At 33.1% G+C, this 139,810-nt stretch overlaps 13 protein-coding genes, 1 long non-coding RNA gene and 1 other non-coding gene across 19 annotated transcripts; 9 read left to right on the top strand and 6 right to left on the bottom strand.

Annotated features, from left to right (window-relative positions):
• LOC18594103 (G-type lectin S-receptor-like serine/threonine-protein kinase At4g27290) lies at positions 325–3,889 on the top strand. Its single transcript, XM_018124638.1, has 7 exons — positions 325–1,779; positions 1,955–2,071; positions 2,319–2,476; positions 2,549–2,759; positions 2,856–3,093; positions 3,171–3,321; positions 3,400–3,889. Exons 1-7 carry the CDS (start codon positions 498–500, stop codon positions 3,700–3,702), a joined length of 2,460 nt encoding a protein of 819 aa, XP_017980127.1. The 5' UTR covers positions 325–497; the 3' UTR covers positions 3,703–3,889.
• LOC18507089 lies at positions 4,286–11,537 on the bottom strand. The gene is made up of 10 exons (XM_018124640.1): positions 11,079–11,537; positions 9,967–10,386; positions 9,280–9,393; positions 9,125–9,207; positions 7,333–7,787; positions 6,458–6,627; positions 6,142–6,227; positions 5,384–5,517; positions 4,847–5,152; positions 4,286–4,493 (listed from the first exon to the last, which is right to left on the bottom strand). The coding sequence occupies exons 2-10, from the start codon at positions 10,231–10,233 to the stop codon at positions 4,300–4,302; spliced, it is 1,809 nt and encodes a 602-aa protein (XP_017980129.1). The 5' UTR covers positions 10,234–10,386; positions 11,079–11,537; the 3' UTR covers positions 4,286–4,299.
• LOC18594112 (homogentisate 1,2-dioxygenase) lies at positions 11,294–15,627 on the top strand. The gene is made up of 9 exons (XM_007021573.2): positions 11,294–11,544; positions 11,695–11,925; positions 12,831–12,910; positions 13,302–13,469; positions 13,611–13,786; positions 13,995–14,064; positions 14,187–14,341; positions 14,734–14,817; positions 15,166–15,627. Exons 1-9 carry the CDS (start codon positions 11,324–11,326, stop codon positions 15,382–15,384), a joined length of 1,404 nt encoding a protein of 467 aa, XP_007021635.2. The 5' UTR covers positions 11,294–11,323; the 3' UTR covers positions 15,385–15,627.
• Positions 19,341–22,125, top strand: LOC18594113 (basic leucine zipper 34). Its single transcript, XM_007021575.2, has 4 exons — positions 19,341–20,392; positions 20,620–20,710; positions 20,843–20,969; positions 21,602–22,125. Exons 1-4 carry the CDS (start codon positions 19,818–19,820, stop codon positions 21,814–21,816), a joined length of 1,008 nt encoding a protein of 335 aa, XP_007021637.2. The 5' UTR covers positions 19,341–19,817; the 3' UTR covers positions 21,817–22,125.
• On the top strand, positions 32,217–44,039 carry LOC18594115. Its single transcript, XM_018125184.1, has 7 exons — positions 32,217–32,686; positions 34,315–34,500; positions 35,042–35,223; positions 42,706–42,851; positions 42,961–43,237; positions 43,312–43,620; positions 43,725–44,039. The coding sequence occupies exons 1-7, from the start codon at positions 32,296–32,298 to the stop codon at positions 43,971–43,973; spliced, it is 1,740 nt and encodes a 579-aa protein (XP_017980673.1). The 5' UTR covers positions 32,217–32,295; the 3' UTR covers positions 43,974–44,039.
• Positions 48,021–60,453, bottom strand: LOC18594117 (glutamate receptor 2.8). The gene is made up of 6 exons (XM_018124258.1): positions 60,112–60,453; positions 51,625–51,934; positions 50,151–51,385; positions 49,666–49,978; positions 49,167–49,564; positions 48,021–48,445 (listed from the first exon to the last, which is right to left on the bottom strand). The coding sequence occupies exons 1-6, from the start codon at positions 60,451–60,453 to the stop codon at positions 48,056–48,058; spliced, it is 2,988 nt and encodes a 995-aa protein (XP_017979747.1). The 3' UTR covers positions 48,021–48,055.
• On the top strand, positions 63,065–67,323 carry LOC18594122. Its single transcript, XM_018124259.1, has 9 exons — positions 63,065–63,562; positions 64,246–64,464; positions 64,624–64,805; positions 65,195–65,340; positions 65,423–65,687; positions 65,805–65,950; positions 66,328–66,586; positions 66,691–66,990; positions 67,075–67,323. The coding sequence occupies exons 1-9, from the start codon at positions 63,163–63,165 to the stop codon at positions 67,321–67,323; spliced, it is 2,166 nt and encodes a 721-aa protein (XP_017979748.1). The 5' UTR covers positions 63,065–63,162.
• On the top strand, positions 77,773–85,120 carry LOC18594124. Of its 2 annotated transcripts, XM_007021586.2 has the most exons (8): positions 77,773–78,333; positions 79,994–80,179; positions 80,775–80,956; positions 82,439–82,584; positions 82,694–82,970; positions 83,045–83,353; positions 83,458–83,735; positions 84,498–85,120. In XM_007021586.2, the coding sequence occupies exons 1-7, from the start codon at positions 77,946–77,948 to the stop codon at positions 83,704–83,706; spliced, it is 1,737 nt and encodes a 578-aa protein (XP_007021648.1). In that variant the 5' UTR covers positions 77,773–77,945; the 3' UTR covers positions 83,707–83,735; positions 84,498–85,120. The 2 variants fall into 2 exon arrangements, with proteins under 2 accessions (XP_007021648.1, XP_017980584.1); XM_018125095.1 differs by lacking the exon at positions 84,498–85,120 and having other exon boundaries at positions 83,458–83,916.
• Positions 87,341–90,434, bottom strand: LOC18594125. Of its 2 annotated transcripts, XM_018124050.1 has the most exons (6): positions 89,452–90,432; positions 89,057–89,283; positions 88,827–88,940; positions 88,222–88,388; positions 87,805–88,012; positions 87,341–87,688 (listed from the first exon to the last, which is right to left on the bottom strand). In XM_018124050.1, the coding sequence occupies exons 1-6, from the start codon at positions 89,732–89,734 to the stop codon at positions 87,509–87,511; spliced, it is 1,179 nt and encodes a 392-aa protein (XP_017979539.1). In that variant the 5' UTR covers positions 89,735–90,432; the 3' UTR covers positions 87,341–87,508. The 2 variants fall into 2 exon arrangements, with proteins under 2 accessions (XP_017979539.1, XP_007021650.2); XM_007021588.2 differs by having other exon boundaries at positions 89,057–90,434.
• TRNAI-UAU lies at positions 94,638–94,711 on the top strand. The gene has a single exon. It is a non-coding gene; the product is annotated as a tRNA-Ile (tRNA).
• LOC18594126 (protein IQ-DOMAIN 1) lies at positions 95,098–99,026 on the top strand. Of its 2 annotated transcripts, none has more exons than XM_007021590.2 (6): positions 95,098–95,400; positions 95,584–95,711; positions 96,169–96,336; positions 97,237–97,464; positions 98,376–98,489; positions 98,574–99,026. In XM_007021590.2, the coding sequence occupies exons 2-6, from the start codon at positions 95,637–95,639 to the stop codon at positions 98,838–98,840; spliced, it is 852 nt and encodes a 283-aa protein (XP_007021652.2). In that variant the 5' UTR covers positions 95,098–95,400; positions 95,584–95,636; the 3' UTR covers positions 98,841–99,026. The 2 variants fall into 2 exon arrangements, with proteins under 2 accessions (XP_007021652.2, XP_017980252.1); XM_018124763.1 differs by having other exon boundaries at positions 95,107–95,178.
• On the bottom strand, positions 100,789–104,039 carry LOC18594127 (transcription factor TCP4). 2 transcript variants are annotated; one of them, XM_018124762.1, is made up of 2 exons: positions 101,252–104,039; positions 100,789–101,140 (listed from the first exon to the last, which is right to left on the bottom strand). In XM_018124762.1, the coding sequence occupies exon 1, from the start codon at positions 102,619–102,621 to the stop codon at positions 101,296–101,298; it is 1,326 nt and encodes a 441-aa protein (XP_017980251.1). In that variant the 5' UTR covers positions 102,622–104,039; the 3' UTR covers positions 100,789–101,140; positions 101,252–101,295. The 2 variants fall into 2 exon arrangements, with proteins under 2 accessions (XP_017980251.1, XP_017980250.1); XM_018124761.1 differs by having other exon boundaries at positions 100,789–101,151; positions 101,252–104,036.
• On the top strand, positions 119,590–126,598 carry LOC18594128 (uncharacterized protein ycf45). The gene is made up of 9 exons (XM_018125157.1): positions 119,590–120,209; positions 120,581–120,795; positions 121,436–121,586; positions 122,176–122,367; positions 123,886–124,048; positions 124,176–124,405; positions 124,838–125,014; positions 125,100–125,222; positions 126,107–126,598. The coding sequence occupies exons 1-9, from the start codon at positions 119,823–119,825 to the stop codon at positions 126,407–126,409; spliced, it is 1,941 nt and encodes a 646-aa protein (XP_017980646.1). The 5' UTR covers positions 119,590–119,822; the 3' UTR covers positions 126,410–126,598.
• LOC18594129 lies at positions 126,743–127,403 on the bottom strand. Its single transcript, XM_007021594.2, has 3 exons — positions 127,285–127,403; positions 127,085–127,173; positions 126,743–126,934 (listed from the first exon to the last, which is right to left on the bottom strand). Exons 1-3 carry the CDS (start codon positions 127,379–127,381, stop codon positions 126,797–126,799), a joined length of 324 nt encoding a protein of 107 aa, XP_007021656.1. The 5' UTR covers positions 127,382–127,403; the 3' UTR covers positions 126,743–126,796.
• Positions 129,676–130,597, bottom strand: LOC18594130. The gene is made up of 3 exons (XR_001928765.1): positions 130,505–130,597; positions 130,366–130,409; positions 129,676–130,146 (listed from the first exon to the last, which is right to left on the bottom strand). It is a non-coding gene; the product is annotated as an uncharacterized LOC18594130 (long non-coding RNA).

Here is a 139,810-nt window from a genome sequence, read left to right on the forward strand (position 1 = left end):
AAATTAACCAAATATTGAATTGGTTCGATTGGTTGAATTTTAGATTAAAAAAACTAAAATTGTATCCTTTTTTTGCAAATTACAATATTAAAATTTATAACCTTCATCGATAATTATAAAATATGAAAAAAAATTAGTAATAAAAATATATATTTTATTTAAATTTAAAAATAATATATATAATATATATTAATATATATAATATATATAATTTGATGTTTTTATCGATTCAGTTTAAAAATTTTAAAATTAATAATCAATCAAATAAATAAATTGGATCAAACTTTTTAAATTAATAAATTTAATGAACTAATTAGACCGAATAGTTTTATTTAAATCACATTTGAATCAATTCTCTTGATCCAGTACAATTTTGCTCACACCCTACTTGCATGCACCTCCATGCAAGTGAACTGTTATGAGCTTTGAGATTCTTTTCTTTTATAATGCTTCAATGTGAAAAGCTCTAGCAGTGAGTTGTGAAAGCTTGGGAAGCGATGGACATTTTATCTTTCATTTCGATCAAAATTACGTTGCTCAGTTTCTTCACCAGATTCTCTGTTGGAATCGACAGCTTTACCTCCTCAGAGTCTTTAAGTGATGGCAGGACCTTGGTTTCCAGAGATGGAATCTTTGAACTGGGTTTCTTCAGACCTGGAAGCTCCATGAATCGTTACTTGGGAGTATGGTACAAGAAAATCCCTGTCCGAACTGTTGTTTGGGTTGCAAACCGGCGCAACCCAATCAATGACTCATATGGTATGCTGTTGTTCAACAGCAAAGGCAATCTTATGCTGTTCAGTCGAAGCAACGGTGTTGTTTGGTCCACAAACTCAACAAAGATAGCTCGAAAGCCAATAGTACAGCTCTTGGATTCTGGAAATCTTGTCATAAGAGATGAAAGTGGTGATGGTAATTCAGAAAGAACTCTTTCGTGGCAAAGCTTTGACTATCCAACTGATACTATTCTACCAGGGATGAAGTTGGGATGGGACTTGAGAACTGGTCTTGATCGCCGTTTGACAGCATGGAAGAGCTCTGATGATCCATCTCCTGGAGACTTCACTGTTGGCGTCGAGCTAAATAATTACCCTGATTTTGGTTCATGGAAGGGTACAAAGAAATACTATCGGACAGGCCCCTGGAATGGCCTCGGATACAGTGGTACACCCTTGCTAAGGCCTAGTCTTCTTTTTCAGTTCGAATTTGTATGGAATAATGACGAGGTGTACTTCGGATTTCACCTCGGCAATCAATCAGCTATCATGAGGTATGTTTTGAACCAAACCGTCTATCAGGGCCAGGGCTACTTTTGGATTGAAGGAAGTAGAAGTTGGATGCTTTCTACTTTTCCACCGACGGATTTCTGTGACAACTTTGGACTCTGTGGTGCATATGGGATTTGTGACAGTGCTGAAGCGCTACCTTGTCAGTGTTTGAAAGGATTCAAGCATAAAGCTTCACGGTATTGGGACTCCATCAACTGGTCTCAAGGATGTGTGCGCAATAAGCCATTAGACTGCCAGAAGGGAGATGCATTTATCAAATTTGGTCGATTGAAACTGCCAGATACAGAACATTCTTGGGTAGACAAAAGCATAGGTCTCAAAGAATGCAGGGCTAAATGTTTACAGAACTGTTCTTGTATGGCCTACACAAACACAGATATAAGAGGACAAGGAAGTGGCTGTGCCATTTGGTTTGGAGATCTGATTGATATCAAACAGTTTCAAGATGGTGGGCAAGAACTATACATTCGAATGTCTACTTCTGAAGCAGGTATATGAGCCAATTACTTTTGATTGTGATAAGTATCAAGTATTTCCTTGAAGTTATATTACCAAGTATTAAACCATTTAACGCTGCAGCATTTGTGCATCAATTCTCAGCTCTAATTTAACTAACTTCTTTCTTTTTCTTTCTTGGATTCATTGAATTGTCCTTGTCCATGAAGAGCCAAAAGGTCAGGTTAAAATGAAGCAAGCAGTCATACCTCCAACTGTCATTTTCTTAATTGTTGGTTTGCTTCTTGTTTGCTATTACTTTCACAGAAGCCGTACAAGAATGCAAGGTAAAGCCATCTGCCTTCAGAAATCATATTTCAACAATGCTTTAGAGAAACTTCAGAAATGTAAAGAGTGCTAGAAACATCCCCTGGTTCTTTTGAGAAAAGATCCAAAAGAACTCAAACACAATCATTTGATGGCTGTGAGAGGAATTTTGAGGTTTTGTTCAGAAATATGTTGGACCAAAACCAACAAAGTAGTCATAACCCAACATTCTATGGCTAATGTTAGCACGTTTGGCAACTGTTTCAGGGGAAAATGAAAATCATGGTGTAAATAGCAGGAGCAATGCAGGGCAAAAGGAAGATATAGAACTTGAATTATTCGACCTAGCTGTGTTAGCTAAAGCCACCAATGGCTTCTCATCTGACAACAAGCTGGGAGAAGGTGGTTTTGGGCCTGTTTACAAGGTAAATTTGCACTGTTCTGCTTAAAGTGAATAGTAGACAAGAACATTCTTATATATAGTACATTATTTTCAGGGTACTATGGAAGATGGACAACAAATTGCTGTGAAGAGGCTCTCAATACGCTCAAGACAAGGATCAGATGAGTTCAAAAATGAAGTAGCACTGATCGCCAAACTTCAACATCGGAATCTTGTAAAGCTTCTTGGATGCTGCATCCAAGGAGAGGAGAAAATGCTGGTGTATGAATTTATGCCGAACAAAAGTCTGAATTTCTTCATTTTCGGTAATGGATCCCTCAAAAAACCTGAAAAATTTCTGTAGGCTAGTGCATATATATAACAAATGGAGACTGAATTTCAATGTAATACATGCATGTCAGACAGAGCAAGACATGAGCTACTAGATTGGCCAAAGCGTTTTCATATTATCAATGGAGTTGCTCGGGGGCTTGTCTATCTGCATCAAGATTCCAGATTGAGGATCATACACAGAGATCTTAAAACTAGTAATATTCTTCTTGATAGTGAGATGAATCCAAAAATTTCAGACTTTGGCTTGGCTAAAACTTTTGGAGGAGACCAGACAGAGGGGAATACAAATAGAGTGGTTGGAACTTAGTAAGTTGTTAACTGCACATTCATGAATTTAACTGTAATCATCACTAATGTTGCTTTCTTCTGCTGATTTTCTACAGTGGTTATATGGCACCAGAATACGCTATCGATGGGCAATTCTCAGTAAAATCAGACGTTTTCAGCTTCGGGGTACTGGTGCTGGAGATTATAAGTGGCAAGAAAAATAAAGGGTTTTACAATCCAAGCCATGACCTCAACCTGATTGGACATGTGAGCATGAAACTTACTTGTTAAATGTTGATGTACTTTGAAAAGGAGAATGACCAATACCTTATAATTTTGTCTTAGGCTTGGGCACTGTGGAAGAAAGAAAAGCCAAAAGAACTGATTGATTCGTTTTTACAAGAGTCATGCTCTCTGTCCGAAGTGGTGAGGTGCATCCACATTGCTCTCTTATGTGTGCAACAACGTCCTGATGATAGACCCAGCATGTCATCCGCGGTTCTTATGCTGGGTAGTGAGATTGCCCTGGTAGAACCCAAGGAACCCAGTATCCTGATGGACAATAAGTCACTAGAAACAGATTCTTCTTCAAGCAATAGTAAATTGTCAAATAATGATGTTACTATCTCAACTTTGGATGGTCGATAGAGAAATATTTAGCTATAGGTCTTACTCTGTCATTGTCTTAGCAAATGTTTGCTCATCATGCAGTTTGTACATTACATTTCTACATCCATGTGTGCGATATGAAAGGATTGGTTGCTCTATTTCTCATGTTAAATTCAGAAGACAGATCTTGTAGAAAGATTCCTGAAGAAAATTTCTGTATTTTGAATATAGTTTGTCTCCGAATATTGGTTTCTTATCTGAGAATTCAATTAGGACAAACATTGCAAAACATAGACCACAAGGCTAATTATGAGAACATCTTACAATCTACGCTGCCGCTGGCATTAGTCTAATAAAGGGAAAAAGGTTTAACAGTTTCTGTTAGCTTAATAAAATAATCTTGCATTGTTTTACCCTTAGCGATAAATGTCACCAAAATTACTAGGTAGAAAACTGTTTATTGCTTTACATTTATGTTATCATAATTATTATCTTCCAATTGTATTGTGTTGATCTAAAACATAGAGATATGATGTGTTTTAGCCAAAAATGAGAGATTCAATTGCCTCATCCATAAAATTAAAGATGAATAATGATATAAAGAACAACAGAAAGAAAGATATGCTTGCATGAAAACTATATCTTATTTAATTTCTCTTGAATATTCGCATTTAATCTGATAGAATTCTCAATGTGCCTTTTTAGGAATCTTAGTAGGTCCCTATCATTTTGTTCCTCTAAATGGGAATAAACCTTTACAACGTAGTCGAACTCTTGACCATACAAATGGGATGCGCAAGCTGCTTTGTAAGTTAAAAGCTCCGAGAACCCTGTTCCAAACAAGGAGAACAAAAATTTATTTAACCAATCGCGCCAAGAAAAGGATCATGAAGCATGTGGAGTAGTTCGCTAGATGGGTACTAAAATACGAAAGATGCAACATAGCATATGACTAGGTGATGCTTGATGATGATTGAAACAATAAATTTATTCAGGTTAAATAACCATTCTTCAAAACTAGCAAGCCAAAAGAATCATGCAAATGTTAGCAATCAAAAGGACAATAAACTATAATGTAAGCAGGCTCAACCAACATGGGGGTCTGACTCCTGTGAGACCTGAGATAGATAGTAAAGGAATTAAGTAAAATGGTGCAGAGGGAAAGGATTAGACAGTAACAAACCTGAAGCAATTTCTGATGCAAGCATCTTCTTGGCAAAGTGACGTTTTAACCAGCATTTGCAGCGTAACCTCCAAACTTTTGTTGATTTTCCCTCAGTAAAAAATTTTGGCATCTTATTGTAGTTAACAGAGAGCTTTGGAATTTGTTCACCTTCATTCCCATTGAGACATACTGACAATTGATCCTCTTCATGCTGATATAGTTTGAGGAAGCATGAAACAAACTCCCTCCATGTATTGGACTCTGGATTGGTAGCTTCCAAATGCAAAGCAATCATCTCCACAAGGGATTCCAGACTATAGTCCCCTGAAAAGAATATCAAAATCACAGTTATATATGCAAAAACTTCTATGATTAAGAGAGAGAGAGAGAGAGATTGTCAAAACCCAAGTTCAAATATTGCAAAAGCAGACCAGAAGGGGGAGGGGACCTGGGTCGTTGTTATGTGTTACAACTAGTTGATAGAATCACTGCATTGAAACAACTGTCAAATGAAGTGGGTACTGGTCTATCTATGCAAGATAATTGATAATATACCATTTTGATGCATGCTGACAAGCCTTGCCAATGAGTGGCAGCATGTTGGATCCTGCTTCAAAGTCTTCTCAAAACATGTAGAGAGCATGACAGAATCATTAGAATAAAAACACTCTAAAAGACTGGCCCTTAATCTGCAAAAGATCAACACATCAGTGTTTTGTAAAGGTAACAAGAGGACCAACTGGAAATATTAGCATACTGCAAGAATAATTAAATCTTCTCCATAATATTTAGAAAGTACTCCTGAAAATAAAGATTCCATGGGAGAGAGTAGAAAATAATTAAAATATCAAGCCCATTCTACTAAAGGAAAACTTCTAAGCGAAGAGGGAGCTTTAGCCTCGGATACACCCAAGGGAGATTTCTGCAGAAGATATATTTGTCAAGACAGAAGAAAAAGGAAAGTAATGTCAACAAAAACTATCTGCCTTATCACAAAAATCTCTGCAAAGGCAACAGTACCATAACGTCCCTTGGAACAACTAGTACTAACAGATTCAGATGTAATATTTTCCCAAAAAGATTATCACCAGACATAACTGCCACAAGAAATACCTGAGTTGTAATCATTAGGTGAGTCCTCTACCACTTATCTTCATATTACTTTTTCTGTTATTCTCAAGTTATCTGAGTTAAGCCAAAATGAAATAAAGTATCTTCGGGATTATATTTTCCAATATGATTCACTTCTTGGGAACCATGTAAAAAAAGGGAGGGGGGGGGGGGGGGAACAAAATTTTTTGATAGGCCGATACCTAAATGGAAAGGGCACTCTTGAATTGTTACAGAACTTTTCGACTTCACTTAGGGCCTCATTCAGTTGACCTCCAATCAGCAACAACTGGCATAAAACAGACAAAAAGAGAAAAAACATAATGTTTGAATCAGTAAGAAAGAATAACTTTTAAAAGTAATTAAATTCTCTATCATACTATTATATAGATATAGATCCCTTTTTGTGTTTTGACTAATGTATATCTAAATCTCTATAAGAATACTAAAAGATGCTCCAGCTTACCATTTAAGATGTTCAAAATACAAAAAAAAATTGTAAGGGAAACAAAATTATACCTGCACTAAAGGAAGTAATGCTGCTGACAAATGGGGTGTAGAGTGAAGTGCAAGCTGTAGATACTTCACAGCATCGTTATAATGATTATTAAGTATTTGCCTATGCAAATAGACAAAGTTCTCACTAGAATGTGGCAACTTTAATGGCATCAACCATGACTCTAGACTCTCTGAAATAAGAAAGATGACAAATTTCAGTAATCCATAGGCTTAGGTATCATCATGAAACAATTAATAATTATCAAAGCCAAAAAGCCTCAAACAGATACCATTGTAGAAAATCATAACAATGCATCCAAAACATTATTCATGCAAAGATATTCTTCAGCCTGTCAAGTAATTAAGCCACTTGACATTCGACATATATACAAATAAATTCAGAGTGTCTATTTAAGAATTTTTAACATACTTCCACTAGGTAGGATGAATATCCAACAGAGTAACATATAAAGTATGACAACAGAAGGGATGAGGAAGATAGGAAGGTTATCTCCTATACTTAAGCAAAAGAATATTTTACTAGCTCTGATGCATATCTGTGTATCTGATATTGGTATTTGCTGGATCTTTATTTGTTTGAGTCCTAGCATCAAGTCTTTCTTTCCAATTTTTCCCCTTTATTTCTGGATCTCTAGCATGTTTCCCATTTAGTCAACAATTGAATGAGTTCTCATGTACTAACACTAAGAAAAAGGGAAATAATAATCTGCTATGCAGCACTAAAGACTTTTAATTGTCCAAAATATACCTTGGATCTGCATGCATAGGCAACATCATGCTCAATATATCACTCCAAAGTCAAAAGAAGAATACCAAAAGTAAAACTTGGTATTATCATGACAGATAAAAATGCATATAGGGCATTCAAAGCTCACCAAGGGCAGAGAAAACTGAAGGATCACATGTATAGCCACTATCATTGTATAAACCAGCTTCATTTTCAGAGGAGTTCCGGTAGGAAGCCAGTGGCTGAACCTCTTCTTGGAGATTTGCAAGAGGCCAATTAACATCATTCTGCACAGGAACTTCACTGTGTAGCTTGCTAATAGCCACCGGAGTTATTCTTTTATCATTCATGACAGATGTCTCTGAATCATATTGAAAAGTAACAGCATCATGAGTATAAGCCGCATTATTTCCCTCTGAGTTAACAATTTGGTTGCTGAATTTTGATCCTGAAGTGTCTGATTGCAGCTGAGGGGTGTAATCCTGGTTTGAATCTCTCAGCTTAACCTCGTCGGTGAGATTGGAATACCAAAGCTGACAGAATGTCAAGCCCATGACCAAATTTGACATTGAGTGACTACTAAGGTGACGTTCTTTCATCAAGCTGAGAAGGAGAAAGCTCATCAAAGTCACTCAAACACTGAATTCATTCATGTATTATATTCCAAAGACAATAAATCTTTACTTGCATATAGCGATCGTTAAAAGATTCATATATAACTACATCAAGAATGCTACTGTATATCTTTCCAAAAAAAAAAATGCTACTGTAGAAACATGTGAGATGACTCTTTCACAAACCAATGGACTGATCCATCCATTGACCTAAACAGAGATGCATAATGTCATGTACCACAGCCAGAAAAATTCTAACCAAATTATCATGGAATCACTTTCCTCAACTGAGCCTAACGTTGGCAAATACACACTATGCAAGTAGAGAAACAAATTCATCACTTTCTAGGCAGATCTCTCTGATTATACAATGTTATTCTTCCTAGCAGCATTCTCCAAGCCAACCAGAACTGATTCTTCCATTCCTAAGCTACAAAGACCCTAACTATACCAAATCCTAACAACCCCTAACCTGTATATAGTAGCAAACCATCTTTCCTCCATGTGAAGACACTAAATCTTATTGATTGGCTCCAGTTTCCTCAAAGAAAAAACTTATTTCTGTTTCTTTAGAATCCTAAAACCTAAAAATCCCTAAATATCTTAAATCAAATTCTGGTACAAGCGAAGAAGGCAGGTGGCTTCTAATTTGTCCTGCACCAAAATCTTTGACTTGTTTACTAGTAACTCTCAAAGGCCTCTGATACAGCTTGTCAGAGGATGATTCAGCCCCCAAAAAAACTACCTAAATTTTTGTGTTCCTCACACTGCCTTATATAAACCAAGAGGTCCAAGACTACACCAGCATAAACCCAATGCAGCACTCATCAGTCAACATATTCCAGCAACAATGTCACACCACAAAAGAAACTAACCCAATGAGGAACTCTGACCAAAATTTATAAGAACACATGATGGCATGGGTTTCAAATTAAATAAGAAATTTTCTTTGCTATACAAACCAACCCAATATTGAAAATGTCCTTGCACAGATCTTGAAATATCTATATGGCTAAAGGAAACCTAAATCAAAAGCTAACCATTATCTAAGTATGAATTAAAGACACAATAGATTTGAATTATTCAAGTAGATTCATATGTTCAAGGGCAAGCTTACAGTCATTGCAGCCAACTCTTTCTTGACAGTTAGAGCTGCAGAAGGAGTTCTTTTGCCAGAAAGATTGTTACTAGCTTCCTAATTTTGCATGATGGATAACACAGTGAGTGATGTACAATGATTGACAATTAGGTGATGATAGGCACAACAATATGATATTGCTTCTACATTAACCCAAATCCTTAAGGAAAAGTATATAAGAACAATACCTTAAAGCAGCTTGATGAGCCCACCCAAGATTCCCATGTGTCAGGCAGAAAATAATGAACTCCAAATGAACTGCAATCTGCTCCTGTTCAACCGCAAAAGATCTATTTTGAAAACAGGTAGATGCAGCAATAATTGTGAATATGTCAAACTATACCTCTACTTGCGCAGTCTTGGACCTGATCCTGCTCATCCAAATCTCATAGATGTCCCTGATCCTTCTAACATCAACATTATCTCCCTCTATGTGCTTAAGAAGCCTAACTGAAGCCTAAAAACATCCCTTACACACATCATCAATTCTTACATTCAACTAGATATCCGAAAAGCAAAACATATATACAAAAGCACAAAATCAAATTGTACTAGCATGCAATAATATAATTAATAATGCATCTGTTTTCAGCTGCTATTAGTCTATTTTGAACGTTCATTAGAAAATATCCACTGCTACTCTTTGGTGCAAATTCTCTGCTCCATCTGTACTTTCTCTCATAAGTCACTGCTTCGCATCCTCTTACAACAAATTTACAAATATCTTCGACATATACATATGATGCACAAGCCTAAACACAAAAAGGTATCTAAGCTTGAACCAAAAAAAAAACAGAGGACATATGCAAATAATTGAACTAGAAAACATCTCTAACACATGAAGGTAACAAAATAATTCAATAAATAAAGCTCTGTTAAGTCACTGATTACTTGCTTTCTTGCTTCCTAAAAAGTTGCTAAAGAACAAAAATAAACAAACAAATAACATGCTACACTCATTCTAACACAATTGTATCACAAAATGGTAGAGTCATGCATTTTGTCATCCAAGAAAGAAATTCAGCCATACCCAATACTTGAGGCGATTCAAATCAGCAGATCGATCCCTGGAAGTACCCTTCAGCAACAAGCTTAATACCCCACTTGCCTCAGCCCAATTATGCTGCTTTACGAGTTTCTCCAAAAGATAACACAACCTTTGCCGATTTTCCCATCGAATGTGGAGTCCTCCCAGATTTAGAAGATAAGACGGCCGTGTTAATGATAGTATCATCCTTTTGTCTAGCTTTCGTTTATAGGTCTTGGGTTCTTCTAAACTAGCTTTAAATTTCTCCATCTCCGTGATTCTGCCTCTTGCTTTGTTTTAGCTATGGTTCCACAAAGCAACCCAAGCTTCGGTCTTTGGCTGACGTTTTAAGCAGCGATGGAGAAGTGAAGGTTTTCGCGGGCATGGTGAAGGAGCCGAATGGGCGTGGCCGCCATTCGGAATCTGGAAGGGCAAATTAATTAACAAAATAGGATTATATTAATATTAGCATATATTAAGATATAAAAATATCAAATATTTTCAAAAAATAAAAATTGTTTAAATAAAAGATTTTGCTCTAAGAGCAAGGTATGAGGAAAAATTTTAAAAATGTCTCTATTATAAAATAATTATTTTTAATTTATTATTCTGCTATTATTTATGGTTTTTTCAAATTTAAAATTACTCTTTTTATTATTATTACTTTATTTATAATATTGTGCAATTTAAAACCATTTAGATAGTAATTTTTATAATTAATTTAACGAAATTATTAATTTTTATATTTGGATATAAATGATATTATAATTGTTATTTGTTTTCCTATTTTTATTTATTAACAAAAAAAGATAATTTTTTTTGTATGTTAATATATTTCTTCATTTATTTTAAGTTGAAAAGTATATAATTATTGTCACAATTAATAAAAATTTAGATTTTTTATATTAGGGATGAAGAAATTTATGAGATAAAAAATAAAAATGAATCAATATAAATAATTTTAAAATTCAAAGTTGGAAATTAAAAATTTGCATATAGTGTTTCTAATTATTATCTTTATTTATAAACAATAATTAAAAAAAAAAGGTTTCAACCAAAAAATAAAAAAGAAAAAGCGGGCACTAACGGTACAACGGTAAAAGACAAAGACTTACCTGGAGAGCTTTTATCTCCACTGTCCAATATGTAGACCCTAGAAACCAAACTCCAGAAGTCATTAAAATCAACGGTCAAGATCCTCTCAATAATTTACCTGATCCCAAAAAGTTGCAGATCTCGACACGTCTCTTCAGCTGACCAAACTGCCACGTCAACATCTCTTGATCGCAGATTCTTCACGTCCGTCACTGGTGACTTTCTTGTCAGATTTTCTAGTACGATTCAATCCAGACAGAGAAAGATGGAGAAGCCAGCGGCGGAGACCACAAAAGGCAACGGTTTGGGGGTTTTTCCCGAAGATTTGGAGTACCAATCGGGATTCGGCAATCATTTCTCGTCGGAGGCGATCGCTGGAGCTTTGCCACGTGGCCAAAACAGTCCTCTTATTTGCCCTTTTGGACTCTACGCTGAGCAGATTTCTGGCACTTCCTTCACTTCTCCTCGTAAGCTTAATCAGCGCAGGTAAATCTTTACTATCTTAGATCGTTTATTCGTTCATTTGTTGAACTTTTAAGTGGACACGTGTCCATTTAAGATGAACAATATTGAAGTTTGTCTTTTTTTTTTTACAATTTTAATTTTTTAAATTTTTTGAATTTACTGTGTGAATAGTTGGTTATATCGAATCAAACCATCGGTTACTCACGAGCCGTTTTGGCCTCGTGACTCAAGTCATAAGAAGCTTGTGAGTGAATTCGACGGGTCCAACACGGTTGCAAACCCTACTCAGCTCCGGTGGAAGCCTGTGGATATTCCCGATACGCCGACGGATTTTATTGATGGTTTGTTCACGATATGTGGAGCTGGCAGCTCATTCCTTCGACATGGATATGCTATTCACATGTAATTGGTATTTTATTGGTCATTTCGCTTCTTTCATGAATCCGATCATTAGTGCTATATGACCGTGTTTTTTTTTTTTTCTGTTTTCGATAAGCAGTATTATGTATATTAGTACTATTTTTTTACCTGTTATCGAAGAATTATGAGAAATTTAGTGTGGGATTTGTTGGATTTTGTTGTTCTAGTATTCATAAGGTTTAAGGAAACTAAACCAATTCCATGGCACTAGTCTCTACGGCGTTAAGTTATAGACCTTGGCCAATTATATATATTGCTTGTTGATTTTTATATAATTGGGGAAATGATGATGAAAAGGAAGTGGACAAGTATAATTTTACTTTTAGAACTGTTTGCTGGCCAATCTTGGGGAGAAAATTAGAAGCTGAAGTGTTTAGTAACATGTTTGATGTAGAACTGTTTGCTGGCCAATCTTGGGGAGAAAATTAGAAGCTGAAGTGTTTAGTAACATGTTTGATGTATGATTTTAAGCATTCATAAGATGTGGAGTCCTGGCAAGATGACCTTAGTAGACTTGATATTGGAGGAATTGCAGTTCTTGAAGTTTTAAAACTTGGCACATTTCACAAGCACTGAGCTGAGTGGAATGGAATACTTCTCTGAAGTGCAACTTGCCCATTAGGAAAACAGAACTGAGCTGAGTTGGTCTTATTTTGACACCTATATTTTGACCTGATATGTATTCTGGCTGCCAAATATATTATGTGCTTGGTGGAGATGAGTTTCACCATCATATCTCTCTGTCAGTTTGTCTCTGTCTCTCTAAAGTATTCAGAAAACAACTTTTTTGGATGCATTGATCCTTAGTGAGGAGACTTGGAGTCATACTTAATCGTTTGGCTAAAATGTATATGTTAAAGAGGCAATAAAATTTTTTTCACATGTAGGTACACTGCCAACAAATCAATGGACAATTGTGCCTTCTGCAATGCAGATGGTGACTTTTTGGTAGTTCCCCAGCAAGGAAGTAAGTTAAAATCCTTTTATCTGTGAATTCATGGGCACCTGTGGAACAATTTTTAAACTGCAAAATTTTGCATGTCCGGAATTTGTCTCAATTTTTAGGTTTTCAATTTGAGTAGTTTAATTTTTTAAAATAAAAGGATACTAAAATAGAATTTACTGAAATTAAACACAATATTTAACTTATAAGTCATTGTTGTAGCTTGCATTTCATTCTGGGGCATGAACAACTTGTATTATTGAGAAATCTGGCTCTATCTGTTAGGCCTTGCCATGTGATGAGAATTTATGTTTTCTCTGTTTTATTTATTCATTTATGAGTGTGTGTGGAGAACTCAAATATTTTTTTGACATGAGGGAATATGCTTACTTAAGAACTTCATTTCTAATTACAGGGCTATGGATCACTACTGAATGTGGAAGATTGCAGGTCTCTCCTGGTGAAATTGCTGTTTTGCCTCAAGGCTTTCGCTTTGTTGTAGATTTGCCTGATGGCCCATCGCGTGGTTATGTTGCTGAGGTTTTCGGTACCCATTTTCAACTTCCTGATCTTGGTCCGATAGGTACCTAATTTCTTGTTCAGATGTGGCCTGTGAGTGAATGAAGCATAATATTTTGTTGTTCTCGTACCATTAAGAATAAGTCACTTTATGGATCATGTTGGATGGATATGACCCTTAGGGTATGATTTTGATCTTGTGTAGGTGCTAACGGTCTTGCTGCTTCAAGGGACTTCCTTGCTCCCACAGCCTGGTTTGAGGAGCACCCCCGCCCAGGGTTTACTATTGTACAAAAGTTTGGAGGAGAACTTTTCAATGCAAGACAAGATTTTTCTCCTTTCAATGTAGTTGCCTGGCATGGTAATTATGTCCCATATAAGGTGGGTGTAATGGTCATAGTATTAGTCTTCTTTATTTTGACCATATAGTATGTAGTAGAGGCATTTAGTTGTCAGCCTTTTGTTTTTGCATGTATTAAGTTGATCAGGTAACAGTTCAAAGTTCAAACTAAAATAGTTAAAACTGTAAGATTTGGATTATGACAAATTTTAGTGATCTGATTTAAATCAAAATCTTGTTGCTTTTCAGTATGATCTTAGCAAGTTCTGCCCTTACAATACTGTTTTAGTTGACCATGGCGATCCTTCAATAAATACTGGTATGATTGTACATGGACTCAGTCTTCCTGTAATACTTTTCCTCTAAGGACAAGGCTTTTTTTTTTTGGTGTAATTGTGCTTGTATCTATTATCCACATTTGATTAGAGTGATGTCTTGCAGTTCTGACAGCACCAACTGATAAACCGGGTGTGGCATTGCTTGATTTTGTCATTTTCCCTTCGAGATGGTTGGTTGCTGAACACACATTCCGACCTCCATATTACCATCGTAATTGCATGAGTGAATTTATGGGCCTAATATATGGTGGATATGAGGTGAATTCCTATCACATTCTGGCTGTTATCTCTTTTGGCTGGTATAGTTTGACTACTTAAGCAACCCTATTTTCTTTATCTCTCTGCTGAGATTGAGAATATCCTTGAGTAATTGACAACACAATATGGCCAATTCTTGAAGAAGATTATTTTGCAATGTGCTTTTCATAGAACTGTTGTGTTTTTCTTCATTAATATATTTCTAGTATAACAGTGGATTGTGGGGTTGTATCTACAGTGATATCTTCATGCTGGTAGAAAGCAAGTTTGACCTTTTATTCTAATGTTTTGGCTTGCCTTGTTAATTTGGAAGTAATTCTTGGTCAAGCATGACGAAACCTGAATTTAGCCTTATTTATTCTTCTAATATAAAATTTTCTATGATGTTTCAGGCAAAAGCTGATGGATTTCTGCCTGGTGGTGCTAGTCTTCACAGCTGCATGACTCCACATGGTCCTGATACCAAGACATATGAGGTAACCATCTCAAGTACAGCTCCAAGATTGCAAGATGTATTCATTTATGCCTTTTTGTTCTTTAGCTTTATAATAATTTGATTGACCAGAAAAAAATGAACTGTATTACAATGAAATTTTGCAAAATAACTTAGTCAGAATCTATAGCTCATCCCAGCGATGAATTTAGAAAGCTATTTTTTTTTTAAGATTATTACTTTCGAAAGGTGTTCCAAAATTTTCTTTTCAAGATTTTAAAAATCTTGAAAAGACCACTCCTTGCTTGACAAGCTTCTTTAGTCCTCTATTATTGAAACTGCCCCCCTTTTTTAATCAACGGTCTGTTCTCATTACTCTTATGACTTGCAGGCTACAATTGCACGAGGAAATGAGGCAGGACCTCACAAGATCACTGATACCATGGCCTTTATGTTTGAATCATTTTTAATGCCTAGAACCTGTCCATGGGTTCTTGAGTCCCCCTTCAGGGATCATGATTATTACCAGTGTTGGGTAGGACTGAAATCCCACTTTTCTTGCGAAAAAGCAAATGGTAAAAGCAATGACTTGGCGGAATGGACTCCATGAAAAAAGCCACCATGGTTGATTTGGTCTTGAAATGTTAACCTTGGGCTCAAGCTCTTGTCTAGTTAACTAGCATGTGCATATACGTAGTTAGCAGAAAGGGTCAGGGAAGATGGCAGGGTGGTTTTGTTGTTCTTGAGCTCTTGCTTATGTGCTATGATTGTCTTGGCTCAAAATAAATATACGAAAGTACAAACTGTGATTGCTACAGTACATGAAAATATATCGATATATATGCATTTGATACCTCTCTCTCTCTCTCTCTCTCTCTCTCTCATGTATGCCTGTACAAGCACAGGATCAAGCTTGCCAGGTACTGAGTAACAACATAGTTTCATCTATTTACAAGGTGGATATCCAAATGTCTTAAAGGAATACATAGTCTGAGAGGTAGAATAACAGAAAGAGCATCAGTCTGTGTTTTGTTCCCCTTCTTTCTGCCACATCAATTGTCTGCAAGTCATTCTTCTTCTTCTGGGGATTTTTTGGGTTGCAGTAAATTATATAAATTACAAAAAGGGTTTTCCATTTTTCTGGGTTAAATCCATTGACAAACGTGCGGTTGATAGTGTTGCAGATTTAATACAATAAACAACCTGACCAAGAGCTATATCTCATCCAAAAATCAATATTGCCATCTTAAAAGCATATACTATAATATTATATATCTATATAAATTCAGGTATCAAGTATCTAAAAAGAAATATTTGTATGTATTCAAACCTAAACTCGGAAGGATAGTAAATTTTTTACCCAAACCCTAATAAGCCCATATACTGAGTTTCTATTACATTTAACAAAAAAATGCTATGTGATTTATGCAAACTGCAAAGTAAACAGCTTTTTTTTTAATATTTTTTTTCCTTCAGAAATTAAATAGTAGCAGGTGTAGAACCCATTTCCTAGAGCCTGGGACTTGGTCCCAATGGTTCACTTCACCCACTCTCTTAGGAGGGGCAGAGCTGGCTTTGAGCCTCAATTCTTGCAAAATCATTGATGTAGTCCTCTTGAAAGCTTGCCTAGCTAAAATAGAAGAAGAAAAGCAAAACCTTTTTCGTAAGGCTGTAATTATGAACTAATTAATGCATTAAATTCGGTCATAACCCCTTTGCCAAAAACTCTATGTCCACTACATGGCATTGGGATTTAAAGTTTTTTCTTTATCAGAAGAGATCAGAACAATAAACATACATCACCTAACTTCAGAAGACTTCTTTTCCAAAAAGAATGACTCTTAAGGTTTCCATTGTTCAAAGAACTTGAATCCCCTTGAGGTTATACCGATATCTACCATCTAATTTGCCAAGTCTTCATGTAGTATTTCTTAAGGTTTTACCTTGTTTCTAAATTTGAACTGTTGATACAACTTTTTTGAGCATGGACTTAGTCAAGTCTTTGGGTTTCTGCAGTTACTAAGTCTACAAGGCCAGGTCCAGCTATACCAGCTTTCTTGGCCTGCACAATGGCTACAAGGATGGTTCAGTAGACGGTCCTTCAAGTCATGAAGCCAGAATCCAAGAGCTTGAGGAGGGGACCAAAAGTGAAGATGAATTCATGGAAGAAAAATAAGAGAATCTTTTAGACAGTCAAATGATATCTCAAATACAAGGGCGAAAGGTATGAAGAACATATTGCAAGGCCATATGGCCCCCTCTTAGAAACAATGTAGCTATTCCCAAGGAAATTGCATAGGGTCTTGTATTTGAGCTTTAACCAGTAAACATGCCTAGGTGCCATCTGTCTATGGATTTAAAAAAAAAAAAAAAAAGCACAAAAAGAATTGCATACCCTGCAATGCAATCTCCCACAACTGGGAAAAGAGAAATAATTAGTAGGAAGAAAAGAAAAAATATAACAAAAGGTATGAAATCACAAGGCCATACTGCAACTGCAAATGGATGTAACTGTACAAAAGTGGACACCACCTCCCCTCCCCCAACTTTTCTTTCTTTCTTTCCTTATGGTAATGTGTTTGCGCGTCCCCTTTTTGGGCCTTTTTATTATTAACTGAGAAGAACAAGTAGGCCCTTGTTTCCTCCTTCCACGTGCAATAATGCTTCCTCCTGTACCCAATTGCACCAGTCCTTTCTCTCTCCCTCTCCCTTAATTTCTCTCCTTCCTCCTCTGTACGGAGAGCTTGGGAAGAATTTTCGGGATCCTGAAATTATATATATAGGAAACAAAAATGGCAGCACTTCTTCTGTTATGTATGCATTTAATCATGGTTTGCACATGCAAATCCCATTTTATCAATCAAGGAATATTGGTTTTTGTTTATATCTAATTATATGCAGTGCATGATTGTTTGGAAAAGCTTGACAATGATGCCATTGAACATGACATTGACTGATTTTTTTTTTTGGCGGTTAAATTCCTCTCTAACTACTCTTCTTCTCCTATGGTTTTGGTTATAACTTATATCTGTACCATGATGGTTTAAAAGGCTTGACAATGATATCAAGTTTGCCTGTCTATGGAACGTGACATGGACTTAATCTTTAGCTAGTAAGTTCTTCTCCTAAGTTATTCCTCTTTCCCTTTTGGCTAAGGAATAAAAGGGTACTAAGGAACAATGTTGAAAGGTGAATTTAACTTGTAACAATCAATCATATGATATTTACCTTACAAGCTTCATGATCTTGCAATAGTACAGCATTTGATTCGAGCCAGCTGGGGTACTTTACTTTGAGTTATTTTAATTGTTAATTGAAAAGTAGGTTTGATTAATGTACTTAATGAGACCAAAGTGGTCAAGTTGGTGAATTCACAAGTACATAAAATTATAGGAGGATAAAAAAATAATGGTAGACAAACTTTTACTTGACAGATAGGGAACCGAACATGCCTTGCAAAACTTTTCAACTAATCATGATTAGTGTCTCTTAAGTACTTTTGATTAGAAAAACCAACATAAATGCCCACATGAGGGATGATGGAAGGTACCAAGAAACTTGAGAGAGAGGGAGAGAGAGAGAGAGGAAAGAAAAAAAGTAAGGTCACATACCCTCCATGTGAGTCTGATTTGGGGACAAAGCAAAGAAAGGTGGGCTCTTGCAAGCAGTTCACATGGGAGGGAGAAGGACATGATTCTTGCAAATTCCCTTTCTTTCACAGCTCATCCTACCCCAAAATCCTACATCTTCCCACTATAAACACCAATACATATATAATTTTATCTATATCTATATATATTCTCCCATTAGATTTTCTTTCCCCACGTCAACAAAATGATCTGCATACCCACTTGCCCCATGGTATAGCAATAACCCCATATATGCATGTATAGGTACATGCATTTACACATATATGGAATCATAATCTCTTCTTGATAAACCCTTTTAGTTAATTTGTCTTAACAAAATTATCTTCTTTTCTCTTGTTTCACATGTAGATTACTGTTAAATGGAAAAAAAATATTTATATCTTTTTCTGTTCTTTTAACCTAAGTTTGTCAGCAACTTTCAATAACAATGGTTTACCAACAATTTGGTACCACACAATAGGTATAGAAACTCATTGAATGCTTCTATAGTTCCAAATTAATATATCCAAAGAAATGGGTCATCTATTTTTTTTAAATAAAATCCGTCAATTATATAAATTCGTTTATGAAATTTAAAAACTCCGAGATCAACGAATAAACTAATAATTGTGTAAATGTATACATCTCTTCCTAACTAAATGAATTAAATAGATGTACAAAGGGAGGTTATATATAGTCAATGAAAACCAATACAAAATTTAAAACCTTGTGGATGTGTAGGGCTCATGCACAAGAAAAGAAGAAGGCATATAATACACAAACGCATATACCTTATGTTGGAAGTGATTAGATAATGTGTGTGTGTGTGTATATGTAAAATATAGTTGATGCCAAGGAGAGGGGTCACATCGGCACGTGGTGGCGCTGATTCCTTCAGTTATTAAACTCACACTGGGACTTTCCTAGTGGGAGAGAAAACCCTTCTCTCCCTCCCAGTCCCCAACCCCAGCTGTTGCTAGCTGTCCCTAATCCCCTCCCATGTGACCCACCACCCCTCCTCTCTTCCAAACCCCTCTTGGGGTCCTTAAAAAAATAGAAAAGGAGAAGGGGCTAAAAGAGAAGGAAATACTTATAACATTGCCTTAAAGACTGTGATATGATGTTTTGCAATTGGTGGTTTCTCTCTTGAGAGTGTCATCCTTTCATGTTTTTAGGAGTTAACATAAAGATTTTTTTTTTTTGCAACTTCTTGTTGTGTTGGTTGAATAGTTAGTTGGTTAGTTTGTTGATTAAGATTAGCATTTTTTTTCGTTTTTCGTATTGTGTTGTGTTGTGTTGTGCTCGTGTTTTCGCGTGTTGGTGTATACATACATATATACATATAATTTTTCAAAATTTTCTTCTTTTTTCTCTTTATATTGAGTGTGGTCTTTTTGTGACATCAAACCTTAGAATGGCACAATTACCTCCGAAAATACCCAACATGACCCAAAATTGGCCTTCTTTTCCTCACCAAAGAATGCCTTCCACAATGGCAAACTTCATTCCCACCACTAGCACTGCCATCCCTTCCTCCACCACCACCACCAATGGTTCTAACCACCACCCCTCGTGGGTCGACGAGTTCCTCGACTTCTCCTCTGCCCGCCGCGGGGCTCACCGCCGCTCCATTAGCGACTCCATAGCCTTCCTTGAACAACCATTGGCAGAAGAATGTAGGGACTCCAATGCCAGGATGACTACAGAAACGAATGTTTTTGACCGCCTGGACGATGAGCAGCTCATGTCCATGTTTTCCGACGATGTTGCCGTGAGCGTGGCGGCACAAACGGTGTCTTCCTCAAACCCTTCAACGCCGTCCGATCAAAATAGCAACAACGACGAGAAGCCTGTACCATCCTTGGATCTGCAACAACCCAAGAACGAGCCAGGAGATGTGGAAAGCTCATGCAAAGCTGAAACACAAGCTACACAACCCCCACCAACCTCAAATGACGATTCCATCATTGATCCAAAGAGGGTTAAGAGGTAAAAAAACACACAACAGCAAATAACAATAACCCATGTAATTAAAAAGCCTAAACCGTCTAAGCATGTTGAGGCCTGCATCGATTTGCATGCATAATTGATTAAATAATGCAATATTATTACTGCCAAACAAGGCCTGCCAAATGAATTGTTTTGCAGGCCGCAGCTAACAAATTCTTTAATTATGTTATCCAAACAATTAATTAATTCTTCTGGGTGATGATCAGAATTCTGGCAAACCGGCAATCAGCGCAAAGATCAAGAGTGAGAAAGCTGCAATATATTTCAGAACTTGAAAGAAGCGTAACAACATTGCAGGTATATATACATATAACAAACTTTATATATATATATATATAGTAATTAATTTCAATTTGATTACCATAGTTTATGTAAATTATACTAATTAATAAACGAATTAATTCTCTAAATTTTGATGCAAAAATGAAGACGGAAGTATCAGCATTATCACCAAGGGTTGCGTTCCTGGATCATCAGAGACTGATCCTCAATGTTGACAATAGTGCTTTGAAGCAAAGGATTGCTGCTTTGGCTCAAGACAAGATTTTCAAAGACGGTAGGACTCTGCATCAATTCTTAATGAGTCTTAATTAAACATCATTATTATATCATAATTATGGTATCAATGACCCACTAGACAATACATGTTACTTCTTTTAATTATATCTTCTGTTTTTTTGCCATTATTCTGACAAAAGGTTCACAGTTTCACACTCATAATACTTCTTAATTACCCATGATTCAATTTGGCAGAAACTTGTTAAAAAAGCTTTTCGTACATGTTTCATTGTCTTGGCCAAAAGAGGATAATTAAGCTTCAAAAATCTCCAAATGCAAATTGTGGGGATGCTTGAATTAACAGAACCTTTGGATCTCCATATTAGAACTCTTGTATTCCTTTGACAGAATAAAAGAAAAACAATTATTCTATGACATATTTTAATTCTGATAGATCATACCGAATTTTTCCTTATTATATTTTGATGGATCATGTAGGACATTTTTTAGTTCTATATACATATCTCAAAAGGTAAGCATTATTGTTTTGGGTTTTCAAACCTTTTGAAGGAATATTTAATTTACTCACTAATTGCTTGATTTAATTAATTATCGTTTATATTTAATATATTGTCAGTGAATAATTACGTAAAACTTTATTAAAATGCTTTTAAACCCTTTTCTAATCAGCTCATCATGAAGCACTGAAGAAGGAAATTGAAAGACTAAGACAAGTGTATCAGCAACAACAAAACCTCAAGAAAATGAACACCACCACCACCACCAGCACCAACACCAACAACCACCATGCACCACCGCAACAACAACAGCAACAACAGCAGACGTCGTCGGTAAACACAGACAACATGGTATGTTCGGACGTAAAGGAGCAGCTTATAACTTGATCAGAGAAATCAAAGGGAAGTGCAGTGATGAGAGGCCCATGTGGTGCAAAATGAGCAAGAGAAAAAAAAAAGAAATGCAATGAGGCTATCTGTCTAACCCTGGGGAGGAGGGGCTTAGTGTTTCACATGATGTGTTTCCAAATTGCTGTCTTTCTATATAGTTGTAGGGTCCCTTTGACAATATTTTTCTAAAGGGCTCAGCAAAAAGGGACATGTGGAGAGTGCTAAGGTAGGAGGGTGACAATTTAATTCTTTTTTTTTTTTTGTTTTTTGAAAAAAAATTGATTAACATTGTTGTTGTGGGGTTTATTGTGTTTCTTTAATTTAATTTAATTTTTTTATAAAAAAAATTGTAATTAATTGGGAGGCAAAACATGGTGGGGATTTCAAAGGTGTGGGGTTGTGTTTGTGTTGGGATGGATGACAAACAGTTAGCATTGTGTCAGGGATTTAGTGATGGTTAATGTCATGAATTGTTCATTCAAAAAAAAAAAGAATTTATTTCTTTTTTTCCCTTCTTTTTCATTTATTTATTTTTTAAATTTTATTCTATGTTTATTAATTTGTTTAGATATATTTAAAATGATAATCTAGATACTGTACTTTATTTTTTGTTTTGATGATCGGCTTGAATAGTCTTTTTCTTCAACCTTTTTCTCTTGTTCATATTTCCTTTATTTAATTATTTGAAATTTAAGATTCTTGACAAAAATAATATTGACAAATGATTGAAAGGGACTCATGGCAAATTTCTTTTTGCCATTAAATTTACAAATTTCATTGCAAAAAAAAAAAAAAACCTTTCAGATTCTTTTTTTTCAAAAATAAATGATTTGATTTTTTTTTCATATCGAGAAATTTATATGTTTTAACTATTTGTGTAAATGATTTTATTTTAAAAAATTTGAATGAAAATTAAAATTGAAAATAAAATTAAATAGATTGATAAAGTTCAAAGACTAGATCAATAATATGTGTAAAAAATGATCTAATATTTTAAAACGCTTTTGAATTGTTTAAAAAATTTAAATAATTTTTTTATTACATTTAATCAAAGTCTTATATTTTTTGAGCAAATAGACCTTTTTATGACTAATTGTCGAATAACCGTTATTAATGAAAATGTTATTTGTCATGTTTTATCCATATGACGTTAATATATGAAAAGTGAAAATTATCACATGATTATGTTCTCACGTCTCATCACCATCCATTACAATATATTGACATGCCATGTCACATAGCATGAACAATAATAAGTAATATTTTGATTAAAGATAGTTAGTCAACCATTAACTATAGAGACTTATTTGATAAAAAAACGTATTAGAGTTTTTCTGAACAATTTAAAATTTCTTTTAGATATTAAGTTAAAAATAACTAAAAATAATATTCATATAAAAGATTTCTTTTACAGTGATGAATGGTGAAAAATTTTAATAATATTATAGTTTTTTTTTTCCCTAAATTTTAGTGTATATATATGATTCTATTCGACAAGTGTTCATTTTTTTAGCTAAATTAATATCATTTTTCTATATATCTTACCTGTTTGACGAATTTATAGTTCTTAGAGTACTTCAATCCCTTTCTTCAATCAAACAAGTCAGTGTCTCCCCATTACAATCTCATCTGCAAAGCTGGCATGCATTAATATTTCTTCTTGCTCATTTTTATTGATATTGATTTTCAGACATATGTTTTGGTGACCTCCATTAAATGCCTTCCAAGTATCTTTCCTTTGACCTTCTATCTCTATCTCCCACATGATATCAGGCATTATGTCCCTCAACCGATCACATGTAATAGAAGTGGTGATATTTTGTTATAAACGAATAGTAAAGACACAATGGTGATAGTGTATGCAAATAATACGTATTTTCAATATTTTATTTTTTATTTAAGACATTTTCTGATGATGCAATAATAAGTTGAACATATGCAGATTGATTGACTTGGAGGCTGTTAAGTTTTCTTTTTTAAGATGTGATGTGAAATGTGAGAGGAAAATCTAAGAGAGAGAGAGTGAGAGAGATGTTTTTTTAGAAGATTTTTGACATAAGTGAAGGGAGCAGTAGGAGTGGAGCTGAGCTTGAGTAGCTTGCAAGTTCCACAATTGACTTACAAACTCTCGTGGTGTGCATGTGGCAATTTCAACCAAAAATAAATGGTGGGTTTGATAGATAAATGGGTCTAATTGATATCAGTTGAAACTTTAGGAATTAAATCAATAAATGTGTCCAATTCACTCTACGTATTAAGCATTGACTTGCTTCCTGCTTTGCAGTGGCTCGCATATGTTATGAGAGAAATTGTTGACATGCTTCCAGTTAGCAGGAAACGTACCCCAAAGCTGTTGATCAGGCTAATTCCAGCGGTTTCATCGTCATCCATATTGACAATAACCACACAGTTGAGATGCAACCATGGTGTTCTCTGGTTCTTTGTAGCTTGCCAGTTTCGGATACTTTTAGCAATGCTTCTGTTATACTAGGAAGCAAGGGAGATCTCCTGGGACATACCTGTTGAATAATCAACTCAAGATAATGATATCAGTGAAGTTACTGTTTTGGTCTCAAATGACAGTGTCAAGTAGTATAAGTTCTAATTATGAAACAGAAAGTTTAGTAGAAGAATTACAAATCTGTAGCCTTCCACTCTGAACTAGCAATATTTTGCCAGAAAAAAACTTGGCTGTAGGCACTTATCTCTTTGTCTCTTAGGCCATTAGCAAGATCTGCAGGAAGAGCATAGCCTCGGATGTTTCTGGGGGTTGCAGTGCAAAACTTTCCCTCAAATATCTCTAACAAAGGACAAGTCAGGGTAGCCAACCTTTGCATTTCTATTCTGAAGGGTCTCAATGTTGGTTACAGCTGGTTCAAGCCCTTGAACAGTTTAGTACACTAGCAAGGTTGCTATGAAGCCTTTCCCCTTTCGTTCAATGAAAAAAAAAAAGAAAAGAAAGAAAAACAAAGTGATGTTAGCCACAATATAATCTTCTTTTCCTGCTGAAAAACTTGACACCCTGATACCAATCACCACCAACTGCTTCAACCAATCATAATTAGGATGTTCAGTGTTCACAACTTCAACAGAGTGCTCTGCCATGTTTAGTAGTTTAATTTCAATTACTATACTTGAGCTGACATTGTGATGAGCAAGCTGATCAAACCCGTAAGGCTTATAGAGTGGTTTGATATAACCTAAGCTCTAAATGAATATAATGAACGACGACCTTGAATTAGAGTTAAAATCTTTCAAAAAATTTTAAACAAAATATAGTCATGCCGAAAAAGCTTTCAATTTAGTTATAGGAGAAGGCCTTCAGGACTTCAGGACTCAAGAAGCGACCAAAGCCACTGAAGCGAGCTTACTTTGACTTCAGGACTGTAATATATACCCTTCAAGGCCCATAATTGTTTTTTTTTTTTTTTTAAGGCAGTGTTTCATTGCATAGTTGTCTAGCAAGAGGAGACTTACAAAAGGTATTACACGCATGCCATGCATAAGCATAGCAGGCTACAAAAGAATAGAGGCCTGCTACGGCCAGAAGTTAAAAGTGCAGAAAAACAGAGCATGACAGCATTCTTAATTAGTCATCAGTGATACAATGATACGTACAGGGAAAACAAACAACCATGCATAAACCAGGGACGTCTAGGCACTCTCCCTCTGTTGGTTCTGAAAGTAAGCTCTGAAGTTTGAAACTTTTATCACCCCTGCCTTGGCCAATCCATCTGCTACAACTCAAGAAATTTCCTGGCCTGCTGGCAGTAGCGTATAATGGTCTCGTTAGCGTTATCTCCATGTTTCTGTCAGGAAGTCACTTGAAAATTCAGCCTTTCTGAACTTCAATTGAATAGCGTTTCTTTCTCCCTCTAGACTAAGAATTCCATATCAATTTCATTCAAATAGATTGAATTTTTCTTTAAAAGTTGATCAAATTAAGTTTCCCTTGTTTTTTCTTTACTGTTTTAAATGCTTGCTAAAATACTAGTAGTAAATATGAATACTATTTAAGTTCATGGAAAATGTTGGACTTCATTGATCTATACGTTCTGTTCTGCTTAGACAGTTGAGCAGTCTAAGTCAGTTCTTGCAAAAAGGAGAACGCTTTTCCTTCCTTTTTTTTTTTTTTTGAAAGGCAATATGAGATTTTCATTTCGTCAAATTTGAATACAAAACTACCATTGCAAGGTAGTAGAAAAGGCAGCTCATGAGGGACATATTCCCTACCAAAGTTGAGCTGTGTAGAATCAAGAAGAACAGAAAAAATATTGGATTTCGATAGAAAACCCAGCTTCCCTGTGCACTATATACCCAGAAGCATTCGACGTCCAGTGAAACCCAGAAAAAATCAGCTCCCTAGAAAACCAAAAAGTCAGGTAAAGCTGTGCTACCATCCAATGAAAAACCGGCATCCATTAGTCTATACATTCGCAGCCAAAAGAACCTTCTTACAACTTTCCCTCTTGAATCACGATGGAGAGCCTCCATTATCATCCGCTACAAACTCCAGAGCAGCATAGAGCACATCTCCGGTTGCCCATAGGATGATTCTGTCAACAATCACAAAGTCATCCCATCACAACCAGATACCAGTAACCGCTTCTCAAGTCTCCTTTGATTGCAGTCATTCCTTTCCTTCACAATCCTGTCCAACCTAATCTTTGCCATGCTCCTTACAGATTCATGAAGGGTCACCTACTAACAGTAGACAACCAGCTCCATTCAAGCTACGATAATCCTCAGCAGGAGCCCCAAAGAACTGTATCTGCTTCATTATTTTTGAAGATTTGATAAATCTGGAAATATGAAGAACAGGGATGAAAGAGAGCCAGAAAGCATAATCGAATGAGAGGAAAGAGAAAAATATTGGGTCAGCACAAAAACGGTGTGCACAGCCACTTTCATAGACTCAGTAACGAACTTTATATACATGATGGAGGAAAGAGAAAAAAAAAAAAGGCCAACTGGTTAAGCAACCACCTGGCATTCCAACCTTGGGAATGGTGAGATATTTCTTGTCACCAGTCATTTCTCAACTATTCAAATGATGTAGTTTTGGAAGAAATACTATGAATTGAGACGTGAATTCTAGCATGTGGGAAAAGTAAATAATCACAACATATGAACAAAGTGAAAGAAAAGTCAAACAAGCTAAAGACACCAAATAACATAGATAAAGAAATAAAACGGCAGCTAAAGTCCTCTTCCATTTGAACTTATCGAGATTCATCACCTCTGTGGCTGCAAAATAAAGCACCAAATTTCAACGCACCTCTTTGGTGTTGATTTTGCAGATTCCCAGTAAAGCTCTCAGTATAAGAAATTTATCTTTGTTCACACACTTAGTAAAAATATCAGCTACCTGATCATTTGTTCCTTAGTAAATAACAGTAATCTCATTATCTTTTTCTGCATCTCTGATAAAGTGAAATTTCACCTTAATGTGTTTTGTCCTTCTATAATGAACTGGATTTTTAACAATGAAAATAGCTGATTTGTTATCAATCATTAATGGAGTTCCTGTCTTCTGCTCAAATCCCAAATCTCACAAAATCTTCTTGATCCATATAACTTGGTTTGCAACAGCTGCAGTTGAGATGTACTCTGCTTCAGCTGAGGATTGAGCCATCACCTCTTGTTTCTTAGAGTTCCATGAGAAAATTGCACTACCAAAAGAGAAATAGTAGCCTCTTGTACTCCTTGAATCATCTAAACTTCCAGCTCAATCACTATCACAATAGCCAATCAGATTTCTATTACCCTTCTTTTCAAACTTCAGACCATAATTAATTGTTCCTTTAATATATCTTAGGACTCTCTTATCAATAGAAAAATGAATCTGGGATGGTTTCTGCTTAAACCTGGACAGTAGGCTAGCTAGATACATTAAATCAGGTCTTGAAGCAGTTAAATACAATAAACTACCAATAATACTTTTGTAGTTAGAAGTTGCAGCCTTAAGAGCTCCATCATCCTTACTTAATTTGCAATTAGAAGCAAGAGGTGTCTTTACTGCTTTACTGTTCTCCATATGAAACCTTTTTAACAACTCAGTAGCATATTTGCCTTGATAAATGCAGATAAACTCTAAGTGTTGTATGAACTGCATACCTAGAAAATACTACATTTCACCCAAATCTGTCATTTCAAATTCTGCCATCAACTTATTCTTGCATTCTGTCACAATACTATCATCCAAATCAGTTTTCAGAAGATCATCAACATATAAAAAGATTATAACCACAACTGTCTCAACTGATTTGTGTACATACAATGTAGGTTCATTTGGAGTTCTAACAAAACCTTTTGTAATAAGAAATGCATCAATTCGATCATACCAGGCTCTTGGAGCCTGCTTCAAACCATACAATGCATTTCAAGTTTGCATGCCTTTCCTTCAATACTTGGTTTGATGAAACCTTTAAGCTGTTGGATGTATATATCCTCAGGCAGATAGCCATTCAAAAAAGCTGATTTAACATCCAGATAAAAGATTTTTCATCCTTTTTGAGCAGCTAAGGCAGAGATCAATCTTATCGTATCAAGTCTTGCTACTGGAGCAAAAGTCTCACAGTAGTCAATACCATCAATTTATGAGTACCCTTCCACTACTAGTCTAGCTTTAAACTTGTTGACGGTACCATCTGCATTGATCTTGGTTTTGTAGATCCACTTGACACCTATGATGTGTTGATCTGCTGGCTTATCCACCAATATCCAAGTGCCATTTTTTTCTATCATCTGCATTTCTTGCTCCGTAGCTTTTAACCTTCTAGTATCTTTTGTTGCTTCATAGTAACAGGTAGGTTCTACAACCACCACATTACATCTTGCATATATGTTCTGCAAAGATCTGGTACCCCTACTGTTGGATGTTCTGCTTCTATATCCTCATCACTGTTAATCTTACACTGCTCATCCCCTGATGTTTGACTAGAACTACCAAAACTCTCAACAACCAGCTTATCCCAGTTCCACCATGATTGTTCATCAAACTTGATGTCTCTGCTAACAAAAATCTGTTTTGTCTCAATATTATAAAGCTTATAGCCTTTAGTAATGTCACTATAGCCTATAAATATTGCCAGAATGCTTTTCTCATCAAGCTTAGTTCTTCTGTTACTTGTGTTTTAGCATAACAAACGTTGCCAAATACCTTGATATGCAGAACACTTGTTTATAACCAAACCAAGCCTCATAGGTTGTCTTGTTCTCCAACACTCTTATCTGTGATCTGTTTAGTAGATAATTTGTAATACTTGCAGCTTCAGCCCAGAAGGATTTTGGCAATTTTTTCTGGTAGCGTAAGCACCTTGCCATTTTTTATAATAGTTCTGTTCCTCCTTTCAGCTACCCCATTCTGTTGAGGACTATAGGGTACAGTTAACTGATGTATTACTCCAACTTGAGATAAGAACTTTTCAAACTCAAAGGCAGTGAATTCTTTTCCATTATCACTCCTCAATATTTTAATGGACTTAGATACTAAATTCTCAACCTGTTTCTTGAACTTCACAAAACAAGGCAAAGCTTCTGACTTAAATTTCAAAAACGAAATCCAACTGTACCTGGTAACATCAATGAATAGCAAAAAATATCTACTTCCTCCTAAAGAAGGAATTTTCATAGGTCCTCCCAAATCAGTGTGAATTAGCTGCAATTTCTCTGTTGCTTTCCATTTCCTTTCCTTTGGAAATGAAGCTTACTTTGCTTCCCATATTGATAGATTCCACACATTGTTATAGGCTTGGTTATCCTTGGTAGACCCTCTACTAACTCTTGTGATGACATCTTCTATAATGAATTATAATTAATGTGCCCTAACCTCCTGTGCCGTAACTCAGAATCAACAACTGAACTGACAATAGATTTGTGTTTAGTATGCTTCCAGTCAATTAGATAGCATTTGTTTTTCATTTTTACTGTCAACACTTCATCTCCTTTAGGATCAAAAATAGTACAAAATCTGTCTTTAAACAACAAAGCATAATGGCTTTTTATGAGTTGACCAACACTTAGGAGGTTCTGATTAACATGTGGAACCAAATAAACATTGGTTATATACTTATAACCTGAGTCAATCTCCACAGCTACAGTTCCTGTACCAACTATCTCCAGAAATACCCCATTACCAATCTCAACCTTAGCTTTAAAGCTTCTATCTAAAGTTGTAAATTGGCTCTCATCACTAGTCATGTGATTCGAGCAGCCACTATTAATCAATCAGACTTTTTTCCTAGCTAATTCATCAACCATCCTTGTCGTAAACAACACTTCATCAAACTCTTCCACATGTTCAACCACTGTAGGCTTCCCTTTTGAGCTTGAACCCTTATTCTTGCATGCTCTCTCCACATGACCAAGTTGGTTACAGGCTCTACACTTAACATTAGGCCTGTACCAACAATACTTGGCTAAGTGAGTAGTCTTTTTGCAGTGTGTGCAGAGTTGGTATTTTTGTTTCTGTTTTTCAGGTTTACTGTCAAAATTTTTCTTCTCTTTATCCTTCCTATCTGACTCACTTCTCTTAGAACTATTATTGCCTAGCTTAAGATTTCTGGTCCTAGCCACCAAAGCACTATCAGTATAGTCTTCCTCTTTAAAAGCCTTTCTCTGTTCCTGAGCTTCTAAAGCATTGATAAACTCACTTAGAGTAAGTCTAGGAATATCTCTTGACTCTTCTATGGAAGAAATCTTGTTATCAAACCTTTCTGGCAAACTGACTAATACCTTGTTAACAATACGTTTTTCAGTTAACTCTTCCCCCAAAAGTCTAAGCTGATTTACCAACTTCATGAGTTTTTCTAGAAAACTATTGAATAGTCTCTTCTTTTTTTATTCTCAACATCTCAAATTCCCTTTGAAGATTCAAAGCTTGCATCTGCCTTGTTCTCTCACTACCCTGAAACTCATTTCTCAACAAATCCCATAACTCCTTAGGTCTATCAGTATGCATAATCCTAGCAAACATAGTTTCTGAAATAGCTGAGTGTAAAGAAGACAGTGTTTTATACCTTTTGGCAACTTCCTCATAGAGCTGCTTGATCTGAGCAATAGTTGGATTCGCATGCCTCATTGCTGGTGGCTCTCCTCCTGTTTCAACCACATCCCACAAATCAAAAACTTTGAGGTATGCCCTTATTTTGACTGCCCAATATTAATAGTTCTCCCTAGCGAATGGTGGAGGAGCTGGTGTGTTGAAACCAGCTAATGCCATGAAAAAATGGTAAAAGGGTACACAGTAATCTAGCAAGAAAGTTCACAAAAAATAATGAGTTAGTCCCTTAAGATCTTTAGGATTGCTTTGATACCATTTTGAAGATTTGATAAATCTGAAAATATGAAGAACAGGGATGAAAGAGAGCCAGAGGGCATAATCGAATGAGAGGAAAGAAAAAAATATTGGGTCAGCACAAACGGTGTGCATAGCCACTTTCATATACTCAATAATCAACTTTATATACATGATGGAGGAAAGAGAAAAAAAAAAAAAAAGAGCCAGCTGGTTAAGCAACCACCTGGCATTCCAACCTTCTAGGTGCTGTGGGAATGGTGAGATATTTCCTCCCACCAGTCATTTCTCAACTAGTCAATCGATGTAGTTTTGGAAGAAACACAATGAATTGAGACGTGAATTCTAGCATGTGGGGCAAGTAAATAATCACAGCAGATGGACAAAGTGAAAGAGAAGTCAAACAAGCTAAAGACACCAAATGACACAGATAAAGAAATAAAACCGCAGCTAAAGTCTTCTTCTATTTGAACTTATCGAGATTCATCACCTCTGTGGCTGCAAAAAAAAGCACCAGATTTCAACAATTATCCACCCACCGTCCTACTCACACTTGTGGGATATTAAAATTTTGCAAACATTCCAGATTACGTACACCCGCTAAAAAACCACCAAAAGCCAACCTGCCACCGCTTCAAGCATTCGCTGCAGGGGAAGGAAAAACACCAGAGCCTTTAGACTCATTAAAAATTAAAACTTCAATAACCAAGTCATCTCCAGTAACCAGATCAATAGCAATGTTGATATTACAATCTTGACTAGTAGGTGGCTTTGTCATTACTCATCACTTAACTTTCTTCCTTCCTTCAACAAGCTGTTGATTGGCTCCCAATTCTTCTTCTTCTTCTTCACCTGCTGGAATCACTAAATTGTCAACATCAATACTCCGTTTTCATGCGAGGAAACTTGTTAGAGGTTGGATCATGTTGATGTTACCCGGTCTACTTAGGCCTAACTCTCTTTTCAACCATGAAAAAAAATTCATTAATTACTTGAGCTAGACTGCTAAAGACCATGAAAACTTGCAAGTAATTTTAAGCCTTTCACTCTTGGTCAAGATTTCTGCCAAGTCTCCCATTCTAATCAAAACTATGTCTAAAGGCATATGCAGACAGCTTTATTAGCATCAACAGCTTTTTCTCATGTCGTAAGAATTACAAAAGAAAAAAAAAAAAACCATGGTTCCCAGACATTTCCTACTCCTTTTCTTCATCCTCTTTGGTTTCTCTTGTTTCCAAGCTCAAGCCCGCTTCATCACCGGCCGTCCATCCCCAACGGATCTCGTATCCGATGGAATCTCCACCGTTAAATCTCCACCTTACCTCCTCCTCCTCAAGCCGCTGGCTTCGGCGGAGGTATCCTGTGAGCAGACTTACGGGTTCTTACCCTGCAGCACCACGGCGCTCGGGAACTTGTTTTTGATCCTTGTTTATGGATACCTCATGTATTTAGCTGCTACTTACTTGTCCAATGGAAGTGAGGTTTTGCATGTGATCCGCGGTCCCGGGATTGTTGGAGGATTGTCCTTGCCTCCGCTTGGAGCTCTGCCCAATGCAATGCTTATTCTTGGTAACATTTAAATTTTTTCTTTTTCTTTTTTTTGCAACTTTTTTATTGTGTTGTTTGGTTGGTGAGATTATGTGTTAATGCTCTGATTTATGAAGAGACAATTAAGTCCTAGTCATCCCCTGTTTGGTTGATCAGAAAATAGATTAGAAAGACCGAAAACGTGAAAATTTTGATTTATATTGAGATTATTCATTTTGGGGTTAACAGAGTTACCGTCTACTACCCATTGTAGTCCATTTCTTGATCATGATGTCAGTACTCAACTTCAAGCTCGTAGAGTTGATTTTGGAAAATTTTAATTGCTTCATTCTTTTAACAACTAAATGATTTGAAGTTCTAAATAATATATGAATTGCATATTTTAGCTGAAATGTTTTTACTCTTCTATTGAAGCCGCAGGGGCGGAGCGTCCCTTTGTAATATGGGGGGGTGGGCCTATTTTTAATGATTTTTTAAAATAATTTGTTATTAAATAATTAATATAATTAAAAAATAATAAAATGATCTTAAAAGCTCATTCAATTTTACTCAAATTTTTAATTTTTTAAATTTCTCCACTCATCTTTTCCTTTTTTTTTATCCTTGTATAGTGAAATTATAAAAAAATAAAAATTTTATTTAATTTTTTCTATTTATATTTATTTATTTTTTAATTATATTCNTTTTTTTTTTTAAATTTTTATGAATCATCAACTATATTCTTTTTTTTTTGTTATATATGTTATATCTCCTACTTGTCATGGTTTCTTTTTACTTTTATATGAATTTTATTTTTAATGATTTTAATTTTAAAAATTTAAAAAATTATTGTATATATAATTCTCAAATATAAATTCTAGTATTGCATTATTGGTTGTTGTTCAAATTTTCACTAATATTTTTTTTATTAATCCTAATTATATAAGAAAAAAAATTATCTTGAGTATATGTTTTTAATGTACTTTACATTTTATATTTAGTTGAAAGAAAATTATCTTGAGTATAAAAAAATTATTAATTTCTATATATCATTTTAACTATTTATAGTTTATGTATTATAGTTTAATATTTAGTATTACAAACTTAAATATAATAAAATAAGAATATTAGATGTTGATTACATTAATTTTTTAGTCGTTTATATTGAAAATGACAAGACTTCAAAACAAAATGGATGATAAGTTTCTTACAAATAATTTAATTATTTATATTAAAAAAGATATTACCATCGTTGAACAAAACTTTCATAGAACACTATTTATAAGTTTTTTTTTTATTTCTTTTGATTTACATATTATTTAAAATTATTATTTATTATAAATCTTTTGATTATTAATAGTTAAGTTTAATATATTAACTTTAAAAATTTTTTACTTTTATTCTTCTTAACCTTTGGCTCTCCCAATAAAAATTAGCTAGCTCCGCCCGGATTGAAGGTTTTCTTTGTTATGGTTTACCTGACAAATATATAATATGCTTTTTTAAAATAATATATATGAATTTGTTTTTTTTTTTTACTCCCCTTCTCTTTTGTTCTGATTGCATGAGCAACGTTCGAAAGTTATCATGCCACAGTATCTGGCCTCGTGTACTTAATGGTTATGGTTTTACGTCTAGAACACATTTAATTGGTTTTCTTTTCTTCCCAGTATCTGGACTTTCTGGAGCCACAGAAACTGCACAAAGTCAGGTTTCTGTCGGGATGGGGATGCTAGCTGGGTCAACTATCATGTTTCTCACCGTGGTATGGGGATCCTGTGTCGCTGTTGGAAGGTGTGATCTTCGTGATTCAGTTGCAGTAGATGGAACAATTACAAAAGGATTTAGCCTAACAGGTGTGCGACTCTTCTCAACATTATGCTCAGCTAGTTAGCTATGAGGGGTTGATGAGTTGTTTTACCAAGTATCATACAGTGGCCAAGAACATATGACTTGAGTTCTCACCTTTTCTTTCATCGAAACTTCCCTTGGATTTAATAGTGACAACTGCTGCAAGAAGAAAACCTTGAGAATGGACAAATGCCCTTTTACTGTAGTCAGTTCTAGTATCAATGGTTTCTTTTTCTATTACTATGTATTATTATCAGCTTGTCATGTTATATCTTCATAACCTTAAATTATTAAGTGGGGAAGGGATGCTTTCTTTTAAGGTCTGAAGTTTCCATTGTAGTCAACATAACTTCAGAAGTTGGGCTGGAATACTGGGGATGAGTCTAACCTTCTGTGACGGCTCATTGCCTAAGTGCATGAGTACACGTGGTATCTTTGTTTGAGCTAGTCTCTTAAGATGTGATTATTGTTTTTAGGTCGATCCCTAATCCAAAAGCTTTTCTTTTTCTAGTTGCCCCTAATGCAAATGTTTGTCCAATGTTGCAGAGACTGGTGTCAGTACTGATATTTGGACTTGCTATGCTGCAAGGATAATGGCTATGTCGGTTATCCCATTCATTATTGTTCAAGTATCACAAATTCTCAATTCAACTTTAGGAAGACGATTAGCAGTTTTGATTGCTCTTATCGTATCACTCTCACTGCTGGTTTCTTATTGCTTTTATCAGGTAATAATATTTTCCATGAAGGAATTCGATCATCATGTGTTCCAATATTTGTTTTTCTTTAAATATTATTTCAACAGTTTTTTAGACTCTCTTTACAACTTAAAAAGCTATCTCTTTACAACTTTATTGTAAACGTTAGCAGATGTGTGAAAATGAATTATTTTCTGCTTTCATTGGACCATCTGGAAAAGCACAACCTGTATTCTTTACAACTTAAGCTTTTGAGTAATTGTTTAGACCGAATCATGGTTAAGGTTTTTGGTAAAGCTTGTTGTTTTTTGAGTAAAGGTAGGATCAACACAGCATATTAAAGAACAAGCAGGAAGAACAGAGTAAGTGGAAAAGTATTTTTTTCTAAATAATAGGCTGCTAGTTCTGATATGTGTTGACTCAGTAAATATACATAGTAAAGACTTAACAAGCAAGCAAGGGAGGAGCCTCTTTATGCATGACTCTCCAAAAGTTTTAAATTTTTTTTTGATATTATTAAAATTTTTAATTTTTTTTATAAATTCTCTTAATGATCCCTCCAAAATAATTTTTTATTTAATAATTAATGTAAATAAGGAATAACAAAATGATTTTATATGTTTGACTCAATTTTAAAGTTCTTTTATTTTTTTAATTTATATTGTTATTTTTGTTATTTTTATTTTATTTACTTATATATTCTAAATCTCTATAAATTTTCTTTCACAAATTTTCACAAACCATCAACCGTATTTTTTTTTTTTGTTATAACTTATGTGGGTTCTATCTTTTACTTGCCATGTTCTTCTTTATTTGGTTATGTAGATTTTATTTTCTATAAGTTGAATCTTTAAAAATTAATAAATTATTTTATAATTCTCAACTATAAGTTGCGGTGTTGTACTATTACTTAAAATTTCATAAATGTCTCATTTTTTATTCAAAATAACCAATGCTTTTTGGTATGTATGTTGCAAACTTTAAGTAATAAAGATATACATACCAATTGACAAAATGAAATAATTGTATTTTTTTAATATTATTTTATTTATTATATATAATTTTAATGACCCACAAAATAATTTTTTATTTAATAATTATTTTTATTCCTCATATTGTTTGATCAAATTATAGTCAGCATATTACTAGTTATGCCCAGCAAGTAAGTTTTAACTTAATATGTTAAACCTATCAAATTTAAAAAAAAATAAAAATGAGTCTACTAATCTAAACTTACTAAGTTTTAATATAAATCTAAGTTTATTATAACATATTATATTTTAACAATCTAACCAAATAACTTATCATAACATGGTATATCTTAATAGTTTAATCCAATAACTTAATATATTAATTAACAATTTAAGAGGCAAATAGAAAATAAGAGGAACGCTTCCTCATAAAGATACCCATTTTGTGTAGAACACACAATATAAAAAAGTAATTTATTTGAGTTTGAAAAATTATTCTCTTCTATTCTTGCGTGTAGAGAGTGAGAGAGACTCATTTCATAATTCCTTTCAGTCATATATATATGACACTATCATTATTGTTAATGTGTATTTTTTTATATGTCCAATGTCTTATGAATTTTATTTAATCTTTTATATGAGTGAGAATTGAATTATACATAAATTTTTCTTTAACTGTTTAGTATCTTATTTTGTTTGGCCCCCTCATCTCATCTAAAAATACTCTAGCTTCGTCCCTGCAAGCAAGCTTTGAATAGTAGCTAGGCATAAGATTACATGCTAATCATTACATAAGCCATTCACTGGGCATAGCTGTCATAAACTTTACAACAAGAAGTTGTCATAATTCAAAACTAAGTATAGACCTTTGGTTAATAACATGTCTTGAGAAAGTCTTCAATGTAAGTCTTAATTCAACACTTCTCCCTAAGACTTGTTCTGTAAACCCCAAGCATAGATCTCAACTGCTCAAACCTAGTCTTAGGTAAAGCCTTGGTGAATATATTTGCAACCTGCATATTAGAAGTGCAGCAGCTGAACTTGACATCACCATTTTTTTCATCTTCTCCTATGGTATGAAGCTTGACCTTGATATGTTTGGTTTTGCCATTATTGATTGGATTTTTCACAATTGCTATTATTGATTTGTTGTCAACAAACAACTCTGTAGCATCATTTTGATCAAAATTCAAATCACCAAGTAACTTTCTAAGCCAAATGGCCTGGTTAGTGGCTATAGCAACAGCAATATACTCTGCTTCAACAGTAGATTGCTCCACAACTTCCTGTTTTTTTGAATTCCAGCTGAACATGGCATTTCCAAGCTGACAAGCATAGCTTAAAGTGTTCTTAGAGTTTTCAACACTGCTAGCCCAATCACTTATGCTAAAACCAATGAGTTTTATGTCATTTACATGTTTGAAATATAGACCAAGGTCTAAAGTTCCCTTCAAGTATCTCAAAATCCTTCTTGTTGCTGCAAAGTGCTTAACAATAGGATTTTGCATAAACTTGGGTAGAAAACTCACAAAAACATGATATTTAGCTTGGAACCATATGATATATAGTAAACTACCTACCAAACTTCTATAATAAGAAGGATCAAATAGCTTTGGGGAGTTAGTTGCAGCAAACTTTTCATTGACCACCAAAGGAAAGTTTACTGCCTTACATTGGCTCATGTTAAACTTTTTACGTACTTTAATAACATACCTTTTTTAAGATAAAAAGATACCATTAGCATTTTGATCAAGTTGAAACCTGAGAAAATACTTCATTTCTCCCATACCAGACATCTCAAACTCTGATTCATTGTAACTTTGAATCTGTTCAGAAATTCTCTATTAGAACTTGTTACAAATAGGACATCGACGGAAAGGGAAACTATGACTTTTACTTGGTCATCGACCTTGTAAACATACAATGTGGGCTCATTTGGACTTCTCATAAACCCTTTACTGGTCAAATATGAATCAATCTTGATGTACCATGCTCTAGGGGCTTGTTTGAGTCCATACAAGGCCTTGTGCAGCTTATAAACCATGTTATGCTTACTTTTAGCCTCGTAACCTTTAAGTTGGTCTACATATATATCTTCTTGTAGAAAATCATTTAGAAAAGCTAATTTGATGTCCAAATGCAAAATTAGCCAACCTAAACTTGTAGTTAAGGCAATTAACATTTTGATTGTCTCAAACCTTGCAACTAGTGCAAAGGTTTCACCAAAATCCACTTTAGTTAGTTGAGAGCATCCTTTCACTACTAACCTAGCTTTATACTTGTTGACAGAACCATCAAGGTTGAATTTGGTTCTGAAAATCCACTTGACTCCTATGACATGCATAGTGTCAGTTCTTTCCATCAGAAACCAGGTACTATTCTTGTTGATTATATTCACTTCTTCATCCATAGTGGCTTTCCAATGAGTTGAATTATGAGCTTCTGCTGGTTAGATCAACAATAGCCACATTACACATATTATAAATGTCATGCAATGTCCTGACACCTTTTACAAGTATCTTAGTGTCATTAAGATCTTCTTAAGCCTTTGGAATAACATTAAGTAAGGAATCTGAATTGAGTAATCTGTTTTCAGAGTCATCAATATCATTTGAGTCCTAATTCTAGTGAGCTTTTTCATTGAGCTTAGCATCTCTAACTATTTGCACCTTATTGGTCTTCACATTGTATACCCTATACCACTTGGACTGCATGTTGTAGCCTATGAGAACTCTCAGCTATAATCTTGGCTATAATTTATCTCTCTTTGTTGCTGGTACATGAATGTAACAGACACAACCAAAGGTTATAAGGTGGCTCACAGAAGGCTTGATATTGTGCAAAGCTTTATAAGCTATCATGCTGTTTAAGGCCCTTGTTGGTAATGAATGTTGCAAGTAAATAGTAGTATTAGCTGCTTTTGCCCAAAAATGCTTAGGCATTGATTTTTCAAATGACAAGCACCTAACCATGTTTAACAATGTTCTATTCTTTCTTTCACATGTTCCATTTTGTTGGGGAGAATAGAAAATGGTAAACTGAAGCTTAATGCCTGCAACAGCTAAGAACTCATCAAACTCAACAGACAAGTACTCCCTACCATTGTCTGTTTTAAAGTTTTTAATCTTGCAACCTAATTCAAGCTCAACTTGTGCCTTGAACTTCTTAAACAATGAGAAAACTTCTGACTTGAACTTAATGAAGAAAATCCATGTCATTCTAAAGTAATCATCAGTGAATAAAAGAAAATATTTACTGCCATTTAGTGATTCAACACTCATTGGACCACACATATCTAAATGTACACATCGAGCCTTTCCACATCTCTCCTGGTGCTTCTTAAAGGGAATGGCATCCTGGTTTTCTTGCCTAATTGACAAACTTTACAGATATCAATGTGTTCACGTATGGAGGGTATTTTTGTCACTAAATTGTCAAAATTCAACAACTTCATTATTCAGTAGTTACAGTGTCTAAATCTTTTATACCACATTTAGACACATCATAATTAGCCTTTTCAACTGCACTAAGGCTTAAGTGTTGCATTTCTAAAGGAAAACATATGTTTCTCATCTTCATTGTCATTAAAACACTACCAAAAGGCTTAAATATGGTGCATGCCTTGTTCTTGAACAACAAAATGTAGTCATTATCAATCATTTGACCTACACTAAGTAAATTCTGACTAGCCTTAGGTGCCAAATAAACATCAAAGACATACCTAGTTCCAGCTGGTGTTGTGCTAGCAACTGTGCCTTACCCAATAGCATTCAAGTAATCAACATTTCCAGTTTCGATCTTAGCACAAAGACCTTGTTCAATGGAAGTAAACAAGGATGAATTTGGTGTTAAGTGATTTAAGCAGCCACTAATTATTAACCAAGTATGATCTAACTTTCTTATTTTGCCTTTGAATGCCATGAACAATAGTTCTTCAACAGACTCCACGTCTTCTAAGACTTGAGCTTGCTGATTTGACACATTGTTCTTGCATATTTTTTTTACATGACCAAGCTAATTACACTTCATGCACTTAACATTTGGCCTAAACCAATAATATTTTTCAGCATGGTTAATCTTTTTGCATAAGAACACACTGTATTTCTGGTGTTCTTATCTTATTGCTTCTAGTTTGTAGCAGCATCCTTCTCTATGTCTTTTCTCACTTGGAGACCTTCTACTATTGTTGTGAAGGAAATTCTTGTCTTTGAATCTTGCTTGCAAAGCTGTCTTAGTATGCTCATTAAGCTTGATCTTTCTCTTTGCTTCTGAGGTTTGTAGAGCATTAACCAGCTCTTACAAGGACATCATCGTGAGGTCTTTTGATTCTTTAAGAGCTACAATTTTTGACTCAAAACTTTTAGGAACTCTTACTAACACCTTTTCCATAATTCTAGCATCTGAAAACTTAACTCCCAAAAGCCTCACTTGATTGACAATCTTCATCAACTTGTCCACATAGTCTTTCAATGTCTCATTATCCTTTATCTTTAACACTTCAAATTGTCTCATTAGGTTCAAAGTCTACATCTTTCTAGTTCTGTCAAACCTTTAGAACTCCTCCTTGAGCTTATCCCAAGCTTTCTTAACTATTTCACAAGGCATTATTCTTGTGAATATTACATATACCACAACAGTGTGAAAGTACGACAGGACTTTATATCTCTTAGCCACTTCTTCACTATGTTGTTTCATTTGATTTATGATGGGGTTGGCTCTTAGCTTAGGAGGCTTTCTTCCTTATTCAACTGCCTCCCAAAACTCAAAGGCTTTAAGGAAAGCTTTCATTTCAACTACCCAAACAACATTTCACCATTGAAATCTAGTGGTGAAAAAAATGAAGTGTTGCCATTTGAAGCCATGTTCTGATGAAGTGAGGGTTGCTTAGTTTTCTTGTGAAGGTTGTAAAGGCTTGCAATCATGCCTCTAAGACCATGAAAGCTCTGATACCATTGTTTTTTTTTTTTTTTTGAGTAACGGTAGAATCAACACAACATATTAAAGAACAAGCATAAAGAACATAGTAAGTGAAAAGTAAATTTTTTCTTAACAATAGGCTGCTAGTTCTTATATGCATTGACTTAGTAAATATGCATAGCAAAAACTTAACAAGCAAGTTTTGAACAGTAATTGGGCACAAGATTATATGCTAATCATTACATAAGTCATTCACTAGACATAGCTGTTATAAACTTGACAGTAAGCAGCTATCATAATTTCAAACTAAGTATAGACCTTTGGTTAATAACATGTCTTGAGAGGGTCTTCGATGCAAGTCTTAATTTAACAAATCTTGGATCATGAATTCATGATCCATATCTATTGCACTATGGATACAATGAGTTTCAATTGATCAGAGCATATCGATTCGAACCAACTAGGTTGGTGAAAATGTAGTTCTCTAAAGTGGAATGCTGTCAAATTGCTGTCAGTTCTCTACTGGCAAGGTGAAGGTTTGTTTTTGTGTGGCTGCGGGATGGATGTGTCCTAGTTTCCTGGTGGAAAAATCCTTTGGGTGCTGCTTAACAGTAATTGGGAAGGACAGATGGAGAGGTTGAAACAGGAGCTTCGTATTCTCGTGGTGATTCAATTACTGGTAATTAATATGTAGAGATTGCAGTTACTAGTAATCAGTATATAGAAATTTCGTTTCACCTTTATTTTAATGAACGGATTTAGCTGCTAGTATTTTTGTAATAAGGATTCTCACTGTGGTGGGTCTATTATTTCCTTTTGGTTAATCTGAGCTTAAGAATGCGACGGATAGCTAGCTACTCTTACACCATTTGTGTTCTTCTTAACATTATGCGTGAATGCTATAACCTAGGAAAAGTAAATGGAACTGAAAATAGTTGTTTTTTTTTGTCTACCAAGACCTGAAATTCCCTCTAGCATAATGCATTAAAGGTTTGAATATGCTGTATTGATTGGTCAATATAGTTAATATTATTACCATATGCTGTATTGATTGGTCAATATAGTTAATATTATTACCATGACTAGTATATTTTCTGCTAGTATGAACCTGAAATCTATGGATAAAAGCGATTCAACAGAAAATGTGAGCCCAAAGTGCTTTAGAATTACATTATTGGGTAGTCACTTAGTTCTGTTAAAAGTTGTTTGCATTATAACTTGTAAAATTGAGCTTCCTTATGTAGGTAAAGGAATTTATTCATAATGATTATGGGATCTCAATTTTCATCAATGACAAACCCAGTCATGAACAAGAAAATAAAATCTGAAAATTATGTTCTATTGCATGGTTGAAATGTGTTATCCGGTAGTGAAGTCTTATGTCTGCCGAGCTGTTGGTAGACTTTTCATTGCATGTCTTTAGTTGTCTAGATGTTGAATGTGGGGTTTGGAATCTTTTAATAGTAAAGTGTGGTTGTTCTGTCTAATACTGTCCTGAATAATCAGCTGAACTTTTTCTTTAAATATATTGATATTAGCTTCATGAAATGTTTGTTCCTCCGATAGCCGACTTTCTTTTGATGTGTGTGTGTGTATATATATATATATATATTATATTTTGCAGGTCTTTCAGCCTAGGGTCCAGAGAAGGCGACTTGCTTTTGCAAAGCATAAACATTTCATATCAGGAATCTTAAAACACTTGGAAAAGACTGCTTTAGGAAAACTTCTTGATGACAACGGTGATCCTAACACAGAAATGATAAGAGAGTCAGTTTTGAATTTTGACGATCAAGAAACACTTGGTTCTTCTGCTGGTGCTTGTTTGCCACTTTTCAAGTATTCTAACATTTGCTACTCTCTAAACAACATCTGACAGGTTGTTTGAGACAATTGACGAGAATCATGATGGTAGTCTTTCAACTTCTGAACTGAAAGCATTTATTATAGGAATCCGTTTTGAAGAGATAGACTTGGATAAGGATGATGCTCTGAGAAAAGTGATGGCAGATTTCGATATCTCCCTTGACTCTCTTGTTCAAGAGGGGGAGTTTGTAAGAGGTATTGAAAAATGGATTATTGAGGCAAAGCGAACCGGTGGTACTTATCTTGAACCTAATAACGGAACTTTTAAGTTTATTGACCATTTTCACAAGGTATGTTGAGCATTGATGACTTCTCCAGAGATTATATAACTTACACAGGCTGACTTCTTTGGATTATTGTGCAGCAAGCCAAGAGAGAACATGATTTGTTGGGGTCGGAGGAACAAACTGATGAGGTTGTTGAGGATGTTGAAAACCCTGGATGGACCTCCTTAAAAGCAGTACTAATGTTACTGCTGGGTACCCTTATTGCAGCTGCATTCGCAGATCCACTGGTAGACGCAGTTGATAATTTTTCTATTGCAACAAGTATTCCATCTTTCTTCATTTCATTCGTTGCATTGCCATTGGCTAGCAACTCTAGCAAAGCTGTACCAGCCATTATCTTTGCTAGCCGCAAGAAGAAGAGGACTGCATCATTAACATTTTCTGAGGTTTGTTTCTTGTTACTCCACCTATTTGTTGAGTAAAATCGAAGATCATCCGGCTGATTATCTGGCTAGTATATAAATTCTCATCTCCAAGTTCCTTGATGCAGCTTTATGCGACAGTAACTATGAATAACGTCCTCTGTCTGTCAGTTTTCTTGGCACTTGTTTACGCCAGGGGATTGACATGGGATTTCTCATCTGAAGTGCTGGTTATTCTTATTGTTTGCATCGTGATGGGTGCCTTTGCCAGTTTCCGCACCACTTTCCCGCTTTGGACATGTTCGGTTGCTTTCCTCCTTTATCCATTTTCTTTGGCGCTCGTTTATGTTCTTGTTTATGTCTTCGGTTGGTCATAGGTTCATGAATGTGGTGAATAGTGTTACATAGTTTATTAATGTTGGATTTATTAATGAAAAGTGATGATTAAAGAGTTATAAATAATTATTCTATTAAAATATAACTTTTTGATAGTTGTATTATTAAAAATTATTAAATATAATTTTTTAATAGTTGTATTATGAAAGTAAATAACTATTTAAAGAATTATATTATGAAAGGAAATAAATCTTTTTATTGCATTTAAACATTTGGCTCATTGGTCGATGCATGATCCCATACTTAAATAGTAAGATTCGAATCCCCCTCTTCTCAATTATAAAAAAAATAAATCTTTTTATTATATAAATAACGTGTGTTAAAAATTTTGTTATATCTTATAAATTAAAAAAACACTTTAAGAAAAGTGTTAATTCACGCTTGCAAAGTCATACTTTTCTTTTTTCCCAAAATTCCTTGTTTCTTTTCAAATTTTTCTAACAACTGGTGCAGGAGGTAAGCAATTTGTCCCTAGCTTCAGGTATAAACTATGGGACACTTCCCATTTGACATTGCATATTAGAGAGACTACTTCGGAATATTATTTGGATGAACTAGTGATGTGTTTGTTTTTTGAAGCAATGTTCCTCAGTTTACCTAATAACCGTAATTTTTTTCTTTTTTTGATCAAGAAAAATCATAAAGTAGATTAACATCGAACAATAACTTGAAAGTTCTTCATTACTACTAGTGCTACAATAACTTAAATTTATGTGTTTAACTTTTTCGGTAAATACTTTTAGCCTTTAAAAAAATTAAATTAAATATTAAAAAATTAGAAATAAAAATCAATAGATTGATAAAGTTCAAAGACTTGATCAATAATGTGTATAAAAAATACAGTATAGTGTTTTAACAAGTTCATGAATTATTTAAAAAAAATTCAAATAAGTTTTATTTTTTTATTGCATTCAATTAAAGCATTATATTTTTATTTTGAACAAAATACACCTTGATGATTAACAGTTAACTAACCGTTATTAATTAAAACACTACTTATCATTTTATATCCACGTGAACTTGATGTAGAATGTGAAATATATTACATGATCATATTTTCATATCACATCATCATTGGCATTTTGATTAATAACAATTAATCAATCATTAGTCGTAAAAACTTATTTATAAGAATTTGAATGAACGCAATTAAAAAAATAAAACCTTATTTAAAATTTTTTAAACAATTCTGAAGATTTTTTAGATATTCAGTTGAAAATACTAAAAATAATATTCATATAAAATATTCCTTTTATAGTGATGAATGGTGAAAATTTTAAAAATATTATAGTTAAAGGACCCATTGAAAATAGCATAAGAAACTTGTTATGTTTTTCTTTTCTAAATTTTTGTATATGATCTATTCAAGAAGTGTTCATTTTTTTTTAACTAAATACCATTTTTATATATTTCTTACCTGTTTGACCAATTTATAATTCTTAGAGTTCAATCCCTTTCTTCAATCAAACAAGTCAGTGTCTCCGTCCCCATTAGAGTCTTACCTGCAAAACTGGCATGCATTAATATTTCTTCTTGCTTTTTTTTTTTTTTTATATTGATTTTCAGACATATGTTTTGGCTTCCTCCATTAAATGCCTTCCAATTATCTTTCCTTTGACCTTCTGTCTTATATCTCCCACATGATATCAGGCATTTTGTCTCTCAATTGATCACATGTAATAGAAGTGGGTTAAATTAAATAGGCTATATATCAACTACTAATTAATAAACATATTAAGGAAGAAAACATATGATAGTCAACAATAATCATGGTGTTAATTATAATTGGTTTTCATTAGACTTTTCGTACGCCTATACTGTTGCAAACTTGTTTCATGTTCGCGGTAAAAGCATTTTTCAAATTAGATTATACTAAATGATCTGAAAATCAAAGAGTAAAGATAGAATGGCGACTATATAAGCAAATAATACGAACTTCAAAAATAAAATTTTACGTGTTTTCAATATTTTCTTTTATTTAAGACATTATCTGATGATGCAATAATAAGTTGAACATGTGCAAATTGATTGACTTGAAGGCTGTTAAGTTTTCTTTTTTAAGATGTGATGTGAAATGTGAGAGGAAAATCTAAGAGAGAAAGAGATGTTTTCTTAGAAGATTTTTGATGTCGGAGCCATACATGTTGAAGGGATGGTGGATGATTTGATCGTAAGTGAAGGGAGCAATAGGAGTGGAGCTGAGCTTGAGTAGCTTGCAAGTACCACAATTGACTTACAATCTCGTGGTGTGCATGTGGCAATTTCAACCAAAAATAATTGGTGGGTTTGATAGATAAATGGGTCTAATTGATATCAGTTGAAACTTAGGAATTAAATCGATAATCCAATTCACTCTACGTATTAAGCAAAGAAACTCTTTCCTTCTTTGCAATTGCTTGCATATGTTATGAGAGAAATTGTTGACAAGCTTCCTGTTAGCAGGAAAAGTACCCCAAAGCCGTTGATCAGGCTAATTCTAACGGTTTCATCGTCATCCATATTGACAATAACCACACACTTGAGATGAAACCATGGTGTTCTCTAGTTCTTTGTAGCTTGCCAGTTTCGGATACTTATAGCAATGCCTCTGTTATACTAGGAAGCAAGGTAGATCTCTGGGGATATATATACCTCCTGTATAATCAACTCCTGAAAATGATATCCGTGAAGTTACTGTTTTGGTCTCAAATGAAAGTGTCAAGTAGTATAAGTTTTAATTATGAAACAGAAAGTTTAGTAGTAGAATTACAAATCTGTAGCCTTCCACTCTGAACTTGCAATATTTTACCGGAAATAACTTGGCTGTAGACTAGGCACTTCAAGGAATATAGCTGCTATCTCTTTGTTTCTACGGCCATTAGCAAGATCTTCAGGAAGAGCATAGCCTCTGATGTTTCTGGGGTAGGAGTGCAAAACTTAGCTCAAATATCTCTTAACAAAGGACAAGGCAGGGTAGCCAACCTTTGCATTGCTATTCTGAAGGGTCTGAATGCTGGTTACAGCAGGTTCAAGCCCTGGAACAGTTAGTATACTGACAAGTTTAGCTGTATAAATCTGTGCAAGGATTAATGCCATAAACAGCCACATTGCCATAGTCATTCACGACAAATTGCTATGAAGCCTTTCCCCTCTGGTTCAATGAAAAAAAAAAGAAAAACATAGTGATGGTAGCCACAAAATCAATTTTCTTTTTCCTATTGAAAAACTTGACAGCCTGATACCAATCAATTTTCTTTAAAGGTATTTCATGCCCGCCATGCACAAGCATAGCAGGCTACAAAAGGATATTGGCCTGCTACGTCCAGAAGTAAAAGTGCAGAAAAACAGAGCATGACAGCATTCTTAATTATTAATCAGTGATACAATGAAACGTACAGAGAAAACAAACACCAGAATTAACCCACTGACTATAACCCATGCATAAACCTGAGACGTTTATGCACTCTCCCTCTGTTGCTTCTGAAAGTAAGCTCTGAAGTTTGAAACTTTTATCACCCCTGCCTTAGGCCATTCCATCTGCTACAACTCAAGAAATTTCCTGGCCTGCTGGCAGTAGCATATAATGGTCTTATTAGCATTATCTCCATGTTCCTGTCAGGAAGTCACTTGAAAATTCATCCTTTCTGAACTTCAATTGAATAGCATTTCTTTCTCCCTCGATACTAAGAATTCCATCTTAATTTCATTCAAGTAGATTGAATATTGCTTTGATCAAATTAAGTTTCCCTTGTTTTTTCTTTACTGTATTAAATGCTTGCTAAGATACTAGTAATTAGTAGAAACAATATTTAAGTTCATGGAAAATGATGGCCTTCAATGGTCTATATGTTCTGCTCTGCTTAGACAGTAGAGCAGTCCAAGTCAGTTTTTGCAAAAAGGAGAATGTTGATATTACAATCTTGACTAATAGGTGGCTTTTTCATTACTCACCACTTAAATTTGTTCAATAAATCGTGGGGGTTAGAGGGCAAAAGCAGAACATTATATTCTAAGAACAAACTTAACTATTTTTTCTATAGTCTGTAAGTAATAGGTTTTATCTTCCATGCAATGACTCCAATGTTCAAACATGAGTCCATAATTGCAATGTGTTTGCAGATGTTTCTGGGACCTTTCTAACATTCTTTGAGAACAGCTTATTAGTCTGGGTGTTGGCCCAGCTTCTAATTACAGATAACATTAGGATCCAGTTTGCAAAAATAGAATGATTGCTTTCCCATTTGCAATGACTAACATAAACTACGAGTGCCAACGTCGAAATGCATCCTGTCAGTGAGAAAAGTGCCCAAAAACTATCGAGGCTAAGACTGTTAATATCCTCACTGATACCCACTTCTGTGCAGTTTTGAGCTGCAATCATGCTGTTCTCTAGTTCTCGTAGCTTACCAGTTTCGGATAAATTTAGTAGCGCTTCGGTTACACTGTGAAGCAGTGGAGATCCCTTCGGAAACGCCTGTCGAACAAACAGTTGAAAACACTGTCAATACTCTGTTTTCATCCTAAAGTAAAGGAAGCAACTTGTTAGAGGTTGGATCATGTTGGTGTTACATTGCCTACTTAGGCCTAACTCTCTTTTGAACCATGAAAAGAAGTTCATTAATTACTTGAACTAGTCAGGTAATGACCATGGAACTTGCAAGTAATTTTAAGCCTTTCACTCCAAGGATTAAAAGAATAATAAAAGAAGCCCTGAATTGGTCTAAGTTGGACGACAACAGAGCGGAAAAAGAAAACTCTAGCTGGTCAAGTTTTCTGTCAAGTCTCCCATTCTAACCTTCTACGTTGTCCTCCTCAGACCAACCATTGGAAAACAAATAAATTAAAAGGCAACAATCCAATGATAAGGATGTTTAGTTCTGCAGCTTGTTTAATTTTTTTTTTTTAAAGCTCTTACTTATTTTTTTTTTTTTATAATTAAGGGAAGGAGATTTCAACCCTGTTCTTTAAGCAAGGGGATAATACACCAACTAATGAGCCAAATGCTCGGGTGCTGCAGCTTGTTTAATTTGGGCTGGGAAAACATAACAACATAATGCTACCAGACACTGTTGAATTACCAAATATAAGAGAATCAGATAGATTGTGAGATTGTAGGTTGATTTGTTTGAGAGTTTCAATTTGCCAAATACTGAAAAGGAGATTGAAATGCAAAAGAAAGTTAGTAGAAGAATTACAAATCCATATCCTCCCACTTTGTATGTTGGGCCAGCCATGGTAAAGCTCTTGCAGTATCTTGCTAGAAATAACTTGGCCACAGCAGATTCAAGAAATATAGCTGCTACAGCTCCATTTCTAAGGTCATCGGCAAGAGCTTCAGGGGATGTATAATGCTTCATGTTTCGGGGGTTGAAGTGCAAGACATCCACCAAATATCTCTTGACAAATGATGCCTGGGTGTGACCAACCACTGCATTGCTTTTTTGCAGGGACTCAATGCCACTCACAGTGGGTTCAAGTGCATGAGTAGTGAGTATACTGGCAAGGTTAGCTGTATAAATCTGAGTAAGGACTAGTGCCACAAATAGCCACACCGCCATAGTCATGCGTGACAAATTGCTGTGAAGCCTTTCCCCTTTGTTAAGTGCAAAAGAAAAACAAACAAACTGATGTTAGCCTGTCTGCATTTTTAATGAAATCTTAATTAACATCCTGGTTGAGAATAGATCAGAGTACCATTATAGGAGAAGAGTGTGCTGATGGACAACCACAGCAGGCTTGCCGTTTGATTTAATGCAGAGCCATTAAACTCCAAGCAGTGGTGTCGCTCTATTAGCCACACAACAAAACCATTGTAGATATTTATGATTACTATTAGAAACCACATGGCCTTTGTGAAAGGCCTCATGAATAACCAGGCTCTGTTGCTTGCTTTTAATTGAAGGGGAACAAGCATTACCAGTCCTGCTTCAGTGAAGGGCTGAGTGAATTCTGCATACTTGTATCGGCTTGATATAATTGCTACATCACCAACTACTGCATCAAAGTTCTGCTTCCAGTCATGAATGGCATTGGTCAGTGTTAGAATAGCAAAACAACATCAACCACAAACTGAGTTACAGCTTCAACAGACTCTTTTTGTTCATCTAGATATATCATTATCTATGGTTCAAAAAGGTATAATTGCATTATAAGGAATGAAAAAGTAGGAGAAGTTTTACCTTCAAATCAATTTGCATCACCAGCTCATCGTATGTGCCATTGAAAGGAATCAAATCATAAGGCAAAGGGAACAGCAACTGCTTCACGGTTTTGTTAAAGAGCTCAATAGCCAAGCCACTGATAGAAGTCTCATTTTTCACTTGGTCATATTGTATATCCACGTAAGTTTTAAAAATGGACCTAGTAGGAACACCAACTCTCAATGGTTTGGAATTTGTTGGCAAATTCCATCCTCTTGGAGTATTTGAAAACCCTCCTGGCCAAAAGACTTGCCCTAAGTCCTTCATTGAAAGACTGTGGTTTGCAATGTCATCAATTTTTTCCGAGAAACCCATACTACCTGACCAAAATCCAAGTTCTCTATAACTTCTTCCTATGATATTTATTATCTGCAATATATTTGTAGGAGCCACCTTTTGATTGATGAAATGAACCTTTCCATTTAATCCACAAAAGTGTCTATGTAAAATTTCTTCTAATAACAGTTTCCCCTCTTTCCCTTCACTCATTGCTTGAGCCAACATCCATAAGGCATCATATGCCTGCACTGCATAAACTCCGGGCTCATGGTTACTCTCTTCAGGATGTTCTAAGCTGAACCTTTTACGAAACCTGAAGTGAAAATCTTGAAAATGCCTATTATAGGAGATATAGCTTTTAACTCCTACAATTCCTTGCATGGTGGAGGCAATGGTAGAGGCTTTAACAGAATGAATAAGGTTTGTAAATTTAGATGTAGTGATCCATACAAATTCGTTTTCCATCATCTTCATCCTCTTTGCCCTTTTAAAGAGATGAACAGCCAATGACGAGGACAAATGAACTACAAAGACTCTACATTGCTCTCCTTTAAGTCTCTCAAGCTCTTTGGTGAGTGACAGGGAACTGACAGGAGGGAGACCAACATGATTGATTTCTATACCTTTTTCTCTTAATGCATCAAAGAGATGTATGACTCCACTCAATGATGAACCAATGTCTTCGTATATCACGGTAACCTGATGCCACTCATAGGACTGTACAATAGAAGCTATGGCTTGCATTTCTGCATGCTGGTTGGGTGAAGCTGCAAGTAGAAAGGGCCATTTATCTGTTGCCCATGTTGGAGTCATATCAGCAAAAGAAAGAACAGGGATGTGGTTTCGGCTACCAATCTCAGCAACTAATGACAGCTCCTCCCATGTTTGTGGTCCAAGAATGGCTTTTGCTCCTTGTGTCTTGATAAGATCTATAGCTGCAATTTATCATAATGAAACGCATTGGAACATAGAAAGTTCTTTTTTCTGTTATCATTTTTATTTTTCGATAATTAACTTTATATATATATATATGGTAATGGTATGGCAGAAATACATAGCAATAATTGAAAGAAAATTAAAGCAATTTAATGATGCTATGTTTAACTTTCTAGTCTTCATAAAATTCTTCCTACAAAAAGCAAAGATTCTTAAGAAACCTGAAGGAAGACCATACCAACAACAGCTGCCCGAAGAGGTTCCTTCCGAGAGTTTCTTACAAGCAAAACCAGGCTTTGATTATTGTTGTAGTCATTGAAAGCTTCCATCGCCATTTCCATGGCTACTCTCTCTTCCTTACCAATCCGGGAACCATCGTCCACAATAGCACCTATGATACCCTTAACCTGGTGATCTGCCCCAATGTCAACACTTCCAGCTGCTGCTGTTTCCAGCAGTAGCATCAACACCAAGGCCAATAAAGAGAATAGAGAAAATGGGGTATCCATTTTTACAACAACTACAGCTGCTAATCCTTTCCTATTGTCCTATTTATACACATAAATTTGCATGTAATATAACATTTTTCCAAGATCAGAGTCAGCAATAAGACCCAAAGACTAATATTTAAATAGAATGCCATGTTAGCAATATTCCACAGAGCGTATTAAAGCCGGCTAGAATCGTCTCTACTTGAAGGAAAACTGATGTTCAATGTGTAAATAATGTTTGCATAGATTAATTGGAAAACCAATTTAATTAGCCTTTTGCTTTCGTTAAGAATTTACAAGAAATTGTTCATAATCTGTCTGAACTTCAATTGAATATCCATTTTCTGTCTACATCTAAGACTAACCACAATTACAATTTGTGGATGGAGATTACTAAGAGAATTTCCATCTTAATTTCTTTAATTTTCTGCTTTTGAATACAACAGTTGGTCAAGTAAGTTTGCTCTAGTCAATCCTTGGGGTTGAACAGAAGGAAGGATCTCAGTCTTACCGAGTTAAATGCAGCGAAGATGATTTGATGTGCTTTTTTGGTTATGGCGTCATAAGCTGGCCTTTACTTCGGACCGGTCTATAAGTTTGGCCTTTTCGAGAAGAGAAGTTTGATGAAGATATTCTTGACTTTCGAGCTCACGGAGCACGTTGAAAGGCTCCGTACATATTGGATATCACTTGAGTTTAAAAATGTTTAAATTAAAAGTAAAATATTTATTTGTCCAAAAAAAAAAGTAAAATACTTAAATTTTTAAATTTTCATCGAAATTTTATACGAATTTATTATTTTTAAAATAATCAATGAAACCCAAAAATACAAACACAATTTACAAAAATGAAAATATTAAAATATTTTTTTTTCTTCAAACAATATGATCAACCAATGCGTTCCCATTCGCAGACCAACCATCCCATAATATGTGCTTGCTTGCCACCCCTTTTCTTGGAAAGCACCAAATTTGATTCTTCTTCCCTTGAGGAACGACCTGAAATATTTTTCACAAAAAAAAAATTGTATAATAGTCATTTTTAAAATTAATAAAAGGTAAAATTGTCTTTTCAATATTACTGCATCATCAAACTAACGGTTGACTAATGACTAGATTTATGTATTCACCGAAAGATTTTTTTTAAGACAGAGTATCCATTTCAAAAATTACGTGAAATTTTGATTAAAACTTAAGGGATCTAGGCATTTTATCCTTAAATTAATAAGTTCTTAGTGATATATAATATAAAGAAAGTAATTGAGAGAAGAATTGAGAAAAAAATTTTGGTTCATATCTCATTATTTTTTATTATTATTGATTGTAATTTTTCATCAAGTACAAAGCCCTATTTATAGGGTTATATAGATGTGGAGTTCCATAGTATTAATGAAGATATTGATGAACCATCATAAATATATACATTGATTATGAATGGAACTTGAAGGGTTGGGAGATTCAATGGACACATTCATTTATTTATAACACTCCCTTTTGAATGTCCATTATATCATGAAAACAGTGTTTTAAAATTCTGTCTTTTGCTTTCGTTAAGAAGTTACTAGAAATTGTTCATAATCTGTCTGAACTTCAATTGATATCCATTTTCTGTCTATATCTAAGACTAACCGCAATTACAATTTGTGGATGGAGATTACTATGAGAATTCCCATCTTAATTCCTTTCATTTTCTGCTTTTGAATGCAACAATTAGTCAAGTTTCCTCTAGTCAATCCTCGTGGTTGACCAGAAGGAAGGATCTCAGTCTTACCGAGTTAAATGCAGCGAAGATGATTTGATGTGCTCTTTTGGTCATGGCGTCATAAGCTGGCCTTAGACTTCGGACCGGCCCATAAGTTTGGCCTTTTCGAGGAGAGAGGTTTGATGATGATATTCTTGACTTTCGAGCTCATGGAGCAGGTGAAAAGGCTCGGTACATATTGGATATCACTTGAGTTTAAAAATGTTTAAATTAAAAGTAAAATATTTAAATTTTTAAATTTTAATTAAAATTTTATATAAATTTATTAATTTTTGAAATAATCAATGAAACCCAAAAATACAAAATAATTAATAAAAAATATTAAAATATTAAAATATTTTTTTCTTTTCTTTTTTTTTCTTTCAAACAATATGATCTATTAGTGCGCTCTCATTCGCAGGCCGACCACCCCATAACATGTGCTCCCTTGCCACCCCTTTTCTTGGAAAGCACCAAATTTGATGCTCCCTCCCTTGAGGAACATAGGCCTAAAACTTTTTTACAAAAAAAATTATATAATAGTAATTTTTAAAATTAATAAAAAATAAAATTATCTTTTCAACATTATCACATCATCAAACTAACGGTTGACTAATGACTAGACCTATATGTTCATCGAAAGATATTTTTTTTAGGATGGAGTATCCATTTCAAAAATTATGTAGAATTTCGATTAAAATTTAGGGGATTTAGGTATTTTATCCTTTAATTAATAAGTTCTTAGTGATATAAAATATAAAGAAAGATATACTAAGAAATAATTCAGAGAAGAATTAAGAAAAAAACTTCTGGTTCATATCTCATTATTTCTAATTATTATTGATTGTAACTTTTCATCAAGTGCAAAGCCCTATTTATAGGGTTATATAGATGGGGGGTTACATAATATTAATGAAAATATTGATGAACCATCATAAATATATACATTGATTATGAATGGAACTTGAAGGGTTGGGAGATTCAATGGACACATTCATTTATTTATAACACTCCCTTTTGAATGTCCATTATATCATGAAAACAGTGTTTTAAAATTCTACCTCATTGAAAACCTTACGTCGAAAAAACTCAATGGGACAAAAACCAGACAGAAAGAAAAAAAAAGTATAGAACTCTTAATAATTTCTCCCCCTTAGATGAAGCACCATTTCCAAGGCTTCACAAGACACGCTTCAAACTACCTCGTTAAAAACCTTAAGCCGGAAAAACCTAGTGGGACAAAAATTGGACATAAAGGAAAAGAGTACAGTGCATAGTCCATAATTTGCTCCCTCTCAATAGAGCCATATTGCCATTTTCTGGGGCATTTGATACTTTGCCACTTCAATGGCAAATTAATCTTGCATCCTATTAACTCGCCTCATTCCAATGTCATATACTAATTTCTCAAATGTTGACGTTAGCAATGATTTGGTAAAAAGATCTGCAAGATTATTAGAGGAGCAAATATGTTTGACGTCAACTTGTCAACTTTCTTGAAGTTCGTGAGTATAGAAAAATTTCAGAGAGATATACTTAATCTTGTCTCTTGTAATATATCCTCCTCTAACTTGTGCAACATAAGCAGCATTATCTTCATAAATTATAGTGGGAGAATTTATAACTGATGTTAAACAATAAGAATCATGAATATGTGCTATAACGGATCTCAACCAAACACTCACTCTTCTTACTTCATATAAAGTGATAATCTCAGAGTGGTTGGAGGATGTAGCTACTAGTGATTGCTTAACAAAGCACCAAGAAATGGCAGTGCCATTATAGCAAAATAAATAACCAGTTTGAGAGTGAGCCTTATGCAAATTAGATTTATATCCTGTATCAGCATATCCAACTAAACCAAAGTTAGTGGAATCCTTGGAATAATATAATCCCAAATATATGGTTCCTTGAAGATAATGGAAGATATGCTTTATCTTATTCCAATGTTTCTGGGTTGGCTCAAAACTAAAGTGGGCCAACAGATTTACTGCAAAAGTAATATCCAGTCTTGTACATTGTGCCAAAGTACATCAAAGCCTCAATAGCATTGAGATATGGTACTTCATGACCAAGTATCTCCTCATCAAATTCTCTAAGAAGAAACAGGTCCTTTTCGAGATCAGGAAACCATACAACCATAGAGGTGCTCAATAGGTGAGCCTTGTCCATGTTAAAATGTCTAAGCAATCTCTCAATATATGTTAACTGATGGACAAGTATTCCATTTGCTTTGTGCACAAGCTCTAAACCAAAATAAAGTTTGGTTTTACGCAAATCTTAAACTTCAAATTCACATTTCAAGTATTCAGTAGTTTTAGATAACTCTTATGGAGTTCCAATCAAATTCATATCGTCGACATAAACTACTATTATAACAAATCCGATTTCTTATTTCTTAATAAACACGCATAGGCGAATAGGATCATTCTTGTACCTTTCCTTAATTAGGTGCTTGCTTAAGCATTGATACCACATGTGACCGGATTGCTTTAACTCGTACAAAGATCTTTGCAACTTTGTTGAGAATAAGTTGTAGGGAGTGTATGCTTCAGGCATTTTTAATCCCTCAAAAATTTACATATAAATATCAGAGTCTAATGAACCATATAAATATGTCGTCATAATGTCCATAAGACACATTTTTAGATTCCAGAAACTGCTAGGCTAATAAGGAAATGAAAAGTAATCACATCCATCACAGGTGAATATGTCTCATCATAATCAATCCAATGTTTTTGAGAGAAGCCTTGGGCAATGAGTCGGGCTTCATACCTCATGACCTCGTTTTTCTCATTTCGTTTCCGAACAAAGACCCACTTACATCCAACGGGCTTTACATGGTCGGAGGTTTGAGCTACAGGACCAAAAACCTCTCATTTAGCTAAGAAAGCCAATTCAATCCAAATTGCTTTCTCCCACTTATGCCAATCTTGCCTTTGATGACATTCGATAATAGATCGTGGTTCATAGTCATCGTTCATAATCTAATGAGCAACTGAGAATGCAAAAGCATCATTGATGATTATCTCATTTCGATCCCAAATCTCATTACAATATGTATTGAAAATCTCAATATTCTCGGGGTCAATATTTTTTCATGGGTTTGTGCCTCTTTAGGGGCAATAGGCTCTTCTGGAGCAATTCGTGCCTCTTTAGGGGCAATGGGCTATTCTAGAGTGGATTCGTTATTCTTCCCCTTTTGTTTTCGAGGAATAGTGTCTTTAAATCTTATCGGTCTTCCACACTTCAAGCTTGGACCATTTTGATCCATTTCTACTTGTTTTTCAGGAGCAACAATCCTAACTAGAGCATTCACAGTGGATTATGAGACTTCGTGACCTTAACAGCATCATTAAATGCATCAGAAAGTCTATTAGCAATATCCTGTAATGGATTATACGCTACACCTCATTTTCACATTCAGGAGTTCTTGGGTCCAATTGGGACAAATTTTTCTCATTTCAGGAGAAAATCTCAATTGGATTCTACTTATCAGCCATGGAAGCCTTAATTATCCTAATCGATGGAAACATTGTCTCGTCGAAATAACAATCCATGAACCTGGCAGTAAAAAAATCACCCGTCATTGGTTTCATGAACCCAATAATGGACGGTGAATCAAACCCAACATAAATGCCCAAATGGCATTAGGGATCCATTTTAGTCTTTTTTTACGGTGTTACAGGCACTTGCACAGCGCAACCAAAGGTGCATAAATGTGAAAGATCTAGTTCATAACCAAGAACCAACTATATGGGGGATTGCAGGAAACTAGCAGTGGGGCGCAATCTAATTAATGCCGTCGCATGTAAAACAGCATGACCTCATGTTGTATAATTAAGATTTGTTATCAATAATAGAGTACCAACGATAATTTGGATGCATTTTATCAAGGATTCTGCCAATCTATTCTAAGTATGAACATATGGAACCGGGTGCTTAACCTCGATTCCTAATGAAGTACAATACGTATTAAAGCTCTTTGATGTAAATTCACCAATAGTATCCATCCTTATGCTCTTAATTGGATAATTAGGAAAATGTGCCTAGAGCTTTATAATCTGCACAAGTAAACATGCAAAGGCAACGTTACGCATAGATAATAGACAAACATGGGACCATTTGCAGGATGCATCCACTAATACCATTAAATATCGAAATGAACCACTTACAGGTTGTATTGGTGTAACACCTGTCCCTTGGGATGTTAATTAAATTAAGATAATAAGTGCCAATAAAGATGACTTGTGGTTATTATTGATGAGAAAAGTTTTGTGGAAGTGGAGAAGTCGATGTATAATTAAAATAATATTTTTTTTATAAAATAATATTAGTTCATTGATGATAGGTGAATAAGACAGTGTAATATTGAAAGTCGATTTCAATGAATTGGATATGGCCAAAGTGGGGGAGAGTAAGAAAAAAATTAAAATAAATAAATTAAAATTAAACTAAATTAATGTTTGGCCAATAAAGTGATGAGCAATTTGTCATGTGTTAAATAAGTGAATTATAAGCTTCAAAAATAATGAAAAGTATGTATATTATATCAAAAGGGCCGACCATCTCATGGGATTATTGGAAATGCAAAGTCAATTTATAAACAAAAAAAAGAAGAAAAAGAAAAGAGAGAAGAATTGTTACCATGCCTTACTTTTGACCAAGTGAAAAGCTTTTACCTTTCTTCTTTGATTTTTCCTTTTTCATTTGGTCGGCCAACTAAAGCCAACTTTTTCTACTTTTTCTTTCTTAGCCTAATGGCTTCTAGAACCTCTACATTTCATCAAAAGTAGCTAAGTAAGGTAATATTTTCAACTTTAAAACTTTTAAATTTATTTACATTTTTAGAATTTATTTTCTAATTTTTAGATTTTCTATTTCTTGAAAATATTAGGTTTTGTTGATTTTTACACCTCCAAGCTCACCAAGGTAAGGAAACCTTAAATTTGAATAGTTAGTTTAATGGGTTTGTAAATTAGACTAGAATTCTAGGTTAAATATTAAGTTAGAATTTAGTTTATCTAGTGTATATTTATTATAATCACTAAGTTCAAATTTATGATATATTTGAGGTTATTATTGTTTATTGGTAAATATAGGTTCTAATAGTGCTTCAAAACTTAACTTGGATTGAGGTCTTATTGGTGCTAGTTTTGTAAGGTGGCATCAGAAAAGTAAGTGAACTTGCATATAAAAATATTTTGGAAAGAAATGCATATGTGTTTGAAGAAAATACTTGAAAACACTTATTTGAATCTTTTAAAATATGTATGGGAACAAGCCTTTGATGAGTGATATCCTTATGCTGTAAATGTCTAATGTGATGAACCATATATTTGGATTATTGTATTGAATTGCTAAGTGAATTGTGCCGTGTGATACATTGAGAATCTTGGGATGTTGTAACTAGTGGTATGATAGTTAATATTATTTTCCTTGGAAGTTGGATTATGTAACCATGTATATGACCAAAAATATTTGGATTATGTAACTAGTGCATATGACGATAATAGTTATATGCGGTGTAGGAGTGCTTATGACTTGTGTTGAGGTTGGCGGTTGCATGTACCGGACCATGTTGAATATTTTTGAGAATGAGATAAAATATTTGTGACACATATTTGAGAATATATATATATGCTTATACACGTGTACATACATCATAAAGTAGGGATGCGTAAGAAATGTAATGTGATTGCATTGAATGTTGAAGGTTGAAACTCCTAAATGTTTTCAAAATGGTTTAAAGGACAGCATAGCACCAGGTTTGGTTTTGAAAATAAATTGCATTGTTCCTAACATAAGTGCATAGTGTTAAATAAAATCTTATGTATCGTTTGCTTGTTCCCTTCCTATATTCACTCACTGGGTTTATACTCATTCTTTTCAACTTCATATTTTGGTTTTCAGATCTGAAGGTAATTGGATCCTAGATTGAGGTGCCTCCTCATACTCATTTTTCGATAGGTTTACCATGGCACTCAATAATAGTACCCACACCTAAAGTCACTTCGCTGGTAGTCAAAGATCTTTTGCATATGTATATGGATGTTTTAATGTAAATTGTGAGATTGAGGATAATATATGCTTGGTTGTCATGATTTATTCTTGAAGAAATTATTATTGAAAATTATGAATTATGGATCTTAAAGAATAAGGTGTGGTAGATGGACTAATGAACAGGTTTACATAGAGAGGCTTGCTTGGGCCTATTGGGCCTATGCACTGGTCATGGTCCTAGATTAGGTTGTGACAATTGGTCCATAAATATCACCCTAGATTTTTTGCAAGAATGAAGGGGATTCACGAGTCATAAAAGGTTTAGTAATGAGTTTTCTTTGTGAACATGCTTCACAAGTATAATCCTTGAATAGTAAAAACTTTTTATCCTTTAAGGGGTGTCCTCTAGTATTTTGGATTATCCTACTCATCATCGTATCTCTCGGGTGACCTAGACGATAATGCCAAAGGTCAAACTCATTGAGATTTACCAGTCTCCAAGACATGGTAGCGTAGACTTCAATAGCTCTACTAGGGACACAATACAATCCTTTAGTTAAAGCTTCCAGCTTCTCATGGATGGTCTTCTGGCCCATCTTATACGAGGTGATGCAAAGAAATTCTTTATTTTGCTCACCAAATTTCTCAAGATGGTACCCATTATGGTGTACATCTTTGTAACTAAGTAAATTCTTCTCCAATCTACTGCTCAACAATGCATCCTCAATATGCAAAGTGATGCCATTTGGTAGAACAATTATGGCATTCCTTGAGCCATTGATAATCCCAACGGGACCTGATATTGTATGGACATTTGCCTTACATAATGTCATAGTCGAGAAAAATTACTTAACGCGAAGAATGGTATGTGTCGTTGCACTATCAATCAAACAGACATATTTCTTCTTCTTGATGGTTGCTATTTGTACTTATATTGACAACTTCAGTTGTCACTTGTATTAACAACTTTAGAGACTCATGCTGATAACGTGATATAAAATATAAAAAAAGATATGCTAAGAAAATAATTTAAAGAAGAATTGGTTCATTTCTCATGAGAGAAGAATTTTTGGTTCATATCTCATTATTTCTGATTATTATTTATTGTAATTTTTCATCAAGTACAAAGCCCTATTTATAAGGTTAGATAGATGTGGGGGTTACATAGTATTAATGAAAGTAGTGATGAACCATCATAAATATATTCATTGATTATGAATGGAACTTAAAGGGTTGGGAGATTCAATGGACACATTCATTTATTCATAACACTTAGATCTTTCGTGTGAATTTTAACAATTACGGTAAAAAATTTTAGTATATGTCAAAAATATATCTGAAATTACTTGAATTTGAAAATCCAAACTAAAAAGTTCTTAGATCTTTCATGTAAATTTCGATAATTACTAAGAAATATTTTAGTGTATGTCAAGATATAGCCAGAAATAAATTTTATATTCAATATAAAGTGATATATGTGAATCTAATTAATTTGTAATAAAGATAAAAAAAGACAATTTAACTATTTTTTAGCACGACCTCAATTTTTTATAAAAATGCTATATTCATAAGTAATATATAGACTTCGATTTGACATTATGTACATATATCTATATTTTTAATTTTCTCTTTTTTAAAAAAATTATTTACTACAAATAATAATTGAAAAAAGTTGTACAAGAGAATTGTGTATGATAAAGGTAAATACATATAAAAGAAAGAGAAATTACCTTAACTTTTTTATTCCGAACTCTAATTTGTCTCATACTTAAATTATTGTTATTATTATTATTTTCATAAAAATTATATTTTCCTTGTTAATTACTCCAAAGCCCAAATTCTATGCCATCTCAAATTTTAAACTAAAAAAAAAAAACTCCGCAAACAATCCCAATGTTTTCAATTTTTCTCAACAAGACCTTGTAGTTCCTTTTTTCTCAAGTAGTATTTTACAGATATCTTTTTCTTTCAATTAGAACCTTGTACATAATTTTTATTCCAAAAAATATTAAAATGTTTTTACTCAAAAAAATTAAGAAAATATCTTTAAATGTGAAAAAATAAACTAATCTTTAAATGTGAAAAAATAAACTAACTTTGAATTAAAGGTATTTTGGTAATTTTACTAGATACAATTAACAACTTAACCTCTTTCTCCACAAGTTACCAATTAAAAAAATATATATATCCAAAGGGTACTAATTGAGAAAAATATTATAACATGACATATGAAAAAAGTTAAAATTACAAGAAATTAAGTGAAATTTACCTAAAAAAGCAAAGAAATGTGTATGAGTAGGTTTACAAATCAGACATGCATACATACACATATGTATATATATCTTTTATATATAAAGGTGTGAACTCCAAAAGTGTTAAAAATGATTTATCTAAATACTCCTAATTAGATTATCAATTTTATTATTGATTAATCAATTATTATGAATTAAATTACTTTCTTTACAAATTAATTATCAATTACAATTAATTTAATTATTTTCTTTATTAAACTCCTATTGAAATTGAAACATAATTTTTTTTTTCATGTTACAAAAGTAAAGTTTGGCAGGTTTCCATGCCTGATCTCAAGTTATGATTAACTAATTACATTCTTAAATTGTAATTTAATTTAAATTAGAAAGCAAAGAAGAATAAAAAGAGGAAAAAAGAAGGAGAGCTGACTATTTCAGCAATATTAAAGGTTGTGCATATATAGTTGTAAAGCAAAAGAATACAGATATCTACCATAGTAGAAGAAAAGGAAAAAAGAAAACCACATAGATATGTACACTCCAAGAAGACTTGCTTGAATATGCCATGATACCCTTTGATGATCTTAGTTTACCCTCTTCTCCTTTTTTTACTCAATCCGGAATATAACATAGTCTAATTTGTATCTATCATTGCTTCAAACACCTTAATCTCCACCCTTGAAGTCAAGATTTGGTACTTGGAAAGCATTTATCATAAACTAATTAAATCCACTATTTTGACAAAATACATAAACTAATTGTATAATTTGATCAAAGAGAAAATAAGTAATCAACCGTATAATCAATTATAAGGATTAGCATTTGAAACTTCAACTTTGAAGGTTTGGGATTTCAAGTTGCAGTCACGAAGCTATAGATATTATTTATTTTCTTAGTACCCAAATGGATTTGACCCTTAATTAACATTTAGTCGTATGATAATATCCCTGCAAGTTGATGTTCGCATGACATAGAAGAACAAGTATGTAAGTACAAACAACAATATGTTAATAAAATACATTATTTTATATACTAAGTTGTAGAATTGGTTGAATAAGTTTGTTGTAGGATATAAATCATGATTAATCAAGAAATTTTGCCTTGTTTTTTTTTTCTTTTTCTGGATATGAAATTCAATATTAAAAGATTGACTTGTAGAAATTGACATATGTTAAGATAAACTATTAATTGTTAAAACTTTTGGGCAACAAGCATTGGCTTGAAAACTTCACTACAAATCTCTGCAGACTTTCCTCATCCACCATTTCCTTCAATTTAGCACCAAGAAAAATGAGGAACATTGCAAAAGCTATATGCTTTCTTGTAGCTCTTTCCTTAGTAATCATTGCTGTTGAAGCTCGTTCTCTTCCGCAGAGCTCGAGTCAATTGGTTTCAGATGGAATTGATGGTGATGATGATCCTGTTCAGGCCAGCCATTCCTCCGGGTTGTTTCTCAAGGAAATGGAGTCTTCTGAGGAGTACTGTGAGCAGATGTATGGCTTCTTGCCTTGTTCAAATAGTATTTACGGGCATCTCTTCCTGATATTGGTGTACGAGTATCTACTTTTCCATGGAGAATCCTATTTGGCTTCAGGCGGTGAGCAGATGTTCAAGATTCTTGGCCCTGGTTTCTTCGGTGCAAGTGCATTTCAAATCCTTAGTGCCCTCCCTGAGGCCTTGATACTCCTCGGTACGCTGCTTTCTTTCACATCCTTGATCTAGTTGTCATGGTAACGTAATTTCTGCTAGAGTTGGTCATTTTCTCTCAACTGACAATACAACTTCTGGTTTAAGTTCAATATAAACACAAGAACATCAGACCTGTTCAAGCAATGCCAAAATCAAAACTCCCTCTGCAAAGAGACATTTCGATGATTAAGAGTGCAGTCTCTTGCTTTTGTTTTGGTACATATGAACGTTGATTGAGCAATGGAATACTGTAGCAAATTGTGATCAGATTCATATATTTTCCACCAAAAATTATTGTTGGTAGTTAGACTAGTTGGCCAGGTCAAAGGAGACTACTTCTGATAAACGCAACCAAGAATAGGTAATCAAAGTAGAGTATTAATCACCAGCTAAGACTTGGGATTAACACGCAAATTACCGAAAGGCTATCACCAAAACTATGACATACTTACATAATTATGTTGATCTTCAAACTAATTAAAAATATCATATTCTTAATTGCTTTCCTGTCTAGCTGTGGCTGCAATCTACCGTGCACGCAAGCAACTATCTTTTTGTTGCAATGCAAGGTAACTAGCTAGCTAGCTTATGGAGTACGTAAATTATCCAGAAATATTAATTTAGCTGGCTAAAAGTCAACTAATCTGTACGGAAACTAATCACATTTTCCATTAATCATTTCAGCTTCTGGACTTATGAACACCAAGGAAGTTGCTCAGGAGTATGCTTACACTGGAGTTGGCTTGTTAGCTGGCTCTTCAATTTTGCTTCTAACAATCATTTGGGGAACTTGTTTGATTGTTGGCAGTCATGATCTTTCCAATGGAGCAGAGTATTCCATCCTCTCTACCAATTCGAACTCTAGAATTTTATCATGCAACAGATTGCTACACTCTCTTAGTGGTATAAGCTCAATCCACCACTTTTTTCTATGTTATTTTGGTCATGGACTTAGAATTTAGGAATCCATTTCAATAAATAAATAAATAGGGAGCTGTAAAACGAGGTTTTCAGACATTTATGTCTCCTGTTAATGAACGTAATTTTATCGGTTATATGTAGGTTTTGGAATTATCACTGACCAGGAGACCAGCTACACAGCCAGGATCATGGTTTTCTCTGTGATACCCTTTTTTATCATTCAGCTCTTGAATATGATTCCTACATCTTCTGCAAAGCAAGTAGTGATCTTGATTGCTCTTACCATTTCAGTTATATTCTTACTCTTGTACTTCTTCTATCAGGTATGGGATTCCCCAATTCTATATTACAATAAAAAAAAGGGAAAAAGAATTCTCTTCTGCCCTCTAACTAATCGCCTCTGAGAAAATTAGAAGTTCAAGTTTTAGTCTACGCATGCTGGCAGGAGGTGAATAAAGGGAGAAATGAGGCTTACCACCCATTGTACTCTACTTTAGTATAGCAAGTTGGGGAGGTGTTTTTAAACATGCTATGTTCTTTTTAGAGAAAATTGTGAGAAATAACCTTTGTAATAAAGTCACTTCAAAAATGATCTTCGCTATAATTTTAAGAGAAAATTGTAAGAAATAATCTTCATAATAAAGTCACTTCAAAAATGACCTTCACTCTTCTTTTTATTGACTGGAGTTTGCCCTCTTGAGCAATGTTGCAGATTTTTCAGCCGTGGATTCAAAAGAGGAAATTGGAATTTGTGAAACATGAACATTTAGTATTAAAAATTCTTCAACATGTGCAAAAACATGCCATAGGAAGGATCCTAACTCATGATGGGTCACCAAATGTATATGTTATAAGGAGGTGAGTTATCATCAAATTAAGATGTCTTATTTAAGCTATTGCAAATGCTTTTAAAAGGGATGATAAACATTGCACGTTGCAGGCTATTCGAGGAAATAGACCGAGATGGCGATGACTACATATCATCTTCAGAACTTAAAGAACTACTTCTGGAAGTCAAGTTCACAAGATCACATATCAATAAGGAGAAAGCAATAGAAGAAGTGATGAAAGAATTTGACCTTGATGGTGACCAAAAAATAACTAAAGATGAATTCGTCAATGGGTTCACGAAATGGTTGGACGAAGCAAAGAAAGCAATGGACAAGCGATATTACTCTCAAAAATCATTGAGAGATATCTATAGGGTAAAGAGGAGTCAAGCCAATTCAGCCCATGATTTTGCTTAAAGTTATGTATGTTTATAAGTCTAGGTTCTAACAGTACAAGTATGGGTGGTGCCTGTCCCTTGAATGCATGTGCAGGTATTTCAACCTTGGATAGAGAATAAAAGAAAAGAACGAGAAATGAAGAAAAATTTAATGTCAGCAATGTTAACTTATTCCAAAGAAAATCGTATAGGAAGCCTTCTCACAGAAGATGGCAAACCCAATACAGCTGCAATTAGAAGGTAATAAGGCCATTTCTGTAACGATTTCTTCCTCTTCTAGCAACTGAGTTTTGCAGACATTGTTCAAGTCTCCTTCTCCACTTGTATTGATAGCTCAATTGCTTATAAATTTGCTCTCATCCATGACAATAATTTAGTCTTAGTCTAGGGCCTCGAATCGTCGCAGGATCTGAGACTTGTAGGTAAAGTAAGATATTTATGGGAATTCGATTGCCATCAGAGTGGTGCTTATGTATCTGTGCAGTAAGCTCAAGCTTACATAGTCTGGTGTTGTTTATATTCTCATAATACAACTAGTGCTGTTTTCGAAACTGAGTTTAGTAGTTTGCTTTCAGTTCATAGTACTAATCATTCCAAACATAAATACTATGTAATAGGTTGTTTGAGAAAATTGATAGTGATGGAGATAATTGCATATCGCAACATGAACTGAAGGAACTAATCTCGGATGTCAAGTTCGGTCAAGTTCCTTTAGATGCAAATGAGGTTGTTGCAAAGGTAATTGAAGAACTTGACACAAGTGGAGATCGGCAAATAGATCAACAAGAGTTCGTCATTGGAATTTCAAAATGGCTTAAAACATCAGAAAAAGAAGCTTCTCCATCATCATTTGAGTCTCAAGATGATATCTACCTAGTGAGTTGCTACCAAATTCATTCCATTAACCATGTCATGTACTAACACTTCTTTCATCCTACTTTTTGTAACAATATCTGAGGATAACTTTTGTAATTATGTAGAAAACTTGGGAAGAAACAGATAAATTGGTGGATGAAGAGAGTAGCAATGGAGTTGTTGATGCATCAAAATGGGCATGGATTAAGGCCATAATGTATATGGTGATTGGAATTATTATCTTGGCAGTTCTAGCAGAGCCTTTGATTTATAGCGTTCAAAGTTTTTCAGAGGCTGCAGGCATACCATCGTTCTTCACCTCATTCATTTTGGTGCCATTGGCAACCAATGCTCGGGCAGCAACTTCAGCAATCAGTGCTGCTCGGCGTAAGAAGCCAAGAACTACTTCCTTGACATTTTCTGAGGTCTGTTTTTTCCCTTATCAAGACCATTGTTGTATTGCCCAAATATTAGATTTCTTAACACATGAAGTCTATGGAAAAATGCAGATTTATGGAGGAGTGTTCATGAACAATACTCTTGGCTTTTCTGTGCTGATAGCCTTGGTCTATGCAAGAGGACTGACATGGGAATTTTCTGGCGAAGTGCTAGCTGTGCTGTTGGTATGTGGGGTGATGGGTCTCATTGCAAGCTTTCGTTCAACCTTTCCTTTATGGATGTCATTCCTATCATTTCTTTTTTATCCATTCTCCTTGCTTCTAGTTTATGTTCTTATTGATGTTTTAGATTATGTTTAAAAGATAATACTTAAAATGATTTGGAATTTTAAAGCAAATTAATTTAATCATATTATGTTGAAGAATTTGATCTCAATCTGGTAGAATTAATTTCGACTTAAGTCTTTAATGGAATTTGACGGGAACAAACAACTTTAAAAGAGGAAGAAGAAGCAGTCACGTGGAGGCTACACGTGTTCACTATAACTTTTCCAATCCATTTATTAGTTTTTTATTTCAGTTTATAGCTTTAGTGAAACGCTGAATTTGGTGTCGTCTAGCTCATGGTTTCCGTTTTACTTAAATGCTAGTGTCCATGTCGTTTTAGTTACAAAATTGTTAAATGGTTGTTAATGCCACGTGTTGAGCAGACATAATATTTGCAACAAGTCTTTAATCCAAGTTAATGCAATCTCCATCAATGTTGCATTTCACAACTGCAAAACGTATTCTTAAGTACATCAAAGGTACCTTGAACTTTGGCTTGAGGTACAGTAAGAAAGAAAGCAGTGAACTTCAGGGATATAGTGATGGTGATTGGGTAGGTTTAATTGGTGTTTCAAAAAGCACAAGTAGATTCTATTTCTCGTTTGATAATGCAGTTTTTTCTTTCAAAAAAGCAAGCAGTAATAGCCCAATCGTCAGCTAAGGTTAAATATATTGCTATTGTTTTAACTGCTAACCATGCTCAATGGCGAAGAAAGATTTTGTCTAATTTAAGCTTCAATCAAGACAAAGACGCACTGTTGAAGGTTGATAATCAACTGACTATAGCAATAACCAAAAACCCTATGCAGCATGGTCGAACTAAACACATCCATATCAAATTCCATGCCTTAAGAGAAGCAGTAAAGGAATGGGAAATTCAGCTTCAATATTGTCATACTGATCTTCAATTGGCAAACATCCTTACTAAAGGCTCAAGCAGGGAAAGGTTTGAATTTTTTAGAACTAAACTGAGAGTCTACAAGACAGAGACCAAGGAGGTGTGTTGAAGAATTTGATCACAATCTGGTAGAACAATTTCAACTTTAGTCTTTAATGGAATTTGGCGGGAACAATCAACCTCAACGGAGGAAGAAAAAACAATCACGTGGGGGCTACACATGTTCATTATAACTTTACTAATCCATTTATTAGTTTTTTTATTTCAATTTATAGCTTTAGTGAACCCCTGAATTTGGTGTCGTCTAGCTCATAGTTGCTGTTTTACTTATACACTGGTGTCCATGTCGTTTTAGTTACAAAGTTATTGAATGGCTGTTAAAGCCACGTGTCAACCAGACATAATGTTTGCAACAAGTCTGTTATCCAAGTTCATGCAATCTCCATCAGTGTTGCATTTCACCACTACACAACGTGTTCTCAAATACATCAAAAGAACCTTGAACTTTGGCTTGAGGTATAGTAAGAAAGAAAGCAGTGAACTTCACGGATATAGTTATAGTGATTAGGCAAGTTCAATTGATGATTCATGAAGCATAAGTGGATTCTATTTCTCCTTTAGTAGAGCAGTTTTTTCTTAGAATTAAAAAAAACAAGAAGTAGTAGTTCAATCATCAACTGAGGCCGAATATATTGCTACTACTTCCTGCGAACTATGCTCAATGGCTGAGAAAGATTTTGTCTGGTTTAAGCTTCAATCAAGGCAAAGACACACTATTAAAGGTTGATAATCAGTCGGCTATAGTAATAACCAAAAACCCTACGCAGCACGATCAAACTAAACACATCCGTGTCAAATTCCATACTTTAAGAGAAGCAATAAAGGAAGGTGAAATTCAACTTGAATACTGTCATACTAATCTTCAATTGGCAGACATCCTTACTAAAGATTTAAGCAAGGAAAGGTTTGAATTTCTAAGAACTAGATTGGGAGTTTACCAAATAGAGACCGAGGAGGTGTATTGAAGAATTTGATCCCAATCTGGTAGAATTAATTTCAACTTTAACTTTCAATGGAATTTGGTGAGAACAAACAACTTCAAAGGAGGAAGAAGAAGCAGTCACTTGGAGGCTACACGTGTTCACTATAACTTTACCAATTCATTTATTAGTTTTTTATTTCAGTTCATGACTTCAGTGAAACTCTGAATTTAAAATAGAAATGAAACAGAAATGTCGTTGGCTGAGTAATTTTGCTTTTTGACTAATCTTCTTCTTCTTCTTCTTCTTCTTCATTCTTCTCTGTTCTTCAATTTCTTTGGTCCATTTCACATGCATTAGTTATTTACTCTCTGTAATGATTTACTTTGTAGTAGTTAGAGAGATAAGGAAATGTCACTGACCAACACTTCCACCATTCCCTTCTAATAAAGGCAAATTGAAGGCCACAAAGTAGGCATGCAGTTGCAATGTCCCCCTCATTCCACACCTAACCCAATTTATCTAAGCCTTCCATTTTATTTTTTTTTTGGGTTTTTAGTTTGAAATTTCCATCACTTTTTCTCTTTTGACTTAAAATTTGTATATAGAGAAGAGTGTGAAACCTTACCAAACTGTCAATCTGAAATTGCATGTGATCAACATTCAACAACATCATATTGGGAAACTTGTCCAGGCCACCATCTAAAACTTTTGGTGGTCCAGCAAAGTGGGGAGATATCATTCCATTTTGTTATATATTCATCATCTTTCCACTACATAGAGTGAGAAAATGCAACGGAGTCCCATTGAAAGCAAAATGTTGGATGAGATTATATGTCACAATTTTAGAGGAAATCATAAATCTAACATCGACTTTTGTATTAGAGTGAAATTGGGATGTAAGGGTCCATTTGTTTTGACGTAAAATATTTTTCGAAAAATATTTTACAAACTTATACTTGTTTGGAATATGAAAAACTTATTTTAAATGTAAAATATTTTACGAGTCAATAAAAAAAATATCCATTGACCACTTAAAATGTCTTACGCCCTTATACTAAAATAAGAAGCGTAAGACATTTTCCAAATAACAGAAAAATTGCTCTTATACTAAACTTAGCATAACAATTTTGATGAATATTAATATTTAATTAAAAATATTAAAAAAATAAAAATATTTAATTTTGAAAAAATTAACTTAAAATATTAATATTTAAATTATTCAATACTATTAAAATTAAAAAATATTTTTAATGAAATCCTTCAATGCAATTAATATTTTTATTTATAAATTGAATAAATCTTACTAATAATTATAACAAAAAATATATAAATAATCGCCATTCAATGAATACATATTTATAAATATAAGTTTTAAATGTTTTACACAATTGATGAATATTGATATTTTTCTAGTATTATGGTTAAAAAATGATAAGATGGAATTTTTTTTAATATTAGAGCTTACTTTCATTATTATATATGGTTAAATGCTTTAGAAAATATCATTATTTTAGTTAAAAGTACAATGAGGTCCAAACATCAAATGTCATCTTTAAAATTGCCATTTTCATAGCAATACGTCCAGTCATTTTTCGACATGATTTTCTCTATCTTCAACGTAGAACTTGGCAAAGTTATTTCATTAAAGTTATAGCTCTCTCTCTTAGTTTTTCAATAGCACAAGAATCACATCATTTGAACATCTGGAGTGTGAGTTATGGTAAAAAAACTGAAGTATATGCAAGTAGAATTCTAGGTCCTTCAAATACCTTACTTTTCAAAATTAAACCTAATTACATTAAATCCTACATAAATATAAAAACAAATAAATAATAGTCAAATTAAAGTAAATAAACATAAAATTAAAATGACTCACTAAAAATAAACTAATTATAAAAATAACTAAAATATAATTAAAAATTAAAGACTTAACTAATATTTAATAACAAAATTGAATTAAAATAATTTAACAAAATAGAATTCTCAAGTGTGCGCACTATATACATGATTAAAGTAATCCAAGAACTAGGCAGACCAATCTCTTCCAACACCTACTGCAAAAAGCTCCATTTCACACAATCATATGCTTTTTCTAAGTCTATTTTGATCGCCAAGACTCCATTTTTTTCGCCTTGTAGTTCTCATTGTATGAATGGCGTCTCGAACAATAATTATGTTATCCATAGCTTGTCTTCCTAGTATGACTGTCCAACAATTTTATCTAATAAAGGCCTGAAGCAATCTACTAGTGTTTTGCTAATCAACTTCAGTGGTACTGAACACAAACTGATAGGGAGCAAAACTGCGTTAACATCTCGGGTCCTTCTATCTTAGGGATAAGTGTGATTAGAGTGTGGTTTAACTCATGTGGAAAGGTACCGGAACTAAATGCCTTTTGTACAAACTTCACCAAATCTCCCCCAATATTCGGCCAATCCTTCTGAAAGAAACCTGTAGGAAAACCATCGAAGCTCAGGCTCTTATTGGGGTTCATATCGAATAAGGCATTCTTCACTACTTGAAGAGTGATAGGCTTTGAAAGTTCTTCCTTTACGTTAACATCTAACCACCAATCCAAGTTTTCAGGTAACTGGGTCGAGATGCCGTCATCATTATATAAATTCAAATAATAGTGAATTGCCATCCTCTTTAGTTCTTCTTGGTCGTAGCACCAGGAACCATCATCTCTCTTCAAAGTCACAATTTTCTTTCTCCTCTGCCTCCCCTTCACTATGTTATGATAGAATTTTGAATTGCTATCTCCGAATTTAATCCAATCAACTTTAGATTTTTGCTGCCACATTAATTCCTCTTGATAGAGCAGAAGGTTAAATTCTTCGACCAAAGTTACCTCTAAATTTTGCAAAAAATCATTCGGGCCAGAATCTAATTTCTTTTGAATTCCTTTTGAGTCTTGCTAACAACCTTCTTTTCTGCTTGTAAATATCCCCAAACGATTCATAACACCATCTTTTCAAAGCTTTTGCAATAACATTCAAGGAAGTGAAAATGTTATGTTCATTAAAGGACCAATTCTCCTTAATGAAGTCAACAAATTCTGGATGTGCCATCCAGGCTCTTTCGAACCTAAAAGTATTAATTTTCTGTTCATTTAGAGCTATATTTTTGCACCGAACCAAAACCGGATGATGGTGCGAATGAGTTCTGGGAACGTTCAATACTTTTGCAGAAGGGTAATTATCCCTTCTTGCTTCATTAGCAATAGCTCTATCTAACCTGACTTTGGTGAAAGATGAGCCAACCCTTTTGTTCCACCATGTATATTTAGGACCAGAAGCACCAAAGTCAAAAAGATTACAATTCTTCATACAGTTGGTCATGAGATTGAAAGCTGTCCAAATCACTCCATTTCCTCCAAATTTTTCGTTAGAAGAAATGACTTGGTTAAAGTCTCCCAACACCAACCAAGGCAAGTCATGTGTTCTTTTAACCATGTAAAGTGAATCCCATAGGCGTTTCCTTTCTTCCTTACCTAGACTGCCATATATTAATTACTGTCAACAACCATTGCTCATCCGCAAGGTTAATCATACCATGAAACAACTGAGATGAGAAAGCCATAATTTCTAGATTCACAATAACCGCATCCCGTAGAATCCATATACCTCCTGAAAATCCAACTGATTTCACTCTAAAAACATTTGAAAGGCCAATACAGTGGCATACTCTATCTGCTTGTGCCCTAGATATTTTTGGCTCCAACAAAATGACAATGTATAAATTGTGAATTTGAATCAAATTTTTAACATTCCTGACACAACGTTGAGAGGCTACCCCTCCCACATTCCAATTCAATACATTCAACATCAGAAATTTAATAAAATAAAATTCTTCTTAAATAATCTTCAAAACGTAGAATTTTGAAATCAGAATTTTATATGAGGACAATTACAAAGATAATTGAATTTTGAAATTAAAATTTTATATGAGAAATGATTAAAAACAATTATAAAAAATTATATAAATTTTATATATAATAAAAATAAATTAAAATTTGAGTGATGACAAACCAATAAGATTTTTAGAAGGTTTGTCATATCTCAATTTTTAATTTTTTATTATTATATATAAATTTTTTTAATCATCTCTTATATAAATTGATTTCAAAATTCTACGCTTTGATATTGACCTTATAATTGTCTCTATCCTAACTTAATACATTCAACATCATAAATTCAATCAAATAAGATCCTTCTTAAATACTCATCAGACTTTTATACGAGGACATTTACAGGGATAATCATCAAAATGTAAAATTTTAAAATTAAAATTTTATATGAGAGATGATTAAAAATTATATAAAAAAATTATATGTCTAATAATAAAAAAATTAAAAATTAAGAAATAACAACCCAATAAGATATTTTAGAAGGTATGTCATTTCTCAATCTTTAATTTTTATAATTATATATATAAATTTTATATAATTTTTTTATAACTTTTTAATCGTCTCTTATATAAAATTATGATTTCAAAATTTCACACTTTTTATATTATCCACGTAAGTGTCCACATCTCCATAACGGAAGCCTTAATTTAGTAGCGGATATCCCGAAAGCTCATTAGGTCAAAGCCGTAGGCCCCCTACTGAACCTGTCTCTGCGTGTCCCACACCCAACGAAAACGCCACGACATAGCTCATTAAACAAATCTAACTCCCATGAAGAAAGACAGGAAAAGGTTCAAGTGGCATTCAATGTTGATCCTGCCGACCTGTTCATCTCTGTCTTTCTTCTTTTGTCAACTTGACGTATTATTTTACCCCTAATTTTGCACATATTTCCCTCAATGGCAATGGCAAAAGTAGCCATGATAATTTATACAATTAAATTTTTAGTATAAAGCTTCATAATGATCATAATTTATAAAAACCATCTCGAACGTGAGGACATCTTAATTTATACAATATTTTTTTTATTTTTAAGCTTTTTATATGAGGTTGGAATTAATTCTTAAATTTCTATTAACTTTATCTTTTATAAAAAATTCATGTTCGATTAAATACGTTTCGTCAATAAAATTCATCGAAATTCAATTGATCAAATATCAATTATTAAATAGTCATTATTTTATCAACTATTCATTAATAATTACAATGACTTATCATTGATAAAATAGATTCTGTTAATGATAATTTACACACACATATATATATATATATATATATATATATATGACGGGTAGGGAAAAAAATTAGAGTGGACCATTAGCTAGCATGTGACCAACAACATTTTACTACCATTTTCTAAGCATTTTACAAGCAAAAGTACTCTTTTGGTTTTTTTTTTTGTTTTGTTTTCTTCTTTCAATGGGTACTTAAATTTGGAAATTATCAATTTGAGTGATGTATTTCTTTCTTCACTTATTTTGACTAAAAAAGAAGTGGGAAACTAACACAAAAAGAGACTATTCTATTGCAAATTTGATGTTCTCATCCTAAGAATATATTAAGGGCAGAACTCAATGATGAGAATTGAGAATGAATCTTTCCCCTAAAAGAAAAATAAATCCAAATGGACTTTGGATTGTACCAAGAGAAAAATGAAAATCGTTATGATTTTATATTCTTGAACGGTCACCAAAAAAAGAAGATTTGATTGTGTCACCTCATCACACTTTATTATCACTAATGGTCAGTAAAGTAATCATTGACAATATCCTTTCTTTTATTCTTCTGTTCCTATTGCGGTTGCTTAAGTTCATACTACAAGCTTTGCTTTGATTCATTATTTCCTATTGCAACCTTTGTTCTAAGGTGGCCAACTTTATCCACCAATATCTCCCCCCACTATATAATAGGCTCAAATTAATTAGATATTCCTTCTTGATTGGGTTAACATGTTCAAATGTTAATAATTTGACACAATGCTCAAAAAACACTCTTAAATTATTGTAAAAAATTTAAATAATTTTTTATTTTTTATTACGTTTAATCAAACTCTTGTATTTTTATTTTGAGCTAAATAAACTCTTATAATTAATAATTGATTAATTGTCATTAGTTAAAATATTATTTGTCATTTTATATTTATATGATATTAACATGACGTCGATGTAAAAAGTGAAAAATATTATATAATCATATTATCGTACCAAATTAATATGTCACGTCATCATCAATCATGATATGTCAGTATACTACATCATTATTAATTATAATATATTAATATGTCATATTAGTATCATACAACATAAAATGACAAATAGTATTTTGATTAAGTCAATTATTTATCATAAAGGCTTATGTGACTCAAAATAAAAGTATAAGAACTTATTTTGCTCAAAATAAAAATATAAAGATTTGATTGAACGCAAGTATAAAAACTTATTTTATATTTTTTAAATAATTTAGAGGCTTTTTAAGATATTATACCTAACAATTTTATAAACTCAAGTGGAGAATTCCAATTAAAACATTACTTTTACAAAAAGTTTTATTTTAATGCATAGTAACTCAAACAAAAATCAATCAAATTGGAAATAAATGTTATTTGTGCATAATATGATTTGCATACGATATCTACAGATTTTGAGACTTTGTAACAATTAAGACCATATCTGGTCCAATTTGAGATTATAATTCTAAATTTAGAAGATTGGTTTAATTTAAATTCATTTTTTCCATATTTTTCAACAAAAAAAAATCATTTCATTCTCTAACACAAAGATAATAATAAAAAATTGAAGAAGGGGGTGTAATTAGTAACATGTCATGTGGCCAAAAATCATTCATTAACATAATGAAGAAACTTAAAGTTCATGTTATCTCTAGGACTTAGAATCCTAGATTACCCAATGGTTACGTTGATTAGCCATTTGTAATAAAGAGAAATTAATGACTAGCACAATATTTTGTTGGTTTCACACTTAAAAGCTCTCACTCCTTTTTCTTACACATTAAAATAATGGTACCTAGCTGTCCCATCGTATCTTCCTTATATTAAATATTTTAAATTTAATTTCATATATAATTTTCAAATATTTTTCATGAAAATATATTGCAACACTCCTCCATGGCTCCACCACTCACACCTCATTGGTTCTGTCACTGTCCATGGGTTGGGACCAGGACCTCCGCGTAGCGAATTGGATAAGATGGAGATTTTCTTACGCTTTTTCAATCTTTAAATTGACTAAATAGCAACATGTTTAGTATGGAGAATAGCTTTATTTTTTTATTTAGTTAATATATTAATCAAAGAATAATTATTTTTTTCAAATAGTTAAATTTCAAAATCTTTTAAAAACAAAACTTAACTAATCTTAATCCTTTTTTATGGTATTTGTTATTGCATGATTAGGGAAACCAATGTGCCCTTTATTAAAAATTTTAAAATTATTAAAATTTTAATATTTTAATCATAATAATATTTAAATTATAAATAAAATAATAATATTTTAAAATATTAATGTTTAACTTATTAAATTATTAGTATTCTAAATTTTTAATTAAAATATAAATTAAAAAATGAAAAATGAAAATAGATAAAAAAATTACACTAATATTTTAATAATAAATTTTAAAATTTTAAAATATTTTAAAAATAAATTATATTATAATAAAGAGTTTTAATTTTTAATTATATAATATAAAAAATTAATATTTTTAAATTTAAAAATTAATTAAAAATTACTAATATTTTAATCATAATATTATTTAAATTATAAATAAAATATTAATATCTTAAAAATGTTAATATTTAAATGATCAATTATTAANAATATTATTTAAATTATAAATAAATATTAAATATTAAAATAAAATATTAAATTATATTCTATTAATATTTTAAATAAATTATAAATTATTCATATTTTAAATAAAATAAAAATAAATAATTATATATTAAAATAAAGAGTATTTTTATCTTTTTATCACATTTTTTTATTATTTCAAAATTATTTTTACCAATTAAACATTACAATAAATCATAATAACAATTCCTATCTTATTTCATTTTATCAAGCAAACTACATAATAAATTTTTATTATATTACTATTTTCTTCTATTTTCACAAAATATTTTGTTTTATTTCATTTCATTTCACAAACCCTTAAAATTTTATAAGATAAGATAAGATGAAACAAATACCTTACTTTTATCATTTACCTCAAAACATCATATCTCAAGAAAAAATAATTCTCAAATTTAAGAATCGAAAATATTAACTTTTTTCATATTGTATTAACCTTATCTTTATTTTCAACACTCAAGTATCGAAACACATTAAGTTAGAATGTTAAATTTTAATCATAAAAATACCATCATAACCATTCTACAAACTATTTTCTGATCCATTAATGAATAAAATTTTAAAAGTTTTCATTAATAAATTATGATTTATCACATTAACTATATAAAATCTTTCACAGACAATAATTCAAATTTTAAACTACGCTTGGTCAAAGCAAAATCCACAATTTGATAATGTACGGACCAAACCTATTATATGAATAGCAATTAACTAACAATGGTAAGGACAAAACTGGAAAAGAAAATTAAATAAATAAGTAAATTCAATTATACTTAACCAAATCTTTAAATAAAATAAATAAACACCCTTTTCCTTCGCTGTCCCTTCTACTTCACTGTATGATCCTTCTTTGCACACGGTTCGAACACTGCTTCACTCCTCCCTCCATCCCATCCCTCTCCATTTTCATATCTATATATATTAAATTCTTGGATTGCCCATTTTAACGTTTCCAAAAGCTTTTTCCATGTTGTAAGAATTTCCCAGAAAAAGAAAACATGGTTCCTAGACATTACTTACTCCTTTTCTTCTTCCTCTTTGGTTTGTCTTGTTTCCAAGCACAAGCCCGCTTCATTACCGGCCGTCCATCCCCAACGGATCTCGTATCCGATGGAATCTCCACTGTTAAAAACCCACCTTACCTCCTCCTCAAGCCTCTGGCTTCGGCGGAGGAATCCTGTGAGCAGACGTATGGGTTCTTACCCTGCACCACCACGGCGCTCGGGAACTTGTTTTTGATCATTGTTTATGGGTGCCTCATGTTTTTAGCTGCTACTTACTTGTCCAATGGAAGTGAGCTTTTGCTTCAGATCCTCGGTCCCGGGATTGTCGGAGGATTGTTCTTGCCTATTCTTGGAGCTCTGCCCGATGCAATGCTTATTCTTGGTAACTTTTTAAGTTTTTTTCTTTTTCTTTTTTTGCAATTTTTTCTATTGTGTTGTTTGGTTGGTGAGATTATGTGTTAACGCTCTGTTTTATGATGAGAAAATTAAGTTTTAGTTATCTACTGTTTGGTTGATCAGAAAATGGATTAGAAAGATCGGAAACTTGAAAAGTTTAGATCTTGTCTTTTTCATATAAGTAGAAAATTGTAAATTTAGATCTTGATTAGCAAAGTGTGGAAAATTAGCAAAGTGCGGGATTAGTATAATTAATAGTTTATAATTATTCTTTTTGGGGATTACAGGGTTGAATTTTTGGTTTAGTTTGGGAATTTATTTGTTTTTATTTGAATTATTATTCTTTTTGGAAATTTTGATTCTTTTCTTCGTTGTTCATTTTGTCCTATGGTATGTAACTTCATTTTCATTTTCCCTTTTTTTACAGTTATCTGCTTTTTTATTGCAATATGCTGGTTTCTTTGGGTGACTTTGTTTTTATTATTGTTCTTATTATTGCATTTATGCATTATTTATAAATTTCTGCTTTTGGATCATGTACCTAAACTTTTTGCATATGGGTCTGGGTGGAAAGAATCAATTATTGTTGTTCAGTGTATCCCCTGCCATTGTCAAATGTCTATTACAAGGGACTTTCAGCAACCTTTCTTTGACTCTACTAAAGATTGGGTTTTATTCGAAAAAGATAACAGTGGGCTCTGAGGCAAGCTCCTACAAGTTCCTTGTTTTTTGTGCTTGGTAATTTGTAGGAAATCAGACACTTCAAGGAGTTTTTGATGGCTATAAATGGGCTTTTGCTATTTTAAGACACTTCAGCTGAAACATGAAAGATTTGCTGCTCATTTAAATAGTTGAGCTTGTATGAACTTAAGCAAATTCAACTTTAGACTTGCATAGAGGATGCTGGAAAAAAAGTTATAAGTGCTTCATTCTTCTCAAAACTAATGATTCAAAGTTCTAAATAGTATTTGAATTACAAAACTTTGCATGAAAGACATTTTTTTTTCTAATGAAATATTTCGTTGTAATGGTTTATTCAGCAATATAAATACGATATATTTTTTTAAATATAAATTTACATAAAAAAAAAACAATTTCTTTGCTCTCAAATTCCAATGGTTCTGTAATTTACTGGAGTTAGACACATCGGGAGTGTTTGATAGTTTGTATGGGCTTCTTCTATTCTGAGAGCTTGCTGAAAATTTAAAAACTTTACTATCCATTTTGGTCCATATCTTGATCATGATGATCTAAGTTTAAAATTGAGCTTGTTTGCGGACTTATGTCAGTTCAACTTCAAAGTTGTAGAGTGGATGCTGGAAATTTTAATTCCATCATTCTTCTCACAGCTAAATGATTTCAAGTTCTTAATAATATATGAATTGCAGAATTTTAGCTGAAATACTTATACTTTTCTGTTGAAGGTTTTCTTTGTAATGGTTTATCTTACAGAAATATAATATGCATTTTTAAAATAACATATATGAATTTATTTTGTTTTCTCCCCTTCTCTTTTGTTCTGATTGCATTTGTACCCATGTGCAATGTTTGGAAGTTATCATGCCATATTATCTGGCCTCATGTACTTAATGGTTATGGTTTTACGTCTAGAATATATTTAATTGGTTTTTTTCTTTTCTTCCCAGTATCTGGACTTTCTGGAACCACAGAAACTGCTCAAAGTCAGGTCTCTGTCGGGATGGGGCTACTAGCTGGGTCAACTGTCATGCTTCTCACCGTGATATGGGGATCCTGTGTTGTTGTTGGCAGGTGTGATCTTCGTGATTCAGTTGCAGTAGATGGAACAATTACAAAAGGATTTAGCCTAACAGGTGTGCAAGTCTTCTCAACATTATACTTAGCTAGTTAGCTATGAGGGGTTGACAAGTTGTTTTACCAAGTATCATGCAGTGGCCAAGAACATATGACTGAGTTCTCAACTTTTCCTCTGTTGAAACTTCCCTTGGATTTAATAGTGAAAACTGCTGCAAGAGGAAAAACTTGAAAATGGACATATGCCCTTTTGCTGTAGTCAGTTCTAGTATCAATGGTTGCTTTTTATATTACTACGTATTATTATGTAAAGTATGTTGTTTTTTTCCTCTCCCTTGGTGAATATCTGTTAGCAATTAAGCTTGTCATGCTATATCTTCATAACCTTAAATTATTAAGTGGGGAAGGGATGCTTTCTTTTAAGGTCTGAAGTTTCCATTGTAGTCAAAATAACTTCAGAAATTGGGCTGGAATACTGGGGATGAGTCTAATCTTCAGTGACGGCTACATGACTACATGTGGTACCTTTGTTTGAACTAGTATTTTAAGATGTAATTATATATTTTAGGTCGATTCCTAATCCAAAAGCTTTTCTTTTCTCTCTTTTTGTCTTTTCTTAGTTGCCCCTAATCAAATGTTTGTCCAATATTGCAGAGACTGGTGTCAGTACTGATATTTGGACTTGCTATGCTGCAAGGATAATGGCTATCTCGGTTATCCCATTCATTATTGTTCAACTACCACAAATTCTCAGTTCAACTTCAGGAAGACACTTAGCAGTTTTGATTGCACTTATTGTATCACTCTCAATGTTGGTTTCTTATTGCCTTTATCAGGTAATAATTTTTTCTGCGAGGGAATTCGATCATCATGTATTCCAATATTTTTTTTTCCTTTAAATATTATTTTAACAATTTATTAAACTATCTTTATAACTTAGAGCCCAAAAAAAGAAAACTATCTTTACAACCTTATTGTAAACGTTAGTAGAAGTGAACTATATGTAAATAATGTGTGAAAATGAATTATTTTCTTCTTTCATTGGACTACCTGGAAAAGCACAACCTGTATTCTTTTCCTGGCAACTTTACAACTTAAGGTTTTGAGTAATTGTTTAGACCAAATCATGGTTAAGGTTATTGGTAAATCTTGGATCATGAATTCATGATCTATATCTACCGCACAATGGAGACAGGGAGTTTCAATTGATTAGAGCATATCCATTCGGAATAACTAGGTTGGAGAAAATGTAGTTTTCTAAAGTGGAATGCTGTTAAATCGCGTTCAGTTGTCTACTGGCAAGATGGTTTGTTTTTTTATGGCTGTGGGATGGATGTGTTCTGGTTTCTTGGTGGAAAAATTCTTTGGGTGCTGCTTAGCAGCAATTTGGAAAGACAGACGGAGATGTTGCAATAGGAGCTGCGTATTCTTGTGGTAATCAGTACGTAGAGATTGCAGTTGCCAGCAATCAGTATATAGAGATTCCATTTGACCTTTATTTTAGTGAACCAATTTAGCTGCAAGTATTTTATAGAAGGATTCTCACTGTGGTGGGTATATTATTTCTTTTTGGTTAATCTGAGCTTAAGAATGCGGCAGCCAGCTAGCTACTGTTACACCATTTGAGTTCTTCTAAACATTCTGCTTGAAAGCTATAACCTGGCAAAAAGTAAATGGAACTTAAAATAGTTGACTTTTTGTCTACCCAGACCTGAAATTCCCTCTAGCTTTATGCATTAAGGTTTGAATATGCTGTATTGGTTAGTCTATATAGTTAATATTATTACCATGACTAGTATATTTTCTGCTAGTTTGAACCCGAAATCCATGGATAGAAACAATTCAACAGAAAATCTGAGTCCAAATTGCTTTAGAATTACATTATTGGGTAGTCACTTAGTTCTGTTAAAGTTGTTTACATTATAACTTGTAAAATTGAGCTTCCTTATGTAGGTATAGGAATTTATTCATAATGATTATGGAATCTCAATTTTTCATCAATGACAAACCCAGTCATGAACAAGAAAATAAAATCTGAAAATTATGTCCTATTGCATGGTTGAAATGTGTTATCCGGTAGTGAAGTCTTATGTCCGCCGAGCTGTTGGTAGACTTTTCATTGCATGTCTTTAGTTGTCTCGATGTTGAATGTGGGGATTGGAATCTTTTAATAGTAAAGTGTGGTTGTTCTGTCTAATACTGTCCTGAATAATCAGCTGGCCTTTTTCTTTAAATATATTGATATTAGCTTCATGAAATGTTTGTTCTTCCGATAGCCGACTTTCTTTTGATGTATATATATATATTATATTTTGCAGGTCTTTCAGCCTTGGATCCAGAGAAGGCGACTTGCTTTTGCAAAGCATAAACATGTTATATCAGGAATCTTAAGACACTTGAAAAAGACTGCTTTAGGAAAACTACTTGATGACAACGGTGATCCTAATACAGAAATTATAAGAAAGTCAGTTTTGAATTTTGACGATCAAGAAACACTTGCTTCTTCTGCTGGTGCTTCTTTGCCACTTTTCAAGTATTCTAACATTTGCTACTCTCTAAACAACATCTGACAGGTTGTTTGATACAATTGACGAGAATCATGATGGTAGTCTTTCAAATTCTGAACTGAAAGCATTTATTATAGGAATCCGTTTTGAAGAGATAGACTTGGATAGGGATGATGCTGTGAGAAAAGTGATGGCAGATTTCGATACCTCCCATGACTCTCTTGTTCAAGAGGGGGAGTTTGTAAGAGGCATTCAAAAATGGATTATTGAGGCAAAGCGAACCGGTGGTACTTATCTTGAATCTAATAACGGAACCTTTAAGTTTATTGACCATTTTCACCAGGTATGTTGAGCATTGATGACTTCTCTAGAGCTTATATAACTTACACAGGCTGACTTCTTTGGATTACTGTGCAGCAAACCAAGAGAGAACATGATTTGTTGGGGTTGGAGGAACAAAGTGATGAGGTTGCTGAGGGTGTTGAAAACCCTGGATGGACCTCCTTAAAAGCAGTACTAATGTTACTGCTGGGTACCCTTATCGCAGCTGCATTCGCAGATCCACTGGTAGACGCAGTTGATAATTTTTCTGATGCAACAAGTATTCCATCTTTCTTCATCTCATTCATTGCATTGCCATTGGCTACCAACTCTAGCGAAGCTGTATCAGCCATTATCTTTGCTAGCCGCAAGAAGAAGAGGACTGCATCATTAACGTTTTCTGAGGTTTGTTTCTTGTTACTCCACCTATTTGTTGAGTAAAGTTGATAAGCATCTGACCGATTATCTAGCTAGTATATAAATTCTCATCTCCAAGTTTCTTGATGCAGCTTTATGGGGCAGTAACCATGAATAACGTCCTCTGCCTGTCAGTTTTCTTGGCACTTGTTTACGTCAGGGGATTGACATGGGACTTCTCATCTGAAGTGCTGGTTATTCTTATTGTTTGCATCGTGATGGGTGCCTTTGCCAGTTTCCGCACTACTTTCCCGCTTTGGACATGTTCGGTTGCTTACCTCCTTTATCCATTTTCTTTGGCGCTTGTTTATGTTCTTGATTATGTCTTCGGTTGGTCATAGGTTCATGAATGTGGTGACTAGTGTAGGAGGTAAGCAGTTTGTCCCCAGCTTCATGGTTTTCCCTATGTATAAAGTACTGGGACACATTTCCCTTTTGACATTGCATTTCAGAGAGACTATTTCGGAATATTATTTTGATGAACTAGTGATGTGTTTGTTTTTCAAAGCAATGTTCCTCAGTTTACCTAATAACCACAGTTTTTTTCTTTATTTTTTTGGTAGAGAAAAATCACAAAGTAGAAGCACCATCAATGTCAACTTTAACCCAACCTCTACCACCTCTGATTTTTCCTCTGCAATTCCCTCTCCGATCTTCTGCATGATTGCCTCTCCATATTCACCCACTGCTCTTTGAACTTTTATTAGTGTCAGCAAAGCATCAGGAGCTTTCCCATTTATACTGAACTACACATCTAGCTTTCCAAATATTCCAACAAGTAAAAGGCACAGTTGTAGGTAACAATATCTTCTCTTTGCCCGTCACTTGTTCCATATCTAGGACTTCTCTCAACCACTGACCAAAGGTTGTAATTGCCCTTTGATCAACTTTTTATCCTAGACAAGTGCCAAACCACACAGCTTGCACCCATTCACACTAAAGTAACAAATAATTGAAATGTCAAACCAATTATAACATAATTGGTCTATGTAAAAATAATATTATGCATTCTATCATCCAAAAAAAATTACAATTTTGTATATAATCTTTCAAAAGTTTTGTATTTGCCCATAAAATTTTGGGTTTAAGGAGGGAAAAAATTTTGGCTTAGTCTAGTCTTGTTTTCCTTTAGATAAGAATCTGGTTTTTCTGTTCATCTGTTCATGGAGGGCAGCAGATGTTACTATGGAAACTCCAATTCAGTGTAAATTCGTACCTGGAATTCAAACAAGATCAAGTGCCTATAGTCTCATTCATGCTGCTTCCTGGTCCAAACTGCACTACTCTCATCAGATCTGGAAGAAAAAAAGAATTAACATTAACATCAAGAAATGGGAGAAGAAGAAGAAGATCATGCAAGTTAAAGCTCTTCGGGTGTTTTTGGGGTGGGTGATGCTGATCATGCCAGAAACATGGAATCAAAGGAAAACATTCAACGAAGCTAGAGAACTGTATATTGCAGAGAGAAGAGCTGCAGTGAAAACCACTGCCTTTCCTTATCTTTTAGCTACACTAGAAGACTCTGTAATGTTGACTTCAAAAAGCTAGTCTTCGTATGATCAAATTTGGCATGCAGGGGCCTAGCCATTGATGTAATGTATTCATTGTTATGACTTGACTTGCTGCCACATTGAAGGCCTAATACAAGAACACCAACACCAATTTAACCCAAATCTTGCAGGGCCTTGGATTGTTGGTAACATTAATACTTGTATTACTTCATCACTTTCCTATTAGCATGAATACTCTTTGGTACATATTAATACATTAATTTAGAATATTAGTTCGGATTTTGGAACTCCGAGACATTCGAAATTATGCCAAATTTGAGTTTAACTTCACATCAAATAAACACGTAACTTTACTTAAATTTAAGAGTAAAATATCTTGACTTATTTAAGTTTTGATCTACGTTAACACAATACGGAGAATACATGAGGTTAAATAAGTTTTAAGTTTAATCTTAACGTATTTCATATTTAATCGTATTTGACACGTTTAAGACACAAAACGTGTCAGACTTGAATAACACGTTTAAACATGTTTAATTAATCATTTTATCGTATTTAGATGTGTATACGTGACACGTTTATCAGCCTGTTAAAAATTAATAATAAAAAATTATTTTAGTCTTACTTAAATAATTTTAAATAATTATTTTAATAAATTTTATTATATTTGATGTTATTGTTATTTCATTTTGTTATAATTGTGTTTATAATTATTAATTTTATATTTAAATTATAAAATTATATTTAATTATAAATATTTTTATTTAATCATATTAAACGTATTAATCGTATTATTAATTATGTCGTATATTGACACATTAAATAAACGTGTTAATCATGTCGTGTTATATTATACGATTATTAAACTTATACTTGTATGTTTTAGATTTAAGATACGAATATTATTTGTGTCATATTTATATTTATTCTAATGTATTTCGTGTTTTATCGTATCTAATACGTTTAAGATACAAAAACATGAATTGTTAAGTCTATTTGAAATGGATAGTCCATCTCAACTGAGTAAACGTGAAATATCTAAATAACTTTTCTTCTCTCTCCACTCTTTTCCCTAAGGCTGATCGATCACCCTACGGTTGAATCTAGCCGACTTCGCAAGAATGCTAGATCTGGTGCTCTTCGGCTAAATCTGACCACGGGAGCACCTGATCTAGCGTTCTCATGATTGAATTTGGCCAAAGAGCACCAAATTCGATGTTCTCGCAGTCAGATCTAGTCGGAGAATATTCGATTTAATATTCCCCCAATCAAATTTGGTTGAGGAATGTCCAATCAATGCTTGTCTTGTCGTCTATTGTGAAGAAAATTTAGTGAGAGAAGGAGAGAGAATACTTGGGTAGAGAGAGAAAGAAATTGTAAAAATGAAAAATTATATTTTAAATAGTGATAATTTTTAAAATTAATAAAAAAATAAAATTATTTTAAAAATATTATTATGTTATCAAATTAACAGAAGTATTGGTTGATTAACAGTTGAACTTATATGTTTATCAAGAGATATTTTTTTAAACGGATTATTTATTTCGAATATTAATAGATAAATGTAGAATTATAATAAAAATTTAAAAGAATTAGGATATTTTACTCTAAAATTAAGTTATTTTCATAAATTTACTTCATCACATGTCTAAATTAATATAAATTTATTAATTACTATTTTAAATATTTTTTTTACTAAAGTTAATTAATCGAAAGATCAGAAAATCAATTGCTTTTTCCCGCTCACACACTAAATGAGGACCACTGGGCTCAATTGGGGTGTGGATTGCAAATTTGTCTTTATGAAGCAAAATTTTTTCTCTGTGAAAATGGTTTTGTACCTTTTTTTTTTCTCTCATTTTCTCTACAATCCAGTGTGGACCCTCGCAGACGTCACCAATCTGCAACACATAATGAAGGGTCAGATTTGAGGGGCCCATCTTCACAAAGACAAGACAAAGCATAATCAGATCCCCACAAATCCCACATGCAATAGTTTGTTACCAATCAAGTGCCCTGACCCATTCACCAACCAAACCAACAACAAAAAATTGGAGAAATTGGGAATTCCTTCATAAACCCCCACGAGCGATGCTAGCAACTAGGCATAAAAATGCCTTTTGTATCAGCTCCATCAAAGATTTTTCTTTTACGAATCGAAACGATAAAAGGTTGAATTTAAGTGAATTGGTAGCAAAATCATTTTGTCACTTAGAATATCCGTTACGTATTTAAATCGTTATTTTCATCAAAGATGTAACACCATAGCTAACATTATCACCATGTCTTTTCCCTTGTCATCTTTTCACGAATGATAAGAACATATGTCAACTTAATAATTTCTTATTCAACAGTCTGAATGATTAAACAAGAAATATTAATATGAAATACTACAACAAGTAAAAAATTTAATTCTTGTTGAGAGTATACAACTTTTGAATCAATAACTCGATAACTCAAAGTCTTAAAATTTGAAATTTTTTTTTTTGTTTTTTGATGCTCAATCATATCATACAAGGGGGATATGTATTAAGATATAGTCAAATGAAAGAAAAATGAGGTTCTAGGTATGGTCTCATGAAAAGAGAAACTTGCCCCCTTAGAGATACAAAAGTAATAGGCACAAGAGCTTTTATAGCTTCAAATTGAGATCGACATGTCCTCCTACTTCTCCACCATTACAATTGGCCATGGTTATTGTAGTTGCTCGGTCAATTTGCACCATTGCAGCTGGTGGAAAGAAGCTATAGTAAGGTCGATACTGCCTTAATCCGCTACCTCCTTGACGGATAATTGAATCTTCCAAGCTTCCCTTTAATACATTTACAAAATTATATAAGCATATATATATATATATATTGAAGAAGAAGAAGGATCAAACAAAGCATAAAGTTAAATGGAAATGGAGAGTTTGTTGTTTAGGCTCACTTGATAAGCTAATGACTCGAGGCCGGGCAATTCACAATTGTAATAGATTAAATTGGGTGGAGAGTGCTTGAATTTTGAGCTTGAACACATTGAAGTGGTTGTGGTGGGAGGGGCTAATGTGAGGAAATCTCCATCAAAGGCACCATTCTGTCTGATACTCCTCTTGGACTTTGACTCAAAATTCGAGGTTGAACATGAAGGCCCTTCCCTGAAAATGATGCAAGAAAAACGTAACGATACTGTCCAATCTTAGTACGCTTCTAGACTCCCCTAACCGTAGATGGTGGAACTCACTTAGTATCAAATTCGAGGGTTTTTTTTTTAAGTATGAGGAGGTATAAGGAGAAGTCTGGATTCAAATGTTATTAGACCCCAATTTTCATTACGTATAAGAGATGGAAAAAATTAAGATCAAACCTGAAATTTGGGGTGCCGGGTTCGAAATTGAATGTGCTGCCGTTGCTACTTGAAGCTGCTTCAACATGTCCATTGATGGGATGAACAATGGGAGGATATTTGCCGTGGAGAGGGGGGCCTGGAGCATTGTCTAGAGAGAAGGGATATGATCTCTTCATGCCAACCATCTATAGTTTATTGTAACCAAATTCACAAACACAAAAAAGCAACCTAGTTACAATTACATGATAGCAAGGTCTAAAAGAGAAAGAATGCTGCATTCCCAAGATTTCTAGAAAAGAAAGAAAATGAAAGGAAACCTAATTCTTTATTCATCTCCTGTTTAACTGCTAAATTTAGTTTTTTCTTTTGAATGTGGAGCAGTTAATTTTCTCACTATGAAAAGTGATGTTTAGAGGCCTCTACATTTCAATAAAGACAAAAAAAAATTAAAGGAAAATGGTGCAAAATTCAACCAAAATCACAAGAAGTAATCACATGAACTTCCCAAGCTAACACCATATACTAAAACAAATTGAAAGGGATATTTTAAACTAGAATTTACCATTGGATTAATAGGAGGCTATATATGATAGAAGATTTGGAAAGGAAAATTGAACATGTACCTTCTCCTCTTCCGGCAATAAAGGTGTACAATTTCCATAATAGCTTTGGTTTGAAGGGGGCTCCATCTGATAATTCAGTACGGATGTTGATGACGTTCTTGACGACAAATTCACCTGCATAAAAAGGAAAAATCCATTAATTCACCATAATTCTCAACAACAGCAGCAAGGAAAACATTTTCCGAGAAATAAAAGAAACCAATTGTTAGAACAGAAAATCAATTTCCTACCATTGAAGAAGAAGGTTGTTGAAATGGTTGTGCCCTTTGCATCAAACTAGGAGGAGGCCAGATGGGTTCAGATTCATAAGGCAAACTCAAATTTGTCCTGAAAGCCAATCCTGGATCCAACCCAGAACACTCCTTTTCAATGCTATACTCACGAGAACTCCACAATTTATGGCCACTATTAACACTGCCATTCCCTGGAAGTACTACTCCTGCACCAGGATGCCACCCTGGAGAAGAACCAGTGGTCAATGGAACAGTGTTTGCACTGACAACATCAGCATTTTGAACAGACAAAGGTGGCCTAAAGATTAAATTTGGTGGTGAAAGATCAGCAGGAAACGGAATTGAAGAAGAAGAAGAAGAATAAGAAGATTGATTTGAAGGATGGAAATTACTCGGGATTGGCAAAGAAAGATAGGATGATGATTTATGATGAGTTGGTTGCGATATAACAGACGATGACGGTGATGGCAAAATCCCAGCTGCAGCAGCTACCGCTGCATCTTTCTTTTGTTGTTCTTCTAGTCTTATCTTCTCAAGCTGTGCCACACCAAGTCCTCTTTGTGGAACCTTTTTAGGCTTTTGCTTTTTGGAAGATCTGCCAACACTGTTTCCAAACCCACCACCACTGCTAGTATTACTATTGCTACACCTTTGGGATTGATCTTCTTGAGCCATTCTGCTTGCCTTCCATATATATATACACAGACACACTCACACAAAAGTTTCAAAACTACAAATTTGTAGAGAAAACCCAAGATATAAAGCTTTAGAGAAACACCCAAATCCTAAAACTTTGTCATATACAAGATGTTTAGAATTCCTGGTTCTCATGCATGTTACTATTTATATATAACACTTTCTGCTGGTAGTTTTCATTTGTTTTTAAAGAGATTTAGAGACAGAGAGAGAAGAAGAAGAGATCTTTGAAATCAAGAAACAAGGATTTTGAAATCAAAATATTAAGGATAACAAGTGGAAAATCTAGAGAAAGTATACAAGAAGGAACCAACAAAGTTTAGAAAAAAGATACCCAAAATCTCGCAGATTTTGGAAGTCAAGAGAACAAACCCAAAAGCCTAGCCAAGTTTTCAGCTAAAATAGTGGAAAGGGAAGATCACTATATCCGAGAGGTTTCAGAGTTTTTCTCAAAAGCCTAGTTTGTCTGAGAGACAGATCAAATATATACTAAAAACCTTTATGTATGGTCATTTGTTTTCTCTTTTCCTTTTCTCTAAATTCAAAACTATGCAAATCTTTAGCTTACTATGAATATATTTTTCTCTCTCATTTCTCGCCCATATCCTCGCTCCACTCTTCCTCTTTTCATTCCTACACCCTCTCTTCCTCTCCCTCTCCCTCTCTTTCAGCTTTCTCTCTCTCTCTCTCTCTCTCTGAAATTATGTTTTTGCCAAGTCCTAAAAGAAGGTAAGTTCCAATGTCACTTGGCAATGTCACCATAGCTTTGTTTGTTTCATTTTTTGTGAGGAGTATCTCCTGCTGGCTTTGCAACTTTTGGACCTAACTGTGGGACCCTTACTTTGTTCCACAACACATGCATGGAATTCACAACCTATTCATTGCCCCCCTTTCCTTTCAAGTACTTTGCCCACTTGGGGGATTTTCACTTAACTCATACTCTGAGTTTTGGCTGTCAACATATTACTTGTATATTCCCCAATCAATAATTCATATCAAAGTTGAATAATGGAATCAAACTTTTTCTTTTACAATTAGAAAATGGCTTGAGAGCTTGGAATTGTTTTTCCATCTTTCCATTTTTTTCCTTTTTCCTTAATAAAGGATGTTGTTGGCATTTGGATTACAAAGGTGAACATGGAATTGGGTTTCCATTGCTTTTCTTTAGCTTGAGTTAGGCACAGATTTTCTTAGTTTGAATGATGGGGTTTGTTTTGATTAGGTTCCTGAGGTCCATCAACCAAATGGACAATTAGACTCACCCACTCCATGATACCAAAGGAATTAGCTTAGGAAGTGAAAATCTTCTTAAAAATATGAGTAAAATTTAGGTGGAGTTTTTCATGTGACCATATATAGTTTTATAACAGTAATTCCATGCTGTAAAGGGATTCTTCTTTATTCATATTAATGAATTTATTTATCAATATATATTCTTAATTAAATGAAAGAATGCATTAAAATTGCTGACTCAAATTAATTGCCAAATTTTAACCACGATTAATGTAATAAGTTTTTATAGGGGATCTAATTAGTTGCAGGTAAGAAACTTAACTTTGGGTCTTATAATTTAAAACTAATTGGATAAAATAGCAATGAAGCCAATGTTTCTTTTTATCAAACTCATACTTTATAATGCAATATTATGTATAATTTTTCATGACAAAAATTAAGTTTGATCTCTTATGGCACTAAAAATATATGAAAATATAATTCCAAATTAAACATTATAAGGTGTAACCCAACAGCTTATGTATCAAGTGATCACCCTAACCCAAAATTTTCCCTTGTTAGGGAACTTCTATTATACCCAAAATTGTTGAAATTTTTGCTAATAAAAGAAAACTTTATCCCTTATCAATGACTTCTATTATAACCCAAAATTGTTAAAATTTTTCTAAAATGGGAAGACTTTACATTCAATGAAAGAGAAAGCCAACAGAAAGATAGACAAATTCTCACAAGTTGAGAAGTCAAGATATAGATAGAAACTTGAAATTTCTTTATTATTGCCTTTTGTTTATGCCAATGAGCAAATCCTATCTCTACCTTTCCATTTAGGACCCACCTTAGCCACAACAAACCATCTCTAACTTATTGTAAAGAAAGCAAAATTTTTGTCTTCAATAAACCCACCACACCATATCCTTTGAGGTATAGTGGAAACACTTATTTCCATGGATCATGACACCATCCTTCTTGTCATATAACATGCCAAGATCTGGTTAGATATACAAAATATAAGGTCCCCATTTGGGGCATCTATCAGTAAGATTCTCTTTCAGTATATTTCATTCTTGTTTTTCTTTCTTTTATTCTCCTGTTGTTGCTTGTATATGAACTATGAGTTCTCTTGGATTCATTGTTATCTTTTTGATGGAAAAATAGCAAAGTGTGTGTGATCAGTTGAAGACTTCAAAGTTTCAACAATAATTGAGGGTGTCTAGGCCCCCTTGAGCTTTAAAAGTACATTAATTTTGTGGGCCTATCAAGTATATTTTCATACTATAATTAATCAAAACATTGGAGCATTAAAGACATTGAAGTATTTAAGGAAATGGAGAATCTTCTATTTCTTTTTTTTTTTAACTTATTCCAACGATTAAAACTTAACAAATTTTTATTTCAGATATATCGAGTTTAAACTCTGAGATTGACCGGGTACAAATTTATAAAAATAAATGTAATTTAATATCACACATACTTAAAAAATTAAAAAACAAATAACTCTTTCTTATCTTATACTCCGATTATTATAATGAAATTAGAATTAATTCGATCTAATGAAAGTTCTGAAACTGAATTTTTAAAGATATTAGGCCAACTTGGAGAAATTTATGAAATTGTCGTGTAATCTTTGTGATGTCACATGGAATCAAGCTTCCATGAGTGACCTCTTTAGCCTAGGATATAAACTGTCTATCTTCAAATTCTATATTTATATATATTTGACACTGATTCCTGAATAATGGAGTATTCGAATAAAGTAAATATATAAATGAAATAAATATATATTTATTTATGGAGAAGTTATAAGCTAGGTTGGATTGCATTTAGGGGACAACAAGTTGATGTAGTTCGTAATGAGTGACGAAAATATGATATCTCAAGATCAACACTGTCGCACGGCCATTTGAAAGAAATTGAAGTTTCTCAATAATACGAAATCGTTGTCGGTTGTGAGTTTTATTATATGTTACGTGTTCGTTATGCAGATATGTACATACATATATTTTTTAAAAAAAATTATCATTATTAATTTATTAAAAAATTGTAAATTCGTTAAATTTGATAAGATTCGTGCGTAATTATACAGTGAATTTCAATAAAACATTTTGATTATTTTTTTTAATTTCATTCAAGGGTCTAGTCGAGAGGGGCAATCGAGGCCTCAATGTGGTGGAAGCCTTCCACCACGCCACCTCCATGTGTCATAGGGTCATTAGACTTTCTTCTCAAAAAGTTAATCTGATGGACTATGCAACATCACCGTTTATAAGTTATCTAGGAACTGTTCTATTTGCTCATTGTGAGATTTTAGAAAATACCCTACCTACTTCATTTCTGAAGCCCTTAATGTGACACATGTATCAAAACAGGCTAGCTACAATTAGAAAAGAGATTAATCATAGAAAGTGAGTTTCAGTTGAATAAAACCTAAATTCAGAAATTGTTCATTAGTTTGTTCATGCAAGCTCCGGGCAAAGCCTCAATCAAAGGAATTTATCAAAGAAACCATTTGTCCTCTCTGACCCATCTTTCTTGCGTAAGAATTGTCACTGCAAGTTTCATCATAACCCAAATTGTGGGCTGTCAGGTTGAGTCATGGTCGCATCTCCAGCAAGGAAAGGGCCCCGGGCTCATCTGATGTTTCCACACCTAAATTCCAAGATTATCTTTAAGAAAAAAATATTTGATACATTAACAATATATAGATTTTAAACACTATCAAGTCATTAAATATTTATATTTTAATAATTAAGTATTATTTTAAAAAAATAAAATATTGATACTAAAATTCCTTATCAAATTGGGTCCTTATCAACTTTTTATTTCCTTCAAGATAATACCTCATTAATAAAATATCAAGATATGATGATTTGATAGTGCATAGAAACTATATATTATTACTATAACAAATATTAATCTTATCATTAATTGCCAAAAGAAAAGAGAAAGAAATACAAATGCTAAAGGAGTACTGGAAAGTAAAGGAGGTGAAATTGAAGAAAAGTTTGGAAAGGTGTTTCTTCATTGAAGTTGATCCAAGCCAGGGGTAGGATCAATCCAAAACTTAGATGAATGATGGGGATGGGCTACTTTTGATGAGCCTTGCAAGTTAAGGGTACTCAAAACTAGGTACTTTTTCCTGGAAAAAAAAAACAGGTTACAGCAACTTGGACTAAAACTTTTTTATTTGACTTGAGATATCAACACATTTCTATGTTCATGAATTAGACAGACAATGTATATATATATATATATATATATGTAATAAGAAAACGAAAAACCCCTTGAAAAGAATGAAGAATAATTATTGAATTTAGAGGACTATATTTTATGGATAATACCAAATTATGACTTGAACATATATCAAGATAATAACTAACAAGGTTGAGTATGACTTAACTCAATTATGATTATTGTAACTGGCAAAATACTAGTCAATAACTAAATGTGAAATATCATAGATAACAATATCATTATAATTTTATCAAATAAATTCTATAAAAAAGAATCTAATTACTAATTACGATCACAAATTACTCATATAGTATATCGTTAGAATTGACCTCAACTCGAAATTAAATACCTTTGTTTCTAATTTAGAATGGTAAGCTAGCTATGTTTAGATAAAAAATTATGGGCAACCTCTTAAAAAGGTCCCGTAGCTCAGTTGGTTAGAGCGTTGGTCTTATGAGCCGAAGGTCGCGAGTTCGAGCCTCGCCGGGACCATTAATTTATTTTAAATCCACGCAATTCATGTATGTGAATTGTAAGGATATGACTTAGGGATAAGAGAAAAAAGATACTACTGAAAATAAGCCAGACTAAACTGATCATAAATTATGTATGCCTTCTGCAATCAGCCAACCAGGCCCTGACAATTTTGTTTTTATATCCTAAAGAGACCTTGTTGATTGGAAAAACTACCTAACCTTGGCGTCTTGAGCAACTCCTCGTCCTTTGCCTTTTTAACTTTTTGCTCCAGGATACTGACTGTTGATCCTCCAAAAGATCAAACAGCTGTGTCAATTTGGTTGAGCTGTCATTTGATGTACTGTTCAAGAGAGTGAACCCCTAACCATGCATGCACATTAATTTCCCATCTTTTTCTATTTATGCTTTTCTTGCATTGCACTAAAAACTTGTTTTTACACCACCACAACCCTCTGCCAAGTCAATATTGTCCCTCATTCCTGGTTTGTTTGCTTCCATAATCTGCACTATTCATGTCTTCTTGTTTCTGTGTTTGTTTATTTATATCTTAGTAAGAATGAGAGAATAAGGATGACTTAGTTATGGTCCTTGATAAATTGCTTCAATTGGGAAATGGTTTGTTTGCTCGATTCATTTGTTTGATTTGGCTCTGATAAATCCTGGAAGGAGCTCTCTGGGAATGTTCATTGCCTTGTCTGTCATTGGTAATCTGTACTGATGATCAATATTTTTTGTTTTTGTGATTAATGAGTCAGAAAATTTGTCATATACTTAGAACTTAGTTCCTCAATTCTTCACATTCCCGTTGTTCTATGCATTGTTTTTCATGCTTGTTCAGCTTAAATATGATAAATCAACTAATCAGCCTGGAAAATTTTATGTGCCAGGTTTATTTCATCAGTTTATGAACTATAGTTCTGCATTTTGGTGAGCATTCTCAATGGGTTCAGGAAACTGGTTTAGATCAATCATTTGTAGAAAGAAATCCAAGTCAGGCAGATCCAAACATGCAAAGGTAGAATATTTATACACTGAAAGCCTCTATAATTGGATAATTCTTACGTGTATCTTTCAATAAGAACAAAGGGGACTTTTACTGGCTCTCCCCTTCCTTATTTTCTCACTTTGTCATTCTCTTCCATTTCCCATTTTAATCTTTTATATCAATAATAGGTTCTTTCCACATGCAAACTTAATCTGTTAACAAGATATTAAGATCATAATTTAATATCTAACATGTTCTATTATGCATCAGCCTACATGCTTTGAGGTATTTCTCATTGAGTCCAAGGTTGATTGAGGACATAGTTTTTACTTCAAGCTTCTAACTGAGGATAATGATACTACTGTTTATGTATCAAGAAACTATTAAATGTTTTTCTAGCCGTTCAGACCATGCTGCAGCCTATACTACGATCTTGTTTCTGCAATTCTTCATTTCTTTAATTTGCTTTCATGCCCCATGATTACAGGTACACTCAGCTAATGAAAAACCAAATGGTGAAGGGAGTCACGATGCTCCTGAAGAGGCAAGGAGTCCAGCAACTACTGCTGGTTCACAGAGCAGTCCTGGTCTTCCCGGAATGCCAGTTGAAGAGATAGCCGCTGTCCGGATTCAGAAGGCTTTTCGGGCATACAGGGTATGCTAAAATTTGTCATAATGTAATTCATATCAACATCCAAAAATGCATTTAACTTGTTTGATAAAATTTATGGAGGCATTTCTGTCCAAGGACCTTTGCAACATTTATTTTCCCAACAACCTTAGCAGACATTGGAACTGATGTTTGATCATGTTTTGGAGCAAAACTTCACATTTATATCAAATGAATAATGCCTTGTGAGTTTACATCCTAAGAAGAGCAGAACCGCTAATTTAGTCCCTTCTCTACATAAGAAAATGGGATTCACCTACCATTGTTTCTCTGTAATTCCTAAGAAACAACAGCTTTTATCTTTAGTCATACAATGAGAAACAAAGACTTTTTACAGTCTAGTTATTCTATGGAATTAGTCCCTAGAACAAGGTGTCTATTATTTTTAATCCCTAGAGCAAGGTGTTTGAAGGATGGTCAAATAGTTTTCCAGGCTTTTTACTGGGTGATGTTGAATATTGGGGGTGGTTTTGCAGATGAATAAATGCAAACAGATCATTCATAGAGTTGTAGATACCGTTGGGTCCGTTACAGGAAGGATTAGACTAGATTAGTACATAAAAATTAATAATGATAATTTATTAAGGTTACTCTCATTTGGGGCAAAACACTGGAATAATGTCAATGCCTTTTGATTCAGCTGGACAAATCAATTGGAAATGTTAGGTTTTTCATTAATGCAACTAACCATGAGGCACATAATTCATTTACGTCTTCATTATCATTTATTTAGATGGCATTTATAAAAGTAAATCGGAAGGTAAAAAGAAAGTAATGCACACGTGCACGCACATATACGTATCTGTACATAACCTCGACACATTATTTTACACTGACCATGTCATATATTTACGATATTCTATTTTTTATTTGTATTTTTTTCAGGCGAGAAAAGCAGTTCGCCGGCTGAGAGATGCCGGGAGGTTCAATATATTGATCCAGGGACATACAGTAAAAAAGCAAACAACAAGCACATTGAGCTATTTACATTCCTGGTGCAACGTACAGTCTCAAATCAGAGCCCGGAGAATATGTATGGTAACTGAAGGCAGGCTTAAGCAAAAGAAAATGGAAAATCAGTTGAAACTTGAGGCTAAGCTTCATGAACTAGAGGTAATCACTGACCGTAGACTACCTTGTTAGTTGCTAGTTACTTCTAACGGCCAAGAAAAGCAGTGTTACCAAAGTACAAAGTTCTTTTAATTAGGCTTTTGTCTCGATATCTACAAGTAAAAAGAAAGCAATTCCCTTGTCAACTTGAAACTATGAAGGTTTCCGGACACTCTCAAAGACATAGCTGTAACAGGTTTCCTTTTTCAACCAATTAGAGGTAAACCGTGAATTGCCCACGGCCCGTCCAGCTTATACCCCTCAGGATGCGGCCCACCCACTAAACACATCACAGCTCCCCTCTTCTAAGATTCATTTGGCAAATTTTGAGAATCCCTTGTTCAAGCTTCACAATTCCAACCTAAAGCCTCCACGTGACCAAGTGTGGAAGCTAGGTTAGAGCTTCCTTTTATATATAATTACACTATGGTCTGTGCGTTGCACACGAGTGTCTTTTTACCTCTCTTTCTCTTTTTAATACGTTTTTTTTTTGTTATGACTTCCACGTGACTAAAAGAGAAAACCCTCTGGGGATTCTTTTTACTTATGTAATTGATATATAGATGTTGGGGTGGAAGCTTAACCCTATGGCATCTGCAAGTAGCCGTAGGGTTATTTTGGCTTTAGGGGTTACTTTTAACTGCATGGATGAAACTAGCTGTAGGTTTTTGTTTGCATAGGTTGCCTGGCTTCATAGGAGTAGCCATAATGTGTGAAGAACTTAACAAATTGAGTTATTAACTTGCTAATTGCATCCATCTTTTTACATTAATGGAGAGTTAGGCCTGCTGAACAAGAAAAACCCAGCAATAAAAGTTTCTAGAATAAAACAATTTTGACAGCGAGAGACAACACCCTGTTTGTCGATTAAGTAGCCTTTTGGCTCTTTCTTCTAACAATAGATTGGTTTACAGGTAGAATGGTGTGGTGGCTCTGAAACAATGGAGGAAATCCTTTCCAGAATTCAACAGAGAGAAGAAGCAGCAGTTAAACGTGAGCGTGCCATGGCTTATGCCTTCTCTCATCAGGTACATAAGCTTGAAGTTCAAGTCTGATACCTAGAAAGTATCATGTTATGTTGGGAATTTAAAATCAATTGTGTTGATTTGCAGTGGAGGGCAAATGCCAGTCAGTATCTTGGCCAAGCATCATATGGTCTGGGCAAAGAAAACTGGGGTTGGAGCTGGATGGAGCGATGGATAGCTGCAAGGCCTTGGGAGGTCAGGGTTCACTTTCAGCCCATCCACCCAAGGAAAACTCATGCCAGACAGGCAAGCAAATCAGAGAAAGAAATGAAAGCTCCTGTTTCAGTTAAACCTGCTTTGCCAAATGGGAAAGTAGCTCCAAAAGTGAAAAAAGTTGCCCCAACAGATGGCTGAAACCAAAGATATCCAAGGAACTGCTATTCATCATGCACAGCTCATCTTGGTCTAGTTGATGAGTGACAGATTAGCAATTCATTGGAGTGATTCAATATGATTTCTGAGTGGATTTGCAAATGCATTGTGTACAATAACTGACAGGTTTTGTTGCCTTGAGGAATTTGAAGATAAAAATAATATATATATATATATATCCCTTTTTCATGTATGTGAAATTTGTCAGTGCCTAACTGTTGCAATTAGCAAGAAACAGAAAGATAAATCCTCAACATAACCTCAACCAGAAAGGTCCAAACAGAAAGATAAATCCTTAGAGCAGCAACCAAAATGAAGCAAATTATTTTTTTTTTTTAACTTTAATTTTATTATTATTATTATTTCCACAATCACATAGTGCTTGAACTAGTTTTCCCATCATGCATTAATGATCCTTACAATTATTCATTGTCACAATGCATTATGCAATTATGCATCATAGGTAAGCCCCAACTAAATGCCAACAAGAAGCTCTACATTCCAACCACCCATCCACCTTAAAATATACATATTGATATAGCCTGAAAAAATCCCAACTTTAACTATCCACTATACAAGATTCTGTATCATATATAGTATTATAAAATCAGGTGGGAATGAGCCAGAGTCTTTTCATTTCTTATGTTATTTGTTTGTGTTAATAATCATTCATCTAAAGTATTCTGCAGTGCTTTAATGTTTAAAACCTGTGGAGTTGTACTCCTCAACCACCTATAAAGAAGTACCAACAACCATAAAGCAAATATCAATAGAAGCCAAAGTAGTTCTTTTAATCTATATATATATATATGGGTTCATATATTTGTTTTATGCTACTTAAGAAAATAAGAATTTCCAGCTAGGCTCAAGAGATTTTTAATAGGGACTGAGATTTACAAGGCAGTGGGGGACCATTTACAGATGGGCAAGTACCAAAATTTTGGTGGTATCTATCCTTCTATGTTTTCTACTGTTCTTCCATAATTGAGCTTCTTGTGTTCATCCCATTCCCCTTTCATGGTTCCTCCTGCAGATGTTCTCCACTTAGCCCCACTTGATCTATCTGCTAAATTTATCTAGCATGCTCATTGATTGCACAAGTATGACCTTAGGTTTCTCTACAACCTGGTCTGAATGCTGAAGTATGATTCAGGGCAAGTAAATTAGACCAACCCCATGCTTCATATTAAAGCATATACAGTAGCTAAAGTAACAGAAGTCCAATAGGCTATGTAAATTCTGCCAATTTTGGCAATTCAGATTTCTAGGATGGTGATTAGTTGATTACTCTTCGTTCAAGTTTAACTAAGACGGTAAATTAGGTTTCCAATTCCCATCCTTGTTTAGCATCTTTGTCTTAATTCAGACATGGTCATTTTCAAACTGAGGCATCTAAAAAACAAAGCCACATTGACTAAAATGACACTAAAAGAACAGGATTATAACTTAAGAGGAGGTAATTATCCATTCTTCTCAGCCCAGGGGGAGACTAAATAGTGGAATCAGCTACTACTCTATTCCATACAGCAAATCCTACTGTTCACAGAAAACGACTTCTCTTTCAATGCCCCCAAAAATCCAAGCATGAATAGAGATGCAGAAAGGATTAGTTATACTTTCAATTCTTTTTGTAGGTTTAAGGAAGCTGTTGTTACACAATCTTATTCCATATGAAAGTAGTAAAGGAACAAAATAAAATCAAAAAACAGAACTCTTTCTTTCATCTACATGAGAAAATGACCATTTCTAAACAGAGGAAAGAGCTTTAGTTTGCTTCTCTAATTCCATACCAGATCAAAGGGATAAAGGATCAAGAAGGACTTTTCCATATTAGCTGATTTGAGGTTACCTTATTTCATAAGAATTTTCAAAAGAATACCAGCTTCTGCTAGTTGAGTCTGTCCTAATTGAGGAAAAGATCAAATCTGAATTGGAACAAACTAGGTTTGCTTCTTAATAGTAACTCTAGGGAAAGAAACAGTAGCAACCCACACAAACAGCACAAACAAAAAGTCTAGTAACATGAATCGCATGAAAAGTACAACAGAAAGAGAAACCATAGTTGAGCTCTAAGAGCCCACTCAAATATAAAATTAAAGCTACAACACAATGAACTGATAGAAACTAAACAAACCGGGGATTGAATAACCTGAAATCCACCCAGATTACTTCTTCCCACGGCAAAGGCCATTGATTCAAGGTGACAAAAATCTTCCCTCAAACTGGTCTAGAATACATCATGTCAGCTCCTCATCGACTTCACAGTAAACAATCAACTAGTCCTGAAAGACCACTTAAATAAGTGGAAAAGATTGTAAGTGCAAAATAACGTAAAAATTGGACTGTTCATCAAAAACTAAATGGAAATAAGAAAGTGATTCTAAAAGTAAAACCTGCTAGAGGGCAAAGACTTTGGCTGTTTCTCCAATTTACTCGATCAATGGTGAGAATCAGAGGAAGCAGAGGACAGCTTATTGGCAATGCTGTCGTGCTCCTCTTCTTCGCCCTGAATTCGTGCTGGAATGCGAAATCCAGAGAATACACCTGATGTGGTGAATCCAATGCCAGATAACGCAGCTTGATGATGGATATTTTGTGGGATTTGCTGGTGATGATGATGATGGTGGTGGTGGTGTTGGTGTTCGTCGGTTGCAGAAATTGGCTGGTCTATCCAAGCACGAACCGTGGGCGTGTTACTGGACTGAAGGGGTCCCCTCTGAGAAAACAACTGGCTGTTTTGGCCAAAAGACGGTGGCAGCGCCTGTGGTGGTGGAGTGCCAAAGATAAATCCTCCTACTCCGCCACCAGCACCACTGCCACTGCCATTACCAGTATCAACAGCACCACCACTACTATTCCAAGCAACCAATCTCTGAAACCTTCCAATCTCTGCCGGATGTTGGTGGTGGTGCTCCCATCCCGCAGACGACCCATCAAAACCACCTAATGGGCTGGTTCCAGAGAATAAAACAGGTTCACTATGGTGTGCCTGTGCTGTAGCAGCTTGGTGATGGTGGTGGTGCAAAAGAATTGGCTCCGTGAATGACTGAAGCGAAAGCCGCAGATCTTGACTATGGCTGCTGGTCCTGGACAACAAATCTGGTGGATAATTCTGAAACTGTATAGAAGAAGACGGCGTCTCACTTGAAGCTCCCAATGGGAAAAAAGACTTAATTGTATCCGCAATCTCATCAGAAACTAAAGAAGGTGGAATAAAACCCGAAGTATTGTTCGGGTTATCTCCCATTTCTTGTTGCTGAAGACTTTGAACTTCGTTTCCCATTATTGCAGCCGTTCTTCTGCGAGTACCAGACCCAGCAGCAAGGTTTTCCACCGGGTTTCCACTGTGGTGGATATGAAACTGATAGGGTTTATCATTGTTTGCCGTTGTCGTCGTGTTTTGGTCGTCTTGGTTATTTGGTTTTGTTACTGAAGTCGTTGAAGTCAAAATTTCTGGGTTCCAAGGAGGAAGTTCAGCGAGCTCGTCAATGGCAGGTTTGGCCTTTTTGATAAGCCAATCGACAGCTTTGCTAGGGCGGTCGTAGCCGAGGCGGTCCTGGACGTCGTAGAACTGGATGGCGGTGTGAGCTGAGAGACGGACACGACGGTCTCGTGGACCTTTGGCGGTGCAAACTTTACTGTGACGGTCTTTTCTTCCAGTTGACCGAACAATGTGACCTCCTTGCACCTCAACGATCTCGCCTCCAGTGTGCCTTATCCCCAATCTTGACGATGTTGCAGCTTGGTGGTGGCTATCTCCCATTGTTCTTGCATGTTCGGTTGATTTTGAACCAAAAGCTGAAGAAGAAGAGGATGCGAAATAAGTGCGTTTCTTGGGTGGTTGTGGGGACTCTTGTTCCTGCTGTTGAATTACTTGTCTGTCCAGACTTGCATACAAACGTTGGCCTTGCTGTTGTTGGGATTGGGTTTCTTGCAGATATTGGTGATGGTGGGAAAAGAAGTTTTCTTGTTGGTTTTTGGGTGGCTCTTCTTCTTCTCCTCCTCCTTCTGCTACTCCTATATGACTTGAATTAAGAATTGGATTTTGATGCTGATGGTGATGAGGAGTATGATGCTGTTGCTGTTGTTGTTGTCGTTGCTGATGATGATGATGATTCCTTTGAGGATCCAGACTCAGGTCCTTGTGCTTTTCCTGTTCCAGCTTTTAATGGAGGACACTTTTTTTTGTTAGTGGGTTGTTGGTTCTTTACCCTCTCTTTGCTTCCTAATTTCCTCTTGCTGTCTGTGCTTCTGCCACCACACTGAAACCTGATACTGTTGCCTCCCCCAAAAGGCCCTGCCATTCAATGTTTCTAATTCCATCACCACAAAACACCACACCAAAAGGACCCCTCCCCCTCTTCCCCCTAACCAAGCCTGAAAAGAACCCTCCCCAGAAGGCTAAAAACCAGCTACTATTCCCAGCCTAACCCATCTCTTTCCTTTATCCTTCTTTCTCTTTCTTTCTCTACCCCTTTCTCTCTCTCTAAACTCAGCTTCTAGCAATTGGGCCTCTATTATGTAGTACTGTAGTATTCAGTAGCCAAACTGTTGAAATGGGTTAACACTCAAAGACTTGACACCCACTTGAACGGGACAACCCAACAGCAACCAGAAGCAAAAAAAAAAAAGAAAATTCAACAATGGTTTTCTTGGAAAACAACTTCAAAGTTCTTCATTACTACTACTGCTACAATTATGTTCCTAGAGGGCCAAAAAAACCAAAAAAAAGAAAAGAAAAGAAAAGAGAAAGAGGAAGAAAAGTTTTTGTTAGAACAGTAAATATAAAGCCTAGCTAGTATAGGGAAGAGGAACACTTTCTTGGCCTATAGGAGCCCTTGACGATGCCAGTGGTAAGGGTGGCAGTGTTTGGTCAGAGAAGAGATTAAAGATCTCTGTGATCTCATCACTGCATCTGCTGCTGTTCTTGTACTGCCCTACACTAAACAAAAATAACACCAACCCAAAACGAAACTCCCCCCTCATTCAATCAGCTAAACTTAACTGGACTTCCCCTCCTCTCCACTTTTTTACCTTTCTCAGTAAGACCCCCACATCTTGAAGTATATTTGATTTAAATTTTCATTTGTCTAGAACGTTGTTAACCTGGTAACCTTTTTTAGATTTTTTTCTCTTTTACTTCCTTCCTAGCTAGAAGTTAAGAACCGTTGGTTATAGTTCAAGGGACTGTCTGGATGCTTTGTTTTGATAGATTAGATGGATGGATAGATCCCTTATATGCCACCATCACAACTTTTGACAATGACCCCTTCACAGCTTTTTTTTTTTTTTTCTGCTTTCTGTTTCTTCTCTCTCTCCCCCTTTCTCTTTATTGCTTCACTTAAAAGAAACGACATCATCTTTCCCACAATTTCCCTTCCCCCAAACACCCCTCTTTGGGATTGTTGGATTACTCAACATGGCATCCCAAGGGATGCCTTTTTCACATTTTCTTGTTTTCACTGAGCCATATGAACCAAAAGCAGCAATTGCCTTTCATTGTCTTGGAATGGAATAGTTGTCCTCCTGCATGCCACCTAAATTACTTAGATGCCCCTTTTCTCTTTCTTCAATTTCCATGGATTCTTTTCCTTTTCCTTTTAAATTAAGAATATTTTTTTGTGTGTAAAAATGAGGAAAAAGTAAGTAAGTGGTAAATGACTAGTGTAAAGTATTTAAAGGTTCAAAAATAAATAAATATATCAAATTGTCTTTGTCTTCACAAATGCTTCAAGGAATTGACACTCATGTTATAATTTTGGTAATGTGGAGAGTAGTGAGACAAAGTTATTTATTACCAATTTGCTATTCAATGCAAAAGAATTAAAGAAAAAGAAAAAGAAAAAAAGAAAAAGAAAAAGAAAATTTTCTTTTCGCATCCTTTGTCTTATTTAATTTTGACAAGTGCATTGAAAATGAATTATTTCTACATTTATATATATTCAAAAAGAACTTTCTACACCTAAATAAAAATTCAAGTTCTTGTGACTTTAAGCCCACCCACAATTCTTTGAACAACCTTTTTCCAACTAGTGCACATCTACCTTGGCAAAGTCACAATCACATTCAAGATTCTCAATATAGCATATTGGGAAGAAGACTCTTCTCCACACCTCTTTCTCATAAGGTTTAAAGCATGAAAGCACACTTTCAATTTGCCTTATTTCTATTTAAAATATGTACATAAACAAAAATTAGGCATATTTTATCTATTTTTGTTTTAAATTTACACGTCATGAGAGAAAAAAATCAACATAAATTAAATAGAAAAATCCAACAACGTGAGACTTAAACCTAATACTTAGGTAGAGTTTGGTATGAAAGAAGTAGGAGCACATTTCCTGTAATGTAATTAATTAAATTACATTATAGTATTTATTTTGTAATAAACTACTGCAATGTAAGATTACAATGTAATCACTTTACAGTTAAGGGATGTTATGTGATTGTAGTCTAAAACCAATGCAAATCACATTACATTGCACTCTGTAATATTATTAAAAATATTTTTACCCTTTAACTTTATTACTTTGTTAAAAATATTTTGTAATGTTATAATTAAAAAAACTTTAGAATAAAATATGTAATATAAGAATTAGAAAATAAAATAAAGTATAAGAAATTAAAATTTATATAATATAGGTAAAAGAAATTGAAATAAAATATATAATATAAAAATTATATTAAATAAATGTAAATAAAATATATAAGATTATAATAAGAAATGAAAATAAAATATGTGACATTAAAAATATATTTAAGAGATGATATTATATAAAAATTAATAATAAAAAATACAAGTATATTAAACTTGTATTTTAATAAATAGAGATAATTTTGAAAATTAATATTACATTCCCAGCAAAGTACATGTAAACCAAACGTAACAATGTAATCTTCTTTGCATTTTAATATTATTTTATTTGTATACCAAACAATGTAATGTTATTTTCTTTGCAATTACATTACTTGCAATCACATTACATACAATCACGTTACTTGTAATCATATTGTATTGTAAAGTACTAAATGTGACTTTATATTATAAAGAGAGAATAGGAGGAGTCATGAAGCATGATTCAATAGTTACTTTCATAGTTTTAGTTTCTTCCAGAGGTGCAGGGAAGAGGTTAGAAAGGGCCCGTCCTTACAAAAATTTTAAAATTTTTTAATTTTATAACTTTTTTTATATTTTTTCAAATTTTATAATTGTACATTTATAAATATTAAATTTCTAATATGATTGTTTTATAGACATTCTTTTCATTTTTTAAATCTAAAACTTTGACTCCATCACTAGTTTCTTTACTTTAATTTATTTGTCAATTTGAAATTTTCAATTTTTGTTGTACGGAGCACAACATTCTCTTAGTGTTCACAAAGTTATAATTTCATTGGTGGGGTTAAGTTGTAACCATTGTCATGTAAAGGGTAATGGAATTATTTTTTTATATATTTATATAATATATATGTTTCCCAAAGAGACTAAGACAAAGACTGATGATTTAAATCCAGACAGGATTAACTGTTACAACTTTGGATTATGTTGGGAAGTTAGGGGTTAGGGCTAAACAGAAATAATAATAAAATAATTCTTTCTATAATCAGGATATTTTATGATAGATTTCTTCAAAGTATAGATTGTACTATTTTTTTTTTTAATTCCTTTCCTAATCAACTTTTGGCAGTGGCATTTCTGTCTTGTGCATAGGAAGCCAAAACCATATTGAAGAAATCTTGGTTGGGTGGTGATGCAGTCAAGTCCCCATTAAGCATAAAGTCTTTTTTAATTGTTTTAGGAAAGTCTTTTCTTTGGTTAATTATGAAATCAGGTACATATGCTAAATTAATAATTCATTCACAGTTGAATCAGTCCAATTTTGAAGATCTCACACCACTGTCAGCATAGAGATGAGCAAGATGAGCAAACTTCCAAAAATCAGGTTTAATTTTATTAATTAGATTTTTTAATTGATCAAATAGATTTATTTTATTTTGTATCAAAAAATTGATACTAAAATTTTACAAATCGAAAGCAACTTTACCAAATAAATACCAGCAGCAGTAGCAGGATATCCAAGATAACAAAACAGGAAAACAAAAAGAAAAGTTCATTAGATATATTGACAAATGACTTCTATAGTTCAATAAAAAATAAATAAATGAATATAAATTAATTTATTTTTTTCCATATAGAATATATTAAAATTTGCTTGATTGTAATTGTAATACTAAAATATGTACATTTAGAAGTTAGAAGCAAATGCATGAGTAACATGACTAGCTAAAATAATAGAAACTGATCACTACATTTTGCATTTAGAATGTAAATTTTTATGGGACTACTCTTTGAAAGCTCTATTTGATGCATGAGTTGTGAATCAAAGGTTAGTTTTCTATGTGCAAGTGAGTGAAGTTGAAAAAAAATAAAATTTAAAATTGGCTAAGATGTGGTCTTAATTTATTCTTTATTGTGATAATTGTACTATAAATTAGGTATATTAATTATTAATTTGCATGGTGCTTTCTTATTATGATTGATTGATTAATTTTTTAATTGAGAAATATTGACAATTATGTCATGATTTGGGTGGTTCTCTTTACATAAAGAATCTAAACATAAGTCTTAATTAATATTGCATTTTTTCAAGCTCTTTGTACTTAAAAAAAATTATTTAATCCTTAATTATTGAAACCTAAAAGAAGTTGTTTAATGCCAACGAGATAATGAACAATCTTCTCCTATGATTGGTCTTCATTTCTCTTCCCTCTCTCTGGTTGGGCTAGATGCTTCTTTGTGTTATTACCAAGTCAAAAGCAATAAATCAATTCTAATTTTTCTATTTATTTGTATCATTCTTACTAATATATTATTTTAATTCGTTTTATTAATTTTAGTTGTACCTATATTATCTGTTTCATGTGAAAAGTAATTAATTCTGTTTAATTTTAATTAAAAAATATAAAAAATGACTTCATTATTTATCATTATGAAGTTCGGCATGTATATGTCTGTCAAAGTGACATATGGTAAATTTCATTAATATTCCATTCAAAATTTAATGATGTATTGATAATGAATAAATTTTGAATAAGTTCAAAATGTCGTGAATAAAAGTATAATTTTTTAAAAAAATATGAATAAAAATAAACATTATGAAAAGGTCAAAAATAATAATGAAATCTACTCTAAAAATCCACATTCCCAAATTGAGTGGGATGAAATTTATATCTCTTTATATTTTTGTATCCACGAAAATATTAAATCTAATTGTCTTATTTTTTATATTATCAATATTTTTTCCTGAAAAAAATCCGAATATCTTTTTTTTTCTTTCTTTAAAGAGTATTAACATCATGGATGATGTGGTTATGCCTCATCAAGTAAAATTTTTGTCCTATATCATTCTCTGAAATTTTTTTTCTTTGTTTGTTACTTTATATAGTATAATATTTCTGTTAATTTAAAATTGCATGGTAAATAAAAAACCATAGGCCTGAGCATTTTGAGCTTGGATTTTCCTTGATGACAAATTTGATGGGAGTGTGTGTGGCTTGTCATATAGTATATTAGAAGAGAATATTTTTCAACAAGACATCCATTTAGAAGCAATTGAGATTCCAAAGAAAACTAAATGTACTACAAATTAAAAAAATAAAATAAAGAAATTAAAATGAAAAAAGAACAAAAAAGAGAAAGGGAAAGAAACAAGTTGGGAGAGACAAATTTCCTATATCTAGAAGGTTGTAGAGAAAATAAGATTAAATAGTCCAATTTGATTGGGAGGTGTGCTCCATTTGTCTAGAAAATGGGGAAAAATGCATTATCTCTGTTAATTTATGAGAATATCCATTGGATTTGATAAACTTAATCTTAATTTAAGGATAAAAGTTGAACTTTTTTTTAAAAAAAAATTCCTTCACGACATTGACATCGCATAAGCCTCGACACATCAACGCAACGGCGGAGAGAGTCAAGACTTTTATCTAAGTTTTATTCCAATGATTTATTGAAATTAATTGTGCCCTCTGCAAATTTATAGAGATTTTGGGATTGTAATGTTGACATGAATTTGATAGAGCAATGTTCCCACCATCTTTGTCTGGACTATTTGTATTATTCTTTTACATAGAATATAATCATTGGATAAATGCAATTATGGGGTTTTCAAATGTATAATTAAGACATTAAAATTAAACTAATAAACTATTGTAACACCAAATGGAGCAAAATAGTTAAAAGACAAAAGTATCTGCAAGAAAGAACTTTATTTCAGTTTGCTGTAATAGAAATTGATATATGCCTCTGATATGGCCGACGAAGAAAAAACATTTCTGGCACCTAGGTGTTTATCCTGATTTTGTGAAAAAAAAAAAATCATAGGTTACCTTATGACCAATAAGAATAATTATAAGTAGGGTGCCTATTAATTTTAAAATACTCAAATCGAAATTCAATTAAAATTTAAAAAGATAAAGAGAAATAAAGATTAAAAATTTTTGAAAGGACTATTAAGATAAAAATATATATTTAAAAAAAATAAAAAACATACAATACATACAAGATTTTAAAAATTTGAAGGGGTTACAGTACTCATAAATACACGAGGCTTTGTCCCTGCTTGTTTAAACCCGGCAAGACGAACCAAAGTTGGTGACTGGGGTGGTGACTGTCATCTTAATTTTTAATTTTTTTTATTATTATTGTATAAAATTTAAAATATATAATTTCATCACTTTTAATCAAATTAAGTAATCTATAATTGATTACTCTTTAATAATTTTTAATATAAAACTCTGAATCCGTCACTGTATTCGATTAAAATTCAATCATAATACTCGAAATCCATTATTAACAATGAATGTAATTATGGTTATTGATTCTAATTTTTAGACTAGTGAAAAAAAAAATTGACAATGAAATAGTTGTAGGAAGAAGGAGGACATACTCCATGCGAAGCAGCTAATGAAACCCACTGCCTTAGTTATCCTATCTATCTGACAACAGTCCAACAGTTTTGTGCGACTCTGCTATGTCTAGTCTCTTTCCGTTATTCGCCGCCCATTCATCTTTTACAAAAGAGAGAGAGCGACCCAACCTGCCAAACACTTGTTAAAAAAAATAAAAAATTAGTTGCTTATTTAATTTTTTTATTAAAAAAGAAAGACTTGAATTTTATTTTTTAAACAAAATTATACATCAATAAATGAATAAATATTTTAATATTATTTATTTTTTAAAATTTATTTTACAATATATTAAATCATTTTCCTGTGAGATGCTATCCTTCCAAATTCGATTCTAACTAAATTAAATAAATAATTGATTAATGTAATTAAAATAATATAAAAATAATAAACATGATATTGGAAAAAATGGTATTTAAATAAGCTTTAATCTTTGAATATATGATAATAATTTATAATTAATATTTGATGTACTAATAATGTATAACTTGTTATATATAGTTAAATCATTAAACCTTAATATCTCATTAATGAGATATTATTTTTAAAAAATAAAATATTGATAATATCTCAAACAGTATGAAATTTTAATATTAATATTTTATTTTTTAAAAAATAATATCTCATTAATAAAGTGTTAAAATTTGATAATATATAAAAACCTATACAATGTTAATTCATTAAATATTTTTCTTTTGAATTTACGGCGGGTAAAAAGATGAGAAGTTTGGTCTTGTTTTTAGACATCGTAGGATTATATCTGTCTGGGTAAGAACAACACGTGGCACTGGTCTCCACGTGGGTGTTGATTATGTGGGTCATGGATGTATGCTCAAATTAGGCTGTGGGGCCCCAATTGGCATGTGATGAATGGCCCCCACTCAAAATGATTGGTACAATTTTTCTACAATTTTTAGACAAAACGCAAAAATTCCTAAGCTCTTTTGCAGGTATGCTTTCATATAGCAAAGTCAACCCCTTTGGGTTTTCTTAATTTTTTTTTGTTTTTAAGTAAATTTATATAATGTTTATTAAAAATAATATTTTGGAATGGGAGTTCATTTTAAATATTAATAAATTTGAGATAAATTAGGATAAAATTTTAAGATGTAGGATAATTTATCATCTTCTGAACGAGTTATTATTTTTGACAAATTCTGTAATCGAAATTAATTTAAAGTACGAGGATATTTATTTTGTACTAGTGGTTGAGATATTTAATTTAAAATATTTTAAAAATAAAATATATATTTTATTTTGATTTATAATTATATAGTAAAAGGGATAAAAGAAAACTATGCTGAACATATTGATTGTAGACAGTAATGAATTGATGGTGATGTTTCAGATCTTGTTTTTGTAACTTCATTTTTTTTTTTTACCTTTTGTTATTGTTGAATGGGGGGTTTGGGTTGACTGGTGATGGTTGCTTGGGAGGCGGGAAAATTAAGAAGAAAATAATGGAACTAAAATAAAAAAGGAAAAAAAAGTGGGGGATGCCGGGGGGGGGGGGGGGGGGGGGGCGGCGGGCAACAGTGTGTACTGCATCCACGTGCATGGCATCTACCATATGGATATTTCTACCCATTTGAGTGGAGATGCAAATTGCATCAATTAAAAGGTTTGGGGGTCTAATTGCAAAAAAGGGGATATTAGAAATTGCCTTGGGAATCCTATGATGAGCAAAAGTAAATTGAATAAATATACCAAGTGAATAGGGGAAATGAGTGGGGAAAAAAAGTTTTGTAGATGAAAAAGTACCTGTAATTTTATCCAATACATGAACAAGTTTGTACATAATTTAAGAACATTAGTAATTGATGATTTGTAGTAATATTTAAAATTTATTGTTGAGTTCGATATCATGGTAATACAAATATAACAAAGATTATTTTGTTTATTCTCAATTAATTTTAAGATGAAAATCTATTTTGTAATAACATAATTTCAAAATAGGTGGTTCGTTTTGTTCATTGATCCTTTCGAGATAAGTTTGCTATTTTTAGCTATGAGGCGCATTTCTTGCGTTAGTCGACTTTTATATGTAAAAGAGATATTAATTAAAATAATGATAAAATAAATCTTTTTTCACTTGAAAAAAAGAGTATTATAGTAGTGGTAAAATAAATTTCGTTTCTGCACATGGAGTTTTACATGTGAAGAGAGTATTAATAGGATGACAAAAAAATTTATCCTTACACACGTGAGAAAAATATTAAAGTGAAAAAGAATTAAAAATATTTTAAACACATCAATATACAAAGATTTTATATATGGAGTGATCTCTTTGGTTTCCTTCTTAACAAATGAACTAAGTAAAAATGGCTAACATGAATGCTTCTTTATCATATTAATGTGGTTTACCTTTTGCCAAAATGATATTTGGAGAAGATAAAGTGAAATTCACAATATGTTTGGTAGCATAGAAAGAGGAAGGAAAATAACTAAATCAAAGTAGTTTTAAGACTGTTCATCAATTGGATTCCGTAAATTAATTTTGGGTTTTTTTTTTATAATTGGAGGAAGAGGATTTGAATTCTGCTATTTAGACAAAAAATTATATATCAGCCAATGAACCAAATGCTCAGATACATCTAAACTAGTTTTGAGATATTTACCGTTTGTTTAATTATGGAATTGTACCAATACTTGCAATGAAGTTCTCTTTTACAAGTTTTTTTCAGTTCATTGATTTTGGACACATCATATTTCATGGAAGGGTCAGTGTATAGCAGCAGAATCTCCGTGCAACACTATAATGTAAAACAAACTCTGAATCTGATTCAACTTAGTGTGAGGGGGAGGAGGAGTAGCCTCTCTAACGTATTAATTGTGCCCTGAAGTTGACAGATCAAGCAGCACTTATAAATACGTATTACAAATTTTATGACATGAATTTAAGAAAGGAGATGAGATTGACAGACCTCATCTGCTTTGCTGTGTGTTTCTTTAGTTTCCCTTAGCTGGTAACAAAAGTTTCTCTCCTCTGACTTGTGGATGGTACCAGACCCTCAGACTTGTGGGAGATCCATTCATTTTCCAGGAAAGTTAATTAAGATCTCTCTCTCTTTATATACATACCCTTAATCAATACCATGTGTTTAGAAATTTCATCAATAAATTTTAGGTTCCATTTCTGTCTGTCAATTGTTTTTAATTTGATGGATACGTTTAAGAATGAGTTGGTTCTGCTCGGTGGGTGGCAACCACCACCAATATCTGTTATGGGATTTGGCTATATCAATATACCTTACTGGCCATTCTTAGGTTGATTGAAATTGGGGAATGCCTGCCATCTTAATTCTTGATTTAGTTTTACTGGTTTAAATCCTGGGGGGGAAAGATCCGGGGACGGCTTTCTTACAAAATTACCATCACAGTGGAGGCAAAGGATAGGGTTCAACATTTATGAATTTGAGTTGGTATAAACAAAACTGCAGGTGGAAATTCCAAATGAAATGAGACAGGCCCTTGAAGTTAGCCATGTTGACAACTGTGCATACTGCTTATACTGCTGACATAATTTCGATTTCAATACTCACTCATGCAATTCTTCTGTAAATGGACATTTAATTGACTAAACAAAGCACAAGTCAAAGTAATTTGGGGGGGGGTGGGTTCAGTCAATTAAACTAGAAAACTATTCTAGAAATATTGCATTAGTTCTTTTTTCTTGGACTAGACAGTGAGTGTGAGAAGTAGCTCTCAGCTATCCAACCGAAATAAAAATGGGCAGCAGTAAAGCTGTGGAAGATGATCAATTGTCCTTTCTTCTCAGCTAACCATTGCAGGCTCGTGATCCAATACCAAAAGATCAGTACAAACAAAGAAAATCGTAATTATAAGATGACATCAAAAGTAGGAAAGAGACGATTTCTGGGTTGGGTTTTTTTTTAACTGTTTTTTGATTGTTACTGGTGCAAATTACTGCAATATTATTTGCTCGAACATATCTCTTTGAAATTCCCAAAATATGAGACAAATTTGTGCAGTAACATCATCCTCTCTCTCTCTCTCTCTCTCTNACTACATACTCCTCTCTCTCTCTCTCTCTCTCATCCCCCTGAAACTGAAAGGCTTTAAACCGAGGTGGACGTTTCGTTTTGTGATTTGGAGGCTGCAAAATTAATAGACGGTAAAACGCAAAGACTAACAGTTTGCTTGTCTTGTAATAAGATAGACATAATAACATGTTGGAAGATATAAGAATAGGGGTAAGCCCCATTCCCCAAGCTAGCTATATATCAGTTTAAACTTGTAATGGAACAGTTGGCTGTCATAGTATTAAAAACTCTGCCTGGTTTCACTTTCCAGGCACATTCAAATCATAATTCCCTACTTACTGTTGTGATTAAATATAAATTTACCACAATTGGAATTGTCATACGTGCTCTTAGAGCTGACTAGTTAGCTGTCACTACTATACTGCCAAGTTATTCGCACTATGCTACGGATTTCTCTGATCTGCACCAGAAGGCAATTAATGGCAGTTTATTGCATAATTTCAGCAGTTAATTTTTTTACTGCCAAGGCCTCTTCAACCAGATTTTTTGCGAAAACTTTGTCGAGAATGACTGATTACTGAGAACTGATACGCCTAGTATCGACAATAGAATTAATTACTTAGCAGCACTATCAATTAAAATCCTGGTTTGTTTTCATCGAGCTGCATGCCGAATTTAATTAATTTCTTTGAACTGTTGCTTGGGTAAGATATAAAATGGGTCACTTTTCCAGGGAAAAAGTCTGTTGAATTGGTGCATGGGAAACGTTCAAAATGTGTTTTGCTTTAAATCTTTTGCATATATAGCAGCAGCTAGGCTAGCCCAACCCTTCAGCCAGGGGTATTCTCTCTTTTGAAATAATCTGCATGTGTCCAGCTGTTAGAGGGAATCCTTGCGCAATTGTCAACCAAATATTCACGCGTATAGATCATGCCCCTGATGTTGCAATCAATGCGGTCTTGTTCATTAGAATTGCATATTGTCGTAGCATGCTGTGTTGGAACTTTATCTGATTGTTTGGTTGTTCCATATGCTGTGTTTAAAATTCCCCATTTCACATGGCATTCAAGACAAAAAGCAATAACTTGAAGGCTACGCATTAATTTATGAGACAGCTTGATCAGCAGATATGGTAATTAATCAAGAAATATGGTTATTTTGGGAATGAGAAAATTGAATTCCATCTTGGTGATCATGTAAAAATAGATTAGCAATTCAGGAAACCTTTTGGAGATTCATAGATGATCTGGTGAGTGACATTGAGCAGCACGTCAACTTGTCAACTAGACTGACTCACTTTGTACGTAGCTTTTAACAAGCAAAGCATTTACCAGACCGATGTGAATGATCAAAAACTATAGGTCCCAGAAATTTCAAAGACAATCAGGATTTTCTTCAGCAAGAAGGAGAAAGAGATAAGTGCAAAATGGTGGGGTCTGGGAAGGGTGGTGGTGGTGTGTGTGTGGTAGTGAGGCTGATCAGTGGCAATGCTGCAATCCAACTTTTTTGGTCATGTTAAGGGTTTCTTCAAAAAGGGCATGCAAGCAAAACTCACATCATCACTTTCATGTGCTGTGGGACACTGACACAAAATACCCCTTCACACTCATCTTTGTTACCCTAATTCTCTTGCTTTTGTTTTTTTTTTTTTTGGTTGTCTTTAAAAAACTAAAAAACTATTGTTCTGACCCACCCCCTTTCTCACAACCTGGAATCCACAACCCACTTGGATGCAATATTTTCATTGAAAGAGATGTGAAATCACGCTGCAAATGTCACATTAGCTGCTTCATTTGCTGGTTTTAAGATGGTATGTGTGTTCTTATGACTTGGGATAAACCAGCAGCTTGCATCCAATTAACAGTGACAGATTAATTCCTCCTGTCCAATGCCATGAGTGTTTCCCCATCTCCTTTTCCCCACCGAAAGTGTTGATATTTTTGCCTTTGAAGACTGTTACAACTTGACCAAAATCATAAATACAAAATTTTGGTATCATAAATTTCAACATTCTTTTACATTTACATATGCTCAAGAGGAAAAAAGTGCTATATGGGTTAGGAGTAGAGCTAATCAACTTTTGTTAGAAGTCAAAAACGAAGAAAAATAAGAATTAAATTTTTTTAAATTAATATATTGAACTTAACCAATAATTAATTAATAATAGATAATAACTTTATATAACATGTAAATAAAAAATAAAAAGAAAGACTTACAATACTTTTTTAGAAAAGTTATGTTTGACGATTTTTTCTATATTCAAATTCATCAATTATTAACTTTATACTAAAAAGACTAGTAATATCTTTCTCAATATGAACAACTAAACTATTTGTAAAAAACTTATCGTCTACTTTGTTGCGAAGAGTATTGCTTTAACAATTTTTATTACTGAAAGAGCTTTGTTCTGTAATTATTGTAGAAATCGAAAAAATCAAAATAAGACAAATTAATCTATTTATCAATATTAACAAAAAAATAATATATTAATAAAATTTTAAGTAACAACAAACAGTGCAATACTATACCTTATATTAGAGAATTACATAATAATTTTTTAATTTTTAAAAACTAGAATCATAGAAAATAAAATTTACACAACAAAAAAAAATATTAATAAGTAGAAGATAGAACACACGTAACCAAAAAGAAGGTAGAAGAACATGGTTAATGGTTCGTAATAATTTGAATAAGAAAATTTATAAAAACTTAGAATATATGAGTAAATAAAATAAAAATAAAAATTAAACAAATATAAATAATTATAATATAAATAAAAAGAAAAAGATGAAAGAAAACTTTAACTCTATTTAATTTTATAAATCTCTTTAAAAGTATAAAGTGTGTTTTAGTAGTGAGTTAAAGAGAAGATAATAGAATAAAATTGAAAGAACGAAATAAAGAGAAAAATTGAATGGGATTTGTACAATTATTTTATTTTTAATATTAGTTATTAATTAAAAATTATTTTAAAAAAGTATATCATAAATAAAAAATTTTAAAAATTTTGAAGAGCCACAGCCCCATAAATATGCTAGCATCCACCTCAATATGATACTACCATGTTAATAGTAAATTACTACTATTAGATAAGCTAATAGGCAAGCATTCAATTCAAGGATAAAATTTTACACTATAACAAAGTATTGCCCCCATTACCAAGCCAATACTTGAATGAACATGTACTCAAAGGCACCTCTTAAATTAATAATAACAAAAGAAGCAAATTAGTAATAAATATATATAATATAGAATATCCCACTTTTTCTTTTTTTTTTGGTTATTGAATATGGATAAAATAAAATAAAAATGATGAATGCGTACGAATGAGGTCAGGGCTTAGCAAAGTCTCTCAATTGCTTTCAGTCCTTTGCTTTCAGACTGAAATATCTGAAACCATGGAAATTATCAAGCTAAGGTTCCCACCCTCTCTCTCTCTCTCTCTCTCATCGGTGCATGTCCATGTCACTGACCATGGCTTGTCTGCAGAACTTGACAACCAGTTGTCATTCGCATGTAAACAATCTAAATTATGATTATGACTGCTAAGGAAACCAAAACCTGCTTGATCACAAATTCACAAGCAGGAAAACATAGAATTCCTAAAAGTTTAGAAAAGAAAAAAAGGGCCCTTGTTTGTTGAACATGAAAATCGTGGTTTACGTGTAGAAGCAAGCATATGAAAAAAATGTTCCAGGAAAGTGACTACTTTCCAATAATAAATTAGTCTGTTGCGTTGCTCGTGAGGTGCATATGAGGTAATAATTTTTTTTAATTAAGTTGAGAATATTTTATAAAATAAATATGTAATAGTAATTATATTATCATATTTAATTTTGGTATATATTGACATGTATAAAATGTTACTTTACAAAATATATAACAGTTGTTATTGTAGTCATTATAGTATTATTTATGGTTTACTCTCATAGAAAAATACACTTATAAACAACTTTATAACAAAACAAAATTTTAAATAAAATATCCAAACTTGTAGTAAAATACTCAATCTCTCAAAACTTTATTTTAAGCTAATTGTATGCACCATTTTGTTTTAATTACATTTAACACTGAAAAATGATATAAGAGTAATAAATAATTGAATAAAAATTTTTTTTTATAAAGTAAAAGAAAATCTAAAACATCAACCGCGTGAAAAAAAAAAATCTAATTCAAACTCAACCTCATCAAACTTCAAGCTCACGTCCCAAAAACCTAATCATGCACCCAACTCCATCAGACCTTAAGCTTACGTCTCAAGAATCCAACCACGCGTCAAATTAAAAATCGGACCAAACCTAAATCCAACCTCATTAGAGGTCAAGCCCATACCTCAAAAACTCAACCACTAACCTAATCTCATCAGACCTCAAGTCCATACTCCAAAAACTCAATCACATGTTAAATCAAAAACCTTATCAAATGTCAAGCTAGGAACCCTTTCGAGCTTTCTTTAAATATAACAAATCTTTTTTGGTTATTCGTAATTTTCAATATCGGTAAAAAGTCTAAATGAAATTATTTATTAATTTAAATAGGGACACCTACATGCATGTAAGTGTTTTTTTTTTTTTTTTCATAATCAAGTTGATTTAGTTAATTATAGTTGTATAATTAGTTTCGTACTTGTTTGCTAATGATGAAACAAAAAAGTGTAATAATACAAATTATAGTAATTTTTTTACTACTAATTTTTCCTTTAACTTTTTTCTTTTATTTATATCCATAAATTTTAAATGATAAGATAGACATAAAATGAGACATTTTAGTAATGTCAAATTTTATGTGTGTTTAAGATGAAATGTATTTTTTAGTGTTGAATGAAGAAAATAATTTTGAAAATTTTATGAGTTTTGTCTACCTTTTTATGACTATCATTGGAATAATGAGATGTGAGTAAGCTCATGTTCTAAATTTAGTTGATTTTCATTTATTTGGTTATCAAAATTTTCTTTTTATATTATTAATAAATTTATGAAATGAGATTGGTAGAGCTATTGGCCTTGTGAAATAGTTAAACCAGTATAATTGATTTGGCATTTGAATTTGGGCTATAGGGTTGATTTCCTCTATCAGAAAGGATGGCTAAGAAATTTACAAAAGCATAACCAATAACCCTGTCAAGTGTCAAACTAGTAGCTTTGGAGTTTTTATGCGGTAGCCAGGTGGAGTGAAAGAACAGAACAAGTTTTCTTCAACACATGGCTAGGAATACACACCAAAAATATCAGTTGCATGGCCTGCAATTGTGCAAACTGCTCAACCCTTCTTCTTTACCTTCTCCATAGTCCCAAATTTATAATATTTATGGCTACTTCGACAAAGGCATAAGTATTGATAATAAGTTGTTTCAATTGATGGTATCAAGATAAGATACCGATGTGATTTTAACCTAAAACTATTTAAATTTATACAAACATGTTATCAATTGAGTTTTGATTTCTAACCTTTTTTGGTCAAATAGTATCATATCTGTTGAGTTTCATTGTCAAGGTACTCTCTCAATGAATTTGTTAAAGAGGTGACTCAAATTGTTTCTCTTTCTTTTTTACCATTAAGGGCAAAGCCCAAGTACAGTAATTGAAATGGGTTTGTCTCCTACTATGACCATCAGGCCAAGCCCCAAATTTCCATGGATTTCTATTGAGTGGTTAGGAAAAGGTCATTCATACATGAAACTTTGCTCACTAACCCATAATTACAATATGATTCCTAGAGCATATAAATGGAATTATTCTTTTGCCCTGGTTTTCCTTCTCACTTTTAAATGCATGAAAATTTGTGGTTGGTATTATTTTTGACTCTGTTTATCACCAAAAAGAGAGAGAAAAAGGAAAACGTTTCTCATCTTTTTTTCTTACTACAAAAACCATAAACAAATTATGAAAATCCTATGAAATTAAGTAAAAAGAGGAAATAAATGTTAAATCCTCTGAAACACCCTGCAAGTTTTTTCCCGCCAAAGAGGGAAAAGCAAAAGAACTTTTAACAGATGTTCTGTTTTTCTCTGTTTCGCTACCCGTCTCCTTTAATCACTGAATTAAAACCCCACTTCAAAACCCAATTTTTTCCTCTTAATTTCTCGCGAAACCAACTTTTTACAAACTTTTTCACCACAAGAATTTCTGGGTATCCAATAAAATCCCCTGCTTGTTCTTCTTCTTCTTTGGAGGATGAGTATGACGTGGAATTGGGCCGCCTTTTGGCTCTGTTACCAGAGGAAATGAGAAGCAGAATCAGTGAACATGAACAGCTACGTGAGTTGATTGAAGTGGTTATGGATTTAGGCAGGAAACCTTTGGCTAGATTTCCGTCAGGGGATTTTGTATTATCCGATTGTCCAATCACAGTTCAGGATATTGAGCATGCTACTACTCAGGTGAATATATATATGTTTTTGTGGTTATTTGCATAATAAAATTGTTGATAAATGCTTTGGATGGTAATTAAGGAGTTTCTTTTTTCTTCTTTTTCCTCACTGAAGTGTGTTCATGAATGACTCATCAATGTCATGAAAAGTAGAGGATGGTAATTGAGGGGAGAGAAAATAAAATTTTTTTTCTTGTTGAATTGGACACGTTAAAAAATGAATATAGTTTTAAAAGAAGGGTGTTGCTTGCATCCTTTTAACAATATTCTTACTTGAGCTATGACCTCTTTCATTTGCTGGAGCATGGATTATCCCTTATTTTTGACTACTGGGCTGTAGTGTGGAATCATGTTTACTGCTTCCTAGCACCAAAATTGCAGGTTGGTGACTTTGCCATCGACAATCGAGCAGGCATCAGCCGAACATTACATCGCATTAGTGCAATCAGGAATCGGAAAGGCACAATTATTGGTTTAACTTGTCGTGTTGGTAGGGCAATATCGGGAAGTGCTGATTTATTGAGAGATTTAGTTCAAGATGGGGCTTCCTTGCTTCTCATTGGTCCTCCGGGAGTGGGGAAAACAACAATTATCAGGTTAGCCGTTTCTATCTCATACCTATTTGATAATGTTGCATCACTAGGACTGCCTTTTTCTGTTCTCATTGTTCAGTTCTTGCAAAGTTGATTTTGTGCATGTCAAACACTCAATTCTAACTAATTAGCAAGTTAGTATCTCTTTACTCAATAGAATTCTCTAAATTCTTATATTAGTAAACTGGTCATACTTCGTCATGGTCCTTGCTGAAGTAAGGTCCTGAGAGGAGTCAAGTGGAATTGTTCCTCTCCTTTACTAGTTTTACTAATAGTGGCTGCTCTCAAGACTTAAACTGGTACTTTTGAGCATGTTAGTCCAAAATTATTATTGTTAGATTAGTAACGGCTTTCAAATCTTTTGACTCAGTGAACATGTTAAATCCCATTGTACCGAAAGAGTTTTAAAATCTATGCAGACAATAGGCTGTCTTTTTTTGTCTTAATGCTGGAAATGCATTTGCATGTACACTCCTACACTTAGTCTGATCATTTATATATATGATTTTGTTGTTTGAATATATTTTTAGTGAGGGTTTATTTGTTTTATCTCTGCTGTTCCAAAAGTTGCAGTTTTGGCTACTCATGGTGGAATCTTTCCAATGGCATTGCTAGGATAACCTAAATTTCTCAAAATTGGCAGGGATATAGCTAGGATGCTTGCAAATGAATACAAGAAACGTGTGATGATTGTTGACACCTCCAATGAGATAGGTGGGGATGGCGATATACCACATGCTGGAATTGGTAATGCTCGGAGAATGCAAGTCCCTGACTCTGATATGCAACATAAGGTAGGAGCTGGTAGTGGATGATCTCATCTATCCTCTCTGGTTAATTATGGAAATTTATTTATGTTGATGTCATGATGTCGAAAAAATGTCACTTGCAATATGTTATGGTTATTAAAGTAATTTGCTTACATTCTGTAAATAAGCTTTTTCTACTTTTCCTACTGTACGTCCTTGGTCAGTAGGACTTCCTACAGCTGTGTTCATAAACATATTTCTAGGTCAAAAACTCAGTTTTTCTTCTAAAACCTTTAGAGGTAATTAATTTTGTGGTGCACTGATATGTGCCATCATTAGCCCAATTCATCCAGCATAATGCAAATAAATTTTTTCTGTTAAGACTTATGGATGTCGGAATCCTAGAAATTAGAGGAGCCCACATGCATAAATTAAGAATATTCTGCAATTGCCATATGTTAAATCAATCATTTCTACCTACCACCACTTTAAATTTTTTCTTTAGATCAGTTCACTTTTTACCTCAAGTTCTCCCCTAGTTTGTCCTATCCTTTACCACTTGTCTTCAGTGATAGAAGGACCCACCAAATGCATTTGTCCCCACAGTTAAATTGTACAATTTTATATAATGCAGGTATTGATAGAAGCAGTTGAAAATCATATGCCACAAGTGATCGTGATTGATGAAATCGGAACAAAACTTGAGGCAATGGCTGCATGCACAATTGCACAACGTGGAATTCAGCTAGTTGCCACTGCTCATGGAGTAACCATTGAGAATTTAATAATGAATCCTTCACTAGAGATCCTTATTGGGGGAATACAGGTGAGGTAGCTGCATTGAGACCAGTGTTAATTATTTACTGAGTAGCAGGGTTGCTGGCATCTTTATTCCAAGCCTTTTAAGATCATCAGTATAGGTGTCAGTGCAGATACTGTTAAATGCTTAAAAATAAACTGCATTGGTGCGTTTATGCCCTGATGGTCTCTATGTCACATGCCTTAGAATATTTCACTAGAAGATTTGTTGAAGTACAAGTGTGCTGCTATATGTCTTAGTATTGAAGGTTATGCAGCGGTTGCTACAGCTGATTGATTGAATACGTTCAGAAGCTATAATTGATTGAGCAATTGTATTTCAGATATATGGAATCAGACATTGTTGATTGTACCATCTCAAGCCTTTGCAAGATATACAGTCCAACCCTTAGTTCAACCTGTTGCATCCATCCTTTATCATAATTTTTCTTCTCTGTTCATTGACTTTTAGAAAGCTTACTAACAATTTGTTTAGGAAGGATTCTTTTATTGACTGATGTATTAAGGTAACTTTTCACTAAAATTTTGTCTTATGCTACAACTTGTTGAAAATTTGTTTTTGGTACATGGAAAAGTTATGTCCTGAATGTGAAATTTCATGGTCACTCATTCTATTCTGGTTATGAGTACTATTTTGGTTGATGGACATGCTTACTTTGATGACTAAGTTAATGCAGTGATATTGTTTCTTTCCTAAACGCAGAACATGAATTTAAAAAACATGAATGTAAAAAACAAAAGAACGAAGGGAATCTATCAGCATTTTGCAACTGGTTTTTTTGACATTTTACTTGAGAAATAAGCAAGATGAGCTCCCTATGATCCAATTAGATCTTTTCTTTGCTTTTGTTGATAGATGATAGATCTGTTGCATGGTCAACTAATCATCTAGTACAAATATGACTTTGGTATGGGGGAATGAAACACTTGAAATGAATAAGTGAGGTAACAGTGTAAAGAGGTATCAAGGCACTGGAGCTAGGAGAAATTCTTTATTTCTCACCAGCTCAATGTAACAAACTTTATTGTAAGATGTAAGGTATCGAGGCTCATGAAGTTTCATATACAGTTGTATGCTACGATATCCTCCATCCTCAAAGGATGCCGCATCTTTCTGCGTGTCTTTCTCATTTTTAATTAAATGCACGTTTCTTGTTGCAGTGTTAAGCATTTCTGTCGCGGAATTATATTGTAACAAATTCTGACAAAATCTTTTCACAGTAAATCTGTGATATGCTTAAGTTCAACATGTGGGTATAAAATGGTAAACAAGCAAAGCTGCTTTTTATGCGTGAGTTATCATCCATTGCACTTATAATTTTGTTCTTTACCTGCTGTTTTTTTGTTGAGTGCAAATTTTGGTTACTAACACATGATTTATTCTTGTCCTTTCTCATTTCACCAATGCAAAGATATTTTTATGTTTTCATAATTTTATCTTGAAATACTGGAAACTTCTGTGATCATTATACTGTCTGAGAATATAATTTGTTATAGGTTCATTATTAAATAAATAGTTTTTCAGAGTGTGACTCTAGGGGATGAAGAAGCAAATCGAAGGGGTGTCCAGAAAACTGTGCTGGAGAGGAAAGGTCCATCAACATTTAGTTGTGGTGTGGAGATTGTTTCTAAGACTGAGTTACGTGTTCACCGCTGCCTTGAAGCAACAGTTGACGCTGTTCTCTCTGGTGGGTTTTTTTTTTTAAAATTATTATTATTTATAGTGGGTTCCTAGAAAAATCAAAGAGGGCAATCCAGGATATTTTCAGACATTGGTGATGCATTGGTGTATGTCGTTCTTTCTCTGGTGTGAAGGTCATTTTCCTTGTGTTGAAATCCGTAAGATGAACTCTCAGGGGCTAGAAGTGACCTCACAGACTTCTACTGATATCAGCTCTGACAAGAAAGATGTAGTAGTTGCTCGAGATCTACTAGAGATTAGCGATGGAAAAATTGGCAATAATCAATTACCTCCTGAACTTTCTTCAAACATGGCTGAGGATTCTTTGGAAGACTGGGCTTTACTTCGTTTGTATGTCTATGGGGTAAGTCATCTCAACATCATACGTTAACGTTGCCATTTTGATTTATAATTTAAGGTTGTGTTTAGTGAGTTTATGAAGTTAACATGTATTCAGTATTTGACATTACCTGTAATGTTCACTCAAATCCTAGTTTTGATTAACTAGGTATGACCTAGATGTTGATGGGTTCAAAGCTAAGTCAAACGACCTTTTAACTTATGCTCAATAGATTTGACTGCATGATATTTTATTAGTTTTAATAGCCACTTTAGTCATTTGTGTTTGGATATTTATATAGACATGACATGTAATGTGATAACAAATGTCATCAAAATCATAAAGATATAATGTCTCAGTCAAAGCTCTCTTAGTTCTGATTGTCAGTAGTTGCAGCAGTTTTAAATAATGTGAAAGTATTACATATGGAACTGACAGAATGATCAGTTATTCTAGATCCCAGAGGCAAGTGTGATACAAGGACTTAAAAAGTTGAAAATGGATGCTGCAGTTCAATTAACTGATAATATCAGTGAGGCAAATGCAATTCTTGCTCTGCTTTCAAAGCTTAGGAAGAACTCTGGGATTCAAGCTGCAGCTAGATCTCATCACATACCTGTCTACGTGGCCAAGGTGAATACTACCTTCTTGGTTAGTGTCAGTTGTACTTCCACATCATCAAAGTTCTGGTGTGAATCAGTTGTTTCTTTTCTTGTAGACAAGCTCATTGATGCAGATAACAAAAGCCATAGAGGCATTAAAACATGGTTATCCATATAGATTGAAGAATCCTGGATCAGAAGATGAAATGAATATTTTGGAGAAGGTTGATGCCTTAGAGGTAAAGACTGATACTTTTTCCTGTTAAAAGTTTATGCTCTCTAAAAGGAAGTATAACTTTTGCAAGTGGAATGGTTACAGCTTGCAAGAGAGTGATTAGAACTTTGTTCTGTAATCTCTTTCAGCCCTTTCTAGTGGTTTAGGGTTTTTTTATTTTTTTTTTATGCTGAAAATTCACGCAGGGTCCAACTATCCTATTAAATTTTATTAATTACGAAATAAAAAGTACAAAGGAGGAGACCTAAATCGTGATCATAAGAAAGTTTCGGAGAAGCACCTAGAGTAAGAAAAATCATTTTACGTGCATAACTTTTTATACTACAGTAAAACAAATATTCTTTATTATTACATTGAGATAATAAACTAAAGTAAAATTTAAAACAGGAAATGAAAATAAGAAAAGCACTTAGAGTGGAGTGTTTCATTTTATGACCATATTTTTTACTATCGTCATAAAATTGAAACACTTTCATATTACAAAAATCTATGTGAATAACAACAGAAGAAAAATAAATTAGGAGTATTACTCCTTTACATTCATTTGAAGCGAACATAAGGTAAACTAACTTTATCTAATTTAAGAATATCTTTAAGCTGACCTTTTGCTTATGAAAATACTTGCAAGTTTTGGTGCGTATGCCCTTGATTTGAGAGATGGTCTGCTGCCTGGTTTCCTTATCTATGGATATGCAAGTTCTAGTGGTTCAGGTTTAGCCAGAATATACTTTTGAGCAGGTTTACCAATCATTTTTCCAGAAACCTTCAAATAGGTTAATGAGAAGTTTATTTTTCAATGGGGGCAGTCCATCCCTGTAGATATGCATCAAATCAGTTCATTGTACTCCCATACAATTGCACTCCTTAAATTTGTTCTCTACATTACAGGAGGCAAGAATAGCCATTGAACAGGTAGTAATCCTGAAAGGGAAACCTGTGGAACTACTCTCGAGACCGCCCCACATTATGTCTGTACAAGTAGAGCTCATTCAGAAATACCAACTACAGTCAGAGAAAGTTGTCAAAGGGTCAGAGGTACGTCTACGTGTCCTCCCATTTCAGCTTACAACGAGTGAGGACGTCGAGAACTCAAGTGAGAACATTGATGCAAATGAGGGTGACAATTTTGGCAGTTACGGCGCAAATGGTTCCCCACGCAGTGTGGACAGGTTACCTCTCCTGCCTGATTAATTAGTCGTCAGCATGTGTCATACATTGAACATTGCCACAGTCGTTAGTTTTCTAGCAGCTTCACATGTTCTTGCATGGAGGCCTGCAATGCATTCCTTTAGATTTTGCTGGTTTCTGTTGGATGTCTTAATATCAGAAAAACGAAATGACTGGAATATCATTACATGGTTGATTATCTGGATTCTTTGATCTCTTTCTCTTTCTTTAACTAATGTAAATCTGTTGATGGTTGATCCGTTTGGAACTACGGCAAAAGCAAATCCCAACAGTTCCATTGTCGTATGCAAAGATATAAATAGAGAAGTGAAGGAATATGTACCAAAAGAACTGCAAGAAACTTAATTTTTATTTATATATTGAAGATCATAAACTGGTTTTCAAGTTCTATTAATCGCTATCTTCAACATAGGTCTGACTAAAGATAAATTTCGGAGGTGGAACTGGATTTATCTGACCAGGGGGGCCATGGCTCTCCGGTGGCCTCGGAGGATTCTCCAGAGGATCGACTACGGCACCATTGTTTTCCTGTTAGAACAAGATATCAAAATAAATAATATATATATATATNTATCAAATATAAAATTAAATAATATATATATATATATATATATATATATATATATATATGTGTGTGTGTATACGCGTTCATGTACATACAAAATTTGATTAATTTACAAAAGTTTTCATGACGGTTTCATCAATCTTAATATCAATATTTCTCGACACATGTAGATGATCGCCTTTGAAAACTCTTGCTTTGGTACCTGAACATATTACAATAACAATTCTTTAGTGATCATTAAAGTGACAAGTACCATCAATAAGAGAATTGCTTTGAATGCAAGAAATTAAGTCAGAAGACAGCATGACTCTACCTGTATTGAAGAGCATGAATAACTGGAGAGAAATTGCCAATAACAAAACCAACCATTTGGAACCCATGGGAATTGGAAATAAGCAATTCTTTTTCATTTGCCAGTAGAAAAACACAGTAGTACCCCCATTTTATAGCAGTCTGACCTCTATCATTTTATGAAGGTACATTCAACATGTACAATACCCAAAAGAAGAAACTAAGCCTAATTTTTGGGAACAAAAGAAAAGAAAAGGGAATTATTTTGGCAATACCAAAAATAAAATGTTTTTGCTTGTAATTTTGTGGTTATTATTGTTTATTATTACATAACCGAATCCTATCGTATCCTTAACATTTATTTCTTTGTGTCATTTCTATGTAAATCAACAACGATTATGATAAGACTGACCTTATTGTAAAGTCAAATAATAAAAAAAAAATAACAAAAAACTTGTAAAATAGGTTAACAACTAAATAATGTGTGTAGTATATAACCTTATCTATTTTATGTTAAATATTATGTAATTTTTATTTTTAGTCTCACACTTTTAAGTTAAAATATAAAAATATTATTTTTGACATTAAACATTATATTTAATTACTTTAATTTGGTTAAATTTATTACTTTCAAATATTTTAATGTTATATTATAATTTAAAGATAAAAAGAATTATCCAATTTAATGTTAACTTTATAATTATATAATTATAAGTAACATTAATATTTAATAGTAATATACATATCATTAACATTCAGACCTGATCTGTCCTGATGGCATTCTGGAAGTGATGGCCAGAAGATGTGATCCAACCAATGGTTGAGTTCCACCTTCTTGAGATCTTAGTAATTTTTTTGTTTAAAAATGATTGATTAGAAATTTTACGTCAATTTTTATATATTTATGTTAATAATATAAACAAGATAATTTTAATAATATGTTTTTTGCATCCTTTTTCTTTACATTAGTGGTTTACCAATTTTAATTTTACAGCATAAAATTTTTTAATTTATTATGTTAGAAATCTTACTAACTAATTTGAAAGGATACAAATTATTTGAACATATATTAAAAATATAAAAAATTGATTTTTCATTTAAATTATTAAAATACAACATTTTATGTTAATTCTTATACATTTAGATTAAGAATATACAAATTCAAATTAAAAATATGATATATTTTACGTTAATTCTATACATTTACATTAATAATATATAAATTTAAATTAAACATATGTGATAAAAAAAATCTTGTTTTGCATTGTCTCAATCATACGAATGGCTCTTCTATAATCCGTAAGGTAGTTTTGCTGGCTTTGACTTTGTATATATAAACCTTACTGTATGCCATTTAATAGGTCATATATACATATATTTTGCATTTAATACTCCCAAAGTAATTTTCAAATGGATTCCATTCATATATTTTATCTTGCCTTGATTTTTAATCTTGCATGTCTAATTTAATTATAAACTTTTCCTAATAAAATCATGCAAATTATGAAGATCTTTGAATCAATTCACCCTCTCTTCCTGCTTCTTTTCCATAACCAAAAATTAGTAGATTTTATGTCCATGTGTCCATATATTTATATATAAAAAAAATAGTAAATTGCATCTTAAACTTTTGCTTGATTCTTGATTTTTAGAGATTGAGATATTTAGAGATTCTAATCATAGATAATATAATACATGTTTCAATTTTTTATCAAATCTTAGAACAGTTATAAGTGTGGACGTTGTACACCCTATTAGATTAACTTTTTGAAGAGACAATAATGTATCCGTGACAAAATGATATCAAGTGTTTCAAAAGGAAGTACGTTCGGTATTTTAAACTCACATCAAGCAAATAATATCAAATGCTTTAATATAAGTGTGAGTGCTGCACATCTTAATAAAAATCCATGATTTGTGACAAAATGATATCAAACGTTTCAAAAGGAAGTATGTAATGTACTTTAAGTTTTTTTTTTAATATAATTGAGAAAAAAGAGATTCAAACCCTACTCTTTAGATCGGAGATAATGCACTAATAAATGAGTCAAAAAGCTTAGTATAAATAATGTACCTTAAGCTCTTATAAAGAAAATAAGAGATTTTGAAAAAAAATTATAAACATGAATATTACTCATCTTATTATATTAATTTTTCATAGAGAAATAATGATGTCGTGGCATATGCAGAAACCATCTGTTTTCAATAAGTGAAAAAGGAAGTCAACAATTTAACTATGGTAAGAAAATATTTATTTATATTTATTGTATCTCCACTTTGTGTCACACAATGAATTAGTTTATTTTTCATTTCTTGTCAACTAAATTAATAATTTCAATAAAAAGATGAAAGGAAAGTGTATTTCCATCTATTCACATATATTGTTTTCCTTCAAAAATCATTTATTTTTTAAACTTTCTCTTTTGCATTTCAATGTACCGGACTATCGGGAATACAAACCAAACCAAGTAAATAATAATAATAAAAAAAAGATAAGAGAAAAAGGTTTTTATCTTACCAAATTATGCAAATGTTGTCCATAAACTGTTCTGCAGCAAAAATGAACAACATTTCATATGAAGCAACAGTAATTTCAAATTAAATATTAAGAGAACATTGTTCATCCTTTGACTTGAGGAAATTAGGATAGATTAAGTTACATCAACACTGATGGCAGCGGCGGCGGCGGCAGAGGAAGTGGATAAATGAGAGGGCCTGACCCTTTCCTGACCGGTGGCTTTGGAGGTTTATGCAATGAATCTATTGCAGCAGAAGGCGGCGGCGGCGGAGGAAGTGGATTAATGTGGGGGCCTGACCCTTCCCTGACCAGTGGCCTTGGAGGTTTACCCAATGGAACTATTGTAGCAGCAGCAGCATCACCTTCCTGTCTTATAAAACATGCACAAAGTCAATGAGTAACTCTTTAAATTAAAAAGTTATTTATTATTAAATTAAACATTCAAATATTAAAATTATGTACATAAAATATATACATATATTTTTTATGAATCAAAATAACAAAGAATTGAACCTCAATAGATCGTGACAGCAAAACAACTCTACCACGTAAAATACATACATATAAATAATTTCGTAGACTTACTCAGATTTTCAGTGAGCTTTTGTAGGGAATTTTTCTTGCAACACCTAAACATTTTATGATAATAATGCTTTAGTGATCATTAAAGTGACAAATACCATCAATAAGAAAAAGCAAGAAAATCAGAAGACAGCATGAAAACCTGTATTGAAGAGGATGAATAACTGGAGAGAAATTGCCAATAACAAAACCAACCAACCGGAATCCATGAGAATTGGCAATAAGCAATTCTTTTGCAATTACCAACCCCATCTTATAGCTGTCTGCTCTCTGTCATTTATGAAGGAACATTGAATTTGTACAAGGCAAGTTAGTTTGGCAATACCAAAAATAGTAAAATGGTTTCCTTTTAGTTCTGGTGGTTACTATTAAAAAGTTTGGTAAGTTACTTTTACCCCAATCTTACCCCTTCTTTTAACATTTATTTCTTTGTGCAATTTCTGATGTAAATCTTTTTCCACCTCATTCTAGCAAGAACATAGGTTTTGCCATTTATATATATACATATATTTTCCATTTAATACTCTCCCCAAAGTAATTAATTTTCAATCCATTCCTTCCATATAAATTCTCTTGCTTTGATTTTTAATTTTGCATGCGTAGTTGAATTATAAAATTTTGGCATAATACTCAATTAAGTTTTTAAATTATTTAAGAAAATTCAAATAAATTTTTATTTTTTATTGCATTCAATCAAGTTCATGTATTTTTATTTTCAATCAAAAAAACCATTATGATTAATAATTGACTAATTATCATTAGTTAAAATACCACTTATCAGTTTATATCTATATGACACTAAAATGACGTTGATGTAGAGGCTGAAAAATAACACATTGTTATGTATAATATCAAATTAGCATGTCACGTCATGATCAATTATGATATGCTAGCATGTTATATTATCATTAATTATGATATGTTAGAACGCCAGACTAATGTCATGAATATATAATGATAAATAGTATTTTAATTAAGTTAATTATTAATCATAGGGATTTATTTTACAATAACTTATTAGGTTCAAAAATATAATAGCTCGATTGAATACAATAAAAATATAAGAACTTATTTGAACTTTTTTGAATAATTTAAGAGCTTTTTTAAATATTATGTCTAAAATTTTCCTAATAAAATCATGCAAATTATGAATTTAATTTCCATGTGTCCATGTATTTATAAACAAAAAATTAATAAATTGCATCTGAACATATAATTATACATGTAAATCCTATTACATCTGAACAAAAAATTAATAATTTGTTAATTATATAAATCCGCTTGCAAAATTTTAAAATACCATCATTTATGCATGAAATAATTAAAAAAATTATATTATTGATGATTTCTCAAATTTATTAGTAATTAAATAAACATAATTTTCCTAGCAAGACTGCCAATATATAAAGCCTTGACTCTTATCCTTCGTTATTCACTGTAGGAAATCAACAGTTTTTCATTAGATAAAAAGGAAGTGATCAACAATTTGATTATATTGTGAGAATATATATATATATATATATATATNCTATAGTATATATATATATATATATAATATATATTATATTATATATGTAACTTTATTTGTTGAAAAATTCACAAAACTTCAATTAATTTATTGAGAAAAATAAAGAGATATTGATATGATTAAATTTTAACCTGTATATGTATCTTCAACGATGAATTTTAAGAATTACTTAAGAAAATTGTACATAAATTGTTGAGTCTATATTTAACGTGATAAGGTGATCTATTCAATAATTTTTTGAATTCAATAAACATGATAAGTTTAATATTCGTTGATATGATAATAATATCTTTGGATTATACGTTATAATGGTGATCCATTATTTTTAGGCAATTTAATCCATTTGGTTTATATTCTGCTCTTTTTGACTTAATTTTTCAATTGCTATATCATTGGCTAAAATCATGCAAATCCTATCGCTTTGAAAAAATTTTCATTTTAAAACAATAACCCCATTTTAATTTTTTACTATATTTATTCATTCATTTATTAAAAAGGTATAATTTAAGGGATAAAATCGGAAAACCTCACTCCAATTATTGTAAAAGGACACTTATTTGATCCAAACAAAAACTTATTTGAATTTTTTCAAAAATAATTTAGAACTATTTTCAAGTATTGAACAGTATCTCAATAGATAACAAAAAGAGGAAATATAATATCTGTCCAACTCAAATAATGAATCTGAAACCAACCTTATAACAACATTTTTATAGTATAATATTTTATAGTTATAGGCCATATATACTATAAATTAGCTTTGATCCAAAGGCTCAATTTTTCTATGTGGAGTCGGTTAGTGTTAGACATAATCTGACCTAAAATAATAAACCAATTTTCTTTTCCAGCCATAAACTTGAAAGTATGGTGTTCTTTCCATAATCCCATAAGCCATGAGCTTAAAGAAATATTTTCCGAATTCTCAAATCCTCTTGATTAAATTCATAGCTTTTTAGCGTGCAACCTTTAGCACTTTCAAGACATAAGTTCATGTTATATATATTTACATAATATTTAAAAGGTAATTTTTTTTCTTTTATTTGTCAGATAAATTGGTTGTACAAGTTTGTCGGATTTCGGAAATTTAATATTGAGAAAGTAAAACAATTGACATCGACAAAAAAAATATTACTAATATTTAAGAAATAGTTAAAGTTTTGATTTGGTAAAGAGAAAAAAGTGTAAATATAAAAAACATTATACTTACAAAAGTTAGAATATGTTTACTTAAATAGAAAAATATATTATTGATGCAGTTTTTTTATATTTTAAGTATTAAGAGAATTAAAAAAAAAATTATTCTTCTATTGTGTTAAATCAAACTTATATACTTTTATTTTGGATTAAATAGACTCTTAAGATTAATAGTTGATTAATTGTTATTAGTCAAAATGTCACTGGTCATTTTATGTTTACTTGACACTAACATAAAAGGTGAAAAATACTATGTATATATGTTATAATGCCATATCAACATTGTAGACACCCATTTAAAAAAAATAAAATAATAAAAATAAAAATTAAAAAAAATTAATTAAAAAAAAAAGAACAGAGAAGTGAAAAGACTGAACGTTTGTTCAGCCTCCCTGTCTCGTCACCTCCAACTACTTGCTCAGGCTTGCTTGTGCCAAGAGCCCTGCGAAAATCAAATGATTGCACTCTTGAGATTATCCAAAATTTTAGACAATCTGGATCTTTTAAAATTTAGGCAAATTCAACAACAAGGGGGGCAGATTTTGAAAAAACAAGAGAGAAAACGTTTCAAAAAAAAAAGTCTAGATCCAACCAAAAATTTCCATTTTCAAACAGTAGCAACAACAAAAACCACAAATCAGATCCAAAGATCCTAAATTCTACCAGCAAATAACCTTAGCCACAATAACAACAATAAACCAAAATCAATCAAAAGATAAAAAAAAGCACATAAAAAAAGAAAAGAGAGAAAAATCAGTGGTTTCGGGTAGTGTAAAAAAATTGTGATTTGGTGGGTATGGTAGGCAGGCGGTGAAAGGAGAGAGAGATAGTGGGTGGTCGACGGAACAAAGGGGGAAACTATTGGGGGTTTAGATCTGTCGATTTGCGACAGAGAAAGGGAGATTTGGGATCTGGGTTCGCTGATCTTCGACGGTATGAAGAGTGTAGGAGAGCTGATGACAGAGAAAGGGAGATTTGGGATCTAGGATCGCCGATCTGCGACTGTAGGGAATAGAGAAGAAGTCGTCGACCGGCTAAAAAAAAAAGAAAAAGAGAGAAGTCACCGACTGACTAAAAGGAAAAGGAGAGAGGGAGAAGAGAGAGAGAAGGAGAAGTGGAGTAGTTGGACGGTCTAGAGAGAAGGTAGAGAAAGTATTTTTTAGAGAGAGAAAGTAAAGAGTGAAAGTGAAGAGGGAAAGAGGGAAAAATAGTTTAAATAGCTAGGTTTTGGGGTTTCAAAATGGTGTCGTTTCAGAGTTAAAAATTTCGAAGGAGAAAGTGTTAAAACGACGTCGTTTAGAAGGGTTTTTGAAGCACCAAGCTGTGCGTTTTGAAAGAAGCTTGCTGGGGCTTTGGTGAGCTGCTGCGGCCCTTCACAGCCAAGGCACTCTTGGGCTAGTCTGAGCCCAAAACAAGTAAAGCTCTATCCTTGTTGTTGGGTTTGATTTTGTTTATTGGGGCTTACCCACTTGTAATCCAAGAAAATTTAGTGTTTAAAATTTTGTTGAATAATTCAAAAAAAATTAATTTAGGAAAGGAAATATATAAAATACACATATGTATAAAAAAGATATTTAGTCATAGAAAAAATTCGCCTAAGCGAGGACTAAAAATAGTATTAAAATGGGTCATTACATCAAAAGGAGTTAAGTAGATAAATGTAAATGAAATATGTTTTAATAATAAGAATGAGTTAAGTATGTGATAGCAATAAAATATTTAATTACTCAAATTTATACACATACAAGTATGTGCAGAAAATAAAGAATGTAATGTAGTAAAAATTATATATATAGAAAAATGCAATAATCATTTTGGGATCGATGATAGGATGTCCATTCGGAACGCGAGAAGTCGCAATTTCGAGTAAATTTTCCTAGGTTTGGAATTTCGATTAGGACCCCACCAGTATGATGGGAGGGTCCTGATTTGGAATTTCGATATTTCTAATTTTAAGCAAATAATAAAAAAAACCTTGAATATATTTAATCACCAATTAATCAAAATCTATAAGTAAAAGAAATGAGAAATTAATAAATTTGTTAATCATAATAATACAAAAATGGATAAAATACACATGCATAAATAACAATGATTACGAAGAATAAAAAATATATGTGGTCTAAGACTATGATTTTAGGGGAATTTTATATAGTAAAATGAATAAATACAAACATGGTAAAATATATGACGAAATAGAAATGGTTATAAAAATAATAAACAAATGTAAAATATTTGGTCATGATAAATAATATCAAAGGAAAGTATTAAATAAGAAACGAATATTGAATTTACGGAGTATGTCGCGTATCATGGTTGCATTGTTAAATGTCATGGCATATATATATATTCTGTATACGGGTATAAATCCCGATGATGGGACTTTTCGAAAAAGCTTACAAATATGAGTTTCTCTGATAAATTCCCTAGGTAAGAAGGTATCCCCGGATCCCACCAGTACGATGAGAGGGCTTGGGAAACATCTTTAATAAAAAGCTTTTGTTCGCATTAGGATTTGCATTCATGAAAACACTGTTTTTTCTTACTTGCAAACGACTATCCCGATGATGGGATATACCTTGTAAGCTTGCGAAAGGTGAGTTTCTAAGGTATTTCTCTTGGTGAGAGAATACTCCCGGATCCCATCAGTATGATGGGCGGATTCGAAAAGTACGTTCAATAAAAGATTTTTTTTGAGGTTATTTCGATTTTATACCATGCATTTCACGATTGCATCATGTGTACGCCAAACTCGTAAAATATTTTGACTTGATTAATGGAATAAAAGATAAATTAAATAAATAACAATTAAGGAAACATGAGAATAAAATTAATGGTTAAGATAATATATGATTAAATGATACCGTTCATGGAACAGGCGTCACGGGGGTGCTAACCCTTCCCTATGCGTAACTGTACTCCCGAACCAACTCTAAANTTTTAAATAATAAATAAATAAAACATAAATAAAATAATTTCTATTGTCATAAAATCAAATTTAATTTCTCTTTTTATCACTTCTTTTAATCCAAATAATAAATGAAGTTTGCTCAAGTTAATTTCTTTTCTGTTGATAAATTAGTCCCCCGCCAATAAAAAGCAATAATTTTTTTTTCTCATTTTCTATAATAATAGCATGCAGATGATCACTTATTTATTTATACTTTTCAGGTGACCTTTTCAGCACTTATCTTGAAGCTCATATTCCTAGTACAAATTTGTCAGTGAAGAAAAAAAATAAATTAAACCCATTATTTTCTGCTTTTTTGCCTTTAAAGTGGGCATTTGACTGATAGACTATGGAAGAAATTGTTGTCGACTACTGATAGCTAACAAGAGTCAATTCCAAAAGCCACCCAACAAAAAGGATAAATATTATCATATAGTACAATGTTTTCTTTTAATTGCCAATTTAATAAATTAATTTCCCAAGGTTTTGTTGCCTTATCCCAATAAAATAATACAAGATTAGTGGCCCAAAAGCATGCTTAAGTGTCACTAACCGAAGCTAATTGTCACTTTGGAATCACTAAACAGCAGGTTAAGGAAGTGTCGAAGTGCTCACATGCCAAGAACTAATTAAATTTATTAGGTCAAAACCATTGTTTATACATTTATTGAAATATGTAAATGTAACTTTATTTGCTGAAAAATTCACAAAACTTCAATTAATTTATTGAGAAACAATAAAGAGATATTGATATGATTAAATTTTAACCTGTATATGTATCTTCAACGATGAATTTTAAAAATTACTCAAAAAAATTGTACATAAATTCTCAAGTCTATATTTGATGTGATAAGATGATCTATTCAAAAATTTTTCGAATTCAATAAACATGATAAGTTTAATATTCATTGATATGATAATAATATCTTTGGATTATACGTTATAATGCCGATCCAATATTTTTAGGCAATTTAATCAATTTGGTTTATATTCTGCTCTTTTTAACTTAATTTTTCAATTGCTATATTATTGGCTAAAATCATCCAAATCCTCTCGCTTTCAAAAATTTCATTCTAAAACAATAACCCCATTTTAATTTTTTACTATATTTATTCATTCATTTATTAAATAGGTATAATTTAAGGGATAAAATCCAAAAATCTCTCTCCAATCATTGTAAAAGACACTATAAAAGGTATCATTTAAGTAGCGTTTGGTATTTTACAATGTAATATGATTACAAGTAATATAATTGCAAGTAATGTGATTGCAAGCAATGTGATTGTAGGGAAGATAACATTGCAGTGTTTGGTATATAAGTAATTTAATAATTAAAATGCAAAGAAGATAACATTGCAGTATTTGATTTACAAGTACTTTACTAAGAATGTAATGTTAATTTTCAAAACTACCCCTATTTATTAAAATACAAGTTTAACATGTATTTTTTTTATTGTTAATTTTTATAAAATGGTCATTTTTAAATATATTTTATTTTTCATTTCTTATTACAAGTATATATTTTATTTTTATTTTTAATATAATTTCTTATATTGCATATTTTATTTTAAATTTTTTCTTTAGAAGATAATATTTTATTTTTATTTCTTAATACGTTTTATATGTATACATTAATGCGATAGCTTCCTCTCTTGTAACCAATAGCAAATTGGCAACAAAATACCCATAATTCTCAATCTCCAATTAATTTTTTCTGAAAATATCATAAATTCAAAATAATTTGCTATCAAGCTAAAACAAAATATCAAGCATAACATCACCAAAACATATTACGTAGTTTACAAAATGCAGCTCTATCTATTCTAATATTTTCAATGCATGTTAAATCAGAGTCAAACACTATTCTCCTAAAATTCAATTACCTAATAATATGTCTCCTATAAGTACTAGTTTTGGATCTTTTACGCTTTCTAGTATACTTTAAAATATGATAACATCCTTAAACCAAAGTATTAGCTAAAAGTATCATGTTGAACAGCTCAGTGGCTAATACAATAACAGACATGATCGTTGCAGTTTGCTCTTGAGCAAACCCTTCCATTGTGTGAACTAACAATATAAAAAAATAATAAAAATAATGAAATATAAACATTATATAAAAATAGCATATAGTAAGCACAAAGTTAACTTTTCATGTTCACCTTACAAATATTCAATTTAAAAACAGAATATAGAAGGATCCATTTTTGATATGCAGGGAATATGTTGGAAAAATTTAATGTAAGCTCAATTGATACTAGAGATTGATTTAATGGTAGTAATCAAAGGCAAAAAAAAATAAGATTACACTGCAAGAAGCAGGACTCAAACCCGAGACCAATAATGCAAGCGTCACTAAGCAATTAACCACACAACCAACTAAACAAATTGTGATAGGATGCAACCAAAAGTTGATATAATGACTGCCAGTAACAACTAAACCTTTTTGCACTCTTTTCTTGCACCCTAAAATCTAAAAAAAAATTGCAATGGTTTTCTACTATCAAGACCAATTTTACCCTAAACAAAAAAAAAAAAAAAGGGATGTCAAATCTTTAAAAAAAGGCAAAAAAAGAGTAAAAATTCAAATTCAAGGTTAAAATGAGGTTTTTTGGGATCAAAACGGTAATAGACCACCTTTGGCAGTCTGTCAACGCGTAGATCTCGAAAAGTTACATGGATTCAAAAAAAAAATCACCCTGATCGGACTACCGAGTACAAAGTTACAACATTTTGAAGTTGAGACCACCTTGTGACCCAAAATAACCGAAACATTGTAACATCTTTTAATTTAAATGCAACGTTGGGTTTAGGCCCACCCAACAGTCCTCATAAGAGCAAAATGAACTAGAAGAATGAAGGGACTAAACCCGCTACGAGAAACCAACCCAGCTCTTACAAATTTTTCAAAATAAAAAAAATTCCAATCTAGAGACCCAATCCTAAAAAAAGGCAGAAACAAAAATACAAGGCTCCTTCCTTGATAAACCAACGTACTAACTAGTTGGATTGCACGCCGTCCATTAGAACATATAACATTCTTTACTAACTAGTCACACAATGTCTTACTAACATGTAACACCCGACCCTAAATTATCTGTGATATATCATTCACATGCTTTGGATAACATGTTTGTATATTGAATTGCCCCGGAAAACAAGTTAAATGACTGTATTGCCCCTAATGGTACGGTTCAGTCAAATAAGTCTTGAACTAGTTTAAACAGAGAATCGATGATGAATTTGAGAAAACTAAAACCCATGGGTTGATTTAAAATGAGGATTCAGAGTTTGAGATCCGATATGGAGTTAATCCGGACTTTAAGTATTCTAGGGGTAAAATGGTAATTTGCCACATGAGGACGAATATGGAAATTTTTAATCCCGTTTGATTAAGATTGATTATATTAAACTTATTAGAGTTTAATTTGAGGGTTTGGCAGTGAAAAAGTTTAATTCCGGTGATTTCTGGAGTGTAGGGGTAAAATCGTAATTTTTCCATACGCGAACAAAATTTGAGATTTTGAGAGAATTTAGATCACATTTGACAAATTGGAGAATGGTATGAGTATTAGGGATGAAAAATATGTCTATGGGCAATTTTTCAGTTTTTGGGATAAAAATATAATTTTTGATTTTTATAGGGGCAAAAGTGTAAATTTTAAAAATTACTCCACCAAGACTTTGGATAAGTCTGAGAATTTTATCTAAGCTATGGATATGTGGGACAAGTGTATGGTGAAAATTTGGAAACAAATGGATGGCTAGAATTTAAG

Source organism: Theobroma cacao, chromosome 7 (assembly GCF_000208745.1).
Source record: "Theobroma cacao cultivar B97-61/B2 chromosome 7, Criollo_cocoa_genome_V2, whole genome shotgun sequence".
NCBI classification, from domain to species: domain Eukaryota; kingdom Viridiplantae; phylum Streptophyta; class Magnoliopsida; order Malvales; family Malvaceae; genus Theobroma; species Theobroma cacao.

Excerpts from the sequence above, each read along its gene's own strand:
- LOC18594103 (XM_018124638.1), top strand. The coding sequence starts at position 498 with ATGGACATTTTATCTTTCATTTCGATCAAAATTACGTTGCTCAGTTTC. Across the intron at positions 1,780-1,954 it reads AATGTCTACTTCTGAAGCAG|AGCCAAAAGGTCAGGTTAAA; the intron begins GTATATGAGCCA and ends TTGTCCATGAAG. Across the intron at positions 2,760-2,855 it reads TCTGAATTTCTTCATTTTCG|ACAGAGCAAGACATGAGCTA; the intron begins GTAATGGATCCC and ends CATGCATGTCAG.
- LOC18507089 (XM_018124640.1), bottom strand. The coding sequence starts at position 10,233 with ATGGAGAAATTTAAAGCTAGTTTAGAAGAACCCAAGACCTATAAACGA. Across the intron at positions 9,394-9,966 it reads TGAATCGCCTCAAGTATTGG|GCTTCAGTTAGGCTTCTTAA; the intron begins GTATGGCTGAAT and ends GGATGTTTTTAG. Across the intron at positions 6,228-6,457 it reads CATTACTTCCTTTAGTGCAG|TTGTTGCTGATTGGAGGTCA; the intron begins GTATAATTTTGT and ends GTTTTATGCCAG.
- LOC18594112 (XM_007021573.2), top strand. The coding sequence starts at position 11,324 with ATGGAGAAGCCAGCGGCGGAGACCACAAAAGGCAACGGTTTGGGGGTT. Across the intron at positions 11,926-12,830 it reads CATGGATATGCTATTCACAT|GTACACTGCCAACAAATCAA; the intron begins GTAATTGGTATT and ends TTTCACATGTAG. Across the intron at positions 14,342-14,733 it reads TAATATATGGTGGATATGAG|GCAAAAGCTGATGGATTTCT; the intron begins GTGAATTCCTAT and ends ATGATGTTTCAG.
- LOC18594113 (XM_007021575.2), top strand. The coding sequence starts at position 19,818 with ATGGCACAATTACCTCCGAAAATACCCAACATGACCCAAAATTGGCCT. Across the intron at positions 20,393-20,619 it reads GATCCAAAGAGGGTTAAGAG|AATTCTGGCAAACCGGCAAT; the intron begins GTAAAAAAACAC and ends GGTGATGATCAG. Across the intron at positions 20,970-21,601 it reads AGACAAGATTTTCAAAGACG|CTCATCATGAAGCACTGAAG; the intron begins GTAGGACTCTGC and ends TTTTCTAATCAG.
- LOC18594115 (XM_018125184.1), top strand. The coding sequence starts at position 32,296 with ATGGTTCCCAGACATTTCCTACTCCTTTTCTTCATCCTCTTTGGTTTC. Across the intron at positions 43,238-43,311 it reads TTATTGACCATTTTCACAAG|CAAGCCAAGAGAGAACATGA; the intron begins GTATGTTGAGCA and ends ATTATTGTGCAG. Across the intron at positions 43,621-43,724 it reads CATCATTAACATTTTCTGAG|CTTTATGCGACAGTAACTAT; the intron begins GTTTGTTTCTTG and ends TCCTTGATGCAG.
- LOC18594117 (XM_018124258.1), bottom strand. The coding sequence starts at position 60,453 with ATGACATTATGTAAGGCAAATGTCCATACAATATCAGGTCCCGTTGGG. Across the intron at positions 51,935-60,111 it reads CTACCATGTCTTGGAGACTG|GACAATAGGAAAGGATTAGC; the intron begins GTAAATCTCAAT and ends GTGTATAAATAG. Across the intron at positions 51,386-51,624 it reads TCTTCGGGCAGCTGTTGTTG|CTATAGATCTTATCAAGACA; the intron begins GTATGGTCTTCC and ends GATAAATTGCAG.
- LOC18594122 (XM_018124259.1), top strand. The coding sequence starts at position 63,163 with ATGAGGAACATTGCAAAAGCTATATGCTTTCTTGTAGCTCTTTCCTTA. Across the intron at positions 65,951-66,327 it reads AATACAGCTGCAATTAGAAG|GTTGTTTGAGAAAATTGATA; the intron begins GTAATAAGGCCA and ends ACTATGTAATAG. Across the intron at positions 66,991-67,074 it reads CTTCCTTGACATTTTCTGAG|ATTTATGGAGGAGTGTTCAT; the intron begins GTCTGTTTTTTC and ends GGAAAAATGCAG.
- LOC18594124 (XM_007021586.2), top strand. The coding sequence starts at position 77,946 with ATGGTTCCTAGACATTACTTACTCCTTTTCTTCTTCCTCTTTGGTTTG. Across the intron at positions 82,585-82,693 it reads AATACAGAAATTATAAGAAA|GTTGTTTGATACAATTGACG; the intron begins GTCAGTTTTGAA and ends AACATCTGACAG. Across the intron at positions 83,354-83,457 it reads CATCATTAACGTTTTCTGAG|CTTTATGGGGCAGTAACCAT; the intron begins GTTTGTTTCTTG and ends TTCTTGATGCAG.
- LOC18594125 (XM_007021588.2), bottom strand. The coding sequence starts at position 89,734 with ATGGCTCAAGAAGATCAATCCCAAAGGTGTAGCAATAGTAATACTAGC. Across the intron at positions 88,013-88,221 it reads CCCGGCACCCCAAATTTCAG|GGAAGGGCCTTCATGTTCAA; the intron begins GTTTGATCTTAA and ends CATCATTTTCAG. Across the intron at positions 87,689-87,804 it reads TCGAGTCATTAGCTTATCAA|GGAAGCTTGGAAGATTCAAT; the intron begins GTGAGCCTAAAC and ends AATGTATTAAAG.
- LOC18594126 (XM_007021590.2), top strand. The coding sequence starts at position 95,637 with ATGGGTTCAGGAAACTGGTTTAGATCAATCATTTGTAGAAAGAAATCC. Across the intron at positions 95,712-96,168 it reads GCAGATCCAAACATGCAAAG|GTACACTCAGCTAATGAAAA; the intron begins GTAGAATATTTA and ends CCATGATTACAG. Across the intron at positions 96,337-97,236 it reads AGGCTTTTCGGGCATACAGG|GCGAGAAAAGCAGTTCGCCG; the intron begins GTATGCTAAAAT and ends TATTTTTTTCAG.
- LOC18594127 (XM_018124762.1), bottom strand. The coding sequence starts at position 102,621 with ATGGGAGATAGCCACCACCAAGCTGCAACATCGTCAAGATTGGGGATA.
- LOC18594128 (XM_018125157.1), top strand. The coding sequence starts at position 119,823 with ATGTTCTGTTTTTCTCTGTTTCGCTACCCGTCTCCTTTAATCACTGAA. Across the intron at positions 120,210-120,580 it reads TTGAGCATGCTACTACTCAG|GTTGGTGACTTTGCCATCGA; the intron begins GTGAATATATAT and ends CCAAAATTGCAG. Across the intron at positions 121,587-122,175 it reads ACTCTGATATGCAACATAAG|GTATTGATAGAAGCAGTTGA; the intron begins GTAGGAGCTGGT and ends TATATAATGCAG.
- LOC18594129 (XM_007021594.2), bottom strand. The coding sequence starts at position 127,381 with ATGAAAAAGAATTGCTTATTTCCAATTCCCATGGGTTCCAAATGGTTG. Across the intron at positions 127,174-127,284 it reads ATTCATGCTCTTCAATACAG|GTACCAAAGCAAGAGTTTTC; the intron begins GTAGAGTCATGC and ends TAATATGTTCAG. Across the intron at positions 126,935-127,084 it reads AAACCGTCATGAAAACTTTT|GAAAACAATGGTGCCGTAGT; the intron begins GTAAATTAATCA and ends TTGTTCTAACAG.